General features: G+C 47.5%; 3 protein-coding genes across 13 annotated transcripts; all 3 read right to left on the bottom strand.

Annotated features, from left to right (window-relative positions):
- Window positions 1-44,627: 44,627 nt before the first annotated feature.
- On the bottom strand, window positions 44,628-73,638 carry LOC309793091 (Golgi apparatus membrane protein TVP23 homolog B). 9 transcript variants are annotated; one of them, XR_014291873.1, is made up of 10 exons: window positions 70,780-71,008; window positions 70,215-70,297; window positions 68,880-69,024; window positions 64,826-64,915; window positions 63,290-63,421; window positions 58,735-58,863; window positions 57,166-57,296; window positions 53,901-56,041; window positions 49,070-49,111; window positions 44,632-47,635 (listed from the first exon to the last, which is right to left on the bottom strand). XR_014291873.1 is itself a non-coding variant. In XM_082603325.1 (8 exons), the coding sequence occupies exons 2-8, from the start codon at window positions 70,825-70,827 to the stop codon at window positions 57,270-57,272; spliced, it is 654 nt and encodes a 217-aa protein (XP_082459451.1). In that variant the 5' UTR covers window positions 70,828-70,846; window positions 73,445-73,495; the 3' UTR covers window positions 56,049-57,269. The 9 variants fall into 9 exon arrangements, 5 of the variants coding, with proteins under 5 accessions (XP_082459451.1, XP_082459452.1, XP_082459453.1 ...); XR_014291872.1 differs by having other exon boundaries at window positions 44,628-49,111; XR_014291875.1 differs by lacking the exons at window positions 44,632-47,635; window positions 49,070-49,111 and having other exon boundaries at window positions 52,850-53,991; window positions 55,884-56,041.
- Window positions 73,639-75,483: 1,845 nt separating this feature from the next.
- On the bottom strand, window positions 75,484-105,687 carry FBXW10B (F-box and WD repeat domain containing 10B). Of its 2 annotated transcripts, none has more exons than XM_082603319.1 (14): window positions 104,896-105,687; window positions 102,776-102,952; window positions 101,537-101,740; window positions 101,310-101,437; window positions 100,494-100,616; window positions 97,028-97,137; window positions 95,200-95,400; window positions 88,160-88,281; window positions 84,119-84,267; window positions 82,988-83,130; window positions 81,500-81,658; window positions 79,569-79,834; window positions 78,691-78,840; window positions 75,484-76,323 (listed from the first exon to the last, which is right to left on the bottom strand). In XM_082603319.1, exons 1-14 carry the CDS (start codon window positions 105,395-105,397, stop codon window positions 75,500-75,502), a joined length of 3,258 nt encoding a protein of 1,085 aa, XP_082459445.1. In that variant the 5' UTR covers window positions 105,398-105,687; the 3' UTR covers window positions 75,484-75,499. The 2 variants fall into 2 exon arrangements, with proteins under 2 accessions (XP_082459445.1, XP_082459446.1); XM_082603320.1 differs by having other exon boundaries at window positions 75,484-76,320.
- Window positions 105,688-111,348: 5,661 nt separating this feature from the next.
- Window positions 111,349-130,430, bottom strand: TRIM16 (tripartite motif containing 16). Of its 2 annotated transcripts, XM_082604983.1 has the most exons (6): window positions 129,860-130,430; window positions 123,582-123,677; window positions 120,297-120,530; window positions 117,704-117,869; window positions 117,174-117,269; window positions 111,349-113,330 (listed from the first exon to the last, which is right to left on the bottom strand). In XM_082604983.1, the coding sequence occupies exons 1-6, from the start codon at window positions 130,355-130,357 to the stop codon at window positions 112,747-112,749; spliced, it is 1,674 nt and encodes a 557-aa protein (XP_082461109.1). In that variant the 5' UTR covers window positions 130,358-130,430; the 3' UTR covers window positions 111,349-112,746. The 2 variants fall into 2 exon arrangements, with proteins under 2 accessions (XP_082461109.1, XP_082461110.1); XM_082604984.1 differs by lacking the exon at window positions 120,297-120,530.
- Between the last annotated feature and the right edge of the window lie 2,503 nt (window positions 130,431-132,933).

Here is a 132,933-nt window from a genome sequence, read left to right as displayed (position 1 = left end):
GGCAGCCGGCCTGACCTGCTACACATTCCTGATGTCTGGTTTCAACCACGTGCTCCCCGCCACTTGGCAACCCGTCCTTCCTTTCTCCTTGATTTACCGGCACATTCCCCACAGCACCAAGCCCTGTGAGCTCTGGGTTCGGCTCCCCATTTTCTCTCTCTGCAGCCCACTCCCCACCACGCATTTACCAGCGGCCATGACGCATGACACTGGCCCGATCCAACTGGAAATGCCTTGTCATCAGCACCCTCCTGTCTTCCCGCATGAGGTCCTGGGGAAGAAACAGGAGCCACTAGCTGGTGGGAAAATCTGAACTGGCACACAGGCTGGCTGAGGCTCCAACAGTGAAGGGTCAACTCAGGAGCAGGCAAAGCAATATTAGAAGATCAAGCAGGCAACAGAGCCAGAGGTCAGAGGGGGACCAGGGACCAGGAGCCCAATGCTACAGAGGCATCCAGAGCTTGAACACTGGAGTCAGATGGCGCTGGGCTCCAGTCCTGGTTCTGTCATTTACCAGCTGTGTAACTTTGGGCAAGTTACCAACCTCTCTTGGCCTCATTTTTCTCTAGTGAAGTGAGGATGTGGATGGGCATGGGGATGGGGATGTGGATGGGGATGGAGACAGGGATGGGGATGGGGGTGGGGACTGGGGTGGGGATGGAGATGGGGATGGGGTGGGGTGGGGGAGGGGTACAGAGGTGAAGATGGGGTGAGGATGGAGGTGGGGAGGGGAGGGGGATGGGGGAAGGGTGGGGATGGAGGGGGAGGGGGAGGGGTGGGATGGGGTGGGGAGGGGAGGGGTGGGGATGGAGGTGGGGAGGGGGAGGGGGTGGGGATGGAGGTTGGGAGGGGGAGGGGGAGGGGTGGAGGTGGGGAGGGGAGGGGTGAAGATCCATATGCCAGGCAAGCCTTCAGGTGTGAGAGGCTGATACATCTTTGTCGCATGAGATGCTGAGCCTGTTAAAGGCAGAGAGCAGCTCCTGGCCTGGGCTTGGTGCTTGGCACCTTCTACCTGCCCCTTTTGCTGGTCAGGGCTCATTCCCAACAGCACCAGCACAGCAGCTGGGCGTGTGAGCAATCTGGGTGCTTGGTGACCAGCCCGGGACGGAGAGCAGCTGTGCTGACGTCCACTTTCCACAGTCCGTCCCCTCCGCACGCCCCGCCCATTGGCCCTACTCCCTGCTCTCATCACCAGCATTTTCCAAATGTCCCTCCCTTTCTGCTTTCAAACATCCCCAAGTCTCCCCTCCCCTAGAGAATTCTTCTCTTGACCCCAAGCTTCCCTGACTTCTATTTTCCTCCTTTTCTCTGCCAAAACTCCCCAGGGAGCAGCCTGTACCAGCTGCCACTCCTTCCTCACTCCCCAAGGCCCAGCAGCCTGGCGCCCACTGACAGCCTCCGGGCGGGAAGGACAGAATGCACAGCCTCGGGGCTTCCCTGGTGGCGCAGTGATTGGGAGCCCGCCTGCCGATGCAGGGGACACAGGTTCGTGCCCCAGTCCGGGAAGATCCCACATGCCGTGGAGCGGCTAGGCCCGTGAGCCATGGCCGCTGGGCCTGCGCGTCCGGAGCCTGTGCTCTGCAGAGGGAGGGGCCGCAGCAGTGAGAGGCACGTGTACTGAAAAAAAAAAAAAAAAAAGAATGCACAGCCTCGAAGGGGCTTGAAAGTGGGAGGGTGGGCACACACCCATACAGGGATGCACACACAGGCGCACACACACATGCACACACAGACACACACGCACACAAAGATGCACACAAACATGTACACACAGGCATGCACACAGAAATACAGATGTACACACACAAACACATGCATACACATACACAGAGACACACATACACACACAGAGACATACACATACACACACAAGCGCATAGAGGCACACAGAAATACAGACACAAATACACAGGCACAAAGACACACAAACACAAAGAAACACACACACAAACACGTAAACACACAGGCACATACACAGATACTCACAGTCACACACACACAGACACAAAGACACACACAAACACAAAGACACACACACACTAATCCATTCCAATATGACAGCCGAGGGCCCACACTCTGACCAGAGAGAGGAGGAGGGACCCCTGGGGCCATCTCTTGCTCAGCCTGAAGGCTCCAGACCCCTCATGGAAGCACCAAGAGCGCAAAGAGAGGCCGCTGGAATCGCTGCCCTGCAGGCAGACCCAGGCCATATGGGCCTGACCATCCACAACTGGGGGGGAAGCATCTTTATACCCTGCACAAGTCCCAGCTGTGAGCGCTCAGAAGACACCCCTGAAATAATGTCAGCTGAAAAGGACGGAGCGAAGTGCTGGTGGAGGCCTGGAGGAAGACTGTGACCTTGGAACCCAGAGGGTCAAGCGTACAGGACCAGCTCCCTGACCCCAGGCTAGTCAGTGACCATCTCCCAGACACGGGGCAGAATCCGAACTGAACCCCGGGCTCTGGCTCCCTGCGTTCTTGCCCCTCACCTTCCTGCTTCTCTCTCACCAACTCCATGCAGCTCAGCAAGAGCAGAACCAGAGCTGCCGCCAGCATAGAGACAGTGGCCTCTGGGGGCGTCTGGGTTGTGGGCCCAGGCCCCCCTCTCCCGTGGAAAGGAGTCCTCGCTCCCTTTCCCCTCGCTCGTCTACACTGTGGCCTCACTGATCTCAAGGTTTACAAATTGTTGTGTTTATTTACTGACCCTTTTTCCTCCTGTTCTTAATTATTTTTAAGTAAGCAACTGGAATATTCATCACCAGTTTTTTAAAAACCTACTGTCCGGATGGCTGTAACGACCTTCTCCCCTATGGGTTCCTACAGGTTCTTAACCGTCAGAGTTAAGGAGATGCTTTCCCAGTCCTGGCCGAGCATCTTCTGGGTCCTGAGCTCCGAGGGAACGTGATAGGAGCCCGGCCCCACACCGCCAGCAGGAAACGTGGGTATGTTTTGTGTGTTTGTTTTGGTTTGTTTTGCTGCTCAAGTAGACTTGTCACCTTGACTGCACTGTGGAGTCACCTGACCGTTTTTAAAAACATGCCCGAGTCCTCTGCAAAGTTAATCAGACTCCGGACCTCAGTAGGGTTACAAGAGTCCGGGGGCGGCAGGCAGAGTGCGACCAGACCAATCGGGAACCGGCAAGGAATGCGGAGGCTCCAGGAAGGCTCCTGCTGTGAAGGGCTCGGCCTCGGGCCGGTTGGGTCTGTGCTTTTTTCATGTTCATCCCTGACTCTCCTCTCCGGGACACCTGGTGTTCCAAGGTGTGAGATAGGACCCCCACACACACCCAACTGTTACCTGAGATGCTTCTGTGCTTCCCCATACTTCCTTCAGTTTCCTGGTGGTTCTCCTGCCCAGGCCTTATTTCTCCCCCGCAAACGTCCCGCGGTCCTGGATCCCACTTCCCCTCTCGGTCCTCTATTTGCTGCCACCAGCCATCCTCTCTCTGCTGCCCCCAGGTGGTCCAGGAGCCTGGAATCAGAGTAAATGGGGCATTGTGACATCAGCACTTGCCATGCTCCCTGCCCTGGAGTCTTCTGCCCTTTTCTCTTCTTCCCCAGGGAGCTCAGCCGGCTCCAGGGTTAGCCCAGGTACTGTGTGCACAACCTCACTTGGGTCTCTGCCCCCAGAGGAGCAAATACAAAACCTTACTCTGCGCCAGACCCAGCCAGATGGAGAGCAGTGGTCGCCTGCCTCCGTGTGGTCACCTGGAAGGTCTATTGAGACTCGGCTTGCCGGGTCCCACCCCAGAGTTTCTGATTCAGTAGATCTGGGGTGAGGCCCAAGAATTCACCTCCCCAACAAGCTCCTTTCAGCGGAAATAAGCCTATTTCTCTGGAAATAAGATGCTCTTTGGATGAACAGCAGACAATTGCTGTCACCAGAAGCTGATGGGAATCAGCCCATCTCCTCCACTCCAGTGACATGTCCATGTTTCTGTAAGGAATGTTCAACATGTAAATTCCAACCTCACCTGAGACCCCAACTCTGGAAGAGTTCCCCACGATTCCAGGAGGACCCGGCACAGGGCAGTGTAATTGTGGGTGTCAGCTTGGGACCCATCTGAGAGCCGGGCTGGACTTCTCTGCTGCAGAGTCATCACGCCCCAGGTCGTCCATCCCAAATGCCTCTCCCAGTATCCACTCTTCTCCATCCCCCCACGGCTCTGTCCCTGCCTGCAACCTGCCCAGCCAGGAATCCAGCGTCCTCTGGCCTCTCTGCACCCAAGCAAGCACTTCATCTCCCTCACGATGGTCAGCAATGTCCCGTTGTCTCCAGGGTTCTCTGGCACGTGCTGGGGAAAGCCCAGGACCAGGAGGCAGACGTGTCTCTCTGTGTCACAGCCTCATCACTTAGTGGCAGGAAAACACACACCCAAGTGTTCTGCGGCACAGACCCACGTTTCCTCCTGCCCACGAGCCAAAGCCTGGTTGCTGTCCTTCTCTGAAAGCCTTCCTCTATCCATCCTCTCTCCAGATTCTAGTTCTTCACGTCCCGTCCCTCTCCCTGGGCATCCTTCCCCCTGCTAGGACCCCGAGTCAGTGGGGCCTGCCTGTCACCTCTCCTCGGGCACCATGAAGGGCATTAATAAGAGATGGAGCCTGCAGGGCCTGGCTGTGCGGGCACACTGTGGGGTCTGCACGGGCAAGGAAGGAGATGAGTTCTGAGACGCTCCACCCTCTCTCCCGGCGGGTCTAGGGAGACTGTGGACACCTTCGTGTGCAAAGGCCAGGGGCAGCGGTAGGTTTGCAGTGTTGGGGGTGGCAGGTGACCACGGTTTCACAAGAACCTCCACAGACACAACCCATAAAGCCTTCCACAGCTTGAAGTGGCTCTTTGAGCTCTTCACAGGACTAGCGCTGCAGGTGACAGGGACCAGGGCCCAGCTGGGAGCCAGGTCCCTGGACCGACCAGTTAAAGAGCCTTTGGGGAGTGACATCAGCCCCGCCACCTGCCAGCACACAGGGGAGGCCATGATGCTAACCACACCCGCGTCTATGTCGTTCATGGCGAGGCTCCAAATCTCACAGAGAAAATCCATGGCCCGAGTTATTTTCCTCCTACAGGGCCTGCCGGGCCTTTGATTGTCGGCTTTGGAGAGGTGCATTCTTCCCTCCTCTGTGGGCAGCAAATTCCCCGAGAGTCAGCACGCTGTGCCTCTGGGCTTATCCCCCCACCGCTGTCACCTCAGAGGGACCAGCCGAGGCAGTGTCAGACGCCCCAGGGCTTCCAGGGTCCCTGGTGAACCTGACCGGCCTCAGCAGGTGCTGAGCCCAGCCCTTCCCTTCACTGACGGCATAATGAGTTAGGGCACCCGGGGGTCAGGAGCTGGCTTCGGGTCACCCGTACACACACCCCATGCCGGGGACTGTCCTCAACTTCCCACACACTCACCGATCTGACGTTCAAAATCTCCTCCACGGCCTAACAGGTAGGTTCTACTACTTTAGCTTGACAAGTGAAGACACTGAGGCACAGAGACAGTGAGTGAGTTTTCCGTGGACACACACTCTGTAAGTATGAGAACAGACTCCAGAACATACGCCACCGAGAAGGGGAAGCCCAGGCAACTATCTGCATCAATTCATCGTGAGGTCCCACTCGAAATCCATGGGGGGACTGCCCGGACCCCTAGCTCCCACCTCTCCTGCAGGCCCTCCTCTTTCCCCTCCCCCTTCCCAAATCACTGGCTAAACAGACTCAGAAATGTCTCTTTAGCACTCAGACTTTCTAGGAAAAATGAGAAGAAAATCAGTGCTTTGGGTCAGAAGTTGATCAAACCTCTCTCTGGGTCCTCAAGTTGCCTTCCAGGTGCTAAACACCAGCACACATCACCCCTCCCTACGAGAGTCCCCCATGGCCCTGCACCTCCACTTGAGTAAGTCAAAGATGGACAGACGATCCCAGCAGGTGGTCCACTGCCTGGTCTCTGACCTGTGGCCTGGCCTGGAACAAAGAGAGGACCTGGGCCAACCCAGTTCTCTCGGGAACGCCAAGAGGAGGGAAAGAAAGGCCTGGCACTGACAGCTGGAGCCCAGCTGAAAGGATGTCCTGAGGAGCACAAGGCCATGAGGGGTCACGGCAAACCCAAACAAGGCCTGTGGGCTGCCATCGGTCCACCCACCTCTTAAGTCTCTTTTATTGTACAGGTTTGTACAATAAGAACTTTGGTTCCTTGTGTGTAGAAGGAACTGAGTTTCCCCGGTCTGGATTGTACTGATGACATCCCCATGGTGTCCTTGAACTACGTGTTCCTCTGTCCCCTATGAACTGGCTATAAGGTAGAGAGCCTTGACCGGGTCCAGTTTTGCTTTTCCAGAATCGGTGTTGTAAATATCAGCAGGCATGTCATCTACTCGGTAGTGTCTCCTTTTGTGATGTTAGCAGCTGTGGATGATCCATGACTAGAAAAGTTACTTCATGGGCAGTTTCAACAGGTAATATTCTAATTCTATCATTCCTTCTTCATTTTTCATCCAGAGCTCTTCTATAAGGAGACACTTCTCGCCGACTCCTTGGCTACACTGAGGCGCAGTTCATGGGAACAGCAGGACAAATCCTGGATTGTTTCCCCTTATCAGTTTTCTTTTCTTTTTTGGCCGTGCCACGAGGCTTGTGGGACCTTAGTTCCCTGACCAGGGATCGAACCCATGCCCCCTGCAATGAAAGCACCGAGTCCTAACCACTGGGACTGCCAAGGAAGTCACTATCAGTTTTCAAAATAATAACCTGGGTGCGTTGCACGCCCCAAAAGTGACTAGAGTTATTGGGTTTTGTAATGAATTCATGGGTTTAAATATATTTGAATTGTTTCAATCCATTACAGCTCTTATTCTTAGGGATGTTCAAGTATCCCTCCTCTAGCCAGTCAGAGCCTTTTCACGCTGGTTCCTGAGTCCTTTTGACATGACCCTCGAGGTCTTTGATAGCTTCCTTGCTATTTTTACAACAAGCTGCTCCAGGCTCATCTACAACATGAGATAAGCAATTTCCCTAAGGAGCCCTCTTCCTCTGGTGGGGATTGGTTGTCAGAGGCTGCATGGAGACTCACTCCCACTGCTGTCTGTGGACCTGTCCTCACCCCTCCAGATGTTCTATGCAGGACCTTCCCACAAAGCCCCGCCCAGGGACAGCCTGCAGACCCCATAACATAGTACCCCAAGGTAGATTTCCAGAGATCCAGTGCTGTGCTAAAAACCATGCTTATTTCACTTAAGCTCTTATGGGTCTGGAATTCAGGAAGGACTTGGCTGGTCAGTCCATCTCTGATCCACGTGGCATCAGCCAGGGCAGCGGGACTGGAGGATCCATTTCCGAGACGACTTCTTTATTACACGCTGGCTTCTGATGCTCCTTGGTCTCTCTCTCTCTCCCCCGCCATGGTGCCCCATCCTCCAGGCCTCTCCATGTGGTCTGGGCCCCTCAGCAGCAGGGTGGCCTCGGGGTGGCCACACCTCTCACGTGGAGGAAAGAAGTGGAAACCTCAAGGCCAGTTAAGGGCTGCTACCGGAACCAGCAAGGCATCATTTCTTCCATATTCTATTGGTCAAGGGGGTCACAGCACTTAGCCAGACTCAGCGGGGCGGGGGGGGGGGGGCAAAACAAACCACACCTTCTGATGGAGTGACAAGAACAAGTTGCAGAAGAGCACGTGAGGTAGGGGTATTATTGTGACCGTCTTCAGAAAATAAAGTCTGCCAGAGTAACTACCTCACAACCCTAGGAATCACTCACACGTTCCCTTGACTCATTCATGCATCCATCCAACAAATAATCTCTGAGTGAGGCCAATAACTCTTGCTAAGGACTTTATACAGAATTTCTGAGAAAATGAAAAAGGTTCGGAAACAATTTCAATTTTTTTAATTGACTTTCCCCTTTAAGTCCCAGCTTTTTTCTCTTAAATCTCATAGAAAGAAAACCTTGTCTATCTTGGGCCAGCTCCATTGTCACCTCCTCTAGGAAGCCTTCCTTGATCTCCCTTCAGGCATACTGTTAGCCCTCAAGCACCCTGTTCACAAGCCAGTGTGATGCTTATATCTGATCTGTATCTGAGTTCACATCCACCACAAATAAAGACTACATTTCCCAACCGCTTTTGCAACTAGATGGCCATAAGACTACGTTCTGGTCCGAAAAATGTAAGTGGAAGTGGTATGTGTGACTTTCCATAGAGGTCCCTAAAGAGAGGAACTGTACCTTTATCCTTTCTTTTCCTCCTTCCTGCTGCCTGGAATGCAGTCCTGATGGCTGGAGCTAGAGCAACCATTTTATACCATATGATGACTTTGGGAACAGAAGCCACATACAACAGAACAAGATAAAGAGCTCAAGTTCTTGACACTATGGAGGGCCACTCCCACGCTGGACTTCCTACACTCAGGTTTTTACATGAGACTGAAATGAACTACTATCTGGTTTAAGCCACTATTGGGATTTTCTGCCACTCACAGTTGAACCTGATCCTAGCTGATATGACACATCTCAAGTGGGGGGAAAAGGCAAAAATGCCATGTGATGCCTTCTTCACTGAACTATATGCTCCTTGAATTCAGGGTTTGTGTCCCTGTCGTGCTCACGTCTCCAGAGCCCACATGGGTGTACAGTAGGTGCTTGATAAACATTTTCCAAATTAAAGACAAGCACACAACATTTTAACATATCAGGACACATAGAAATGAATTATATGAGCTTCTAACAGACACAGACAGAACTTGCAGCTACTGGTGGGAAATACTAATTCTACTAACAGCCCAGGCAGGAGAACGAGTACCTCAAATAGTAACATAATGGCCTCCAACAATGCATCTGGGGACATTGTTTATAATGTCAAGAGTCTGGAAACAACCTAAATGCTGATTGAGGGGGCGTGGATTAAAATATGGAACATCCCCATAATGGAAATTCTATGTCTCTATTTAAATGAATGAGGCAAATCTATATATACAATGATCACAGTAACTATTGAAGTAAAAATGGCAAATACTATCACCCTAAGGGAAACCAAAGAAAGTAGGTTAAAAATGAAAAAGGTGGTCAAAAGTGGATAACCGCTGAAGCTGGGTGATGGGTATGTGAGGGGTTGCTGTATTTGCCTCTCTAACTGAAGTGTACATTTGAGAAAATCCTGTAATAAAAGTGAAAACAGAAACAAAACCATGTGGTTCTGAGCCTTGTTTTTGTTTTCACATTTGATTAAAAATATTTTCAAAAGGCTGCCCTTGTGAAAAACTACAGGGAAGAAGGGAGATGAATATACATTTCAGTGCTTAAGTATACACAGAAGATTTGTCTCTGGCATGCCACAAAATTCCAGCTGCAACTGAGGAGGGGAAGATGGGAGACGGGAAACTTACTCTTCATTCTGTCATTTGTTTCACCATTCACCTGCGCAGCCCTGTCATTGTAGACAAACTCACTGTAAAAGGAAGCATGGGAAAGAGTGTCACTAATCACCGGTAGGGTTGTAGGCCTGGAGGCAAGGACATAAGAAATCCCCATCTCCCTGCCGGCCCCCCATTTTGCTCCCTGTCTGGCTAATTCAGAAACAACCTTTAAGTTCCAGGTCAAAGGCTATCTCCCACGGTGGGGACCAGAACCTAGGGGCCTTGATGAACAGGCTGGAAACGGAAATGCCCCCCAAAAATGAGCTTAATTCACTAAGGAGCGATGGGGATGACGGCCTGCCTAAAGATGTTGAATTTGAAAATCGTTAAAACACAACTGCAGGGCTTCCCTGGTGGTGCAGTGGTTAAGAATCCGCCTGCCAATGCAGGGGACGTGGGTTTGAACCCTGGTCCGGGAAGATCCCACATGCCGTGGAGCAACTAAGTCCGTGAACCACAACTACTGAGCCTGTGCTCTACAGCCCGCGAGCCACAACTACTGAGCCCACACACCTAGAGCCCGCGAGCCACAGCAAGAGAAGCCACCACAATGAGAAGCCCACACACCACAACAAAGAGCAGCCCCCGCTCACTGCAACTAGAGAAAGCCCGCATGCAGCAATAAAGACCCAATGCAGCCAAAAATAAATAAATTAATTAATTTTAAAAAAAACCCACAACAGCAGCCCAAAAATATCTGTGTGTCGACGAGGTCTGAGCCTTGACTCCAGGCTGCCATCCTGCAAAATTGCCTCCCCTCCCCTTCTACCTGTCCCTTCCCCACCTAGAACTGACTGTTCCCTCCACTGGGCCCGTGGCCCTTTGATCATATGTCTTTCAGGGAACGTACATTGTACTACAGGCGTTCACGTGCCTATCAGACTGTAGGTCTTTGAAGAATTAATGACAATTATTGTCAGCCTTTACTGAGGGCTTATCAGGGTCCAGGCAATAGGCCAAGAGCTTTACATCTATTTTCTCACTGGGTCCTCAAAGCCAGCCTAGAAAGTAGGCTTTTTCAGATGAGGAAACTTGAGTCTGAGGAAGGTTAAATAACCTGTGGTAGGTCACAGAATGACCATTTGGGTGGCGAGCAGAGCTAGGACTTGAACCCAGGCATTTTGGCCCCAGAATCAACTTGCTTAACCAACACTTTATTTTAGAAGAGAAGGCATCTGTCCCAATCCTACTGGGAGATTGGGCGCCTAGCACCTTAGCTGAAATCCACCTAAATTAATGCAATAACACTTTATGGGGCAACTATGACACGCAAAGTTTGCTCCCTACCCCAATAAAAGTCGTAACAGGGAATCATTTTCATCGTGTCTCACCTGACCCACAGGTTCTTCTCAAGAAAAAGAGCTGCTACGTGGATAAACCTTGAAAACGTTAGGCTAAGTGACAGTAGCCAGTCACAAAAGACACCATATGGTATTAAAACAGAGCAGGACGCTATGGTCCTTGTGCCCCCATGTCCTCAGCCTGCCTTTTGTCTGTGGAAAAGCTTTAGCCAAAGAATAAGTTTAATCAGAGAAGTGAGAAAATGCAGAAACAAAGGAAAACAGTCAAAGGAGACCAAATAATAATAGTTTAGTCATTAAGCAAAGTCAAGGACTTTCCTCCTTAAGGGCTATAGGTAATATTCTGAGCCATGTCCTGGGAGCTGCCTTATAGATACTGAAACCCCCACCAGGTGGAAGAAGTTAACTACATGATGACCAGGCTGTAGCCATGACATAAGCTGCCACAATTCCAAAAACTGGCCTCAAGGAAATGGAAACAAACTGACCCTGGAACTGAAGACTAACTGTACCTGCAACAATCGAGATGATGCTGGTCAGACCACCGATGACCAATTTCAAGGTGACTGTCAGAGCTGACTGCACTGTTTCTGCAGGCAGCCCCCTCCCTCTGTCTATAAAAGCTCTTGCCCCCTGATTGTCGGGGGGGAGTCGGCCTTTGGACAAGTGTCCACCCTCCCCGCCGCCCCCCGGTTGCTGGCCTCCGAAATAAAGCAACCTTTCCTTACCTACCAACACTTGTCTCTCGAGAACTGGCTTCCGAGCATCGAGCAGCTGGACCTGGGTTCGGGAACAGATTTTGGCGCCCGACGTGGAGCTGTGCTCTCGCGGCATCTGGCTTCCCCGGGTCTCCCAGAGTAGAGCCACCGGCTACGGCAAACACGCCGGGGTAAGCCGCGATGAGCCAGCTGCTTGTGGCTAGCCAGCCCCGAGAGGGGGATTTCAGAGGATGTTCCCAGCACTGCCGAAAGCATTTGTTTCGGGGATCCTCCCTGTTTCTACCCTGCTCGGCACTGGCTCGCTTTTGGTTGGTGGAAATGAAACGTGCGTTTGGGACGAGCTGATGAGCGCCAAGGCTGGGAAAGTCCACCCGCGTGCACCCGGGCAACCTTCCCATTTGTGAGCACTAAGGGCTATCTGGGCCTTTTTGTCAATCGTTTCTGATGTGTGTCTGATGTTGAGGACCGTTTGTGAGCACTGACTGCTCAGGGGTGGGGCAGTTGGCCTTTAGACAGGTGTTCGCCCTCCCCCCACTGGCAGCCGGCCTCTGAAATAAAGCAGACTTTCCTTTCCACCGACGTGGCCTCTTAATTGGCTTTCGAGCGGCGAGCAGCCGGACTGGGGTTTGGTGACAGTATGATTCCATTTATATGAAACATCCAGAATAGATAAATCCATAGAGACAGAAAATAGGGCTTCCCTGGTCTGGGAAGATCCCACATGTCTCAGAGCAACTAAGCCCGTGTGCCACAACTACTGAACCTGCACTCTAGGGCCCGCGAGCTACAACTACTGAGCCCACGCGCCACAACGACTGAAGCCCGCACGCCTAGAGCCTGTGCTCCACAACAAGAGAAGCCACCACAATGAGAAGCCCGCGCACCACAACAAAGAGTAGCCCCCGCTCACCGCAACCAGAGAAAGCCTGCGTGCAGCAACGAAGACCCAACACAGCCAAAAATAAATAAATAAATAAATTTAAATCAACTGTACTTCAATAAAAATTTTAAAAAAAAAAGACAGCAAACAGCAGAGAGAGAGCCTTAGACACCTAGCTGTGTATACACAGCACATTCTGACCACTTCTGATGCCCCATGTCATCTGGGTTGACTGTTACTCTGTGCACCACAACTCCCAGCTTGGAATGTGTTATCATGTCAGAGCACAAGACATATTCTACCCAGTCAGCCCTCACCTTTCAACTCAAGAAAGAATGCTGCGATACAGTGATCCAGACCCAGGCAAGCCCACAGGAATTTCTTTTATCTCTGGAACACTTTATGTAATTTATTTCTCAAGACATCCAGACACCTAATTCCATCTTTCATTGGTGACTATCAATAGGAGTTCACTCTGCTCCCAGATGAAACTCTGGAGCTACAGGGGGTGCTGGTGGAGGGTACGGGAGAAGAGGTGGGGAGAGAGCAGAGTCCGCATCAGGAGCTCTGCAGCCCTGAGAGGAAGGGACTCTGGCCAACCTGACCTCAGCTGTGGACCCTGACTGACCCATCAAATGCAGACACCTACCATCCAACAGCCCCCTGAACCAAGCAGGAGGAGGGATTCAAACGCCTCATAACGGGTTGGGGGCACGAAACCAAAATCTTTTTTTTTTAATTTTTTAATAAATTTATTTATTTATTTATTTGGCTGCGTTGGGTCTTCATTGCTACTCGTGGGCTTTCTCTAGTTGCAGCGAGCGGGGGCTACTCTTCGTTGTGGTGCACAGGCTTCTCATTGCGGTGGCTTCTCCTGCTGCGGAGCGCGGGATCTGGGCGCTCAGGCTTCAGTAGTTGTGGCATGTGGGCTTAGTAGTTGTGGCGCACGGGCTAAGTTGCTCCGCGGCATGTGGGATCTTCCTGGACCAGGGCTTGAACCCGTGTCCACTGGCAGGCAGATTCTTAACAACTGCACCACCAGGGAAGTCCCATGAAAGCAAAATCTTGCCCCGTAGAAACCAAACAGAACCTCTGGGGGACTTATTTCCCTCTGAGCCCAGTCAGTGGGGCCAGCGTGAAGCTCCGAATGCTCCACATTCCCAGCTCCATCAGGCATGTTCACACTGTGCCGTCCACCTGGAAAGCCCTCTTCTTCTCAACTGTGCACAACTGTGTTCACCCTTCAAGGCTCACTTCACCTCTGTGAGGCCTCTGACCCCACCAGTCAAAGCCCCTCATTCCCACCTGGAGCTCCCCCAACATGCCACTCATACGTGTCTCACTGTAACAGCATTGCTTCTTCACATGTGTGTTTACCCCAGCAGGTCAATGGCTTCTTGTTTTGTTTTCGTTTGGCCGTTAGGTATTCATTGGTACATGTGGTCTTAGCAATTCTCTCCTAATAGTTTCAGAAGTGTGTAAATAGAAATAAATTACACAAAAACAAAAAAATCTAAAGGCATGAGAACAATATTGTAAATAGTGTCAAAGTGTTTACAATACAATAATATATATGATAGAGCTTAATTTTGTCTTTAGTTTTTTTAAATTAACTTTTATTGGAGTATTGCTGCTTTACAGTGTTGCACAGGGAACTCTATTCAATGCTCTGTGGTGACCTAAATGGGAAGGAAATCCAAAAAAGAGGGGATATACGTATACATATAGCTGATTCACTTTGCTCTCCAGCAGAAAGTATCAATGGCTTCTTAAGGGTAGCAATCGTGTTTTTAGTTACCATTCCATCCGAGGCATAAAGGGCTGGCGATGTGCCTGGCACACCTCCTGCCGTACATTATTGAGCTAATGTTTTTTAGAAATCCCATGATTAATTTAAGATACTACATCTGTACTGCACTGGGCTTTTAGTCTATTGAAAAGTATTATCTTTTTTAAGACTTAATTTTTTTAGAGCAGTTTCCAGTTTAAACAAACCTGAGAGGGTGGTACAGATCTCCCTTTTCCCCATGCCTCCACACGTGCATAGCTCCCCTACTATTAGCATCACTCTCCAGAGTGCTACATTTTCTGCCGAGGATGAATCTACACTGGCACAGAATAACCCCCCAAAGTCCAGAGTTTACCTTAAGGCTCCTTCTTGATGTTGTGCGTTCCATGGGTTTGGATGAGTGTATAAATGACCTGTGTCCATCAGTACAGTCTCATCCAGAGCATTTTCACTGCCCTAAACATCCTTTGTGCTCTGCATACTCATCTCACCCTCCAAGCCCCTGGCAACCATTGATCTTTTTATTGTCGCCATAATTTTGCCTTTTCCAAAATGTCATGTAGTTGGAATCACACAGTATGAAGCTTTCTCAGATTGGCTTCTTTCACTTAGTCATATGCTTTTAAAGTTCCTCCATGTATTTTCATGACTCGATAGCTCATTTCTTTTGAGCACTGAATAGTATTCTATTGTCTGGATGGACCACAGTTTATCCGTTCATCTACTGAAGAACATCTTGGTAGCTTCCAAGTTTTAGCAATTATGAATAAAGGTGCTGTAAACACCTGTGTGCAGGTTTTTGTGTGGACATAAGTTTCAGTTCATCTGGATAAATACCAAGGAGCACAACTGCTGGATCATATAGTAAAAGTATGTTTCATTCTGTAAGAAACTGCCAAAATGTCTTCCAAAGAGTCTGCACCATTTTGTGTTCCCACCAGCAGCGAAGGAGAGTTCCTGTTGCTCCACATCCTCTCCAGCATTTGATGTCATCTGTGTTCTGGATTTTGGCCATTCTAATAGGTGTGTCGTGGTATCTCATTGTTGTTTTCATGTGCAATTCCCTGATGACATACGATGTGGAGCATAAAATTATTATTTTTTCAAATTAAACATCAAAAATATCACAGTGAATTTGGAAACTTGTTTTCTCATTCCTGCTTTTTACAAGTCCAGGAACTCTGAAGCGGCCTGTGGCTCTCTTGACCTCCAAGAGACCCTGTGCCTACATCAAAGTCCATACAGAAGGTATTCAGGAGATAACTGCTGATCAATTGCTACTTTTTGGCAAACTTCCCTTGAGATGGACCAAAGCCAGAGACAGTTTTTCTATAGGAAGACAAACGTGATACTTCTCGATTTGCTTTATGGAACTTGATTTGCTTCACGAAACTGAAAACTTAAGCGTGTAAGGCTCTCAGCTGCAAGAGATGCACTCTGGGCTGAATTGCGTCCCCCCAAAAAGATGTTGAAGTTCTAATCCCTAGGACCTGTATGTGTGACTTTATTTGCAAATAAGGTCTGTATAGAGGTAATCAAGTTAAAATTAGGTCATTAGGGTGGGCCCTAATCCAAAATGCCTGGATTTCTAAGCCATCCAGTTTGAGGTACTCTGTTATGACGGCCCTAGGAAACTTATAAAGATGGACACTAGCTGAAGCAGAAAAAGCAATGTCATCAGAACTTGGTGTTTCTCGGTTTCTCTAAGCTCTGCTTTCCTCAGTCTGGGCTCCACTCCCAGGCAAGCTGTCATGACATGGTGGGCCCCAACAGCAACAGATACACAGCCTTCCGGCTTCAAGTCCTCTGCGGGGAGAGCTTCTCTGCCCAGGAAATCCAACAGAAGACCTGGGATCCAGTCTTAGTGACTTGAATCTTTAGGGTGAGATTAGCCTCCTCCCACACCCCAAGGTCTGAGAGCAGGAGGAGGATTTTTCTTCATGGAAAACCAGGGTTCTCATCCCAAGAGTGGGGGAAACAGATGCTGAATGTTAGGCAGGTAAAACACAGGAAGGTCTCTGGAACACATCTGAACACAAAGGATTCATGCATCCATATTCAGTCAGCAAGTCTTTCTTGAGTGCACGGCATTATTCTAGGTCACTGGTCCTACGTCAGTGGGCAAAATGGACAAAGATCCCGGCCCTCCTGGAGCTTACAGTCTCGTAGGAGAAAGAGTAAGTCGCTGAAGGCCGAGGAAATCACTGTGGCAGATTCGGTGCCGGTCATCCTGTGGGCTCTGAGTGTTTACTGAACGAATAAATGAACAGCAGTGAGAACAAGTGACTCTGCCTAGTGAATCCCCGCTGCGTCTGAAGCCCATAGAGACGGGTTATGGGATTCCCACACGTCACGTGGGATGGGACTTCAGTACAGAGAGAGCCAGGTGGACCTCTGAACCCCAGGGAGGTGATAAGAAATAACTTCACCCAAACTGGAGAGCCCAATGCCCAGTGATGTGACATTCTGTGACAAACACACGGAAACGTGATAAAAGTGGACACACACACAGAAAAGCCTGTTACAATAGTCCTTTTATGGAGTGAAAACCGGATGTCACTGTAACACTGTTTTTCTGTTCTTTCAAGGAACGCTTGCTAGGCTGGCCCAGTGAGAAGAGAACTGTGCCTCTTCTAAGGGCAAAAAAGAAGAGCATGAACTCACCCTATTTGGCAATCAGGATTTTTCAACATTCAAACATGTTTAAATCCAAAACGCTCCCTCCCGAATGAGATCACGGACGGAGTGAGAACTTGCAGCTCAGTCGGTGAGCTTTCAGAAAAGCAGAATTCTAAAATAACGGCCCCAACACGTGCAGCTCCCTCTGAAATTCTGAATCATTCAAACAGGTTCTGCTCTCTGAGCGAAGGACATAGTCTCTTTGTTTGCTTTAAACCAAGGGCAAAGGTGGTGCCACTGGCAAAGGCTTTAGTGGAAATTCACCACCTTCCAAATCATCAGTGGCATTTTACTCATTTATGTATTTGCCCATCAACAGATTTTTCTGAGCACTGTGTTCAAGCATGATCAGCAAAAACAGACTCAGTTCTACTCCGATGGAGCTTAGGGCCTATCCTAACTTACAGTTTGTAAGAGCCTACAGACTCCCATCGATCCATCACAAGTAAACATAGAATTTCAAGTTGCATGAGAACATAAATGTGGAGATTTGACCCAATCAAAGGGGTCAGAGAAGACTTCTCTGAGGAAGTGATAACTCAACTGAAATTTAAAGGATGGAGCAGAAGGTACATGATGACGAGAAAGGAGAAGCAATCATTCCAGGAAGAGGAACAAAACGTACAAAGCAGCAGATCTTGCTGATTAGACTGGATGCAGAATTGAGTGTGAGAAGGTGTCAAGGTCAACTCCTGGATTTCCAGCCCACATAATTGGATGGTTGGTGGAGCCATGCACTGAGCTAGGGCTGGAAGAGGAGCGGGTTGAAGAAGTTAGGGGCCGAGTTTGCCGTTGTTATTGTTGTCGTTGTTTTAATTAATAGACTTTACTGTTTACAGTAGTTTTAGTTTTACAGAAAAATTGAGAAGTACAGAGTTTCCACACAGTCCCTCACCCACTTTCCCATTACCAACACCCTACACTAGAATGATGCATTTGTTACAACTGATGAATCAGTATTGAAACATGATTATTAACTAAGGTCTGTAGTTTACATTCGGGTTCACTCTTTGTGTTGTATAGTTCTGTGGGTTTTGACAAACGTGTGATGTCATGTATCCACCACGGCAATACCACACAGAATAGCTTCGCTGCCCTAAAATTCCCCTGTGCTTCATCTGTTCATCCATCCCTCTCTCCTCCCACCCAAATTCCTGGCAACCAGTGATTTTTTTTACTGTCTCTATAGTTTTGTCTTTGCTAGAATATTGTACAACTGGAATCATACAGAATATAACCTTTTCAGATTATCAATATGCATTTAAACTTCCTACTTGTCTTTTCCTGGCTTGATAGCTTATTTCTTTTTCACACTGAATAATATTCCACTGTGTGGATGTACCAGAGTTTATTTATCCATTCACCTACTGAAGGGTATGTTGGTTGCTTCCAAGCTTTGGCAATTATGAATGGAGCTGCTATGAACATTCTGATGTATGATTTTGTGTGACATAAGTTTTAAACTCATTTGGGTAAATATCAAGAAACCCAATTCCTGATTCATATGGTAAGAGTATGATTAGTTGTGTAAGAAACTGCCAAACTGTCCTCCAAAGTGGCTGCACCATTTTGCATTCCCACCAGCACTGAATGAGAGTTCCTGTTGCTCCATATCCTTGTCAACACTTGGTGTTGTCAGTGTTTGGGATTTTAGCCATCCTAATGGGAGCGTAGTGGTGACTCCTTGTTTTCACTTCCCCTTCCCTGATGGCATACGATGTTGAGCGTCTCTCCATGTGCATATTTGCCACCTGGATATCGTCTTCGGTGAAGTGCCCATTCGGATCTTTTGCCCACTTTTTAACTGGCTTGTTTGTTTTCTTATTGCTGAGTTTTAAGAGGTCTTTGTATATTTTGGATACAAATGCTTTATCAGACATGACTTGTCTGTGGTTTGTCTTTTCTTTCTCTTAACAGAGTCTCTTGCAGAACAGAGGTTGGTGAGTCGACTTTGAACTTGATAACCCTGAAGAGCCTTTGTGGGGTCAAGGTGGAAATGCCAAGTAAGCAGGGCAAAAGCCCTGGGACAGGAGAGAGCGTGGGAAGTTCCAGGAACCCAAAGAAGGGAGTGTGCTGAGCAGGGTGAACAAGCCCTGTGGGTTTGGGAGAGGAGTTTGGTCTTCATCCCATTGAAGGGTTAATTCCCGAAATGCTGATGAGTCACCTCTGAAGCCAAGCCTTTCATGTTATTCTGATAGAGTTAACATCATAGCCAAATTCCCTTCTCAAAGGCCGTGGGAAATCACACCTCAGGGTTTAATGCAGTGCCTTGGGTTGCATATGTGTTTAATCAATATTTGTTGAGTAAATGAATTAAATGTCTGATTATGTTGTATGGTGGCATTTATATAAATATCCACATAAATTATTTCATTCATTCAAAATATATTTCATGAGTGACTAACACATGCCAGGCATTATACTAGTTGCTGTGAACCAAACAGACTAAGATCACTGCACCCCTGGAGCTTACATCCTAGCAGGAGGAAATGGTGAATAAAATACAAACATAGCAAGTAAATTAAATCAGACATGAAAGGGATTACCAAGCTCTGGGAGAAAAGCAAATGTAAAGCAAGATAAAGAAAGTGCCCAGTTTGTGACGTCCAATGGAAGACCATGGCATGCTCCACTGACAGGTGACCTTTAAACAAAGGTTTGAGGGGGAGGGAATAGCTGTGTGTGGACACCACAGGGGGTGGGGTAAGAGCTGAGGTCCCAGGTGGCAGGAGGCAGGCCCCGTAAGGTTGGGTGTGTGAACCCAGGCTTTCTTTGGGTGAAACGAGGAACGGTTGCAGGGTTTTGCCTGGAGGAGTGACGTGATCTGGGCTGCATTTATACAGTGTCCCCCCGTCTGTGGAGGAGGGTGGGAGGCCAACCAGCTCATGACCGCAATGATTGGAGCAGGAGGTTGAGAGCGGCTTCACTCTAGATCAATGCCGAGGACAGGTTTTCCCGACAGACTGGACATGGGATGACGAGAGAGTGGAAACCAGGATGACGTCAAGGGCTTTGACCTGAGCAACTGGAAGGATGGACCTGCCAGCAACTGAAATACGGGAGCAGACCTGGGGCAGGTGACCAGGAGCTCAGTCTGGAGGCGCCGGTGGCAGGTGCCTGGAGGAGGGCTAAGGAGTAGAGGTGTCGGGTGGGCAGCTGCGGGGACCCTGCGCTGGATACAGGAGTTGGAGGGCGCGTAGAAGACACTTAACACCGTGACACCAAATGAGGTCACCCAGCGAGGACAGATGGAGAGGACAGCCCACACGGAGCCCGGGTTCTCCAGCGCACCTCTCCTCACCACCTCCCCGCTACCCCCTGGTCCACAACCCAGCATCACCTGCATCTCACAGCCTCCAGCCGGCCCCCCTGGTTCCACACCTGCCCACCTTCAGCCCACGCTCCACGCCGCGGCTAGGGTGGGCCCGTTAACGCTCAGACCCTGCCGTGTTAGACAACCAGGATGTCTGTCAGCGGATGAACAGATAAAACAAACGTGGTGCATCCAGACAACGGAATAGCATCAGAAACGTGAAGACTGAAGTGTGGATACTCGCTACAATGTGGACGAAACTAGAAAACCTTATGCTTGGTGAAGAAAGCCAGTCACAAAGATCCCATATTACAAGGCCCATCTACATGATACGGCCAGAACAGACAAAGCCATAGAGATAGAAAGTAGACTGAGGGCCTCCCTGGTGGCGCAGTGGTTGAGAGTCCGCCTGCCGATGCAGGGGATACGGGTTCGTGCCCCGGTCTGGGAGGATCCCATATGCCGCGGAGCGGCTGGGCCCGTGAGCCATGGCCGCTGGGCCTGCGCATCCGGAGCCTGTGCTCCGCAACGGGAGAGGCCACAACAGTGAGAGGCCCGCATACCGCAAAAAAAAAAAAAAAGAAAGTAGACTGATGGTGGCCACGGGTTGGAGGGAGGGAGGGAAGGGGAGTGACTGCCAACAGGGAAGGAGACTGAAAACTTACATAGTGGTGACGGTGCATAACTCGGAATGCACTAAAAACCATTGAATGGCACAGTTTATTTTGTTAACTTATTTATTTTTTTTTTTTTTGTGGTACGCGGGCCTCTCACTGTTGTGGTCTCTCCCCTTGCGGAGCACAGGCTCCGGACGCGCAGGCTCAGCGGCCATGGCTCACGGGCCCAGCTGCTCTGCGGCATGTGGGATCTTCCCAGACCGGGGCACAAACCCGTGTCCCCTGCATCAGCAGGCGGACTCTCAACCACTGCACCACCAGGGAAGCCCTGTTAACTTATTTTTTATTGACGTATAGTTGAATTACAATGTGTTCATTACCGCTGTACAGCAAAGTGACTCAGCTATACATATATATACATTCCTTTTTAATATTCTTTTCCATTATGGTTTACCATAGGATACTGACTAGAGTTCCCTGTGCTATACAGTAGGACCCTGTCATGTATCCATTCTATATATAACAGTTTGCATCTGCTAATCCTAAACTCCCACTCCATCCCTCCCCCCCCCTTCCCCTTGGCAACCACAAGTCTGTTCTCTATGTCCATGATTCTGTTTCTGTTTCATAGATAGGTTCATTTGTGTCACATTTTAGATTCCACAGGTAAGTGATATCATATGGTATTTGTCTTTCTCTGTCAGACTTACTTCACTTAGTATGATAATCTCTAGGTCCATTCATGTTGCTGCAAATGGCATTATTTCATTCCTTTTCATGCCTGAGTAGTATTCCATTGTATAAATGTACCACACCTTCTTTATCCAGAATGGTACAATTTAAATTGGTGAATTGCATGGTATGTAAATTACATCTCCGCACAGCTATTGAAAACGCCTGCAGGGCCCCCATCGAGTGCAGACAGGAACCCAGTCACTCAGGCCCCCACCAGCTCACACTGCTTGTCTGCGGTCTGATCTCTACTCCTCTCCCCTCGCCCATCCTCCTGCCCCAGGCTTGCTGTCCCACAAACATGCACGCTTGCTTTTCCTTCCTAGTTCACCACCTCGGGTCCTCATTCCAGTGTCACCTTGTCACCTTGGCATCCCACACATGCCTGTGGTGGCTGCGACTCCCCTTACCATTTTCTCACCTCATCCTCTTCTCACCACCTAGCCCACTGTGGACTCACCCATGGGCTTTACTGCCTGTGTCCCAGCTGGAAGGGATGCTCCCGGGAGGCAGGGAGTTGGCATGGGTTGTGTCCACTGTTGAACCCGCAGGACTTAGAACAGAGCTTGGCACCCAGAGGCAGTGAATAAATAAACATGTCTTCAGGAATAAATGGTTATCTCTGTGGGCTACCTTGTACGTACCTTCAGATTTCTTTTCTGACATAGTTGGTTTTTTTCCTGTAAGCTTTCTAGAATGAATATGCATTACTTATACAGTCAGAGGGAAAATGTCATATAAGGAAAAAAAATCCTGACACTGCTCCCCACTGCCCACAGGATGAAATCCTAAACTCCTTAGCAGATCCTGGTTTTTCTAAAAGACAAGCTCCCCAAAATGGTACAGATGAACCAGCCTGCAAGGCAGAAATAGAGACATAGATGTAGAGAACAAACGTGTGGACACCAAAGGGAGGGGACATGGTGGGATGAATTGGGAGATTAGGATTGACATGTACACACTGATATGTATATAACTAGTAAGTATGTAACTAGTAAGAACCTGCTGTATAGCACAGGGATCTCTACTTCACTTCGCTGTACAGCAGAAACTAACACAACATTGTAAAACAACTATACTCCAATAAAAAATAAATAAAAAACAAAAGACAAGCTCCCCATCCCCTCCCTGCCCAAGGATGGGATGCATCCTACGTGGTTCTGGTTCACCGAGTTAAAAGTAAATGTTTTCTGAAACAGAAAGGGAGGCTCCTTTGCTTACAAACAGTTAAACAGGTTGTGTCTCGTTTTGTTTGTTTTGCTAAGGGCCTTCCATACAGGCAACGCTGCCTGACTTACTCGCCCGGGAGCCCCTTCGGGGCAGGTGGCTGGTGTCCAAGGAGGAGAGTTCCACAGAACAAGCCTTGGAGCACCACCCCAGGCAAGCAGGGCTCCCGGCAATCCAGAAGCACTTCATGGTCTCTCAAGAGATGAGGCTGGAATCCTCAACCCTTTTCCCCGCAGAGACGCTCCTCTTGCTTCAGAACCCAGTCCAACAAGGCCCCACCTGGGAGGACTTCCCCCACCTCCTAATCCAAGCTAATGCCTCACTCCCTTGCATTCCTACAGGACTCTGTTCATACGATTTGAGCTTGTGTTATAATCGTTGCTTGAGCGCTAAGCAATTGTTTGAATGTGTCTCCAAGCACCAGACCGTGAGCCCCCCGAGGGTAGCAGTGGTGCCTCCGCTCTTGGGTACCAGGGGCCCAGCGAGAGGTGTTTGTGATCCTGGACCAACTCCCTGGAGGCAGATGGGTCCCCCAACCCTTGTGGCCGGCGCCGGAAGCAGGCTGGAGAGAATCCCATGTTCGCATTCTTTCCACTCGCCCTTCTCCAGGTCTCTGGCACCTTAGGGGTGAGCGAGCGTCCAGATATCTTTTTCTTAGCTGTTCTCTTTCTGCATGTTTGGAATTTCTCTAAAAGGCTGGGGGATTTTCTCCAGTTTTACTGTGATATAACTGACAATATAACATTCTACTCACTTCAGGTGTGCAACATAATGATTTGATATATGTCCATATTAAGTCTAGTGATCACAATAAGTCTAGTTAACACCCATCACCTTGCACAGTTATAACTCTTTTCTCGTGATGAGAATTAAGATCTACTCTCTAAGCAACTTTAAAATATATGTGTATGCAGTATTGTTAACTATCATCACCACGCTGTACATCACATCCCCAGGACTTACTTATCTTGGAACTGGAAGTGTGTACATTTTGTCCACCTTCACTCATTTCCCTCACCCTCTGTTCCCCGTCTCTGGCAACCACCAAACTGCTTTCTGTATTTATGAGTTCAGTTTTTCTAGATTCCATGTATAAGTGACATCATACAGTATCTGTCTCTCTGCCTGACTTGCTTCACTTAGCATGATGTCCTGAACGTCCAGCCATGTTGGCACAAATAGCAGGATTTCCTTCTATTTTATGGCTGAATAATATTCCATTGTACACATATACCATGATTTCTTTATTCATTCATCCATCTATGGGCACCTAGGTTGTTTCCATAGCTTGGCTATTGTGAATAATGCTACAGTGAACATGGGGGTGCATATATCTTTTCCTGGTACTGTTTTCATTTTCTTCAGATAAATACCCAGGAGAGGAATTGCTGCTTCATGTGGTATAGCTCTCCTTTTAATTTTTTGAGCAGCCTCCAAGCTATTTTCCATGGTGGCTGCACCAATTTCCATTCCCACCCACAGTGGACAAGGGTTCCCTGTTCTCTACATCCTCGCCGTCACATACCTCTTGTGTTTTTGATGACAGCCATCCTAACAGGTGCGAGATGATCTCTCCTTGTGATTTTGCATTGCATTTCCCTGATGGTTAGTGACGTTGAACACTTTTTCAGGTACCTGTTGGCCATCGGTATAAAAGAGCTGTTTTTAAATCAGAGGATCTGGGTTCTGTCATACTGAGCCTGTCATGCCGAGGCTGACATCTTCTACCAACTTATTAGTTGGCAAAGGAGCTGTTTAGAAAATAAAAACTGCCCACTCTGTGGAAGGAGGGTGGATCTGCTAGAAACTGCACTGGCCTATGAGTCAGGAAACTCACATTTGAGTCTGAGCAACATCACGAATACCGTAAGGATCTGGGTCAATCGCTTAGCTCTCCTGAGCCTCTTATTTCCTCAGTTCTAAAATGAAAGGAGCTCAGAGATCCTTAACTCTTAACTTAGCTCCAAGACTAAAGCTCAGCTGAAAAGGAATAGCCCTCAGGGAACACATTTGCTGAGAACTTTCCCTTGAGACAGTCTGATGACCGTACAGAACCCTCTAGTGCAGGAAAGCTCCATGGTCTCCACCACCATAAACAAGAAAAATCAGATGGGATTTTCGCCCCCCTTGCTAGCCCCTTCCTAGATGGTCTTTGAGGAGGTGTGTGGTCATCTTCTATCTGGTAGAACATGGGTGGTCAGGTCAGAGAGAGCTTGGCTGTGCCTGGCACTCACCCTACACCACCGCCCTCTGGGCAAACCATGTCCAGAGAACCCATCACGAGGCCGGTTTACAACACGTGCTCCTCACGCACCATCAGCACCCTCTCTCCATCCAGGCCTCTTGTCCTGATCTAGTCTGGAAGCAAATGGTTGCTAGAGAGATGGCTCTGGCCCTCCTGCAGGCGAGAAGCTCATGGGAGAATGAGTCAGCTCCTCCTGGACTTCCAGCAGCCTCCGAGCAGAGGGAGGAGGACAGGGAAGCAGAAACAATCAGAAATTCTGGAGAGACAGTCACCGAGTCTTGCCGTGGGGCCGATCCTGGGACCCTCCCTGCATAGCAGGGAAGGGCCATTGATCTGGTTGGGGGACACGGTGATACCACGGGGCGGTGTCTCTGGCGAGGAAGGCACAGATGTCCGTGCTGGCTGAGATAAGAGGCTGCTCGGGAAGCCTGAGTCACCGTGGGCCGACCGTCTTTGGAAGCAGGGAGACCTCCAAGCAGTGCAGCCCAGAGTCAAGGTCGGGCTTCCTCCCGGCCTGCAGGCCCTGGGAGGCAGCATTTCCTGTTGGTGTCCTCTGACCTGGGTGGCCACCACCCCTGGGAAGTTTCCGGCCACCCTCACCCAGGCACTGTCAGCTTGCTGCCCCGAGGTCTTTGTCTCTCTGCTCATCTTGCGTTTGTTTCCTCTGGAATGTTCCAGGCCCCCTGTAGCGCCCTGTGCCGTGAATCTGAACATTCCAGAGCGGGAGAGGCTTCACAGCACTCATTCCTCCTGGGGTTTCCTGATGAGGATCCAGAGAGCTGAACTCTGGTCCAGGTCTACAGAGTACTGGCGGTCACAGTCAAGGCCCCCTCTAAGCCTTAATTTCCTCATTTACCTAATTGAGGGTGAGAGACAGGATGGAACAATTTGGGAAAAACAGACTTTTAGAAGTAGGGTAATACTAGCACCCTATGCCTCCTGCAAATGATTTGCTACCTGCTGGCCGACACCTGCCATTCCATCATTGGATGGAAAGGAAGTACTTCAGGCTGTTCTCATTCATGATTTCTGATGGAAGCAGAAATAACGGTAAATTCCACAAAGGCACTGGTTCCCTTTGGGAGTGCAGGAAGCCCTGATGAAGATTGGGGAAGGAAGGAAGCACGGAGAGAAGATTCCACTTCACGCATTTCTTAGGTTGTGACCCAAGTGAAGGGACTTTCAGAAATTAGGGTGTAAGGGATTACGTGTGAGAGTAAAGAAGTCCCTGAAGGTCAACTAACCCACCCTGGATTTTCCAAGGAGGGAGACCATTACGTCAGTCTTATGAAAGTTCCCAAAGCCAGGAAGGGTGCCTGGAACCTCCACTCAGCAACTCCCCACTCTGGGCAAACACACAATCTGTCGGGTCTCAGTTTCCTCAACTGTCAAATGGGGACGACAGCAGGATTATGAGGATCAAGTGAGACGCTACCCATTACGTCTGGCCAGCGGTCGCAGGCGGTAAATGTTAGAAGGGTAATAATAGCAAGAACAGTAATAATAGTAGATAAGTCACCCGGCTCTCCGACAAGTTCTCCCCCAACAGCCACAGCTAACCAGCACTCTTGACCCTTCGGTGAGACTTTTTTTAAATGGAGGCAACACAAAATTGTTCTCAAATGAACCTGACTTCAGTTTTTCACATCCCCATTTCCCCAGACCTCCCTGTGCTAAAGAGGCAAAACCAGCCATCACCATCTTGCCCCCGTGGGGGTCACTCTGGGGTCATTCAAAGGAATGGCGCTGCTGGAGGTCCCCCTACCCCCCACCCTCACCAGTGACCCCAAACTCCCGGAGAGAAACCGGCGTGGAGGTGCGATCACACAGCTACCAGGCTGAGGGAACCGGAGAGGAGCTTGCGTCCTCAGAGACCTCGCACGGTGGGGAGCTGGCCCCCCAACCCAAGCCTGGTCCTGGCGCGAAGGCCGACGGCTGCTGGCGGGGAAGACAGCCCAGTACCTCCCGGGCCCGGGGAGCAGGACACCGGGACCAGAGCCCACCCTGGGTGGCAGCCAGAGCCACTGCTGGGGCCGGCGTCCACTGCTGAGCTGTCCTGCGCCCCAGAGCGCCAGTCTTTGTCAAAAGAAGGGATTTGTGCGGTGCAAACCCCCAGGGCCCGGCTTTGTGGAGCTGTCCGTCTGCGTTTCAGCTCCGGGCTTCACCCTCTGGTGAAACTGATCCCTCAGTCACAGCGCATCCAGAGCAGAAACAGCAGCCTCACCCTTTTCTGCTGAGAGCTTTGCGTGATCCGGGGCAGCCGGGGGGGACTCCCGGAATCGGACACCTGCCCCTGCCCGCAGGGTCCTGCTGTCCTGCTGGGAGAAGGACCCCTGGGTGTCTGGAGTCACAGGAACAAAGTGCTGTCTTTCTCGGCTCTGGCGTCCTCGTCTGAAGGAACACTGCTGACTCAAGCTCCATCTTTCCTAAAAGGGGCTGAACACCACCTGTGGAGGCCTGACAGGAACCTGAAGGCGGCAATGCCGATGGTGCTATTCTGGGCAAACTGTGATGAAAGCGTCCTTCACTGCATGTCACGCTTGTCGGGAGAGCCGGGTGGCATTATCACTGGCCGCCACCCAGGGCGGGCTCTGGCCCCCGTGCCCTGCTCCCCGGGCCCGGGAGGCACTGCGCTCTAGGGTCCGCGAGCCACAACTACTGAAGCCCGCGCACAAAGAGCCCATGCTCCGCAACAAGAGAAGCCACCGCAATGAGAAGCCCAGGCACCGCAACGAAGAGTAGCCCCCGCTCGCCACAACTAGAGAAAGCCTGCACGCAGCAACGGAGACCCAACACAGACAAAAATTAATTAGTTAATTTTTTTAAAATCACTTACAGGTAAATCAATTAATTTTTTGTAGAAAAAAAATGCAAAATCATGTTTCCCAAGGAAAATAAACTTATTTTGTCACTAATGGTAGAGACCAAAACACAGAGACATTATTCTGAGTGAAACTAGAGTAGCAAAAACAGTTCACACTATTTCAAAGATGCTGGGGGGAAAAAGACTAAAAGATATGACAAATGTTGGGCTTAGAATGAAAGAATGCTTTTATTTTATCAATAAATTCCTTTATCACATGATCCTACTGGATCCATCTGATATAAAATCACTGACCATAACGTCAGTGATTATGTGTAAGAACGATTACTGCTGAACGTGACAGCAGATACTTTCATCTGTAATTTGTCTCAACTGGTGTTTCTCAACTGGGGGTCAGTTTTGCATGCCTCCCCCTCCCCAAGGGACATGTGGCAATATCTAGAAATATTTTTGGTTGTTATAGCTGGAGCGGGGGGAGGGGGAGTGCTACTGGTGTCTGTGTGTAGAAACCAGGGATGCTGCTAAAATCCTACAATGCAAAGACTGTCCCCACAACGAAGAACTATCTGCTCAAAGGTCAGCAGTGCCAAAGTTGAGAAGCTCTGGTCCAAACCACTAATGTGCAGACGGGTCAGCTATGTGGGTAGATGGAGAGAGAGAAGGAGAGAGGAGATGATGGGGGGGAGAAAGAGCACAAAGATTCTTGGTTCTGTCTTTTCTTGGAAATCCATGCTCTAGAAGAAGACTGGTTAAGATAATGGTTCTGTTCTGAGCCACGATGCTCAGCTACAGGTGCAGCCTCTCTGCTTGATGAGCCGACCAGCGCCCTCCCAGCCATGACTCAGCGGTGAGGTAAATCATGAAAACTGTGAATGTGGTCAACTTGTGGTCACTGAAAGCTCACCTTTTCAGCTCATCTTGTGAGGAAATGAGCCCAAGTTCAAGGTCCTCCTTTTCCGCCCTGCAGGATGCAGGGACTCAGGGAGGAAGCACATTCTTGAGGTTTTGAAAAGAGTACTTGAGTTAAAACTTCCTGGATGAAAATTATATCAGGAAAGGCCCTTTTCAGGATTCCGGGTAGCTCACGAGGGAGGTGTATCTCACTGCTGTGTTGAGGATGAATTTTCAAGGCAAAAACTGCCTTTGCACAGGAGGGAACGGAGCGAGCTGCCCTCGTGGCCCTCTTGCGGGGTTTCCAAACCCGCCTGGGGCTCTCCCATTGTCCCCACCCCCGCTTTGGAGGTAACTTGGGGGGGCGGGGGGAGGGACCTTCTAAGGGAACTTAAGTCTGTCCTTCTCCTTCACCTGTCTCTCCTCCAGACCAGAGGGAGTGTCTAAGCTGCTCTCAGGCGAGAGTGTTTCCATTCCCCAGGGGAACGTGGCCCCGGGAGAGTAGGACAGAGACCCCTGCAGGGGGGCAGTCCAGATGGCTAAGCTCCTCACAGAGTCCTGCAGACCCCGGGGTCAGGGGAGTGGCCACTGCTTGAAGGGGAGCAGACAGGGAGCTGAGAGCTGGCGCACCTGACGTCCGAGGGCCAGGACACACATGCGGTAGGGACCAAGCGACTTGAAACCCGGTAAGGATAAGGACACATCAGTGGGTATAGTGCTGATACAGCATCCCTGGGACTGAGGCCTCTCCACTGCCCCCGCCTGTGTTAGATGATGGGTGACAGGACTCAAGACACCTTTCTGGAAAAACAAAGGCAGTGTGAGAACCCTAGATCTGAATTTTAGCTGAAAACACAGAGAGTTCCTGACTTGACTCTGAAGCAGCCAAGTTGTGTTTCCTACTCTCAGGTGGAACTGAACCTCAGAATCGAGAATCTAAGGATGCTAATAATGTTAATATCATGATTATAAGAAACAGAGCTCCCCTTCTTGCAAAGCCGAGTACGAAGTTTGAAAACGTGAGCCCCTGGCACTCGTGAACTTACTGGAAATGGAGAAGCTTGAGGCAGACGTGGCTTTCTATCCTATGGAGGGGGCAAGGCTCAAGAGAGGGAATACTAGCCCTTGAGGCTCCAACGTCAGAAGTTAAAACCCCAAACCCGGGGACAGCTGTTCCTGCCTTGGCTTCGATCCCAAGCACCACCCAAGCACGTGCTCAATGCCTGCGCTGAGAGTGCTCTAGGCCCAGAGACATTTGGAGAACACTGAGAAGAAACATCCGTCATTTGCACTGTTTCCTTCGAACAGATTATTTGGGTGTTGGAGTCTTCTGAAACCTAGAATTTCCTTTACAGAAAGCAGGGTGAAGGCCAGGAACTGGGGAGAGGCGCTGGTGACGAGAAGGAGTCCAAGGAATGCGCGGATTCTGCTCAATAGAAGAACACGGGCAATTGCGTCCTGTAACTTCCAAACAGCTGCCAATCCCCCAGGAGCACAGGTTCACCCTGTCCAGTGGCAGGGGGCGAAAGTGTACGATAACAATCACTTCCAAAGCCACGCTTCGAAGTTCGCTCCAAAATCAAGCACACACCCACATAAAACAGACCACTAAGCTCATCAAATGTTAGAGCTGAGAAGTGCTTCCAAAATTATCCAGTCTGGCGACCTCATTCTGCAGATGGGGACTCAGAGACCACGTGCCCTAATCTTGTCACCAAGTTCGGGACTGGGAATAAAGCTGGGAGTAAAACTGGTTCTCCGGTTTCCAGGGCAGGCTGCTTTTATCCACGGCTAACACTTTTTGAAAACAAACAAAACAAATGTTGGGTTTTTTACTATATTTTTTTCAGTACTGACCTCCTCCAGGATGACAGCAGGACACAGCAAGGAAGTAAAACATGACAGTGTGACCCGGATGCTTCGCTCCCCGAGCTGGCTCCAAAGCGATCAGGGTCTGGTTGTGGCTCTGCCAGGGGGCGCGTCTGAGTGTTGCTTCGGCCACGCCTGTGGGACATCAGGCAAACCTCTTCTCGGCTCTGTGCCTCGGTTTCCCTACAGTAAAACCAGCTTAGAGCAGCTCTGTGTCTCTGTGCCTCCAAACCGGCGAGTCCTCTTCCAGAGAGGACGGATGGACCTTCCTCTGGGGACGTGTCAGGTGGGAATTAGCACAGAGAGACTCAGGCCTCCCCGGGGTCACAGAGCTTCCCTGCTGCAGTGGCCCTAACTCTCCCCCGGAAGCCTCTGCCGGTCAGAGCCCCCGTCTTGTTCCGGGACTATGGCCCCGGCTGCAGGAAAGGAGATTTATGTGGTTTCTCTGCCTCTGTTTTGATTTTTTTAAAATTGTCCTGCATATCAACCCAGCAGGCTACAAGTTGTTTTATCTAATTTGTATTGGATGGAATCCAATGGGAGACCGGACCATCCAGGCCATACAATGTATGACAATTATTATGCTTGATTCTTGATTACTTGATCTCTTTGAACTTGCAAAATTGTTTTTCATTCTATGATTTATTCAATCATTCAATAAGAATTTGTTGAAAATTCATCGTGTGTGAAAATACCTTGTAAACTCAAGGATATATGCAATTATTAAATTTTAAGACATGTGGGAGATACGACAGATGTAGAAGACACAATCTCTGCCCTTAAGGAGCTTATAACTTGTTTAGCCTATAATGTGTATTTCCCCTAAACTTCTTAGACCAAGACTTGAGCGTCTCCTAATAACAGAGAGAAGGTGCCAGGTGCAGCTGGAGCCTTTCCTTCGGGGTTTTCCCAGTGTCCCTCCCTAGTCATCACTGTCCCATCCCAATGACTCATGTCAACTTGGGATTCACTATGATCACTAGATGCTTTTCTTTTGTCCTCTATTCCATTTGGAGTTCATTCTGACCACTTGGAGATTATTTAATTCCATAGACACAAAGCCTACCTCCCCAATCTCGAGCTGACTTTGACGACTTATTAACAATAGTTTCTATTTCATTCAATGTGTCATTGGGGAAAGAGGGGGACATCACATTTGTGGGACCGGCTGCAGCAGGCCCCCAATCCGAAGGCTTGTGACCTGCTACTAATGACATTTCCTCGGGAAGCCCCTGGGGAAGGGGGCCAGAGAAGAGCCTCACAAAAAGCCAGCCTGGCCTGGCCTGGAGCTCTGCTCACAGCTCTGAACACTCTTCCACACACTTTGCCAAAACACAGCCTTCAGGAGCAGTGAGAGAACGATGAGTTTGTCCCCAGCGAGGCAGCCAGCTGCAGTGGTTGAAAACAACGTGGTTTAGGTGGGAAGGGTGAAACAACCAGATTCAGGGGGTGCCACCTGCCTGAAAGCAGGTGTAAACAACCCCTCAGCGGGCAGGGCTACAGGCAGAGCTCCCGTCCACCTTAGCCACGAAGGCATCTCTGGCCGCAAGAAGGGGAGGGAGAACTGGACCTCACTCCCTACCTGGAGAGGGTGCCTGGCTGGCCCTCTGTCCCCATGTCCGTCCCCCTCTGACCCCTGTTCCCACCCAGAAAGGTGCCTGGACCTCACTGGACAATGGATCACATAGCCTATTAGGCACTAACCACTTTCTACCATCAAGGCCCAGAAAAAAAATAAAAGGGGAACTCCAATGGGGGGAGGGGTGACTGAGTGACACAGAAAGTTTCTGGAATTGGACCCCTTCAGCCGTACCCATCAGTCACCCTCAGAAGCAAGGGTACGCATGCAGAGGAGGAAGGTGGACGGCCTCCGCCCTTCCCTCTTGGTCCCCGCCTAGGAGGGACCGCCATGCCAGTATGAGGGGGGCTGGCAGGGCCTGCGCTCTGGGGACCCTGTCATGTCACCCTTTGTTTGGAACCCTCTGGCTCACCGCTTCCTTCCTCCAGGCCGTGCGCCCCGTCCCCCGTCCACCGTCCACCGGAGCGGACGTGCCAGGGGTGGGGCTGGCGGCGAGCGAGGGGCGGAGGCACACCCTGCCCTCCACGACGCCGGGCTTCTCTGCATCTGCTCGGCCCTCTTCCCCTCCCCGGTGTTTCAGGCTGTTTCTCTCTCCCCCCACGTCTCTTCCAAGGAGACGAGAGTCAGACCTGCGAGCGTCGCTAATGCGTTCCAGGCGCCTGAAGAAAGCCTGGCGCGGCCTGCCCCGCACCCCACCCCTGGCCCAAGCAGGCAGGTGGCGCCACCCGATGGCCGCGGCCTGAAGCTCAGCGGGAAGGAGGAGGCTTTTAGGGTGGGGCTGGAGGTTTCCGGCGACCAGCTCAATTCTGAAGCTCTGGGTGGAAGAATTCCATTTACCCCATCAAAGGTCCTTGTGGCAAAAGTTCCATAAATGAGAACGCTTCAGTCCTTAGAAATGAACGGCGAAGAGCACTGAAGATTTCTGGGCCCTTCGGACGGCCCTCTTTGTTCCATTTTGCTACCTCCTTACTTCTATCAACCTTTTTTTGTTGTTGTTAATTCCAGTCTGGAGCCCAGCTGGGTTGTTTCTAATGTCCAGTCCTTTGAAGAGTGGAGATTTGTGCTTCCAACCTCGTGTTAAACAAAACAAACCAAGAGAAGACGCTGTGCAAATTAAATTACCTAGTCAGTGTGTGGCCTGGTGAAATCTAGAGGAGGGGAATTTGCAGTAAACGAAGCAAGTGGAAATAAATGATGGTCCTGTCTTGTTAAAAAGCCTCTGGAAGGAATGGAGAGACACCACGGGCCACTGATGTCCACTCGGACCCCAGACACGTGGGCCAGGGGGGCTGTGTCCTGCTCAGGCCCTGCAGTTGCCCACGTGTCCTGCTCCAGCCTAGCCAGGAGCTGCGCTCCCGTTCCTCAGACACCAGTCTCCAGCGTCCAGACTTCCAGCTGCTCTTTATGTTACCGAGTCCAAGCTTGCTCTGCTCGCTACATGACAGACCAATGAATGGGAGACGAGGTGTTGGGCAAGGAAGACGACTTTATCGGAAAGCCGGCAGACCGAGAAATGGCGGGCTAGTGTCTCCGATAAACCATCTTATCGGGGTCTGGATGCCAGTTTCTTTTATAGAATCAGAGAGGGCAGTGAGGAAGTAAAGTAAAAAGGCCATCAGTCTTGCAAAACATCGCCTGGAATGACCGGCCTCGGTGAGGGGATGTGTTAGTTTCTTTTTTCTTGCAGCCATTCACAGGTGGGCAGGGTTCCCTGAGGCAGGTCATTATGTACAATTATAATGACAAAGCAAAGGTTAAAGTCAAAGAAGCAGATCCAACGTGGAGTCCAACTTAGCTCTTCCCTGTTACATTTTCACGGGGCTCACAAGCCCCCGGACCCCTCTGTTGCCAATCCCCATGTCCTACCAACCTCCCAGAATCCTCCTCGCTGGAATCCATCTTGGCTGAGTGATGCACGCGCCACCAGGAAGGACCCTGAGTCAGAATGACTGGCCAGAGACAACCCGGAAACTAACCCCCATCACCATAAAACCCGAGACTGCGAGCCACGTGGCAGAGCAGTTCTCCTGGGTTCCCTGACCCTTGTGCTCTCCACCCGGGCGCCCCTTCCCAATAACGTCTCTTGCTTCATCAGCAGGTGTGTCTCCTCGGATAACCCATTTCCGAGTGTTAGACGAGAGCGCACTCTCGGGCCCTGGAAGGCGTCCCCCTTCCTGCAACACCTCCCCATGCCCCTCCCCATGGCTTCCCTATTGTTTCTCTCTGTGCACCCAAAGCTATAGGTTATAAGACACACCGTGCTTTCAGAGTTGTTGGAATGTGTTTTAAGTGCTACTTAGAATTAATGAAACACAGGGCCTGGTTTATAGCTGCCTTACCCCGTGTCTAGGACAGTGTTTTGCATGCAGTACGTGTTCAGTTAATCTTTCTGTGCTTTGTCGGAGGTGCTGGCATCAAATCCCAGGGCAGGGAGTGGTGGAGCAGAGCACGGCTGGAGGAAGATAAAGGCAGAAACGGACGGAGCAAGACCAGATGAAACCCGGGGAGCCCTGCTCACGGGTCGGACACGTCCACTCCCCGTGGTTCAGGGAAAGAGCTCGGGGCTGAGGGCCCCGTCACCCCAGAGTTCCAGCTCTCTGATGGCCTGGCTGTCACCAAAAAAGCCACTTCATCCCTCTGTCATGCCCCACATTGAACAATGACAAGTGAGTAACAGCTAATCTTTACCAAGTCCTAACCACACACCTGAGATTTTACATGTATTAATGGATTTTCCTTCAAAATGGAGAACCAGAGTCACTGGCCCTTTTCATTTTAAGAAGGATAATGGGAGGGGCAGCCACCCACAGGTCATGTGACCTTGGACAAGCCACCACCCACGCTTCACAGCTAAGGAAACGGGATCACAAGAGTTCATCACAGATACTCTGTCTCCACTAGAGGTATTTTATAAAGACAAAATACAAGACTGAACATCAAAGAGCTTTGAAAACCTCAGAGCCAGACAACTGTGAGAGGTTATTATGGGCAAACAATGACATTACAGATTGGGAAGTGCTCACTGCCATCAAGGACAAGGGTCCTATTTCGCTCCAATGCATTACCATAAGAGAGACAGTCCCTGATCTCAAGGCATAAATTTGCCCCAGTGAAGCCTTCAGAGACTGTCCAATCGTTAAGTCATTACTAGTATCAGAAAACAGAATATAGGGCAAAAAAAGCATCAAGATGATCTTATTGCAATTTCTAAAGACGTTATAATAGATGTGGACATTTATGTATTAAATAAAAGTGTGTTGTGTGTATACTTTTTTAAAGGTGAATTAATGGACACTTCTGGGATTTTGTAACCAACTCAATTTATAAATATTAAATTTTATATGGGCTTCCCTGGTGGCGCAGTGGTTGGGAGTCTGCCTGCCGATGCAGGCGACACTGGTTCGTGCCCCAGTCCGGGAGGATCCCACATGCCGCAGAGCAGCTGGGCCCGTGAGCCATGGCCGCTGAGCCTGCGCGTCCAGAGCCTGTGCTCCGCAACGGGAGAGGCCACAACAGTGAGAGGCGCGTGTACCGCAAAAAAAAAAAAATTAAATTAAATTTTATACTTATATTTTATATGTTTTTCCTTTTCATCTTTCCAAGATTGAATCTTCTAATAAATAGTTCATTAATAAATCATAGCAGGAAAAAAAAAAGCATCCTAGATGTTTCTACAGATTCCAGGAAAGGTCCTGAAGAATTAGAATCATTAAGAAATATAAAGTACCAATAGAGATAATGGTAGTCCTACAAAGATGGAAGATAGAGGGGTTTTTAATTAGTCCCATTTTCCCTTTTCTCTTTGTTCTAATTAGAAAATCATTTCAGTCTCTATCTTCCTCCAGATCAGTATGGCCTTGAGTTTACAGGATGGGCTTCCCTTGCCTCCACCTGACGGCTCAGGAGCCACTGTAATACTGCTCATCTCCCCTCTTCAGTAGTATTTGTGACTCTTTAAAAATAACTTACAACAGCTAATATGTAAAAGTTCGGCAATCTGATACCTTTAAATAAGCTCAACATCAGACTTAATTTATAGAAGGGCAAGGAAGACTCAAGGAGTTGGAAAGTACGGCTTCTTTAGCAGTCATGTAGAGGAGTGATTCTCAGTGAGCATCAGGACCCCTGGACCACTTGTTAAACACAGATCCCTGGCCCCATCCTCAGAGGACTGGGGTGGGATTCCAGAACCTGCATGTCTCATAACCTCCCAGGTTACGGTGGTGCTGCTGGCCTCGGGATCCCACTTTGAGAACTACTGACACAAACAATGGTTACTGGAAAAGCCAGCAAAGACAAACCATGGAAGCCTTCTCTTACGTTTTCCTTGGGATGTGGGTTGCTACGGGCAAAGGGGCTGGGATTAGGAAAAGACTAGGGAAGACACATTGGGCAGGGGGACGGGTCTCGTGTATAAAACCTTTGCCACAGTGTCTCTGAGTTGGGCTGTATATGCGCCCTGGCATTCTCCATCAGTGGGCTAGACATCGTGAGATCTAAGGTTTTTCTTTTGGGACCAGATCCTGTCTGCTTCCCTGGGATTCCAAAGGGGCTTTCCCTGAGGTGACTCAAAGAGGCCAAGGCTCCAGGGGGAATTCTCCAGCACCAGTAACCATGACAGAGCCCACACAGCCCCTGCAATGCTCAGGGGCTCATAAAGAAGGGGAGTACACTGTCCCATCTGGTGGTACCCAGCCCCTGAGTGGGAAGGGGTCTGTGTTGCTAAAATCTGAAACTACTGGGAGCATTCTCTCTCTGCTGTGCATATTGATTATTAGATAAACACTATAGATAGGTAGACAGATAGATAGATAGGAGAGAGAAGGGGGAGAAAGAGAGATAGAGAAATTTTAAATAGCCCATAGATCATTGAGATATTTTGCTTAACGCAACATAGTTCAGATTTGGAAATACTGGGTCACACTCCCTGTTTACCACCTCCTGAAGCATCCACGTGTGTCAAGCAAACCAGTGCTACCACCATGACCAGACCTAACTGCACCAAAGGAAGGTGCCCGGATTAGGGGCTCCACTGAATCAAGAGGGAGCCGGCCCCCCACTCCCCCGCTCGGGTCGCTGAAGGAAGGGAAGCAAACGGGCATCATGAGGCCTCCGCAAGTGCCTGGCCCTCCCTGGGCTCTCATGTCTTCCTCAGCAACGTGAGGATGCTGACTTCCACCAGCCCAGGGGCCCTTGCTGCTCTGACCAACATGAACACAGTAACCTTCTGTTCTTTCACACGCCACCACAGGTCCCCTCTTCTCTATGCTATGCCTGGAACTTGCTCTATCATCAGATTTGAGTTGGGGGGTGTTGGATGCTCAGAAAGGCTGAGAACAGCCCATAGGAAACCAGGGCCGACTCCACACTGTACGGTCAGACTCAAATGGCAAGGACCTTAGACAATGTTACATTGTGGGGTTTAAAAACACTCATTTTTAAGAGCCTGGGCTTACTGAGTCAGCGATCTGGAACATTCTCAAGACACTAAAAATATCCTGAGAGTGGACTGAATTTTAAACTGTGCTTTAAGAAACTTTCTGTGCGAAAACAATTGGGCATTTCTTCTTTAAAACAGTTATGCATTTTCTTTATTTAGATTTTTCACTACTGGAAAGAATAAGAAATATAGAGGGTGTTCGAGCCTCAGAGGGGAACTGAACGTCAGGGCCCAAAAGGCCATCCAGTCCTAAGATTCTATCCAAACAGCCAAGATTCTACCCAGAGGACCAAGATTTATAACCTTAAATCTCTCAATTTACATTTTCAAAGCAAAAAAGGTAAAATGCTTTCTTTCCCTTCTGACTGATAGTTTGAGGGTTCCCGTTCCAGGCATCAACTTGCAGGACAAAGGGTTCTTTTCAGCCAGGAGTTGGCATCTGCTGAATGCTTAGTTCTTGGAATTGCCTGCCTGCTCCTAGCAAGACGTGAGCAAGATATCTGTAAACGGTCTGAAACAGGTAAAATGGACACCTGGGTCTCACCACCACCCAGGCAACCTTTTCCTAATTCGCACTAAAATACATTCGGGGACATAGAGAAGGCAAAAGTTCATGATACTGAAAACTGAACCTGGTAGACCACTGCCTGGATCCCAGCACAAAACAGAAGGAGCTGAAAGGAGAAAGTGCCTCCTGTGATGTTCTCAGATGGGCTCTGAATCCAGGGGCCAACAGTGAGGGAGGCACAGAGACCCAGCGGCCGTCACTCGCCAGAAACCGGGGCATCGAGAAGCTGCCAAGAAGACGTTCCTTCCCATTCGGGGGGCTCGCCCAGGGCCTTCCCTTGGGCCTATGGATTCAGACTCCAAAGATGAACGTGGACCATCGATCTGGCAGCAAACACACCCTTTAAAACTAAAATAATCTCCTCTCAGGCTGGAGCAGGCTCTTCATCCGTCTGGTCTTAGCTCGGGCTGCCAGAACAAAACGCCATAGACTAGGCGGCTCAATCAACAGAAATGTATTTTCTCACAGTTCTAGAGGCTGGAAGTCCAAGATGATGGTGCCAGTATGGTCAGTTTCCAGTGAGGGCCCTCTTCCTGGCTTGCAGGTGGTCACCTACTTGCTGTGTCCTCACAGAGAGCGAGCAAGCGAGCTCTGGTGCCTCTTCTTTATAAGGGCACAAATCCCATCATGGGGGCCCTACCCTCATACCCTCATATAAAACCTAATCATCTTCCCAAAGCCCCATCTCCAAATACTTTCCCACTGGGGGTCAGGGTTTTCACACATGAATCTCAGGAGAGACACAATTCAGTCCACAGCACGTCCACTTACTGGCCACCTGTCATGTGTCAGACGTGCTGGTTGCAAGGGATGCAGACATCAAAACACAGACCCTGGCCTTAGGGAGCTCCCAGTTGGGAGCTTTGCCCACAGCCCCAGGGACCCCTTCACTGTGGGGTGGGGGCATCCTTTCCCTGGCTTCAGGGGGCTTTTTCTTTCCAAGAGCTCACAGATGCAAGTCTTTTTTGGACAGCTGCCCTTGGGCTACTGGAGCGGCTCTTCCAGAACCAGCCAGAAATGGCGGGGAGCCTCCAACCCCCGCTGGGTGTGGCCCATGGCCAGCGTTTGATGGGTAGGAGCCCAGAGAGCCCGGCTCCCTTGCTCTTTGCTCCCAGAGACGCACTCAGAACTTACAAAGGCCCAGCTGACACTCCAGGGTTCCCCTTCAGAAACAGGCTGAAGCTATCCCTCAGGGACTCAGCCCAAAACCACACCCTCTCCACCCTGCTCCTCCCACTGCTGTGCGGGAACCAGGAGCACAAGGCTTGCAGGAGAATCATCATCTCGGTATCCTTCCTGGGGGGCCTGACCCAGAACCAGCACCTGGGTGAACGGGGCACAGCGCCAGGCTCTGTGGAGGACTTGCCACCCAGAGCAGCAGCATTTCTCCACTCGGGAGGCCTCCCTGGGGTACTGGGCCTGAGCAGCGAGACAACGGCTACTACGCTGGATGTGACTTTTATGACAAAATGTTACCAGAGTCACTTGGGTTCAGAGGAGAGAAATCATGGAGTATTTTTTAAAATCATTTTTGCTTGTGGAGAACCAGAATCCAGAAAGGCCAGGTAATAGAAGACAGGCCTCTGAACGGCACACCAAGGGGTTGAGACTGTAATTATCCTAAATCCCATCTTTCATCAGTATCTCCCTTGCTCTGGAGTCTCTCGTCTCCAGGGCAGATTGCAGGTTCCAGACACAGTGAGCTCGGGGCCGCCACAGCAGGGCGCCAGAGCAGAGACAACAGCAGGAACAGAGAAGAAAGCCGGGAGGTGCTTGTTGAGGGAACCCCAGGGGTCTGGAAGCTGGTGTGAGAGGTGAGATGGAAAATGGTTAGTGTCGGAGTGGGCTCAGGACCCCGTAACAAAGCACCACAGGCCGGGCAGCTCAGACAAGGCCCTGACTTCCTCACAGTCTGGAGGACTCTGAGATCAAGGTGCCGGCAGGGCTGGTTTCTCCTGAGGCCTCGCTCCTGGGCGCTTAGATGCCGCCTTCTGCCTGTGTCCTCACCTGGTCGTCCCTCTGCGTGTGTCTGCGTCCTAATCTCCTCTTCTTGTAAGGACACCAGTCTGGGCATAAAGCTTGGACTAGACGAGCCTGCGTGCCTGCCCACCTCAGGCCGCCTGGCGAGGTGGGCACGCAGTATCTCACCCTAGGGGTGCAGGTTCAGAAACGCAGCAGGGTCCGATCACCAAGGGCTGACCAAGCCCCGGTGAGTCAGTTCACACCCAGCAAACTCAGAACAGGCGGCTCTGTAAACTAGAGTGCCTATCTAATAATCTACCTGCAGAGATTTCTGGAAGGTTACTGAGTGCCGGTCATTTCCGTGGGACCCTCCTTTCCTGCCCCATCCCATCACCCCACACTGATTACAAGCTTTCCGTGGCCCCCAAACTGTGTCCTACTCGATTTCACGTCCCCGTTCACTCATTCCCAAATGTATCTTATTAATATTTGTCCACCCAGCACCTAACACAGCATCTCGCACGGAGCTGGTGGCCAACATATACGTGTTGGTGGCCACGCTGGCGACACGGGGAGTGGCAGCTAAGGGCACAGGCTCCGGGTCAGAACCCTGTTTCTACCAAATGCCAGCTGTGTGACCCTGGGTAGAACCAACTGCTCTGAGCCTCAGTTTCCTCATCTTATCAAGTTAGGATGATACTTACAGAACCTCACAGCATATTATGAGCATTGACTGAATTAATCCATGCGTTCATTGTACCTCACAGAGCAGCACACGGCACACAGTGAACAGTATGTTCGTGCTGGCCATTTTTTTTTTTTTTTTTAATATCCACTGTGTGCTTGACACATTACCTAGTTTTTCTCATTAAATCTCCAAACAACTATCAGGTGATGTTGTCACCTCCTCCTTAAAGAGGTGGAAGCCAGGCTGCTCACCTGGTAAGTGGCAGAGAGAGAGAACACGAGCTCAGAGCTGAGTCTCACACCTGTCCTCTTTCTACTGCAGCGCAAATTAGGCTGAAATGATCCTCAGCCAAGAGGAACATCTGCAGGTGCTCACAGTCCGAAGTGGGAGGCCAATATTGCATCAGGCTCCACCCCCAAAATAAGGGGTTCAGAGATGTGATCAAGTCCCCACTCCTACCCTACATGGTTGCAACCCTGGACACTATATCAATATCCCATCCAAGTTCCAAAGCCTTTTCATTCCATCAGCCCCAAGGCGTTCCTAGCATTCAGTGCCCCCAAAATGTCCCCCTGGCTCTCAGCCAGACCACCAGCATGCCGGCTGTGCCCACGTACTGGAAAGCAGATGACAGCTGGTGAAAAACATAGACTGTGACCAGGACAGGATATTACTGTGCTTTTTGAATCCTAAGCATTCCTTCAGCCCCAGGATGGCAGATAGTTAAACACTGTCAGCACTAATTCTAATTAATTAGAAGCAACAGTCTAGAACCATGGCTGAGGCTGAGCTCAGTGGAAAAGAACTCCATGCTTGACTAACAATGTCCGCCGGGGGCACAGGAGGAAGGGCAGCACACAAGGTGCACGTTTGCCAGCCCTTCCTCAGGCCAAGCCCCTACGCTCAGGTATTGAGAAAGCGCCTGGTACCCAGGGGGCTTATTCCCGGGAGGGGAGGGGAGGGGGACATGAAAACATAGATGTGACATGGTCCCTGCCTTCAAGGAGAAACACATGGAGGTGAGAAATCAAATAAAAATATAAATACAAATGATGCATAGGGAAAACTGCTCTGTTTTTTTTATGGGGTGGGGTTTTCAGGGACTTTCAGTTTTCTCAATAGGCTTTAAAAACAGTCAGTTGTCACCTGCCTCTTACAGAAGCCAGGCTATCAAAACCAAACTATAATCAACCTCGAGACTAGGCCCTGCACAGCATTTAGCCCAGCCCCTACCCCCTGCAAAACGACCTTTGGCAACAACCTGGCACGCTGCCCAGTCCCTTCATCAGCCCAGCCGGGCCCGGCAGCCGCTCCAACCCAATCAACCACGACTACTAGAAAGTGTTTCCTTGGGCTTGGCCCAAACCTCTTTTCCTAATTTCCATCCAACCGTCCTGATTCGTCTTCCAGGGCCATACACAGCATGAAGAACACCATTCATCTGAGGTCAGCGCCTTTCCTGCTCCCAGTTAAGCAGTCCCAGGACTTGCCCTGTTTTCCAGGTGACCTGGTTTTCTCAGATCACCTAACTTACCCTGGGCTGGCTTCTTTGGATCTTCTTTGATCTCACAACTCAAGGTGGCTGCCTGCCTCTCTCTGGGCTCCTCCTCCCTGATCCTGGTGTCAAATTGCCTCCAGGCAGAAAGCCCAGGTTACAAGGCTCACTTCATTGTTATCCCTTTTCTCAGGCACCACAATTGTGCACCACCTGTTGTCCAATGCCTGGGAGAAAAAAGTTATTTTATGTATCTTGTTCAGCTTTCCAATTGTTTACAGTGGGAGGTTAAGTCCAGTCCTTGTTACCACATCATGGAAGTCCCCACAACATATATTTGTGATTTTGAGAGTTATTTCTGCATGTTTTTAGAGATCCATCCAATTGAGAGTCCCATCAGAATGTCTGGTCCGGGAGCTCTCCAAAGGGTTTTTTATGTCTGAATCTATACTATGTATTACCAGGTGCTGGCATATATGTTATCACTTAATTCTCACAATTCTGTGAGGTGGGTATTATTACCTCCATTTTTCAGATGAGGAAACCAGGCCTGAAGGGATTAGCAAGGTTAAAAGTGATGGAGCTCCACACCCACAAGGAGAGAACCTGGACACTGACGGGGGTGGGAACAAGTTAGATACAGCCAGAGCTCCTCCCTCTAAGTCCCAGCCTCCCAAACACATACCTAAAATTAAAGTGTAAATGGGAAATGTGTGCTTTCTAGTGCCTGTGACTCTACCTGACCAAGAGATCTTTCTAAAACTCCGGCCTGATCATGTTTTCACTCCCATGTTTCAAAACTGGGCAAAAGGGACAACTCTCTTAAAAATATATAAAGAACAGACAGACCCAAGAAAAGCAGCCTGAACAGACTAATAACAATAAAAGTAATCAAATTAGGAATTTAACACACACACACACACACACAATCACCCTACCTAGAGTTTCAGAGGCAGTTTCTATTAACATTCGAGGAATGGATAATTCACATTTTGCACAAACTGTTCCAAAGGAAAGAAATATTCCCAAACTGATTTTGAGGGTAATGTGACCTTGATGCCTTCCCACAAAGAAAACACAAGGCTCAGGCTGTTCTTCCAATGTATCACCAACTATTAAGGAAACAATAATTCCAGTGTTAAAGAAGTGGATGATATAGGGAACAAGGGAATGCCTGCCAGCTCACTTTACAAGGCAATCATACCCTTGATATCAAAACTCAACAGGACAATTTTTTTTTTTTTTTTTTTTTGCGGTACGCGGGCCCCTCACTGCTGTGGCCTCTCCCGCTGCGGAGCACAGGCTCCGGACGCGCAGGCCCAGCGGCCATGGCTCACGGGCCCAGCCGCTCCACGGCATATGGGATCCTCCCAGACTGGGGCACGAACCCGTGTCCCCTGCATCGGCAGATGGACTCTCAACCACTGCGCCACCAGGGAGGCCCGACAGGACAATTTGAAAAAGAAAAATTTCAGATCAGTCTCACTCATGAACGTGGATGAAAAATATTCTTTTAAAATATAAAATCAACAACAACATGGTTGGACTTGGAGGATATCATGCTAAGTGAAATAAGTCAGGGTCAGGCAAATACTGTATGATATCACTTACATGTGGAATCTAAAAAATAAAACAAACTGGTGAACATAACAAAAAAGAAACAGACTCACAGATATGGGAAACAAACTAGTGGTTACCAGTGGGGAGAGGGAAGTGGGGAGGGGCAAGATAGGGGTAGGGGATTAAGAGGTACAAACTACTATGTATAAAATAAATAATCTACAAGGATATACTGCACAGCACAGGGAATCTAGCCAACATTTTGTAATAACTATAAATGGAGTATAACCTTTTTTACTGAAGTATAGTTGATGTACAATATTATATAAGTCACATGTGTACAGTATAGTGATTCACAACTTTTAAAGGTTAAACTCCATTTATATAAACCTATACAATATTGTACATCAACTATACCTCAGTAAAATATTAAGTTAAAAATAAAATAAGGACTTCCCTGGTGGTGCAGTGGTTAAGAATCCTCCTGCCAATGCAGGGGACATGGGTTTGAGCCTTGGTCCGGGAAGATCCCACATGCTGCAGAGCAACTAAGCCCATGCGCCACAACGACTGAGCCTGCTCTCTAGAGCCCACAAGCCACAACTGCTGAGGCTGCATTCTACAACTACTGAAGCTCGCGCACCTAGAGCCCGTGCTCCGCAACAAGAGAAGCCCCCACTCACCGCAACTAGAGGAAGCCCACATGCAGCAATTAAGACCCAATGCAGCCAAAAATAAACAAATAAATTCATTTTTTAAATAAATTTTAAAAATAAATTAGTGAAATATAAAATCAAACCCAATTAAATATATTTAAAAATGGTAAAGTAAGTACTCAAATAGAGAATTGGAACTGAAAAGAGATTCCAGAAGCAGACCCACATGCGTGCAGAAATTTAATTTATGGCAGAGTTGGTACTGGAGATCAACGTGGTAAGGATGGATATTTCAATAATTGGTTATCCATATTGAAAATAAAAATAAATTAAATCTAGTGTTAGTCAGCCAGGTTGCTGCAATGATGCTGTATAACAAACATGCCCCAAGATCTCAGTGGCTTACAACAAACAACATTTCTTTCCCACGCACATATAGGTCTGTATGCCAGCTGTGACATCTAACAGTTCAGAGTCAAGTCTGCTCCAGCTGTCTCTCATTCTCTGAGCCAGGCTGGAGGAGAAGAGGGGACCTGGGACATGCACTTCTCATGTTGCAGGTAAGGAACCCAAGAGGGTAAGTAAGCCAAACCACATAGCACACTTAAAGTCTCTTGTTGGCTGGGGCACACATTATATCTGCTCACATTCCATTCACCAAAGCGAGTCACATGGTTAAGTTCAAAGACAGTCAGAAAGTGGAGTATATTCTGCCCACAGTGAGCCATGGCAAGGGCATAGAGGAAAGGAAGAACTGTTTAAAAATAATACAATTTACTATGGATCTCTATCTCATACCATACAAAAAAAGTTCATCTTAGAGGCTTAAACACATAAAGGTTAAAGACAAAGTTACAAAACTTTTAGGAGAATATCTTTATATCCTTAGGGTAAGAAAAAGATTCCCAAATATGATACATAAAAAAGAAACCATTAAAAATTGATAATTTCAACATTAAAAGTAAAAACTTCTGTTGATCAGAATTTCAAAATGAGATGAAACATTTGCAACATATATCAATGGTAAAGGATTAGTATCCAGAATATATAAAGCACCCTTCCAAATAAATAAGAAAAATAGAGCTGTGCATATGGCAAACTTGATATTTGACATAAGCAGCATTACAATCAGAGAGAAAAATCTGTTTTGTACAAGGTGCTGAGACAACTGACTGTCTACCTGGGGAAAGATAAAAAGAGATCCCTGCCTCACACTTATACCAAAATACATTCTGGATTATTAAAAAAGCTAAATATGAAAAGCCACATTGTCATTTTAAAAGAAAATATAGAGTACCACTATGCACTGCTTAAGGAACAAGTGTTTTAAATGAATACTGAAAAATCAAGTCATAAAAGGAAAGGCTGACAAATTGGCTACATAGTATTTTAAAGCTGTTATGCCAAAAAACATCCTAAACCAAGTTAAAATTGAAGTTACAGAACACATGTCATGGACAAGGGATAAATATCCAGAATATTTAAAAGATGTCTTGCTAAACAAAGCCTTGCACATCTGAAGAACAATGAGGTATCTCTCATGGCTGTAGCACAGAGTGGTGTGTGTGCGTGCATGCACATGCCCAAGCATCTGCATGCTATGCTCCACGCTCCTGCACAAGTAATTCTTTTGACTTAGAATGCCCTTTCCCTGTTTTCTTCTAGGAGTTGGAAAAGACTTCAAGGAAGTTTCCTTCCTTGATGCTTCTCTGGCTCATTTCACATCCTCTATGAGACAAGCTTTAAAATATTACAATTCGTTATGATTAGTATTGCAGTGGCAGCTTGGGCTATCATAAGAAAATACCATAGATGAGGTGGCTTAAACAACAGAAATTCATTCCTCACAGTTCTGGAGGCTGGAAGTCCAAGATCAAAGTGCCAACGTATTCAGCTTCTGATGACAGCTCTCTTCTGGGCTTGCAGATGGCCACTGTGTCCTCACATGGCCTTTCCTTGGCATGTACACATGGAGAGATCTCTCTCTTCCTGTTCTTGTAAGGCCACCAATCCTATTAGATTAAGACCCACCCTTCTGACCTCATTTTACCTTAGTTACCTCCAAAAAGCTCCACCTCCCAATAGTCACAGTGGTTAGGGCTTTGACATAGAAATGGGGGAGCCAGGGAGGCGACACAACTCAGTCCTGGCAGGTATTCTGCCTCCACGGTTTAAAAAACCCCCGTTTTTTAAAAAGCTTTCTGAAATCTGTACAGGTCTTGAGTAGCATCTGCCACAGCCCACCTCTGTCCTAGGGCTTAGGGTATCAAGATGAATTTGGTTGTCATCAGGTTACTTCTGTAGATACAGCTAACGAAGGGATGCGTCCATGCTTCTAGGAGGGCAGCATGACGAGATCCCAGAGAAGAAAGAGGAGAAGGTGAGCAAGTGTTCCAAGATGTGTTTAAATGCTCTTCAAGTAAGAGGTGATGCCATTCTCTCTGAAGTGGTGGGAGGTATGAAACCGATGCCCAAGAAGGCTCCCTGAAGGACTGCATTTTTAGCCTAATTTTTGGTGGATGCTTCCACCATCTGGGTGGCATCCGCTATCCTGTCTCCATATTTTATCAGAAGAGGCTGCCAGGCCTCAGAAGGATGCATGCAGGGCTGGTCTTTCAGTGACCATAGGCACTCATAGATCCACAGTTATCCACTCTTACCTAACCTCACAGGTTGTGCTGCTTAAAAAACTTTGTGCCTTCATCCCGACAAATAGCATCAATGGCTGGAAACAGGTGCCAGCAGAAACCTAAACACAGAGATAGTGTACACCCAGCATTCTACAAGGACCCCCACCCAGCTCTTAGTGGTGGCAGCAGCCCTGCTCATGGCCCCAGCTGGCAACGACCGTTACTTCATCGTCATTTCTTGCTGCTCAATCCAGGGGGCTCCAAAGGAAGTAACATATGACTCAAGACACTGAAAATCTGTACCTCTCCAGGTCTACAGTTGAAAGTTCACTTCCGCCCAGGCTGCTGGACCGTCAGTACACACTCAAATCAGGTTTGTTGGGTGCCGCTGGGTGCCTGGCACTGGCCAGCAAGAAAGAGAGCCTCGTGCTGTCACAGCGTTTGCAGACCGCTTGGAGAAGAGTGATGGTTAGTTTTAGATGTCAAGTTGGCCAGACTACAGCACCCAGGTCTTTAATCAAACGCTAATCCAGGTGTTGCTGTGACAGTATTTTGTAGATGTGGTCAACATCCGCAATCTGCTGACTTTAAGTAAAAGAGATTACCCTTGATAATGTGGATCGGCCTCATCCAATTAGTTAAAAGGCCTTAAGAGCAAAACTGAGTTTCCAGAAGAAGAAGAAACCTGGCTCAAGACCAAAACATCAGCTACTCACCAAGAGTCCCAGCCTGCTGTTCTACCACACTGACCAGGCCTGGCCAGCTCCCACAGCTGCATAAGCCAATTCCTTGAAATAAATGTGTGTGTGTGTGTGTGTCTGTGTGTCTGTGTACATGCACTAGGTAGGTAGATATAGATATGGAGAGAGAATTTATTTCAAGGAATATATCCATAAGATGTAAATATATAGATCTATAGATATAATTTACATTTATATCTCCTACTGGTCTGTTCCTCTGACTGGTACAAGGAGACTCACACATACACAAGGTATTACTAGCCAGTGTCCTACGCACGCTGATTGGGGGAGCATCACATGCAGTACTTAACAGTGTGAGCCTAAGTCGGACTCTCCAGATCTGAATCTTAGAGCCATCATGCACTAGATGCACCATGACCTTGGGTCAATTCTTATGCTCTGCAAGCCTCAGTTTCCTCACCTGTAAAATGGAGATAGCATCTTCCTCCTGAGGTTAATGCAAGGGGTCAAAGAGGTCACCTGTCTCGCCCAAGAACACGCCGCTAGGAAGTGTGAAGCCAGGACTTCAACTCAGGAGGACTGTCTGCCACCAGTGCTCGTCCCCCTAACCCTCTGCCATCACCTTCTCCTTGGGGATTACACTTCAGCTGTTTCTTCAACAGACACTCTGCTCAAAACAGCCCGCATATGTTGTTACAACTTCAACTCTGCTCTGCAGAGATGCCTCTTAAATTCATAGCTTCTGCCCAATCCTAAGGTAGAATTCCATGCTTCCATTGCATTCTGGTACTTGGATGTGACCACTGGCTTCAAACCCAGCATATCTTAAATTCAAACTCATCATCTTCCCCTGCCACTGACCAGTCCTGGCTTCATCTCTCTCTAGTTTGTGTGACCCTGGGAAAGCTACTGACCCTCCAAGCCTCAGAGTCCCCATCTGTTCAATGGAGGGAGGGGGTGGTGATATGAGGAAAGCAGACACATATCCTGTATGTAGACCTATCTCAGGGTCTGGTACATTGTAAGCACTAAATATATGATTGTACTTAGTCGTTCAGCATCTATTCATTCATCAGCACTGGTTTTAATTTATTCTACAATAGGAAGCATGGATTTAGTCCTAACCCACTACTTGCAGGCTAATTTTCCAGGAAAACTATCATTTCCCACTAAATTGAGTAAATAAGATGCTACAGTATGGCTGTTTCCTTTTCATTTTATGTTGGTGTATTGCCATCTAGTGGACAACGCACAAGTTACAAGCAAAAGAGGAAAAGGGCGCGCAGGGAAAGGCGAAAATCCTAAAAGAAATGTTTACCGTGAAGACTGGTCCATAGCATTGTTGGATTTCAACAACTATCTGAAAAACATAAATAGCAAGATGTGCTCTGAATAGAAAATAAATTGTAAATGAACACTACAGTAAGTTACCAGCTTATAATCTTACAATCTCTAACTTGTTCTAAGCAAAATAAAAAATAATCAGCATTCTTTCCTGCAACTGATGGCTTTTCTCCATTTGAATTCTCCATGCCACATATTGGATGGGAATCTAAATCATAAGGAGGCCACTCAACCAGGGGTTAGACCTCCTGACTGCTCTACCTTTAACTAGCTAAGCAACTCTGTTTTCCTTTCTGAGTATGGTACCATTACGGAGTGCTTACCATATGCTTGGGACTATGCTGAATATTTTATACGGATTATCTCACTTAATCATTAAATTATTAATAGTGAACCACTAGTAATAATGATTAGTGAGTTTTTTATTTCTCTCTTCAATCCTCTGACCTTTTGCTTCATGCATTTTGGACCTCTATTGTCAAGTGCATATATGTTTATAATTGTTATGTCTTCCTGATGGATTGACCCTTTTATCAGTATGTAATGTCCTTGTCGCTTGTAACAATTCTGTCTTAAAGTCTATGTTGAATGTGTCACCTGACCTCATGGTTTGATGAGAAGCAAGCTTTTAATCTTATTGAGCATCCTTTATATGTGATGGATTGTTTTCTCTTGCTGCTTTCAATATTCTGTCACTGGCTTTTGACAATTCAACTATGATGTGTTTAGATGTGGATCTCTTTTGAATTTATCCTTAGAATTTGTTGCACTTCTTGAAAGTGCAGATTAATGTAGGGTTGTTTTTTTTTTTTCCAAGTCTTTCATGAAATTTGGGAAGTCTCCAGCCATTAATTCTTCAAATATTCTTTCTGCCTTTCTCTTGTCTCCTGGGACTCCCATAACATATATGTTGGTATGTTTGATGGTCCCACAGGTCCCTTAGGCTATATTCACTCTTCATTCTTTCTTTCTGCTCCTCAAACTGCATTATTTCAATTGTCCTATTTTCAATTGTTCTCTTTCATCTGTTGAACTTCTCTAGTGAATTTTTCATGTCAGTTACCATTTTCAGTTCCAAAGGTTTCTATTTGCTTCCTTTCTATTTTTAATCTACTGATATTTGCATTTTGTTCATAGCTCATTTTCCTACTTTCTTTTAGTTATTTGCCCAAAGTCTCTCTTAGCTCTCTGAACATATATGACAGCTGATTTAAAGTCTGGGCTTCCTCAGGGAAGGTTTCTGTTGAATTTTTCCTGTGTACGAGCCATTGTCTTGTTTCTTTGCATGTCTTATAATTTTTTGTTGTTGAAAACTGGAGGATTTCAGTAATACAAGGTGGCGACTCTGGAAACCAGATTTGTGGCCCCTTCCCTTTAATGCTTATTGTGGTGGTGGCTGCAGGTTTTTTAGTGACTTTCCAGAACTAATTCTGTAAATCCGTACTCTTTGTCATGTGTAGCCACTGAAATCTCTACTCAGTTAGCTTCATCTTCAGCTAATAATCAGGCAGATATTTCCTTAAGCACCTGAAATAAGTCTTCTGCCTTTTGCTGAGGGGCTCATGTGTATTGGGACACACCTTCAACACTCCAGAAGTTTACAACTCTACCTAAGCCTTTATTTCCTGTCTGTGCAGAGCCTCAAGACCATCTAGAGATGAGAGATTAGGGCCTTTTCGGGTCTTTCCTGGGCATGCAAATCCTGCACATGCATGTGACACATAGTCGGTTGCTTGCAAATATACATATAATTCCTGTATACGTGGCCACTACAAAGCAGACTAATGCAGCTGCAGTGGTTTTAACTTGCAATTCAAATGCCATGAGCAACACTGACATGAAAACTGGTGACAGTTTTCAAACTGGTGAGACACTCTTGGTAAGGTACTGAAAGAGTACAACCTTCCTTTACTTGATAGTTGCGTTTTTGGGTAAGTCAAGTGTTGCAAGTCTGCAACAAAAAAGGACTTACAGTCTACGCTCAGATAATTATTAATCAGTGTCAATGCTCACCAGCTAGAGACCATGCGGAACAGAACTGTGGTTGAACCAAAGTGGATTTATTTGCACAAGGAAGACCACACACCATGGGGTGTCTCAGTACAAGGGTGCTAGGACGGGCTTATCAGAGAATTTGGGCCTGTGATAGGGGATTTCAAGCAGGGTTCCATGAACCATAGTTTTACTCCAGATTGGGTGCTTTCAGAAAGCAATTCTGAGTAGGTATCTTGGTAATTTTCATCTAGGTGGTAGGGAGAACAGAGTGGTCTAAGACCACACTCAGCAGAGCAGCAGCAGTCTCCGCATAAGCCAGGAGAGGGGGTGTTTGCTCATGTTTTGTGGTTTGCACGGTATTTTTGTTTCTATGCTCCAACATGACTACAAAGCATCCTCATTTTTGTCTTGCTGCCTCATGGTCACAGGGCAGCCTTGTCAGATGTTGGTGTCGTAGAGAATTACTCATGTTCAAAGAGAACACCAGAGCCTAGCTGTAAGGGCCAGGTCAGCCTCCAGCTGACAGCTGTCAGGGGTTGCTTTTCCTTTCTCTTTATAGCAGGACTGTCACGTACATAATTTTCATGGGACACATGGAAGCTATAGAGATGTAGGACAATTTGGGGTTGTACAGGACTGTCCTATGCACTACAAGCTCCAGGCATCCCTAGCCTCCGCCCACTAAAATAACCAATTATCGTGCTAACCAATGATTAACACATTTACAAAAACACCCTCCCTTGGGGGTGGCACCACCTCAAGAGAACTCTTGAGGGTGTAGGCTCTAAATATCCTAAATCCAACCCCCAAATCACATTAAAGTAAGAATATATACGTAACAGTACAGCAGCCTACGCCCTCACAGAACTATTTCACCAAATAGTGCTTTAATGGTTTTGCATCAAAAGTTGGCTTTAAAAAGGCCGTCCAGATCCAAGGCTATTTATTTACTGTAGAAACGGTGCCACAGCAGCAGCCAGTGCCCTCTACATAAAGCCCCCATGAGAAGTATGTGGTGGGCGCTGCCAGTTTCCTACCCAATGTCCCTTTCTCCCTTCTCCCCTAACAAAACCTCACTTTTACTCAAGGCAGCCATGTGCCCACCTTCATACCTGCTTTTCCAGACTTCCGTACACCTGGGTGACACCACTTTGGCCAATGAGATGTAAGCAAGCAGAAGCAAAAGTCTACAGTGGTTTCTGAGAAACCTTTTGCTTTTCTGCTAAAAGGGAATAGATAGGACGGGAACCTCCACTCTCCTTCCTTACTTATAAACAGATGAGTCATCTTCAGCTGTGACAGTCATCTTGTGACCCTGAGGCAATGAGCATGGGGACAAAAACCAGCTGAGGAACCGTTTAGTAACTGCATCAACACCAGCAAGTGCCCACTTTTAGACTTCCTTTGTAGAGAAACACACAAACCCTTTTTTTGTTTAAGCCACTATTATTTGTGGAATTTCCTGTTACTTGCAGTTGAACAAATTACTAATAAAGAAAACAGTTAAACATCAGATAACTTAAGGAATAAGAAATGGAGGTTTATGTTAAGCCTTTAATGTTACAATCAAGTAGGGGGAAAAAAAAGTGCTCAAACTATATGAGGGGGAGGGGTTTGAGTTAAATCTTCATTTTTCTTAGCAGGAAGCCAACAGCTACTATAGAAAGTTGATAAGTCAAGAAACACTGTACAAACAATAAGCATTTTATTTAGTATGGAAGTAAATACCCCAAAATACAAAACCTGCAGCAGCTGAAGATGTTTGCTTCTGGGGAGCAGAACTGAGAGTGGGATAAGACTTGCATTTCTTTGTAGCCCTTCGGTTTTCTGACCATGACTGCTTTAATTATTATTTTTTAATTAATCGTAGTGGGGAAAAGTTATATATAAGACTACATTTTTTCTTGGCACTAAATTTAACTTCTTCAGGAAGTGACAGGATTGCTCTTTTCCTTTTAGAATAACAATATTAAGGTTTTAAGGAATGTTTCCTGCTTCTCACAAGAATTTGATATTATTTCAACTTTATTTTTAATTGAAAATGTATGTGACATATGATTTGAGAAGGTGTTCCTCAAAACCAGGCAGACTTTGGTTTCACCTTCCCAGCAGTGGTTTGCAGCAAACAGTGGCTCGGGGGCTCCTTGGAAAATGGTAGTTAGGGCTGAGCAGGTGATTCCAGAACCTCCAAACCTGTTTCCTCTAGAGCAGCTCTGCTTTGCTCATTATAGATATTCAGCTTTGACACAAGACTTAGAAGAAAGAGCTCAACTAATTTGAACATCACTGCACTGCCACGAAAGTTAGCACAGCTGAACCTGACCTGCAAACATACTCAGTTTGACTTCACGTTTGTTTTCTTTTAAAATTTAATTTATAAACATTAAAAGATCAGATTTCATATAAACATCCAGATTTTCCATTCCTCTTAAAAAACTGAAAACCCTAGCAACACAGGAACCACACTCCTGAGTGGCAACAAGTGGCTGGAAATGAGAAGCTCCTGTCCCTTTAGATGGAGGTGGACTCTCCTAGTTGAATTTTCACCTGGTCAACTTCACCTGTCTGTTCTGATTAGAATTGGTGATGCTGCACTAAGGGACCAGATTCCAATTTATTTCCTTGCAAAAGGAAATAGCATGGAACAGTGGAGGAATTACTGAATTAGGACTTAAAAGTTTTCTGAGTATTACTTGTCAGTTGTGCACCTATATTCGTCAGAAGAGGCTATTACGTTGTGTTATGTTATGGAAACAAATTAACCAGGAAATCAAGTGACTTCACACACCAAAAGTTTATTGCTCACTTACGCCATTCGTCCAACAGGAGCAGGTGGGGGATTCTGCTCTACAAGCCACCCAGGGACCCGGCTGGCCGAGGCACCATCTCGAGCACCACTGGCTGCCACAGAAGGGAAGAAAGATTAGAGACTCTCACATCAGTTTCACCTTCCTCACCCAAAAGCGATGCAGGTCACCTTCACTCACATCACACGGGCCATAACTGATCTCATAGCTTCAATTAATTAGGGAGCTGGTGGGAAGTACAGGAGAACAAAGGGAATACTGGGGGAGCATCACTGTCTCTACTACATGCAATCGTCAGTAAATTATTTTACTTTTCTCCGTCTTAGCTATTCATCTGTAACATGAGGTTATTCATGATCTCTCCTCCTTCTAGAGGTTATGGGGGGATATCAAATAAGGTAATAGACATAAAGGAACTCTGAATGAGCTCTGAAGAGTTTTACAAATTTAAAGGACCACAGTAGGGACACCATGGTGGACTTACTGTGCCATCACCTCCACACAACCACACACACCCTTGCCTGTGTTTCAGAGCTGTGGGCCAAACAACAGGCACACTGGGGGCTACAGAATGCAATGTTACTTTCATTTTAATTGCACCACTCAGTCAGTTCACCTGTGCTCAAGGCTGACCAGGGAAGATAAAAAAGAAAGCAACACCTGCTACCCTCGGTCTCTTCAAGTAGTTTTCCAGTCTTGAGAGGACTATGTGTGGCAGATTTTACTTTCCAAAGATGGCTGCTTTGTCCCCTCCCCGTGAACTCAGGGGGACCTTAGTGGCTGCTTCAACCAGAGTATGGCAGAAGTGACACTATGTGAACCCCGAGACTAGTCATAAAAACGTCACACACTTCTCTGGCTCCCTGGGGAAGCCTGTCTTAGACCCCAGCTACCAGGCTGTGAAGAAGCCCAGATGAGCCTCCACAGAGAGACGACCCAGAGGTCACAAATGTGGGTGTTCCAACCAGCAACCTGGCTGAGGTTCAGCTGACAGCCACCATCAATCTCCAGACCCGTGAAGATGCCCCCAGATGTTTCCTGCCTCCTGGCCAATGTGCAAAACCCAGCCTTCAAATCTCTCAGCCGAGCCCCAGACTGTGCAGCAGAGGAAAGCTGTCCCCACTAAGCTCCACCCAAATTCCTGACCCACAGCTTGTGTAAGCATAAGAAAATGACTGTTTTACACTGCTAAGTTTTGGGGTGAATTTTTACACAGCAACAGCATCTGGAACAGCTGGACTTGGTAGCATCTATAATATTAGCTTAATTACCTCACAGAGAAAAGAGCAAATATGTATTTGATGAACTATTACATCTCAAATACTATACTAATGGAAACAATTATGGGGGCTGCTGAAAATATACTGTATTGATAAGAATTCACTTAGGCTGTAGCAACAGAAAAACCAAAGCAATAACACTTAAACAAGACAGAAGTTTGTTTCTCGTTTAAAAATTCAGACAGGCAGTTCAGGGTTGCTGGCCCCATCAGAGGGAACTCAATCTCTACCTTATTTCTCTGCTGTTCTCAAAATAAGGCTTCCACCCCATCGTCCAAGACAGCTGTTCAAGCGCCATCTATTCTGTCAACATTTCAGCTAAGAGGGGTGAAAAGGGGAGGGGACGCGCATGCCGGCCTTCTAAGAATACTTCCTGGAAGCGTAGCCAAGGTGCAGCAAGAAAATCTGGGAAAAACTGTCTTTGTTGCCATGTCCTGGCTAATAAGTGGGAAATGAATAGAAGGGAAAAATGAATATTGGGGGATAAACAGTAGGTCCTGCCACGTGCATATTCCAAAATTCAATTCATATTTGGTTTAGGATTGCAGCCTCAAATAACAATAGTTACCTCAAGAGCAACCCCCCCACCATGAGACTCTCAGCTCTACAGACTGACACCAGATCTTTCAGGTTAAATAAAAACATTTACACAGCATCCACTTTCCTCACCAGACAAGTATAAATAAAATGGGAAACAAGCACTTACCAAATTAATGACTTAGTAAATTAATGATTCGTACGAAAGGAAAGGACATTTAGAGACAAATATTTCCTCTAAAATCAGTAATATGTCCTGATGGGTCTTCCTGTAATCAGTGTCTCCTTGGGCAAGTCAGTCAATAACCTGAAGTCCTGTTTCGTCACCTATAAACCGGCATCACACATAACAGGCTTGTCGTGAGGATCAAATGAGATTACAAGTGTCAAAGTGCTTTGTAAGCAGTAGAGTTTTATACAAATATAAAGTTATGCACCTTCAAAGCTATCACGCCAATAAGATACATTCAATTAAACAAAACACCTTCAAAAAATTTTTAACAATGTATAAATACAATCACAAAATAACCTATCTGCCGATTAAAACAAAATTTACAGTACCTACAACAGAATTTACAGATGCCTACAACAGTTTGCGGATTGTTACATATATTGTTTTAAGAAATACCATTAATACAAATACATGATTTACGATATCCCCATTATAGCAAGAAAAAAATAGATTCGTAAAATAAAACGTCTTTTAGGCATTTACAATGCCAAGTATTGAAATGATTATTCTCACTATGACATAAGAATAATACTCTTTCAGTGGTAAAAGATAGATTTCATTAGGCCAAGGACCACTGAAGAGCTTCTGGAAGGTTCCAAAGTAAAATCTGGCTATCTTTCCCCAAAAATAAATAGAACAGCAGCAATGCCTACGTATCCCATGAACATAAACTATGAAAATTCCTTTTATATTAACTGGGCCTTAAGTACGTGACTCATTACAAATAAAAATAACAAAATTTTAGAAACTAGTTAACACCAATAGCCCAAATTTGGTTTTTACCTGCCTGTAAATGCCTAGGATAAGAAGTTTCATCATGAAGTTTCATCATATATATTAAGTGTAAAATTAACAATTATTTCTAACTCTCTATATAAGCCAAAGTGCTCACTCTTACCATGGAAGCAAAACCTAAAATAATCTACAGAAATAGTATGTAAACACAGAGAGTTTTGAGATAGACTAGGAACATACTCCTTGTTCTGTGGATCAAAATGCAAAGGTCTCCATTCCATATGGGCATGAACACAAACACTTTGTTAATTTAAGACACATGGATCTTACACGACTTTGTGCATACACATATGTACACCATGAACCAAATGTTAACAATGTTTCTAGCTACACCTTCAAGCCCCATATGCTAGAAAGTAAAAACTTAATATGAAAACTACTTCTCTTTTTTTTTTAAAGTAAACTTTAAAATGGAAAAACAAACCCAACACTCCTCTTTGCAATAGGTACTGAGTTCTAAAGGTTCACAGTCAAGACCCCCCTTCAGTTGTTCCCGATGGAAAGAACACGCAGGCTCCCTCACTCTCTTCAGGAGGTCTGATCGTCTCCAGTGGTCTGCAAAAGAGAAACAACTCCTTAACACTAAAAGCTATTTTACTTGCAAGAGAAACAACTCCTTAACACTAAAAGCTATTTTACTTAACATACCAGATTTAAAGCACTAGGAAAACATTTTGTAATTGCCAGCACAGCCAGCTACTACATTACCTGGCATCCCATGGCCCAATTACGTTAAAAATTACTGTCATGCTAGAGAAGTAAAGCAACGGGTCCACCCAGATGTCCAGCAAGTCACTCTCATTTTAGCAGAGCATCACCAAGTGCCATGAAAGTCTACTGACCCTGTCCATGTATGTCAAGCTCAAGGTTCAATTTCACCTGAATGCTGGTAACCGTAAGGGAAAAAAAACCTATTAAGCACACACTTGACAATTACCATGAGGTGGACCTTACCCAGCAAAGGTATACTGGGACTCTGCAAAAACCCTCAGGAGGAGAGTCATGTCCCTACAAGAATCCTCATTTTCCCTACTTCTTAACTTTTATATAAGAGAAACTGTACAGGAAACGGCACTGGATTGCAAGAGAGCTGAGTTAAGCCCTAGCTTTGCACCCTTTTGTTTCTGTATGTTCCTGAGAAGTCACTTAGCCTCTCAGGGCTTTAGTCACAAATGTAATCCTTTAACCAGCAACCTGGTTCCACCTGGTTCCAACCTGGTACCACCTGGGAACCTGCAAACACGTGACCTATGAGACCCGGCCCCAGGGCAACTAAATAAGAAACTTTGGGGGTAGGATCCCACAATCTGTGCTCTAGCCCTCCAGGAGATTCTGATGCATGTCTAAGGTTGAGAACCCGTAAGTGTCCTGTATAACGTTACCTGCCCAACCTACTGCATGAACACAAACACGAGACATCACTCATACAAAGACCTAATCAATTTCCCAAAGGTTTTACCAATTCCTATTTACCTATGAATACCACTTACCCCATGGAAAACTCCGATTTAAATGTTCATATCGGGGAACTATAGTAAAACCTATACATTCTTCAAAAACAAACCGAGTACTTTAAAACAATCTTTAACAATACGGTCTTATTATGCTTCTAACTTGTTCTTACTATAAAGCCTAAAACCATACAATATATTGATACATTCTTCAAAACTGTTCATTTAGAGCCACCGGAAGTAATGGAAAGCAACTGAACTTCAGCTAATTAAAAACAAAAGTTATTATCAATGAACATTTATCCCTCTGGTTTTAAAATAATTTCAGGATACTGACAATACATTTCTGGAATGCCCTATAAGCCTCCAAAGAGAAATTAAAATAACTTTATCATCATGATGTCATACTTAAATAAGTATGCCCCTTTAAAGACTTTTTTTTAAAGTACTTCATAGAAATTAAACTCTACAAGAGTTAGAAATCATCACTGCATTAGTCACTGGCCGCATCCAAATTACCCTGACATCCAGAAAACACTTACTTGTCTTAAAAACTGCTTTCCAAGGTACGATGTAGCCATGCTGGTTAAATTCTTCCTGCTGCCCACTTTGCACCTGATGTAGCCATACAGGTTGGCCCCTTGCAGCACCACACCCATGATAACCACCGCCTGGGAGAGAGGAATAACCAACAGTTACGGGCCTGACATTGACTGACCGTCTCTCTGCCATAAACAATACGCGGAGACTGTCTCGGCAAAGAGCAGGAAGAGGAAGCTCTGTGAAGAGGGGTTGTGGCTGTGAGACTCCCGTGCACCCTCCCTCCCAGGGCAGACCCGTCCAATACGCACCCTGCACCACCCAACAAGCACCCATCAACACACATGCTCTGTGCCAGCCCCGGGGGTGCAGTGGGGGGACCATTCTCTAATATTTTCCATGGTTCTGTGAGTAAAGATATAAAAAAAGTAAATGAGACTCAGAAGGGGCTCAAATGTCAACTATTTCCTTAAGAATTCCAAAAGAATGGTCAAGAGATAGATCAAGTTCAACACACTGAAAGCACAAAGAGCTGAGTCTCTGCTCTATGCTAATGTGTGGGCAACACCTGGCGTCTAAGAAAGCAAACCGGTGCCTCAAGGTAGCAACCAACAGGGGTTTGCCTTCTGTGACAAGGAGATGGGGGGAAGGGCGCAGAGGGGGACACAGCACTAGGAAGAAATGCACTTCAGCAGAGTTGTTTTTTCCTTGTGGCCACAGTCCTATAGGTGACCCCACTAAGACTGCTAAGGACTGAGAATAAGAAACACAAGCCTACTATTTAAATATTATTAAAGAAAAGTTAATTAGAACAACATGAGGGGATCCCACGGTTAAATATTCTACAAAGCTTTTGTGTAAAGGGTCAGATAATAAATATTTTAGGCTCTGCAGGCCATATGGTCTCTGTTGCAAATACTCAACTCTCCCATTCTAGCCCCAGAGCAGCCACAGGCAATATGTAAACAAACAGGCAAGGCTGTGTTCCAACAAAAATTTACAAAAACAGGCATAAGGCCAGATTTGGCCTGCAGGCCACAGTTTGCCAAGCCCTGTTCTAGAATAAGCAAATGGTCTGCGTAGGCAGGAGGACCAACGGTCATCAAGCCCATCACCACAGAGAACAGTGGGTGGGGAAGCTTGAGGGACGGGATGCCCCCTTCCTGCCCTGTGGTCTTAAAACAGGAGCCCAAACCACCTTTCACCCCCCCTCCCCGCTCTGCTTTAGGGAAGGGGAAACACTGCCACAGAAAGACTGGGCTGCCTCCCCAGAGAGAGGTGAAGGCTCCAGGGGCTCACAAACGATCTAAAGCAGGAGGGCAGAACCACGACAGAGCAACAAGAACTCCACTGCGTAAGGGAAGGAACCCGGGCAAGGCAGCCGGCGGCAGGGCTGTGGTCCCCTCCTCACACCTGCGCCTTCAGTCAACCAAACCGCAGCTCACAGCAGAGCCCAGATGTCTCAGACAACAAGGAAGGCAGGCAAGGAGAACTCACCCACACGAAACCAACATAAAGAGAAGGTCTGGACAGAGCTGCCACTGCGAACAGGAGCAAAATGGGGAGGGGAACAGGGAAAGGCAGCTACGCAGAACCACAGCAAAAAACAAAAAGAAGAAAGGAGCACAGTATGCAAAAGGCAGATGAAGAATCGATTCTAAAAAGAAACAGAGTCCACCAAAATAACAGCATTCCTGAAGCATATGTCACCCTACAGAAGAACCTAAAGATAAGAATTCAAAGAGAATGAAGGTAAGACAAGACACCAGAAGGAGTTGAAGACAGAGCTGGCAGAGCTCAGGAAACGCAGAGAAGCCCTTGCTAAAGCAGCCCACTCAGCTCTCCCTGGCACCCTCCACTCTGTTACCTTGGATCACCTTTCTAACAACCCTTATTTACTATCTGTCTACACTCTGCTCCGCTAGAAAGTGGTGCTATTGGAGCGGTCATCTTGTTTATCAGGCCCTTAATCATATCCCCAGTGCCCAGGACAGCTCTGGTGTATGGCAGACTCTTTTAAAAAGATGTGCTGAGTGAATAACCAGAAAGGAAAAAGATGAGAGAGACGAAAGCATTTAAGATAGTAGATGAGAACAGATAAAAATGATCCAACACAGAGGTAACTGGTACCTCAGAATTAGAGACACCAAAAAAACAGAACATAAATAAATGTAAAGAGAACAGAAGATAATTTTCCTGATTCAAAGCAAAACCTGGGCCTGTATATTAGAGGGGCACACAGTTTCCAGAAAAAGCAATACAGAAAGATAAACACAAAGACAATCTGGTTATGTATGCTATTTTAAAACTTCAAGAATGATTAACAAAAATTATTTGTCCAGGGAGAAAAATAATTCACTCCCTTACATGGAGGTTAAGTAAGCCAGGCCTCAGATTTCTCTACAATATTCAATATTAGAAAATGAGTAAGTAATGTCTTCTAAATGGTGAGAGAAAAAAGTTGTGACCCAAGAATATTAACTTAGCCAATTCTTTATTCAAGAATAAAGAATCTTTTCTCAAGAATGAAGAAATAAAGAATTTATTCAAGCATAAAGAGTTTATTCAGAAAGAAAAGAAAAAAGAAAAGTTTATTCAAGAATAAAGTCAACAGGCTCATATTCTTAAACATGACAGAGCCAAAGGAAAATAATACCCACAAGTTTTTTGAAAAACATCACCCAACAATGAAATTCAGCCAACCAAGAGGTAAAGGAGAAGTTGCAATAAAAGGACTGAATCAATTTATTTAGAAGTAGATCAAAGACTGAACAACCAGTAACAAATATCGTTTCAAAAGGTAATTGTTATAAACCTCGACAACAAAAATAATACTGGAACAAAGAAAGCTCAGGCATAGAAAGGGAAGAAACATAAGAGGGAATATAAGAGTGTTTATTTCATTCCCTTTCTAAACAGTCTCTAAGTCAATAAACAGGAGTAAGTATATTACTTAAAATAACTAAAGTAAGACTACAACCAACAAAAATCCAGAAGTGGAAGGAGGGAGGAAAGGTGGGAGAAGGCATGAATTTTAACTTTACATCTTTCACAGCAGGAAATTAAGACATTAAATACATTTCTTAATTCATGAAAGAAGGTATGATACATGAAATGCATGAAAGAGGGTTATGTGATACAGATAACTACTAGAAAAACTAAAAACAGAAAATAAACCTTCCAAATCTCAAAAGGGAAAGTATTTAGGTATGTGTATGCACAAAGGAAAAGAGAACCTATACAGCGAACTAGACAAGGAAATATTAAAAACAGGGGAAAAAAACACAATTAAGGCCAAAATACATCTGATACCAATAAGTATTAAGTGAGATAAAATCAATTATTAAAAGAATAAGACAGTTTGGGCTAAGTGACAGATTATATTTTCCAAAGATGGTGGCAACTGTACCTCCACATGCTCTTTCTTCTAGAATCTTCTTACTCCCCCATCAAGCTGTAGAGCCTAATTTCCATTCTCCTGAATGTGGACGGGTGCCAAAAGTGATGCTGTGACTTCTGAGGCTAGGTGGTTGTCATGGGCTGAACTTTGTTCCCCCAAAATGTATATGTTTACATATATATATATATATAATCCCAGGACCCCACAATGTGACTGTATTTGGAAACAGGGTCTTTAAAGAATTAAGGAAAAATAAGGTCACTAGGGTGGGCCCTAATCCAATATGATAGGTGCGCTTATAAGCAGAGGAGATTAGGACACAGACATGTACAGAGGGAAGACCACGTGAAGACACCGGGAGAAGACAGTCAACAAGCCAAAGAGACAGACCTCCAGAATTGGGAGAAAATAAATTTCTGTTGTTTAAGCCACCCAGTGTGTGATACTTTGTTATGGCTGCCCTAGCAAACTAATACAGTTGTACAAGGTAATACACCTTGTGAGCTAAAACACTCTCAACTGGAGCTGTGACCCTCCAAGTAAGCTGTGACCCTCCAAGTCTAACTGCCATGAGGCCACCAGACTGTAATGAAGCCCCAACCAGCAATGTGGAAAGACCGTGTTAAGAGGCCATGGGACCCCATAAAGAGGAGAAGCCTCACCAGCCCCCAGCCACTGTCTGACCACAAGTACAAAAGATCCCAAGCCAGAACTTTCCAGACAAGCCCTTCCCAAACTTCTGAACCAGTGAAACTGCAAGAGATCATAAGATGACTGTTGCAATAGGTAACCAGAACAGGTTACCAACCAGTATTTTCAGAAAAGACCACTCTGTTAGTTCCAAACCAAGTTAAGCACGTTTGGAGTACACTGACCATCCCCAACCGAAAAGATTATGTGATAAATGTGGTAATCACTGAACAAGATGGGCTAAATCAAATTCTGCTAAGCACTTGGAGAACTGGTGAGATGGAGTCTTTCACAGGACTCTGCTCTCTGTACTTAGAGAAAAGCAGAGTTGAGAAACCAAACTTGGGAAATACATGATGAAGCTGCCTATTCAAGATGGGTCCCTGAGGTTAACACAGGTGGTTGCTTATTATGATTGTCCATCAGCCACCTTAGTGGGTTACTGATAGCTCCACACTGATACTCACCAACCACTTCACTCTGAAGGAGAAGAGGGCACTAAAGGCAAATATTACCCACAGCACCGGACAGGCAATGAGTCCTAACCAGAAGATTCTTGATTCAGCCTCTGAAACTGTTTTACTGTCTTGAGGAGAGGCCTACAAAAGAACATGAATTTAATAACCAATGTTCTGTGATATTTATCAGCAAAAAGTTTAACATTTTTAATGAAAAACCCCTTACCCTCAAATTCAAATAAATTAATACAGACAACCCAAGTCCCAAGTCAGAACTCCTACCCCTCGCCCCACAATCTCCCTCAAACAAAACAGTAGATCTACCACTACTGTAATTTTGGAACTGGTCTTAACACACTTTGTTTTAAATCGAGAATGTTTCATTTTCAGGGCAGAGTGGACAGTCTGTCATCACCCAAGACAGTAAGAGTGGCCTCTGATAGGTTTCTAGTCAATCCTTCTTGCACTTATACTGATTATTCATAAGCAAGCTTTGAAAGATGCCTTCTTAGGTGAGGATTCAGGAAATCAAGGCTATGATCATCCTGGAGACTAAAAGGTCAAGTCAGGGTCCACAGGAAGAAATGCAGTCAAGGGATTCCGGATAATGACCAGAATGTCTCAGCAACACCCAGGAATTTAAAAGGGTGCTGAGTGGTTTCCAAGGTAGATTTTATAATATAAAGGACTATGGGCTCACTGAGCACAATGCTGTTTTCTGAGGAGTCCTAGTCAGGGCCTAACAAGCAGAGGCAAGCAATTTAATTGGTGCTGTCTCCAGGAATTTTGTCCTCTGGCTCCCAAACTGATTTCCACTACAGATAAGCAGGCTAACCCAAAACAGAGCAAGGTCCCCTAGGGCTTCTGAAGGCACAGCCTGAAGAACAGACTGCTCTCTGCTTAACTCAGATTTTCTATCCAGCTGCAAACCTCCTCTTTCTCCTGCGCACGAATGGAGGACCCCGGGGGCAAGGACAGAGGGAGCCACTGGAGGGAGCTACACTAGGCAAGGCACACAGGGCTGAGGGTCACAAACAGAGACCCTTCAGCAGCAATCCCCTGGGAGGCAGCTAAGCACACGGCATAAACCCTGAGCCCAAGCCCTCTCAGGGTTCTTTCCTGGACACGCCCTGTTTCCAGTCGGAACTAGAGAAACGCAAGGCAAGTTTAGAAGGCCATCTGGTTCTGTGCTATACCATGCCAAGCGATCTGGGGCGGTCCCTTATGTGTAGATGCATCTGAAGTGTTTAGGTAATTGACCCTTAAATACTCAAATGTATCTACACTTTTTTTTTTTTTTTTGGCGGTACGCGGGCCTCTCACTGTTGTGGCCTCTCCCGCTGCAGAGCACAGGCTCCGGACGCGCAGGCTCAGCGGCCATGGCTCACGGGCCCAGCCACTCCGTGGCATGTGGGATATTCTCGGACCGGGGCACGAACCCGCATCCCCTGCATCGGCCGGCGGACTCTCAACCACTGCGCCACCAGGGAAGCCCTACACATAATTTTCTGAATGACGCTCAAAAAAAAAACAAAGGCAGTTTACCTTCCTGGACTCAAACACCCAATGGCTTTTTCCATCTTCATCAATATGATTCCACCAGCGCAGGCCAACCATTAGTCTACCTGTGACATTCTGGTAAAGATTAATATATGCACACACATTTTAAAAACATTATTTACAGGTCTACCATAACATCGTATCTTAGTGTAACAGTTCACAAACAAGAAATCATCAACTTTCCCACCATAATATCCAGTTAATGACCACTACGTACCAGGCCTGGACAAAAGAGTAAATAAAATGGCAATGGCAGGCCCCACAGGGGCAGAGGTGACAGGGTCAGCACACCCATAAACATTACCCTTCTTTTCCCTCACGAACTCTTGTCCTTCCTCCAGTTCCCTAATGTGTTTCTAAACCCCTTGCTCTTTAGCTACTGGGACCTACTTTTTCCTATATATCCTGATCACAGTAATATACTTTATAACTATGCACCTCTAAAAAAGGTTATGGACTGAATACTGTGTCCCCCCAAATTCATGGATTGAAACTCTGCCCCCACCCCATCACCAAGTGATGGTATCAAGAGGGGGCCTCTGGGAGGTGATTAGGATTAGATGAGGCCATGGGGGCGGAGCCTTTGTGAATGGGATTAGTGTCCTCGTAAGAGTCAAGAGACAGCTTTCACCCTCTCTCTGCTCTCAGTCATGTGAGGATACGAGACGTCAGCAGTCTGGAACCGGAGAAGGGCCCTCACCAGAGGCTGACCATGCTGGCACCCTGACCTTGGATTTCCAGCCTCCAGGACTTGGAAAAATAAATTCCTATTGTTTGTAAGCCACCCAGTCTCTGGTATTCCGTACAGCAGCCCAAACGAAGGCTACGGTTATAGGCACTGACCTTCATTCAGTACTTGAAATGCACCAAGCTCTTTCCCTCTTACTAATGTAACAAACTGCTTTGATAGCTTTCCTAACATAACGAAAGGAAAACAGAAGAGAGGAAGAGGAGCCTTAGAGACCAAACTTCATTTTGTAGAAACGTTACCAATCAAAGGCTAAGTAAAAGAGAAGAGCTGGCAAAGAAGACCGAGAACAGCCAGAGGTGTATTTTAGTGGCACTTTCAAATAACAGCTCTTAGAATAGTCTCAAACTCCTCCATTTTCCCATTTTCCAATTCTTTACTTCCTGTTTTTGTCATTATTAGTTTATTTTCCGAATTTCTCTCAAGCTTATTATTTTTGTTTTTGAAACTTCTAGACCTCTAATAAAAGACTTTTGTCTATTGTTTTTCTTCTGAATTCAGCTTTAGACACGTTTCAAAAGTTTGAATGCAAATGATCATTATCATTAAGGTATAAATAATCTATATTTACAGTTTTTATTTCCTTTTTAAGCCAAGATATTTAGCAGAATGGCTCTTTTTAAAAATCCCAATTTTGACAACCATTTTTTTTTTTATTAGTCTCCAGTTCTGTTGTACTGGACTAGAAAATGTAGCTGCTTTGGGCAATTAATTTCTTTGGATCTTCTTCATAGTGATATTTAGTCAACTTCTGTACATGTTCCACAGAAACTGAACAAGAAGGTATTATGCCTCTACATACAGAGTTCCAAATACTGCTATGAAAGTGACCTTGTTATTTCATTCAGATCCTTCAAACCTTACGTATTTTTTGTTGCTCTGATCTGCAAAGACAATGGTTTGTTAGACTTCTATCACAACAGTGTTCCTCCATCTTCTCTAGTGTTTCTAGTAGTTTTTCACTATAGTTTGATGTGATGTCATTCTGTGAATGATCCTCACTGTGACTCATCAACTGACCTTTCTTGTTCCACTGAACGCTGTCTTACTCTCATTTCTGCTTTGTCTGATGATAATATAGCGTCAAGTTTCTTTTTGTTTGAATTGGTCTTATATTATCTTTGCCTTCTTTTACTTTTTCTAATGTTACAATTATAATTAGATCTTTTGAGTTGGACTTTGATTTTTGATCAAATCTAAGAATTTTTATCTTTAAAAAGAGGGTTTAATCAAACTACATCTACAGCTGTAACTAATGTGCTACTGCTCCCATCCCCTTGCACTCTGCCCTATGATATTTCAGGTTCCTGGACGCTTGCTTTGTTCTCCTTCTCTTGATGTATGTTTTAGTTGCTCCTGTCTTCTCCAATGTTGTGGAAGACACACAATGTTTTAAATTTTACTAATAGTTAGCATAAAAATTTGAAAACAACTATTTATTCTTTTTTTACTATATTTCTCAAAATAAAGAATAAGACAAAAGCCCCATATGGGTTATAACATTTAAGTTCTTTTCATTTTTTAAATAACTTTATCTTATTTATCTCTTATTTTTTGAATATAAATTATCTCTTCTTTTGACAACTGCCTGGAGATTTACAACTACGACACACTGCTGTTCTAACTACATTGAGAACCCTGCACACCCCCTTCCCCAAGTCCATTTAATAATGGACTGGTATTCTGTACATTCTTGACTTCTTAATTACATATCTCAATTGTCTGCATATCTGTACGTAATTCTGCCACAGATGAAAGGGTATTTTTTAAGCCCTTGTTTTAAAAAAAAAAATGTTATCAGAAAATATACTTTCTGGCCACATTTCTTTTTTTTTTTTTAATTTGTTCATGTTGCGGCTTGCATCCCGGTATCTCAGTTCCCTGACCAGGGACTGAACCCAGGCTATGGAGTGAAAGCCCGGAATCCTAACCACTAGGCCACCAGGGAACTCCCTCTGGCCACATTTTTTAAAACTCTAAACCCACAAGTATCTAATTATATAATTTTTGGAAATTACCAGGAAGAACTGACTGAAGGTGGTGTTCTATTTGGCTAAGCAGAAATTACATGAACAACAAAAAGAAATGTTCCTCAAAACAAAACTGTGACCTGGATACAGTAAACACTTTAGAGCATAAAGCAACAGAAGAAATTCAAAGAAATACAAGGCAAAGAAGACTGTACAAAAGAAAAGGCTACAGGATACAGACCTTTGTAATCTTTACTCTCAGCATTTTGTGGCCTATGGAAACTGGCCACCACCAAGCCAACCACTTCTGATATCTGTAACAATCAAAAGATCTAAAAATGGCTGGGTTGGTGGGCATGAGCAGACCTGTAACATCTTACTGGTTTTTGAATCAATATACATATCTCAAATTCCAAAAGTAGCTTTTGCCTTTTTTTTTTTGCCTTCAATTTTTCCCCCTACCATTTTATTATGAAAATTTCCAAACACACAGAAAAGTCAAGTTTTACAGTGAATACCCATATACCTATCACCTAGTGTCTACATTTAATATTTTACCATGGTTACTTGATCACATGCCCCTCTATCTATATACCTATCTCTCTATCCATCCATCCCTCTACCTACCACTGCCTCTGAGTTTGAACCATGTCTTACACTCTTTTCTAACCCCTACAACAGGATCTCTCAGCCTCAGCACTATCCACATTTTGGGCCGGATGATTCCTTGATGTGGGGGGCTGTCCTGTGTGTGCACCTTAAGATATTTAGCAGCATCCCTGGCCTCTACCCATGTGATACCAATAGCACACTTCCCCCACCCCCAGTTGTGACAACCAAAGATGTCTTCAGATACTGACAAACGAACATCCCCCTGGGGGGCAAAACTGGACCTGGCTGAGAAACACTGCCCTCAAGCTCAAATAGGAGCCTTTGCAATGGTCGGTACTTGAGTATTTGTGGACAAACTACCCTGGGGCCTTATCTAGAAATCATACACGGCACAGCCGGAGGTGACCCTGAAGCAAAACCAGTGGTGAGGATTAGAAGCAATACACGTAGACTGTAGCTGCTGGTCACATTTTTGTTTGTTTGTTTAACTTTAAAGCTGATGTAGGTTAACATAAAGCACAGACGAGTCAGTAAACCTACACGTGATCTGCCACAACTGGCACTTTGACACAGGCGAGGCCCAAGGTAACAAAAAGATAAATTAACACCAATCGGAAATACTAAGTGTCATTTTTTTTTTTTTACTGTTTACACGTCATTCAATCTCATCATATAAACACAATTTTAAAATAAAAACAATCAAACCTACCTTGACTGCCCAAAAGTCACATGACAACAATAAGATAATTGTCACCATACAGGCAATAAAGCTGCTGCTGAACAATTCACAGAGAAGATAGACTATAATTGCACTGACTCGAAAGAATAAATGGAAAAATGATGCCACTGGGTGTCTGAAAACCAAAACATAATAAAAGAAATGCAATTACATTTACAACAGGTACTGTAGATGTAGATGAAAATGTTTCAGCCATAGCAGAACCATGCAGAGTCTTGCCAAAATAAAAGATGACTTGAGGAAGAAGCAAACCGCCTACCTCTCTTTTTTCATAAGTCCCATTATTTGACTAGGCCCTGCTGTCACAGAAAATACACTATGCAAACGTGACTTTAACACCTCATTGATTAGAAACTTTCACAAAATAAATAACAAGAAACTTTACCAAGCTTAGAGGAATTAGGAAACTACACTCTTAGGACTGACTCCTATTTTCACATGTCTAAAAATCATGCCCTAAGAATTTCTAGGCCCTCAGAAATCACTTCAGGCATTAAGACAAAGTAACCATCAGGCATAGTTGCTGTTTTATCAACAGCTTCGTTGTGATATAATCCACACGCCACACAATTCCCCTATTTAAAGGGTATAATTCAGTGATTTTTGGTATATTCACAGAATTGTGCAATTATCACACAATCAATTTTAGAACTTTTTCATGACCCCAAACATAAAGCCTATACCCACGGGCAGTCACCCCCCCATTTACCCCAATCCCACCCCTCTCCAGTCCTAGGCAACCACTAATGTACTTCTTGTCCCTATAGATTTGCCTATTCTGGACATTTCACATAAACAAAATCATATAATACATGGTCTTTTGTAACGGGCATCTCTCTCTTAGAGATGTTTTCAAGGTTCAGGTAGAATTTGATTTCATCAAGTGAATTTCTTTAGCGGTAACTGAGTTTGGGATAGAAATATATTTGGCTTGATATTCTCACATTAGTTGATACAAAAGATACAATTCTGAAATTTGCATAATAAATCAAAATGTAATGTATCTACAGAAACTATCTAAAGAAATGGTGCATTCTTGGTACAAAAGTCAGAATTAAAAATACCAGTGTTCAAAAAATTGGATTTGCAGATTGAGAAAACTCAGTATTGCATAAAATGCCGTATGTCAATTATTCCCAGGGAAAACGTGAGATGTCACCTCATCTCAGACTAAAGAGCAAAGCAGCAATACACAATATTCACCAGCACATCACAACCACTCTGCCCCGAACCCCGTCGCTGGCACCAGGCAATGGACAGAACAGCACCAGACACTAACCCGAGTCTTGTAACTTATCGTTGTACCTGATTTTGGATTTTTTTGGTCTACTAGTTGTCTCCTCTTCTGCATCAAACAGTGAAACATCTTCAATGTCATCATTACTGTCCTGATAGGAAAAGCAAATATTCATGAAGCAGAATGAAACTCCGTATCGCATGCCTACTACATGCAAGGCAGCACGCTAGTCAATACGGAAGATGACGGTAGGACGCGGTCACGGCCACCTGGAACTCACAGCCTAGGGAAGGGGCAAGGGCAGTTCCCTCCCCAAACCCTGATCACCTGGCCAGACCCCACGTGGCAACCCAAGCACCTGCCGTCTCCATCCCACCCAAGAAGCTGCCAAGCGCAAACTCAATGCAGCCACCCTCAGGGGGCTCTCCCAGGTCAGAGAAGGCTGAGGCTGCCGAGATAAACTCACTGTCTCTGGCTCCTCCACAAAACCATCTGACTGCAGCTTTGTTTTCCCGACCCCTTCTCACAACTCTGTCCCCTTTTCTCCAAGGCTAAACCAGCTACTTGTAGTCAGAATCCCTTCTCTCCCCGCCTCCTTGGGGGCGTGTTCCATCACTCTTCCCCTTTATTTACAGTTTCCTGTATCTTCAGGTCTTTCTGGTGGATCTTTCTCATCAGCATACAAGCTTCTTCAGGTGTCCTTTACAGCGTGAAGAGATGTTTTAATGTCCTGATGCTGAATCTCCCTTCTGTCCTCTACTTCCCTTCCCTCCTCAACCTCAGGTCTCTAAGTGGTTCGCACCTCAGCTCACTACAACTCACCTGCAGCCTCAGTCACGCTTCACACCTTCGTGTGAAGGTGCCAGCCCCTCCCCACTCACCTGCCATCTCTGGCCTCACACCCGCTCCACTCCAGCCCCTCATTACCCGGAGTATCCCCCTAAATGGAGAGCATACCATGTCACCCCCCTGCCCAAACTGTTCAGTGGCGCCCCTCCCTGTACAGGATAAGACTTATACCCCTCAGGCACAGCAAACCAGAGCTCGTGGCAGCTCAGGACCTGATCCCGAGCCCACCTCCCGACAACGCCCCCTCCCACTGAGCACTGCAGCAACGCTGTCACTACCTGCTCTGGGAAAACACTTCGGGCCCTCCCACCTTTCTGCCCTTCATGTTTTCTCTACCCAGAAGCTCTTCCCTTCCCCATCCCCTATGAAGCGGACCATCAGGCAAATGCCAAATCATCTTTCAACTTTCAGCTCAAATACTGCAACAGCTGAGAAACTTGCCCTGAAATCCCCAGGCATCCCCCTTCCCACGTTCCCACAGCACCTGGGCAAATCTCCGCTTGAACGATTATCTCGGGATATTCTTACTGCGAGTCTACTCCTACCTCCTCCTAGACTCCAAGCTACTGGAGGGCAAGTTCCATCCCTGCATTGTAATAAATCCTAGTGTCTAGCCGAGCACCAGGCCAGGTGCCACAGTATTTGTTGAAGGCATGAGCTAATAAACAAAGGAGCAATCACCTACGACACGTGGCAGACTGTGATCAGTGCCAGAAGTAACGTGAGCGCAAACAGGAGCAGAGGGAGGGACAGGCTGTGGGGAGGCTTCCAGGAGAGTTCACCCGCTGGGCCTCCCTCTGGCCCCTTGACTAGGTATCTGTTCACAGGCACAGAAGTGGGAACACACAGAGTATGTATGGAGAAAGCCCTCAGAGTAAACGAAGGTGGAAGAGTGGAGGAACAGCTGAAGCTAGAAAATGTAAAATGGATTCACATCTATGAGACCAGTGGTCTCCACCTTGGTGACAGGCTAGAATTCTCTGGGGGTACTTTATTTAGGCAAGAGGGGATGGAAACCAGTGCACAAGTAGAGGGCTCGACTTAAGAAGGCAGCACCGGGGGCCTCCCTGGTGGCGCAGTGGTTGAGAGTCCGCCTGCCGATGCAGGGGATGCGGGTTCGTGCCCCGGTCTGGGAGGATCCCATGTGCCGCGGAGCGGCTGGGCCCGTGAGCCATGGCCGCTGGGCCTGCGCATCCGGAGCCTGTGCTCCGCAACGGGAGAGGCCACAGCAGTGAGAGGCCCGCATACAGCAAAAAAAAAAAAAAAAAAAAAAAAAGAAGAAGGCAGCACCGGGACTTCCCTGGCGGTCCAGTGGTTACGACTTCGCCTTCCAGTGCAGGGGGTGTGGGTTCGACCCCTGGTCAGGGAGCTAAGATCCCACATGCCTCGTGACCAAAAACCCAAAACATTAAAAAAAACGCAGCACAGACAGCACAGTTACGTAAAACAAAGGCAGAGTAAACAAGAGATTACGAGGAAAGCTGGAGATGGCAGGTGATGCGGACACCGAAGGCTTCCACCTTCTCAGTGAAATGAGCAGCAAGGCTAGGGGCTGAGAGCAGATCAGGAAGAAACGCTGAAGGTCTGAGGGAGAAGCCCTGGAGAGCAGCCTAGGTGGGAGGGAGAGGGGGCTACGGAGGGGGCAGGGTGACTGCCTGGCGGCCCTAAGGGCTCGCTTGAGGTGCCTGGCCACACGCTTAAGTGGGAACAGTCAGTGCCGTTGTGTGTTTTTCTCCAGCCTCCTTCAGCCGGGGCGCAGGTGCAGACCATCACCGGATATTCCCCACTCAGGTCACCTCCCCGGAGAAGCCCTTTCCGACCCTAAATCCCGAGAGCGACCTATTCGCAGACACCTGCTATCACATCACCCTGGTTCTGTGATCGCCCTGTGAAAACTACCTTCAGTCTTCTAACTTACCTTGCCTCCCCACCTCCGGCACCCTCCAATTCACCCTCCGATTCAGGGCAGGAAATCGTCTGTGCGGTTCGCAGCCCTTCCCCGGGGCCCAGCACAGTGCCTGGGCCACAGTAACCCCTCAAGAGGAAAAAACGCCTACAAAATCTAACTAAAAGTGTAACTTTTTTAAAAATAGGAAGAAACTACGAAATGATTCTTACTAATCTCTGGTCCTACACGTGAGGGCTGTAATTAGCTCGGAGGAGCAGATGCGGTCACGAGAGTGGACCAGCCACCTCCAACGCTGCTGTGACAGCACAAACTTGAACGCGAGGCCGGGGGGGAGTCCCCTAATCCCACGTGCAGGGCGCGGCCCCCCTCCCCTCGCCTGGCCACACACGGCGTCTCCGCGGCCGCCCGCCCGGGCGCGACCCCGCGCCTCTCACACCCGCGCCGGCCCCCAGCGCAACCCGGACCCCGGCCCCGACCCCGCCCGCCGCCCACCCGCTCCTCCTCGGGCTCCGGCAGCGGCCCCGGACGCTCTGCACGCACCCCTCACACCTTGCAGGCCTGGCCCAGCCGCCGCGGCCCTCTCTCCGAACCCACAGCCCCTCACCTGCTGCAACATGGCGGCCCACGCCAGCCCCACTTCCGGGAGCCACGTCAGCGCCGCAGCCGCGGGCCGGGGACCAGAACAGACGATGAGAGTTCACTCCGGGCCTGGAGGAGTCGGAGTAACAGCGGAAACCCGACCCCACTTCCGCTTCCGGGCCCTCAGGGGAGGAGCAGGTAGGGTTGGGGGCGAGCGTGAGGGCGGGGCGATTCGGAGTGGGAGGATCGGGGCGGGGCTAGAGCGGGGGCGGGGCTAGAGCGGGCGCGGGGGCGGGCGCGGGGGCGGGCGCGGGGGCGGGCGCGGGGGCGGGCGCGGGAGCCAGGACTCGGGCTGGGGCACGGGCCAGTCCAAGCAGGAGAGGAAAGTAAAAGATGCTGCTTTAGGGACTTAATGGTTTGTCACCTAGAGATGTTGCTGCTGCCTACAGAGTGTCATTCCGCTAGTGTGGATGTCCTGAGGGCAGGGGTGGGGGTCAGGGGCATGATTATTCCATAGTTTTCATTTCGTTTGAGTGTTTTACGATGACGTGTAATTCCGTACAGGATTACTTTTGTACCTTAAATAGTGGAAGCAGTTGAAGAAATAAATGTCCTCCTGCGAAGGGGTAAATGTTAAGAAGAACGAGGCAGGAGGACCCTAAACGTGGCGGATCTTATTAAGGGAGAAAGATAGACCTGGGAAACAGTAAGGAGAGAGGCTGAGAGCGAGTGCCCCGGAGTCTGAGCCCCCTGGGTTTGAGCCCGTCTACTCCACTTAACCAATTTTCTAGCTAACCTCTATGTGTCCTTCCCTTCCTCAGTAAGGTGATGATAATGGTATCCCTACAGTGTCCATACCTACTCAATAGATGTTATTCTTATTACGGTTTTAAGTTTAGCCACGAATATTGTGATCTTGCCCCTTGAAGGAGCTGAAATTCAGGGACTTTATGTCATCTTTGAAACTGTGATTATAACAATATCCTATCTGCCCAGCCTGCTGTCAAACTGCTGTTGGAAGGCTCATGGAATAATGTGTAGAAGCACGTTTCCTTAATTGAAGGGATTCTTTCCATTCAAATCACAATTTTTACATGGCTATTTGCCAGTGCTACTTTAAACCTCATTTCCTAATAATGGAGAAAAAATTCTCCAGGGAGAGAAAGCTAGGCAAATGATGGTATTCCTGCACCTGGAGGTGAAAGCGGAGGCTGGGAACAGGTGGCCTGTGCATCTAGCCTACCCATGCCAGGGTTTTGGTGGCCCACTCAGTGTGTGTGTGGGTTGTGGAGTTTTGTGGGGTTGGTGTTTTGTTGTTTTGTTCTGCATTCTGCTTCAATGGTTTCCATCCTACGCCATGCTGAGCTACTGAGTAGGAGCTACCCCCTTCATATGGGGCTTGAGTTCTTTGATGGGCCACAGCCCCTATGCTGGGCTGCCCACATCTAAATCACCTGCCTGGCCCCTGACACCAACCTCAGCAGGCTTAAGTAGCAACCTCAACACACATGCTATTAATGTAGAAAGGATGAATGTGCCTAATTCTCTTCCATAGGAGTTAGCCCTGAGGAGGAAAAATGCAACTTGAGGGCTTCTTCTTTTAGATTCTTAATTGAACTCACTGAGCTTCATCAGGCTTCCATACGAAAATACCAGGGAACTCCAGTGCATTATTCTGATATAATCCCATCAGTTCATTTGCTAGAAGAAACGATAGCCCTAAATTGGTAGCCATGAGTAGTATTAAACTTCCAACATCTCCCATCAATGAAACAGGGCTTCCATGCCTCTCACTGAATGGTTTTCAGTGGGACTACAGATGCCAATCACCCGCAGCCTCTCTCTGTTTTCTTACTTTGATAAGTATCAGTTCTTTGGCTTATAGGAAAATAATTAAAGAGTTCCCATGTTAATTGCCAGGGAACAGTTGAAAACAAACAAACAAAAAGAGGCCGAACACCAACATCCACTTGGTTTTTTGTTTATTATAAGACGCTGTAATTTCCCAAGGCTGGTTCAGATAAATACGTTTTGCCCAAGTTCAGGGGCTGCTGTTTTTCCTTGCTTTATGAAATTATGAATGGGCAGGCCTTTGATCTTCCTGACCCAGGCAGCTCTGCTGGCTTTTTCTGGATCAACCCCTCCAGCTGGCTTTATGGCCTGAAACTCCTTCATCTTGGCCTCCTCGTACTCTTTCTCCTCCTTCACAGTCAGCAGCATGAACTCCGTGTTCACTCTGAAGGGGTCGAGGGCCGTGTAGAAGCGGGACCAATCTTTCTTGGCAGCCTGGGCCGTCGTGCCCATCGGCGGAGCCAGCACGTGGTTTGGTTTGATGACCTGTGTGCTGGTTAGGGGGCTGAAGCTGCGCACTGCCCCATCAGTTGAACTGGTTGGCGGGTCTTCACCCTTTATGCTGCCAGAGAACCTGGGGCAGATAAGCACCGGCTGGGGGATGGTAGACTGGACTCTGGGGCTGTGCACGGAGTTCTTCAGGTTAGGCCGAAGCTTCTGGATTTCAAGGGGAATACTGGTTTGTTTCACATCTATGGGAGGGTTGCTCAATCTCAACCGATTGACTGCATGTTGGACCGATCGTCCCTTCAAACTCAGGACCTTCCTTGGGTATGAAATGGAAGGTCCCCAGGAATCGATGACCTGGGTTTGGGGCCTCCGGGGATAGGCAAACTCCCCAGAATTATGGGCTTTCTGCAGGGCATTCACAGTAAGGAGGAATTGGTCAGGTGACATAGGGATGCACCAGGACTTCTTCTTTGAGCAACTGATCAAGTCTCCCAAAGTTCCCAGTTGTCCTTGTTTTGGTATTTTCTCCACATCATCTGCTTTTTAAAAAAAAGAAAAGAAAAACAAACCAGTGTTCCATGAAAACCATTAAGTACTTACATATGAAAGTTAAATCCATTCCAACTGCTATTCAGACTATGGTCTTTGTTACCCAATGGACATGCTGCCATCATGTGAGCAAAAATCCTCTATGAGACGAGAAATTACAAAATATTTAACACAAGTTTTTAACAAATATGCTAGTACTTGTGTACAAGTGTGTATTAACCTCTAGATATTCATATTTTGGAAGGAATATATGTAATGCCTATGCTCCACACATTCGTGAAACTTCCCTGTGGGAATGACCTTCACACCCCATTCATAGGCCTTACAAATTTTCAGTAACATACCTATATTTTTAAATAAAACCTGTATTGCAAAGCTTGATTTCCACTTTATTAATCAAATTTGACTCCAAATGATCCTTGGATGTTTCTCAAAATCAAAACTGCCTTCAAAAAACACGTCACCAGGGCCTCCCTGGTGGTGCAGTGGTTGAGAGTCCGCCTGCCGATGCAGGGGATACGGGTTCGTGCCCCGGTCTGGGAGGATCCCATATGCCGCGGAGCGGCTGGGCCCGTGAGCCACGGCCGCTGGGCCTGCGCATCCGGAGCCTGTGCTCCGCAACGGGAGAGGCCACAACAGTGAGAGGCCCGCATACCGCAAAAAGAATAGAAAAAAAAAAAAAAAAAAAAAAAAACACGTCACCCCTGCAAAATTGAAACTATCAAGTGGCCAAAAGGCAGTTCCTGAACAGGAGTTCCCAAAATGTTTTGAACATTTTGTAGGTCCAAAAGTCACTGACAAGGACAAGAGATTCATTCTGGCATGCTACTTTAGGGTCAAGGCCTCCAAGATGCCTAAGGCCCTTGAGTTAGCAACGATGTCTTCATAGGTGAGCAAATTTACTATGTCTCTCATTTGGGCTTTTGAATCCCTGCAGTACCTCACAGACACACGGAAAACATTATCCTCCTTTTACAAAAGGAATAACTGAACCATGAAAAGGAGAAGGCATTTGTCTAGTCTGACCTAGCAAGTAAAATCTGCACCTCAAACTGCACCAATAAAACTAGCAAAGAATATGCAACAGGGTATTGATTTTACAATTTTATAACAGTGTATAATTTTCCTTGACCAAGTAGGTCTTATCTAAATGAAATTAAGATGTCAAAGTCTTCCCCGTGCTTCCTCCAATTCCAGAATACACCACTGTGTGTGTGTGTGTGTGTATGTCTGTGGGTGTGTGTCTGTGTGTGTGAGAAGGAAAAAACACAGTTTTTCTCCTTCTATTAAAAGGAATTGTGATGGGCTCATTGTTCAGTAACTTGTTTTTTTTTCATATAATAATATATTATGGATCTCTTTCCAAGTCAAAAATGGAGCTCCTCATCCATTTTTAGCTATTGTATAATACGCCTTTGTCCTAGTATGGCTTTGTCATCACCTACTTAGTTACTGCCCACTGAGGGACATTTAGTTTGTGAGTGATCAACCTTAAAGAAATGCAAATATCATTTTTACTTATCATATGAGCAAAATGATGGTGGACACCCAGTGTTGGCTTGGGAGCAGTGGGAGCTCTCACGCATTGCTGGTGGGAGTGAAAAGTGACACAGCAGTTTTTAAAGACAACTATGGCAATCTCCTTCTAGCTTTTAAAATGCAATCATCCTTGTGGCTCAGCGATGCCACGCCTAGGACTTTACCCCGCAGGCATACCTATACAGGTACACAGACACGGGTATATGCAAGGATGCCCACTGTTATTACAGACCTCACAAAACTCAATTGTTTTACCCTCACCTTGAAGGTAGTCTCTGCAGGGAGTCTGATTCAAAGAAACACTATTATATTAGCCAAAAATATTTGAAAGGCATTTCAAATCTTTACCAGAGTCTCTCAAAAACAACAAAGGGGCACCCGATTCATGGTAACTCTTCTCCAAAGCCCCTCCTCGCCTATCTCCCTGACCCCCTTATCTCACATGTAGAGCACCCCCCAATCCCCGTGAACCCCCCTAAAATGCCTCTGTAATCAGCCCCACTGCCTCTTCTCCCTTCCGCTGTGCCCATTACTCAGACTGATGACACAACAGTCCAGGAAGTGAGGAGGCTGACTGTGAGCCCCAAACCAGAAGCTCAGCTCTGAGAAAGGCGCTCGCTCTGTGTGGCCTCAAGTCAGAAAGGGGACGATTAGGGAAAACCCACCACTCTTAGGAGAAGCTGGGCATTTTATCCATTCAGAATCCAAGCAAACTGATTGATCAACCTGCTGAAAAATTAGACTGAACAAAGAAAGAGAGAGAGAGAGAGAGAGAGAGAGATTGAATCTTGCCACATGAATTCAGAATAAAGGATCACCGTTCTTGTTATCTCCGGCAAGGGGTTTTGCTTCCAAACTCTCTTGCTCGGTGCCTGTGCCATATGCTTCCCTAGAACTCGGTCTCTTCCTGCCAACTCTTCGGGGTGACTTTGGCTTTCCTTGACTTAGAGGTGCCTCCGTTAACACTCCTAAATTAAGATTGAGGAGGAAACTGTAGTAATTATATGATTCAATTAGGTATGAATACTGGGGGCGTAGCTGATAATTCAACTGATTTTCACCCAAATTATCACTTTACTGTTTGTTGCTTCCTGTTGTCCCATGAAACTAGGCAATCACCTGGAGCCGAAGGTCCATCTAGATCACCTCCTGACGCCCCCCTCCTACCCCCATTTCCTACTGATTATCAAGCTTTAAGCATTATCTGAAATTCTCGGTCCTCTGTCCTAACTGACCGTCTGTGGTGTAATACGATTGGAGGTGATCTATTGATCTAGTATTTTCCAGGTACGTGTGTTATCAGTCAGAGGTCTACAGAGAATACATTCCGCAGAGGACATTTTTCTGCAGTCCAATAGATCTTGTCTGTGTCCTAAGGAAATAATCATGTACTATATGCTTGGGTCAGGGGCAACGGGGAGGATGCTGGTTGTGTTTTTGTTTTAACGGCAAGTATGAAGGGCTAGTGTCATCTACTGCAGAAAGATTCTAATAAGTTTGAAAACGTAGGCCTTGAAAATCAGGAGATTCCCTTGAGCTGGCTAACAAATTGTCACATCAAAGAGAGTGACGTAAAAGTTGGGATTTATATCATCAAGAAACCATTGACCAAAATATTCCACAGAGAAACTGGTCCTGGAAGCCCCTCACCTGCTCCACTGGGTACCACTGGGGCGGCCTGGGATTCAGTTCTTACCTGTAGGTAACCTGGATGCCCTCAGGAGAACTGCGGACCTGTGAGATTTGCTGAACAGGGACTCCTGGGCCGTCTGTTTGCTAGATATGGATTCCTGAGGGCTGTAAATCTGAGTGCTCGACTTGGAGAGGACTTCCATGAGGCCATTTTCTCCCCTGTCATCCTCTTTGTCCTTCTTCTTTTCTTTGGCCCGTTCCAGGGAATACTGCCACTTGATATTCTCAAACTGGAACATGAGGACGTCGCCCTCCGTGTTGATCACCATCCTGGAACCAAAGCAACAGGGTTGCCCACAAAAGAAGTGTGGAGGCTGCCACTGCCCGGCTTCCAAATATGCATTTGTACTACTGTCCCATCTGATCCTGAGGCCAAGGGATCAGTGCCTGGGAAATGACCGCACAGACAGGGTGGTGTAGGTTGTTTCAGGGTCCACGGTGGAGAAAGGTGGCAGGCCGTGCAGCAGGGGTCGTCAGCTCTGTAGCTGTTTTCTTTAGAAATTAGATGTGAGCAAGGCACACATGTCCTGATTACTTCGCTTCTGGGATTACAATATTTTTTAATGAATTTCCGATCCTGGAGTGAGTGCCAAGAACCTGGGGTGCCTGAGTCAGAAGGCTTAGCTACTCTGCACACAGTTGTCTTCAAGTTCACTCCTTTTTTCTTAAGCACAGCATCCAAATGCCATGGCTCTACTGCCGTGATGGGATGAGGAAAACTCTAATGGGGGAGGCCTTCAAGCCCTCGCTGACCCTCCAGCCCCACCCGCTTCACGCCATCGCTCTGGGTGTCTGTGCACCCTCTGCGTTCAGACAGAACATTTGTACTTTGTAAAGCAGGAGGATTTCTGTCTTCCCTAATCCCCACTCTCATGCCACTAGAGAAAAAAAGAGTTCTAAACCTGGGGTCCCCAACATCGCCTCCTACCCACCCGCTGCTCCTAGGGTTCACAGCATTCACAGGGCATTGCTTTCCCTCCCCGACCTCTGCTCCTAGGTCTCCCATAACCATAAACAAGAAATGGAAATGCTATGTGTGGGCTCCTTTCTGCGCCAAAAGGCTGCAATTTTAAGACTGTCACTGTCAGCGTAAACTCTCCATAAAAGTGACTCATTACGGTTGGAAGCACTGGAATGGAACTTGGGGAATCATTCCAACTAGGAATCTCTTTCAGACCTATTTTTGCTCAAGCTGACATCTCTCTTCGGATGTCATGATTAAGAAAAGGTCAAAGGTGACCTTTTTTTTTATAGCCTTCTGACTTCATAACTGAAAACCATTAATTTATTGAGTCTTAGTATACTAGCACCCCCCTGCTTTAAGCAAGGAGGACTAATCATTAGGAGGAAGGCAATGTGGTTCAAAGTGATTAAGTGAAGTCTTGAGTGAGGCTGTGGTAGAATTTAAAAGTTAAGTCTGGTTGGGTATTTTCACATAATATCACTCTGAACCTAGCCTCTAACAACACAGTATTATATACAATTAGTGTCGTCATGGTTCTGCTTTCTGTAAACTCATCTGCTCAGTTCTGCCCCACTGGACACTGGGCCGCCTGCCAGTGCCACTCCCACCCTCCTGCAAGTCTCTCTGCATCAGAAGCGAGACACAGAGAGCTGGGGAGCTCTCAGGCTGGACGTGGGATCAGGGGCTGCAGGCTGGCAGAACCTCGGTCCCCACGGCAGAGCTGTATCGAGCCCATCGCGTGATTGGATCAGACACCCAGAACGAATGAAGAGTAGTGTGGTCCCTGACTGCTAAGTTCTGTGTGAAGTCCCGTGAGTCCCCCATGAGCCTATTACTGCAGCCAAGACTGGAGGGGAGCACAGCCCACTCTCTCCTGCTGCCAGCAAATCCAGGGCCAGTGTCCCATAGGAGGAAAAAACATCATCCAAACAGAAATGCTCAGGGCTCTGACCTCCACACCTACCACCCACCTGTTGCCTTGAATAAAGAAGGACAGCACAGGATAACCTCTGCCATTGGCTTTCATCACCTTCAGACAGTTCCCATTTAGGAAATTGTAAATGCGGATCTTGCCATCTGCACAGGCACTGATGACCCGGAGGAAGAGAAGGGCCACGTGGAGAACCTCCCTGGAAGGGAACAGAGCAATGGGCAGTACCCACCTTCTGGCAAACTGTGTGGGTGTGTCTGTAGTTGGGGCATTTCAGGTACTGTTGGGAGGCAGGGGTCGTGACTGTCCTTGAAATGATGTTTGCCATCATTTTATGATTCTGGATGTAAACCATTAACCCTCAAGACACAGATGGAATCTCCCCCACCCACCATTCTGTGTTATTTTTCCTGCAATTTGGTCACAGTGCCACAAGGTGGCAAAACAAAAAAGCTTAAGTCACAGATTCTTTTTTTTTTTTTTTGGTCTGATACAGAGATGACCATGCTTCTCTCTTACAATTTGATTCCTAGCTAATACTTCTCATGCTGAGAAGTATTTAACATTTTGAATCTTTCTAAGAGTAGCATTGTTATATAAAGAAAGAAAGAAAAAACAAGGGAAAATGATCATCTTTATAAGAAGCACCCCAGACCCGAGAGAGAGAACATACACATAAACGCCTATATCCCCCTCCACTGCCCACAAAGCCAGTCTGCCTGTTCAAGAGGTTCCTGTGAGGGTACAAGGAAATATAGGGCCATATTTCACTAAATAACTATCCCATGATAGATCCTCCTGGAAGGCCCATTTACTCTTTCAGTCAATTGGGACAGCACTTAGTTTCCTGGTATTTCTTATAATGCACTCAGGGGAAGAAGCATTATTCATGCAGTACAGGAGTGGCATAGAGCAGCCTGTAAAACCCATGACTGTGGCAGAATCATTACCTGACCACAATATCCTTTCAAATAAGCTTAGATGTGACCTCAGAGTACTTCTTAATTGGCTCCAAGCAGCCACCACCACTAAACTGGGATTGGAAGTGTACAGTGAAATCCATTTGCTGTCCTGGAATAGGATCTAGCCTGCAGGCTTTAAGAGAGCTCCTTCTTTAAGCCCTTGGTTATTTTTAAACCTCTGGCACTTGGATAATTTTAAGCTTTTGTGAACACGCAATTCCAAGATTTTAAGCTTACTGGAGCTGGCATTGTTTTGGGGACAGTTTTGCCAATATTCCTAAGTTTGGTAGGTAACAGATACAAATTTATCCCATGTGCCGTAAGTGTAAAGTTTCAATAACCTCTCAAAATCCACATTTAGTATTATTTCTTAAGAGAAATAAGGGAGGACAGGAGAGGGGGTGGTCATAGTGGACGACACACAGAAGAAGAGGGACCAGAGAGGGACGAAGAGCAGAGTCAACAGAAGGTCAGCAGAGGGGACCGATCTGCCGAAGAGCAAAGTCTGGGCTCTGGCAGGAAACAGAGGTGGGCAGGAGCTGGGTCACAGCTTCCTTGGCACCTACTTTGGATGCTTGAAGGCCATGAGGCACCGCTCGTACTTTCCCACCATGCTCCAGGCCATCACCAGGCCGTCAGCGCTTCCCGACAGGAGATGCCACTGGTCGAAGCACAGACACTTCACAGCTCCCTCATGGCCGTTGAGCGTCTGCAAGAAAAGATGCCTCTGCTTTCAGCCCGTCTTCAACTCAGACTGTGACTCCTCAAAGGCCAGAGCTGGAGGCTTCTTGAGGGGAATCCCAAAGCCACACTCCACCAATCCGTGGCCACCACCACTTAGCATTTATCTGAGCTGACCGCGCCTTTGCTCTAATGAGGCCGGCAGACTCCATGCCCCCCGCTCTCCGGAGCTCTCTCCCGAGTTAAGGAGGAAGGTGAGCAGGGAGAGGCCTTGCTCCCGGCGGGTCTGCGGCGGGGCTGGCCCCACCTTCCTAGAGTGCCAGAGAGGGCCACGATTTACCTTCCTCTGCTGCCAGAAGGGCAAGGCTCAGGTGTTCCGTCCCCAGCTCCTTGCCAGGACCCAGAGGCAGCTGGGCTTCCCTGTGCCTGCAACTGCTGGGCAGACCACGGTGACAACATCACTGGTGGCAAGAGCCTGCCAGCCAGGCCAGTGCTTCTCACTGTGATCCTGTGTCCCGGCACAAATGACATCTCCCCACCACCCACTAGGGCCAGGGGGCTTCCAATTCAGCGAGAATGCTTTTTGTGTGTGAACAATCACTTTCTAGACAGCCAATGTTCTCTTCTCATGAGAGGAAGGAGGAAAACAGTTGTGGCTTTGTTCATTCCTATACCCCACACCAGAATCAGGCTGGAATGTTCCAGAAGAGGAGAAGGCACTTTACTCATGCTGCTGTTAAAAGACCCCGAACCCATGTATCATGCGGAGTCAGAATGCAGCCTCCACCACCACCACCCACCCGTGACAACGTGGCTCACACGGGCCTTGACCTTCTACTGGCTCAGAATGGCCCCTTCTTGGGGGGCCTTCCCCTCCCCCTTTTCAGGACCACCCTCTTTAGGTGACTGTCACTCAATTGCTCTAGGGCAGTCTGGGGAGCTACCTGGAGGGGGACTGCCAGTGTCCACCAGCCCCTCACCCCCAGTGCCCCAACCCCCCAGTCCCCAACCCTCACCTTTACCAGCTGGGCTGTGATGATGTGCCACACTTTGACCAGCCCTTTCTCACAGCTGCTCACGATGTATGTGTCATTGATCCTGGTGGCCAGGATGGGGTCTTTGTGTTTAAAGGTCTTCAGGCACTTTCCTGTCTCGATATCCCACTCTGAAAGGGAGGGGGAGAGAGGGGTAGGTGCACGGAGAGGGTGGCAGTGGGGCTCCACACCCCATCGCAGAAGCTACGACCAGCCGAGCCCATCGTGTCAGACCCCGGAAGCCTTCACCTGGCCCGGCAGCTCCAGAGGCTCACCCACAGTCCACGTACCTGCAACCCAGCGCTCCCCGAACACAGCCCTCAGGAGAGCCAGCAGTGCGTGGACCTTGGCTCTGACCCTGGAACTTAGCCTCGGGATCCAAGAGTCAGACAGCTCATCTCTAATAAGTCTCCTCAACTCTAATAAGCCTGAAAAATACTTCCTATGGAGTGGATTTCAGGAAAATCACGGCAGATGTTCATGTCCTCATTCCTCCCGGATGCTGTCCTCCTGACCCACACCTTCTATCCCCCAAAGGAAAGAAAGCTGTCTCTCCTCATTTACATTTTAAAATATTTCTGAATCTGACTTTTGGATTGATTTTACTTTTGCGAGACTGTCACGGCTCAGGGCAGGTCTAATGCTGCTGCTACACAGACAGCGTCAGAGCCACTGTACCCCAAACTGTAAGTGTTGGGTGGGTATGTGTCCCTGGGTGGGTGAGAGAACCGAGCTTAAGGGAAGAAGCTGAAAGCAGGCACCACGAATTCAGGGGTGAGGGCATTAAAGCCCCTGAAGAACCTTCCTCCTTGGGTAACAGAACACGTAACCCAGGACCGGAGAGTAACCATAGCTGGCATCCACGCTGCGCCAGCTGTGAGCCAGGCGCCACTCAAACTGCCTGACAGGCATTAACTCATCTTCACAAGGCAGAGCTATTACTATTCCTCACTGTACAGATGGGGAAACTGAGGCCCAGAGAGGTTCTGTAACCTGCTCGAGATCACACAGGTGGTGAGCAGATTGAGCTGCGATTCAAACCCAGGGAGTCTGGGTCCACAGGCCACGCTACTAACCATTAACCAGAACTATGTGAGTACACTTTTCTACACTTGTTTTTAAATATATATTGGCCCTTTTATCCAATTAGGAGTGGGAAAATTGAAAGATGAATTAAAGGAGTTATTGGTAAGGTGTCCTGACTTAAAGAATTTTTAAAGTGTTGGGGGTACCCTTCAGGTCTCTAATTGTCTCCTTTTTGTTCTATTTTGGTAACCCAGGAAGGTGGGAAGAGCCCAAGCAGGCTGGCTGGTAGCTGGGGCCAGGATTAGGGTGGAGTGAGAGATCTTCGGATGCTTTTTTCATTGTGTATTTTGCACGTTAATTTTGACTTTTAAAATACTGCATTAAAATAAGCAACTTGAGGGCTTCCCTGGTGGCGCAGTGGTTGAGAGTCCACCTGCCGATGCGGGGGACATGGGTTCGTGCCCCGGTCCGGGAGGATCCCACATGCCACGGAGCGGCTGGGCCCGTGAGCCATGGCCGCTGAGCCTGCGCGTCCGGAGCCTGTGCTCCACAACGGGAGAGGCCACAACAGTGAGAGGCCCGCGTACCGCAAAAAAAAAAAAAAAAAAAAAAAAGCAACTTGATTACTGAGGGTTTTTTTCTGTCCGCTTAAATTTTGCACCAGAGGTGAGGGCCTAACTCCCCTTGCCCTATAGCCCTGCTGGTGGCCCACAGGACTCTCTCAGCTGAGTGGGAGGTCATGTCCACCCTTCCATCTTCAGAGCCTCATCCTTCCTCCTTTCTGCTCCACCCCTCAAAGCAATCACGGCAATGAGACGCTCAGTCAGCTGGGGAGGGCAAAGAGGTAGGGAGTAAGGCTTCCCAGTCAGCTCTGAGCATCCGTGTGTGTCCCGCCAGCCCACTGTCCCTTTCCCGGCATTTTCCTCCGCCCACTCCTAACATGCTGTGGGTTCCCGAGGCCCTGGCTTCTCTTCTCTTTCACTCTTTCCTCCTGCTCTGCAAAGGAAACCTCACCCACACCCGGGGCTTCCACCTTTCACTGTACTTGGTAACCACCAAGATGACCCATCTGGGGCTGCATCCACCTCCTGCTGCCCTCCCCCAGATGTCCGCGGTAATCCCACGCTCAATGTGTTAGCTTCCTATTTGCTGCTGTAACAGATTACCACCAGCTTTGTGTCTGAAAACAACAAACGGATTATCTTACAGACATTCTGCACGACTTCACAAGGCTAAAATCAAGGTGTCAGCAGGGCTGTGTTCGTTTATGGAGGCTCTGGGGGGTGGGCGGGGAGGAATCCATTTCCTTGCCTTTTCCACCTTCTAGGGTCACCCACATTCCTTGGCTCAGGACCCCCTTCCTCCTTCTTCAAAGCCAGCAACACGGTATCTCTCTGACCACTCTTCATAGTCATGACTCCCTTTGATCACAGGTAAGAAAATGTGTTTTTATGGATCCACGTGATTACCCATGGGCCCACACCAACAGCCCGGGAGCATCTCACCATTTTAAGGTCCTTAACTTCAGTGCATCTGCAAAGTCCCTTTTGCCATGCGAGGCACAAGAAGACACAGCCACTGGTGTCCGGGATTAGAACGTGACCATCTCTGGTTGGCCGTTCCCCTGCCTGCCACACTCAACGTGTCCAAAATGGAAGCCTTCACCCCCTCCTCCTTCCCTCCCCCACCCGACTCTTCCTCTGAAGCCCCGTTTCCATCAGCTGTACTTCCAGACACCCAGAGGCCTGCGTTATAAAGTCTGGCCTCACCCTTTGCCTTTCTCTCTCACTTTTCATCTCCAGCTAGTGTTGAAGTCTCGCCAGTTCTCCTTCTAGAAGTCTCCCTTCTCTTTGTACCATCTCGTGTAAACTCGCATCCATCTGATGTCTTCACACTTGCCTATTCTCGGATATTCTGAAGACATCACAGGTTCTCTAGACTGAGTAAGTACCTTAACTTGCCCCCTGTCCCCCGGAGTCACCACCTCTCCAAATCCTTCTTCCACGATATCACCAGAGCAATCTTTCTCGAATACACATTTCATCATATCAATCCTCAGCTTAAAATTCATCTACCGCCCCCCACGTCTTATAGAATAAAGTTCAATTTCCAACCACGACGCAGAAGGCCCTTGACAATCTGGCCCCAGACAAACGTATCCGCCTGATCTCCAACACCACACACTGAAGCCCAGCTGTACAGAGCAAAGGGAAATTCCCCAAATTCTTGTTTTCAATATTCTGTGATTTGCCCGAGGTGTTCCTTCAGCTTGGAATGCTCTACACTCTCCCTCTGTGTGTAGAACTACTCCTCCTCAAGATCACACTCAAAGAGCACCCTGCCTGCAGTGCTTTCCCTTTTACTCTTATTTCTACGGCCCCTTAGTACTCCACAAGCTCACTGGAGCACACGTTTTAGAGCCAGATAGCCCTGGGTTCAAATCCCCACCCGACTACTTAGCAGCTTTGATTTGGGGCAAGTTGTTTTTCTGAGTTGTGGATTCCTTATCTGCATCCATCCCATAGGATTCTTTTTTTTCTCTCTCCCTCTTTTTTTTCTCTTCTTTTTACAATTGATTGTAATTTAAAATTACAGTCACCCCATAGGATTCTTGTGAGAGTTAAATAAGATAATGTATGCAAAGCACCTATCACAGTGCCTGTCTCAAGGTTAGTACTCAATGAATGGCAACTGTTATCATTCACATATTTACTATAATCCCCATTATATATTTCTACATGTGTCTCCATTAGAAGACCATGAGACTCTTGGGGAAATAAAAAGCCACATCGGAAGGGCCATATCACAAGCGCTTTTTTCCTTACCGCCTAGCACAGCACCTGGCATTCAATCAATAGTTGTTGAGTGAATGGGTCAATGGATACATGGACGGTTGAAAGGATAAATGACCGCCCATAGAAATGAGCAAAACAAGTCCTTTGGCAACCCATGGATTTGGGGAAACTTCTTAGAGAGTTGGAGGTGTTTCCTTCTCACCTTTTACCTGGCAATCTTTTGCTCCAGATGCGAGCTTGTTCTTACACACATCCATGCAAGTGATAGTCCCCTGGTGGCCACTGAAGATGCGTACGCAAGCCCCACTGTTCAGATCCCAGTATCTGCAGGAATCAGGCCAAAAAAAATTAATAATAATAAGTTTTTGAGATTTTCTGAGGGCCCAAGGGATCAGACGGTATAGAGTTCAATAGGGAGTTGGAAGGCAGCAGAGTTTTATGAGTCCAAGGCCTGGATCTGAATCCCAGGTGCAGCACCTATTAGCTGTAACTTTGGGAAGGTTACCTAATTTCTGAGTAAGCTTCATTTCCCCATTGATAAAATGGAGATAATAATAGCAGTTAGGGGCTTCCCTGATGGCGCAGTGGTTGAGAGTCCGCCTGCCGATGCAGGGGACATGGGTTCGTGCCCCGGTCCGGGAAGATCCCACATGCCGTGGAGCGGCTGGGCCCGTGAGCCATGGCTGCTGAGCCTGGGCGTCTGGAGCCTGTGCTTTGCAACGGGAGAGGCCACAACAGTGAGAGGCCCGCGTACCACCAAAAAAATATATATAATAATGATAATAGCAGTTAGCTCACAGGGTTTCTGTGAAGAATTAAATACACTAATGTAGTGACTGTCAACCAGGGGTGATTTCTACCCCCAGGGGTGATTTCCATCCCGTGACAATGTCTGCAGGCATTTTTGGTTGTCACAAGTTGGTAGGGAGGTGCTATTGGTATCTAGCATGCAAGGTCCAAGGATGCTGCTAAACATCCTACAATTCACAGGATGACCCCCGACAGGGAGAATTTTCCAGCCCCAAACGTCAATGGTTCTGAGGTTGAGAAACTCTGCAATAATGCATGTAACACTAGAACAATGAGCAGTGTGTAGAAAATAATTGATAACTGTTAGCTGGTATTAGGTGGAAGGGCCCCTAGAATGGTCACCAGGCTCAGAATCCATGGCACTGATTCAGTGGTAGATCTGACCTTCAAACAAGAACACAACAATTGACCTGAGCCACAAGAATATTTTATGTGCATTTCTAAAGCATATCTAAGAGATAATATGGGAATGTGTATGAGTCACACTGTTTTTTTGTTTGTATGTTTTTGTCTGTTTTTTGGCCACGCAGCTTGTGGGATCTTAGTTCCCTGACCAGGGACTGAACCCGCACCCTCAGCAGTGAAAGCACAGAGTCCTAATCCCTGAACCGCCAGGTAATTCCCAGAGTCACACTGTTTTTTAATACGCAAACCTGCCTGAGGTCTCTCAACTATCATTAATACTGACTTCCACTTCAGCCAAAGGCCTTTGTGACAGGACAAAGTATCGATATAATGTCAAGATGGTGGGCTCTGGAGCCAGGCTGCCTGAGGTCCAATCCCAGGTCCATCACTTACTAGCTGTGTGATCTTGAATAAGTTACTGAATCATTCTGTACCTCAGTTTCGTCATCTGTAAATTGGGGATAATAATGGTACTTACCTCATAGTTATTATGAGACTTGGCACATAATAAATGATTAGTAAATGGGTTTTTTGGTTCTGTTTCTCTTTAGATTTGTTAGGCTTTTCCTTCTAATATTCCTAAAGGTTCTATGGCTTTACCTGCTCGTCAGAGCCTGCTCCGCACCCATAGTGCATTCAACAATGTCCCACTGGTCTGAAAAAAAAGCATGTTTTTTTAAAATTTATTTTTGGCTGCGTTGGGTCTTCATTGCTGCACGTAGGCTTTCTCTAGTTGCGGCGAGCGGGGGCTACTCTTCGTTGTGGTGCGCAGGCTTCTCATTGCAGTGGCTTCTCTTGTTGCAGAGCACAGGCTCTAGGCGTGCGGGCTTCAGTAGTTGTGGCACATGGGCTCAGTAGCTGTGGCTCGCAGGCTGTAGAACGCAGGCTCAGTAGTGGCACACAGGCTTAATTGCTCCACGGAATTTGCCATCTTCCTGGACCAGGGCTCGAACCTATGTCCCCTGCATTGGCAGGCGGATTCTTAACCACTGTGCCACCAGGGAAGTCCCAAAAAGCATGTTTTGAACTTCTGTCTCTAGCAACATGGCCAACCACACGTCCAGGTTGTTTTCGTAATTTATGCAGAAAAGGTATTGATATTTGAGAAACACTTTTAGAAAAATAGGAATGGAAGGGACTTCCTTGACTTAGCAAACTTATATAAGAAAGTCATAACGGCAGGCATTATGCTTAATGGAGAAAAATCAGATGTACTCCCTTCAAAAAGGGGAAAAAGATAAAGATGGCTTTCACAGCTACTGCTTAACTATAAGGCCAAGGCAAAGTTAGAATGAAAGAAAAAGAAAAAAGCGTAAGTATCAGAAAAGAAGATAATATATTGCCATTATTTCCAGTTGATAAGATCATCTACATGGCAAAACCAAACCAACATACATACTTTGAGGTTAGCAAGAGAGGTTAGCAAGGTTGCTGGATACAAGATCCACCTATAAAAATCAATACCATTTCTCAGTACCAGCAATAACCAACTTTAAAATATAAATGGAAATAAGATACCACTCAAAATAGCAATAAAATTATAAAGTTTACAAGTATTAACTAAGACTACACAAGACTTTTATAAAGAAAAAGTATTAAGTTCTAAGAAAGAACAAAGAAATGAATGTGTTGCCCAAATTGTTTATAAATTCAATGCAACTCCAATTGTAAGTCTAGTTAGATTTTTCAAGTCGGTAAACTTACCCTAAAACCTCAAAAAATATATACCATAGCTAAGTTATATAAAAAAAGGAAAATGAAGTGTAAAACTTGCCCCACCATCACATATTAAAACTTTCCAACTGCATAGCTAAATACAAAACAAATCAAAAAATTTTAAAACAGGGTAGTCCCAGGACTCCCTGGCGGTCCAAAGGTTAAGACTTCACCTTCCAGTTCAGGGGGTACATGTTTGATCCCTGGTTAGGGAGCTAAGATCCCACATGTCTCGCAGCCAAAAAACCAAAACATAAAAAACAGAAGCAATATTGTAACAAATTCAATAAAGACTTTAAAAATGGTCCACATCAAAAACAACAACAACAACTTTAAAAAAATCTTTAAAACAAAACAAAACAGGGTAGTCCCAATCAGAATCCTAGCAAGTTATTTTGTGGATATTGAAAACTCATTCTAAAGTTTATAGGAAGAGGCATGAGACCCAGAATCGCCAAAACAATATTGAAGGAGGGGAATAATGTTGGAGAACTGACACTACCCAACTTCAAGACTCACTACAAAGCTATAGTACTTAAGACAGTGTAGTATTGGTGAAAGAATAGACAAATAGATCAATGGAACAGAACAGAGAACCCAGAAACAGACCCATGTAAGTACAGTCAACTGATTGCAAAGGTAATACAATGGAGCAAAGAGAGTCTATCCAACAAATGGTTCTGGAACAACTGGACGTCCACATGAAAAAAAAAAAAAGAATTTAGCCACAGACCTTACATCCTTCACAAAATTTAACTCAAAATGGATCATGGACTTAAACATAAAACACAAAACTATAATATTCTTAGATGATAACATGGGAGAAAACCACAACCTTGGGTATGGCAATGACTTTTAGATACAACACCAAAGGCATGACCCATGAAAGAAAGAACTGATAGACTGGACTCCATTAAAATTTAAAATAGCTACTCTGCAAAAGATAATGTCAAGAAAATCAGAAGACAAGGCACAGACTGGAAAAAAATATTTGCAAAAGACACATGTGATAAAGGACTGTTATCCAAAATACATAAAGAACTCTCAGAACTCAACAAAAAGAAAACAAACAACCAAAACAAAAACTGGGCAGAAGAGCTAAATAGACATTTATCCAAAGAAGACATACAAATGGCCAACAGGCACATGAAAAGATGCTCAACATCACTAGTTATTAGAGAAATACAAGTCAAAACCACAATCAGGTATCACCTCACACCAGTCAGAATGGCCATCATCAAAAAGACTACAAGTAATAAATGCTGGAGAGGGTGTGGAGGACAGGGAACCTGCCTACACTGAACTTTTCCACAGTGCAGCCACTGTGGAAAACAGTATGGAAGTTCCTTTAAAAAAGCTAAAAATAGAGCTACCATATGATCCAACAATCCCGCTCCTGGGCATATATCTGGAAAAAATGAAAACTCTAATTCGAAAAGATACATGCACCCCAATGTTCATAGCAACACTACGATTGCCAAGTCATGGAAACAACCTAAGTGCCCACCAACAGACAACTGGCTTAAGATGATGTGGTATATATATATACAATGGACTATTACTCAGCCTTGAGAAAGAACAAAATATTGCCATTTGCAGCAACATAGATGGACCTAGAGAATATACTTAGTGAAGTAAGTCAGATGGAGAAAGACAAATACTATATGATATCACTTACATGTGGAATCTAAAAAATAATAAAAATGAATCTATATACAAAACAGAAACAGACACACAGACATAGAAAACAAACTTATGGTTACCAAAGGGAAAAGGGAGGGTGGGAGGGATAAATTAGGAGTATGGGGCTAACAGATTCAAAGTACTAAACATAAAATACATATACAACAAGGAGTTACTGTATAGCACAGGGAACTATATTCAATATCTTGTAATAACCTATAATGGAAAATAATCTGAAATATATATATGTACGTATTTCAGCTTTACCGTACACCTGAAACTAACACAATATTGTAAATCAAATATACTTCAATTTTTTTTAATGGGCCAAATATCTTAACAGACATCTCACCAAAGAAGACATCCCCAAAAGATACTCCACATCTCAGGTCATCAGGGAAATGCAAAAAAATAACAAGACACCACTACACACCTATCTGAATGGCCAAAATCCAGCACACTGACAACACCAAATGCTGGTGAGGATGTGAAGGAACAGGAGCTCTCATTGATTGTTGGTGGAAATGCAAAATGATGCAGCCACGTTGGAAGACAGTTGGCGATTTCTTACAAAATTAAACATACTTTACCGTGTGATCCAGCAATTGTTCTCCTTGATATTTACCCTGAAAACTTATGTCCACACAAAAAATTTGTAAATGGATATTTATAGCAGCTTTACTCATAACAGCCAAAACTTAGAAGCAACCAAGATGTCCTTCAGTAGATGAATGAATAAACTGTGGTCCATCCGCAAAGTGGAATATTATTCAGCATAAGGAAGAAATGAGCTATCAAGCTATGAAAGGACCCAGAGGAGCCTTAAATGCATATGACTAAGTGAAAGAAGCCAATCTGAAAAAGCTATGTATTGTATAATTCCAACTATATGACATTTTGGAAAAGGGAAAATTATGGAGCCAGTAAAAAGATCTATGGTTGTCAGGGGTTAGGGGGAAGCATGAATAGGCAGAGCATAGAGGATTTTTAGGGCAATGAAAATACTCTGTATGATACTATAATGATGAATACATGTCACTACATATTTGTCCAAATTCATAGAATGTACACCACCAAGCATGAACCCTAAGGTTTACTATGGACTTTAGGTGATAATGATGTGTCAATGCAGGTTCATCAAATGTAACAAATGTACCACTCTGATGAGGTATCTTGAGAATGGGGCAAAGGGTATATGGGAAACCTTTGTACCTTCCTCTCAATTTTGCTGTGAATCTAAAACTGCTCTATAAAAACTATCTTTTTTAAAAAGGCGGTTTTGATGCAAGAACAGAAAAACAAGCCAACAATACTGTGTTGTATGTTTGAAAGGTTCTGAGAGAGTAGATCTTGAAAGTTCTCATCACAAGAAAAAAAACTGTCACTATGTGTAGTGATGGATATAACTAAATTCACTGTGGTAATCATTTTGCAATATATGCATATATCAAATCATTATATCGTACACCTAAAACTAACACTTTATGTCAATTATACCTCAATAAAAAATAAAAAAACTCATGTACATGGGTACCAGGAGACACATCCAGGAATGTCTATGGCAGTTCTCTTTGAAAGAATAAAGAACTATAAACAATGCAAATATCCGCCAACAGAAGAGTACATAAATGAGCTATGATGTATTCATCTAATAAAATACTGTATCTCAGTGAAAAATTAATTACTGCTACCTACATCTTACAAATGAATCTCAAAATCACAGTTCAGTGCAAGAATCAAGTACAGATGAACTTTTAAGATACAATTCCATTTATGTTAAGTTCAAGAATGGACAAAAGTAATTAATATATCGGCATATATATAAATAGGTAGCAAAACTATAAAGAAATACAAGGGAATAATTAGTATAAAATTTAGGATAACATTACCTCTGGTTGGGAGGAAGAAAGAAGGAATAAGAGAAAGGCACAAAGGGGATTTAGGGAATGGTAACACCCTATTTCCTGGCCTGAGTAATGAGCACATGGGTGTTTATTATATTGTTTTAAAATATACAGGGCTTCCCTGGTGGCACAGTGGCTGAGAGTCCACCTGCCAATGCAGGGGACGTGGGTTCGTGCCCCGGTCCAGGAAGATCCCACATGCCGCAGAGTGGCTGGGCCCGTGAGCCATGGCCACTGAGCCTGCGCATCCGGAGCCTGTGCTCCACAACAGGAGAGGCCACAACAGTGAGAGGCCCACGTACCACAAAAAAAAAAAAAAAAAAAAAAAAAAAAAATATATATATATATATATATATATATATATATATTTAACATTATTTTGTTTCCATACCCACAAAAAACTACTTTCCCCTGAAGAAATCTATAAAAAGAAATATAAATTATGCCTTCACCTAAGAATGCTAAAGAAAATACTTTTTGAGTCACAGCCTTCAGCTAGAAAATAGATCTGATAATTGCTATACATCTATCTCATCCAAAGTTTAAACAATATAAAAATTTTTGGTTTTTATCTTGCCAAAAAAAAAGTGTATTATTCTAAAAGTCAGTGTAATTTAGGATAACTTTTGCATAAATACAAAAAGGTAAAAGTATGCATGCTCTTTCCACAAGCTGCATTTAGGCCTGGGCATGTTGGGGACCACAGCTTTCTTGGACCACTTACCTGATACTCAGGTCATAACTCCCGCTCAGGAGAAAGTTTTCCTCCTCACACAAGAAGAGCGTACGGACACTCCCAGTGTGGCCTTGGAACTTGATGGGTATCTGCTTTATTTGTATGATGTCCAGAAGCTGGATCTTCCGATTGGATGACACAGCTAACAAATCTCCCCCAGAATAGTGGATGACTCTGCTTCGGTCCCACCTGAGTTTCCAGAAAAGGGATGATCCATGGAAAGAAGAGTTACTGTCCTTCCTAGAACTCACTTAGCACAGTGCCTTTCACCTGCAGCAATACTATAATGGAAAATCCAGGGCCTTCCAACAAGGGATATAGCAGAAGGCAAGGCCTAATGTTAACAGTCCCTGATGAATCCCCACCTCACACCATAACAAAAATCCATTTCAAATAGATTTAAAACCTAAACACAAAAGGCAAAACTATTTTAATAATTTCTGCTAATGTATGATAAATCATCAAGACACAGAACAGAGTATGCAGCATTTCCCACCTTATTTGACCATGGAAACCTTTTTTCATGGAAAACCTCAGAGGAACACACTTGGGAAGTCCTATACCCACTGCATGTCCCACTGTTGGTTTTTTGCTGTTTTTCTTTTTTCCCTTAACCAATAACCAGTGAGCATATATTAGGGGCAAAGTCCTGTGAAAATAGGTGCTAATGGGAAATACAAAGATAGATGAATAAGATACGAATGGACCTTGCCCTCAATGAGCTTACAGTCCAACAAAACAGGGTGAGTTGAATTAATTTTCCAATCATAAGATTATTAGCAAATAGATAAAATATGAGCAGGATGACCAAATGATTTATTGTCCAAACTGAGATTTTTTTATTGTGAAAGGGGACACTATTGTTAATTATTTGAGGACCACAGAGTAAAGTGGAATTGTTTCAGTAAACAGGGATATAAAGTCACTCTAAATATGAGGAGCAATTCCTGACGTTTTTGTCCTCATTCCATTTGTCCTATCTAGAGTTCAACCAGTCAACTTCTCTTCTAAAGAGCATGTATCACCATACTATCCATAAAATCTCAGCTCTGCCTTTTCCCATCTGCTCTTGTCTTCCCCCTACTGGCTGGTCAAGAAGCAATTTGTTAGTAAGGTTCACAACCAAAAATAGAACAATGATGGCCTTCACAAAACTTTATGAATAAAGAGTGAAGTCCTAGGTCTAAAGTATGGCAGAAAGTTGCCTATTAAAGGGTCTTCTTATGGCATATTCAAATGATGCCACACTAGGTAGTTATCATAAATACCATTTTCATATTTAACATGGAAAGACCTTCACAGTACCTTGCCAGAGTGGGTTACAGAACTATGTATAGCATAGCCCCATTTCTATTTAATATATGTATTTATAGAGGCAAAGAAAAAATTCTAGGGTAGACATCAATATTAATGGTAGTTATCTCTATGTGACAAGATTGTAGGAGAGCTTTCCTTTCCTCTATACATTTCCTGGCATATCATGGATTTTTTTTCCAGTAAGGATATATTACTTCTAAAATAAGAATTAAACAGTAAAGATATTTTTTAAAAAGATTTCATGCCTGTGAATTATGCAAAAGCTTGTTGGTCAGTGTACAGAAAATTTATAAGGGGAGAGCGACCTCCACCCAATGCCAAGAATGGTGCAAAAATCAAGCACCTATTCTCCAAATGGGATCTCATGTGGGTTTGAGGCTGGGGCTTGAGGTGAGGAAGGACTGCCTTTCCAAGTGAGCAAAGGTCATGGGAGTCCTCAGATGCCCGTGTGGGTAGTTCAAGGATCCCTGGAGACCTGGACTCTGACCACAGTACCTACATGTCAGAGAGAATGCGGATGTTATAAGTGCCACAGAAGACATTCCTCTCCTCCATCTGCACCTGCTGAGTTTCCTGGTTCTGGTATGCGGTCCACAGGTCGTAGTCATTCTAACAAGGGAACACTTACAGTCAAAGGACGGCAGCAACCTGACCCCAGACACACATCCCTGAGACTCTCCCCTGGTGAGGGTACAGGGGCCCAAGAGCGCCTCCTCTTCAGGCTGTGGCCACTGCTATGTGGTGATGGGGAGGGACCCGTGAGCAAAAGGAACCCCTGAGTGAGAAAATACTGAGTTGAAGGTCCTGATCCTTCTTCTACCTCTGATTCTGTGAACTTCCGATGCTGCTGATAGCACAACTTTTCCAAAAATGAGCTCACGACCAGGATGCACACAAAATAAAGTCACTGGTGCCCATTTCACAGAAGCCGGGGTTTCGAGTTCCTGTTGTGTGTGCACGAGACAGTACAGAGCGTACTCGTGGGAACTCAAGTCACATGTGAAATTCCTGTTGCACGCTCTACACACTTGTGTGTCAAAGATTTCATACATCTGCAACCTTCATTTCTCCTTACAGCTGCATTACAAAGTACATCACTTGCCCCACAAAGTATTCTCACCATTTTACAGATGATGCATCTGAGCCTCAGAGAGGGGAAATCAATTTTATCAAGTCTCAACAGGGGTGTTCCCCATCCCTTTCCAACATTCCTTCCTCCTTCCCTCCTCCCTCCTTCCCTTCCTTCCTTCCCTCCTTCCGTCCTCCCTCCCTCCTTCCCTCCTCCCTTCCCTTCCCTCCTTCATTCCCTCCTTCCCTCCCTCCCTCCTTCCTTCTCTCCTTCCTTCCCTCCCTCCTTCCCTCTTTCCTTCTTCCCTCCTTCCCTCCTTCCCTCCTTCCCTCCTTCCTTCCTCCCTCCCCACTCCCTCCCTTCATCACACACTTTCTGAGTAGCTATGGCCCTCCAGGGATGCTAAATTCTGGTATAGATGATTCAACTGGAATTCCAGTTCCAGTCTTCTTCCCAGCCTCATTTTCTTCAACCTCAAAAAGCAGGAAATAGCAATCACACTAACAGGAAACCAATAAGACAAGGTGAGTTTATGATGACAGCAAAGAGGACCACAGTACGACGTTTGTGTCTAGGAACCCGTCTTCCTTCCCAACCTCAGCCTTCTCTTCCATGCCCGTCCACTCTTCCTCAGCCCATCCTCCTTCTCAATCTTTCACCAGGTCCTGTCGTCCACAAAGAAGTGTCTCCCCAGAAGAATCCATCAGCCTGCTTCCCCTCGCGTGTTCAGGCAGCTCTGATATCCTGCCTTGAATTAAACGAGGCTTCCCTGGCTCCTCACAGCCCAGGCTGGGATTCCTTGGCTCTCGCTCACCCACTGAGCTTTGAGAGCCTGGAGGCTACTCGGTGGAGTCGATGGGGTGAAAAAGATCTGGGTTCGAATCCCAGCTCTGCCATGACCAGCCAGGAGACCTTGGGTAAGTATTCTAAGAGCACAGCCTCATTTCCACACCCACACACTGGGAGCAACACTGTCCACCCGACGCATCGTGAGGCTCAAGTAGATCAAGAAGATCACAGAAATCAAGCCCAGGCAGTACCCGCTGTAGCCACACACACCCCTGAAGCACTCACCACTCTCCTCCGCCTCTTCCCAGCAGCCCCCTCACTGCTCAGTCCCACTGCTTCCCTACCGGTCTCCATATCTTTACCTGTTTCTCTTTCTTTTCTTAAATTAATTATACATTTCTAAGCATCAAACACTGTCTGGGTAGTCCTTGTTTGTCTGGCAATTACTAGCTACATCACCTAAGGAAGAAGGGTGTTGGCTGTGTTACACTTAACAGAGCGACAGGCTTGGAAAGAGCGGGTCAGCCTTGAACTTATGTCTCTTTCCCTCCAGTGGAGGCCTGACACTCTGTTTCTTCATCTATAAAATGAGCGGAGGGGCCAACTCAAAGATTTCAACAATTGCAGGCCCACAAATGTGTTTTCTTGGGCCCATGTAGTTTTGGGTTTTTTTTTAATGCTTTTAATTGGCTGCCAGTATTAAAGAAAAGAAGGGGCTGTGCCATGATAATTCAGATTTCTCACTTCCCTTGAAAGCTCAGGTGGCCTGGGAAGCCGGGGTGCACAGTCTCCCATGGCAATGCTCAGCTGGACCTGAGTAGTGACTGGACCCCCCAGAGTCACCATGGTCCCATCATCCTGCTGCCCTCCCCGCCCCCCTCCCTCCTTTGTGTGACCAGAACGGCCTCTACAGACATAAGAACTGGACCCTTCTCTTTCTCAACTTCTAATTGAAACTGAACAGTCTTCCTATGGAAAGCTACAGTCTGACCACCCTTGTTAAGTATCCTTTTGGGGCCCATTGAATAGATTTCAAAATAGAAGGCCCTTGAGCAGAGAGGAGGGGGCAGGAGTCCACTGGTCTGGTGAACGACCACCACGGCTGAATGGGCAGAACCCGGAGCTCAGAGTCTTCCATCTGAGACACGATACTTTTTTTGTTAGTGCCCGAGGTTTTGTAGAGAGGTCTGAGACTAAGTAACGCTCTCCTCCGTCCTAGAACCAGAATGAACCTGGAAGTGAGAGGTCGGAAAGCTTAATTCATTCAGGACCCTGGACATTTGGGGACGGCCCTAGCCCTGCCCTCACGTCCTCAATTCCGAGCGACAGACCCCCCTGCAGCCTCTCAATGCAGGGACAGAGGTGGTGAGGAAAACCCCAGTGATCCTGACATTGCTCCTGGCTCTGAGCTCCCCGCTAGATGACAGATGCCATGGACACAGGACCTGACGTGGGAGCTGCAGTCAGGAAGAACCCTGAGAAGACATCCAAATCAGCCCCCTCATTTAACAGAAGAGGTAGTTAAGGCTTAAGGAGAGAAAGTCACTCGCTTAAGGACACACAGCACCCAACTGTGGTCTCCCTTAGGGAATGTTGCCTCCCATACCCTATCCATATGCTCTATCCTACATCCTCCCATATCCGACATCCATATGCTCTATCCTACACCCTCCCATATCCTACATTCATATGCCCCATCCTACATCTCCCATATCCTACATTCATATGCCCCATCCTACATCTCCCATATCCGACATCCATATGCTCTATCCTACACCCTCCCATATCCTACATTCATATGCCCCATCCTACATCTCCCATATCCTACATCCATATGCTCTATGCTACATCCTCCCATATCCAACATCCATATGCTCTATCCTACACCCTCCCATACCTTACATCCATATGCTCTAACCTACACCCTCCCATACCCTACATTCATATGCCCCATGCTACATCTCCCATATCCTACATCCATATGCTCTATCCTACATCCTCCCATATCCGACATCCATATGTGAGGGCCGAGTCTGGACTTCGGCCTTCAATGGCCAGTTGGAAAGGACGCCCACAGTCGCTTGGCCCAAGTGCCATCAGAACCCACCTTTGTTCTCAGTTTCCATTTCTGATTTTTCACACATAGGTGCTTCCCGTCATCTGCCATCTTAGGAACTGGGACAGTAATCTTGTTGGCGTAATTAGGGTCTATTCCCCTGGTGTAGGACCCCTGGGGGAAAAGAACCGAAAATGGCTACTCTTACTTCTTGTACTCCAAGAGGAGGGGAAAAACCAGTGCTTGGCAAGATCTGAAAGATGGGTAAGTTCTGGGCAAGGAAGGCCTGGGCCTGGCCAGCTAGGCCAGTGGTGCATGTAGACTGGCTGAAGGAGAGTAACGCCCACCAAACATCCGGAGAGGGACCAGCGAGGATGGTGGGCGGTTCCCAGATTCCAGCATGTCCCCGGGCTGAAGGCCTCCTCTCCCTCTGCTGGGAAAAATCCAAGCTACCAGGAACCCATGATTTAGGGTCAGGCTTCTGGCAAGAAACAGAAGTATAAATGCCAGAGGTGGTTACTATCCAGGGAAAACTGCATTTTAACCTAAAAAAATACTTTGTGGCTCTGTAAACATCTGTGTACATGAAGCTTTCCTATATTGCACAAGCTGCAATATGGCTCCCTGGGGAAAGTTCCCTGCTCTGTGAGGCTCTGGAAAGGCTCTGCCTCTGTCTTCCCAAGAGGTTTCTATACGTGTCATCCCTGCTAGATGCACCAACAAGGGGAGAGTAAATGGGGATATCGGGAGTCCGGACAAAAAGGCAGTTGAGGAAGCAGCAGGAGGCCAGCTCAGGGTCTACCACAGACAGAAAGGCTGGTGCAGACATGAGGCTGGTCTACAGCTGTCCCCTCCCAAAGAAAGTACCTGCAGTAAGGTGATCTGGTGCTGGATGAAAGCGTGCATGGACAGGTCGGTCTTGACCTGCTGCACCAGCACTGCCCAGTGCTGGCTCACGAACACACACCTCTTCAGGCTGTTCTTATCCAGCATACCTGGAAAACAAGAGGTGGACCTGGGGACCTCCCAACTGCGCTGCGATGGTGGCGGGTGGAGGGGGGGTCTTGAGAAATCCCCCAACAGGCCCCGCGTACTGAGGATATACTTGGAAAGGTGGACCGGCAGGTGACGGATGAAGTCACGGTATCTGCTGACCCCAGAAGACAGCTCTCTGACGGCCTCCAGGCCCACCAGCACATCGGCAGCGGGGGCCAAGCCTGCTTTGGACACGCTTGCTGTTTCAGAAGACAGCCTGTTCATCTCGGAAGTATACTGGAGTGAACTCTTCCACTGTCCTTCTAGAGGAGAGCCAGAGAAGGGGGCACGGTTGGGGCGTCTTTGGGGTGACTCCGGGCCGAGAGCAAGTCCTTGCCAGAAGCTGTCCCCCAAAACAGAGCTCATCAGGGTCTACCCTGAGGCCACCGGGGTTTGGTCATTTCTTCTGCCAAAATGAAAATAGAGCTTCCCCAACCAAACGCACAAGCAGTTTTCATCGTTCCCAGCTCAAGTCAATGTCTGTGGCATCAAAACTGCCCTGCTGGTGAAATGGCATGGTGTCTGGAGTTTCCTCTAAATGAGCCCAACAAGAAAAAGTCTCAATTTCACAAGAGGGGGATGGAGGAAATAAGACTGGTAAGATGGTGGTAATTATTGAGGCTGGATGATGGTTTATGTGGGTAATGATTACACTATTCTACCTACTTTTGAAACTTGAAAATGTCTGTATAAAAAGCGTGTCTGAATCTATGTTTTGTGTTTCCGTAATTATTCCGTGTATATGTCTTGCTTCAAAAACCAAGTGAGGACAGCCTTAAGGTCAGGGCCCAATTCCCCACTGCTTTTGTTTCCACCTCAAGACTGAATCCAATGCTGAAAAAATAGCTCCTGGTGGGTTGGATTCTGGAGGTGCCCCTCCCCATACCCCCCCACACCACAGGTCAGGGGCTAGACTGAGAGATTCTGGCCTGGGGCAGAAGGGGACTTAAGGTCACACTGACTGATTTTATTTTATCTTTTGGCCACGCCCCACAGCATGTGGGATCTTAGCTCCCCGACCAGGGATTGAACCCTCACCCCCTGCAGGGGAAGCGCAGACTCTTAACCACTGGACTGCCAGGGAAGTCCCACACTGACTGATTTTAATCCTTGTTTCTCCCCTTACCAGATGTGGGATTAAATGAGGGAATAAATATCACAGAGCCCAACCCACTTTGTAGGTGACAAGTGAATGTTAGTTGCCCAACTCTGTCCTCCCCAGATACGGCCTCCCTACCAGCCCCTCCATCTCCACGGGACTCCCTCCCCATCGGCTTTCTTCCTACCAGCAGACTTACCAGTAGTGGCTGCTCCCCACCACACATTTTCGTGCAAGCTTGCTTTTCCTGTAGTTTTGGACAATGGGAAGGATGTGTGCCCGGGTCTGGCTGCCCAGCAGACTTGTGAGGTCTCGCACGGGGGCATGTGGCCTTTCTCAGGGACGAAAAACACATCCTTGGAGTCTGGGTCGTTCCCTGAAAAACAAAAGGCCAAGATGAGCGGCTCTTTAGGCAGGTGCGTGGAGAGGAAGTGGTAGAGAGAGATGGTTTTATTTCTACTGGCTTCTTTTTAATCGACACAAAATGGACCAGGCCAGTTATGTCTGTTTATATTTGGGGCCTCTGAGTTACTACGTAAAAATCACAGAAAGCCTCTGTTAGCCTTTGCCAGCTCAACTGCACTGCAAACTTCATCAGAGCTCTATATACACGAGGACAGAGAGAGAATGAGAGGGATAGAGGGAGGGAAAGAGGAAGAGAGAGAGCGAGGAGCTGGAAGAGGGACTGCTTTTCTGAAGCTTTTGCGTCATTTTCTTCAATGATATGAATAAACGCCCTTGAGTCAAATTAGAAAATTCAATTTTTTTTCTTTCTTTTTGGCCGCACCGCACAGCATGCAGAACTTCCCCCAGCAGGGATCGAACCAATGCCCCCTGCAGTAGAAGCACAGAGTCTTAACCACTGGATGACCAGGGAAGTCCTAGAAAATTTAATTTTTAAGAGAGAAGCTCCCCTAGGAAAAGGGGAAGGTTGCCACAACCTGTAACTGGACTTACACAACTTTTAATACAAGGAGCTGATTCCTGCGGTGGGTGAGGACCTGTGTGTACAGATGAGGCTACTCGAGACCTGCCACCCCTGTCCAGGGGCCAGCATTGCCCACGGGAGATGATCAGGACGGGGGGCCTGGTTTTCAACCCCCCGACTGGGTGACCACGGCCGAATCACTGAGATTCCCTGAACTTCAGCTTCCTTACCTATACAATGAAGGAGCTGGACTGATCAATCTCTAATCTAATTTATGAGATCCTCTGATTTTCTCCACCACTTCTTCATTCCAGATGACTATTCTTTTACTTCCTGGACACACCAAAAAAATCAAGAGCATATAACGGGATCTAACTGCCCCCAGGGTCACGTAGCTTTAAACTTTCCTGGGATTCTATGAGTCTGCCAACAGGACCACAAACCAGGTCTCGTGGACAACAGGAATTCCCTGCCCTCAAGAGCTCAACCTCTGAACCCCTCCATCTGACGCCCTCTCCCAGCCTTGTCCCAGTCTGCTAATCCTCTGCTTCTCGTACTGGACCCCCTGCAACCCCCAGTCCCTTGCCTCCTTTCTGGTTGCTTTTGCTGCCCCAGTCCAGCTGGCCAAACATTTCCAAGACCTTGTCACCGACACCCTAGACCACCGGCTCTCAATGTGAGGTCACCAGACCAGCATCAGCATCTGCTGGGAACTTGTTAGAAATACAGACTCGTGGCCCACATCACACCTGCTGGGTCAGGACCTTCTGGGGAGGACCCCGGCCACCTGGGTTTTAATAAGCCCTCCCAGTGATTCTGATACAAGCAACGATTGAGAACGCCTACCCCAGCCTTATTTGGCCCTTCCACTACCTCCAGCCTTGGATAAACTCCAAGTCGAGGTTGGATTTTATGTGCAAGCAAGGGATACAGTGGGATGAATGAAGGAAAGCCCTAGGTTTTGGCCTCTTGGCCTAGTTTCCGTGCAGTGCAAACTGAAGGGCAACACAACTCAGTAGCATCCCCCTTACCTCCTTCTCAAACCCGCTTCAATCCCTAAACCGCTAAAGCAGGAACCGCCCCAGCATTAAGTAGCAGAGGCGCAGACCAGCCACTTCTGGGCCTAAGGGATGCAGAAATCCCTTTGAAACGCCTGACAGTTGAAAGTTCCTTCTGCATTTGTCCTTTTATAATTTTCTAGAAGGAAGTCACATTCAGCAGCTTCTCCTTTGGTCAACAGGATCGGGTGTAGGACAAAGCACTCTGTTCTGCAATCTGGAAGATCCCCATCTACCTAAGCTTGTCCATACCTCCCACTCCTTGACGGGCTCCTGAAGTCTGGCCTCCTGGTCTCTGGGGACCCTTAGGTCTCTACCTGTGGCCTCGCTCACCTGAGGCATCGTTCCGCCCTCTCAGAAACAGGACTCTGATGACATCAACAGCAGTGAGAAGTAACTCGGGGTCGCACATCTGCAGCAGCAAGAGTGTGTAATTCGCCTTCGTCCGGTAGCTGCTGTTCCCAAACCAGTACAAAATCTCCCTCATCTTCTGTTCCACCGTCTTGTCCAGCATTCGGTTCAAGGAGGACTTGACGATTTTCCCCTCCTTGCTGAGGTTGACCCGGGACCTGTGGTAGATAAAATCCTTCCCCTGCGTGGTCTGAAGGATATTTTGAAAATAGTGTAACAAATACAAGCTATCCAGCTGCTGCAGGATGCTGACCAGAAACCTCCTCTGGGACATCTTGCTCACCCTTCGGAACCACTCTTTGGTGGAGAAGATCTTCCAAGCCAGGACACACGTCTCACACTTCTGGCACATGGGGACAGAATTGTTCCCCTTCTCACATCGAAAATAAGGGGCATTCTTGAGCCTCGATTCCATGTTTTCCATGGTCCCGAGATGACCAGCTCATTTTATCCTTGCCGGTTGTCAACTGCACCAAACCCCAGAGGAACAGGAGAGGCTGATAAGTATCCCAATGGAGCCTTTTCAAATGTGAACATCTCCCAAAGAAAAAGGAAACTGCTGCAGTGGACAGAAAGCTGCTCTCCCCAGAAACTGCCGTTGACTCTGGGTTTCCGTACTGACCTCCTAGGAAACATGCCTTTACCGTAAATCTCCTAAGCCTGGCGCTGCTCAGGGGGAGGCAGTTGCTGTATATTCTGAAAGAGCTGGTCATGTCGTTTCTAGAACAACAGGAAGAGAGGTAGTCAAATTTAAATAATGTACGGACCCCTTTCAAAGGGGGAAAAAAATATTGTGGAGCCTGGTGTTGAGCTTCCATTGTTGCTGTTCGTGAGTGACTTTTAAATATTTGTGAATATGAAATCAGATGGAAACGTCTGTGTATGGCTGTTTGGTTAGACTGATCTTGAATATGTTTACAGTCATCTTCTTAACTCATCATCAAAGTGAAAACACAAATGTTTAATATATATTTGTTACTTAACTGCTTCAGAAGGTTAACCAGAAACCTCTGCAGGGAAAACTCCCTAGTGGAAAAAAATGTCTGTGGGCCTGAGAATATATTTGGGGACTTGCAGCCTCAATCACACACCAACCCAGGTATCGGGAGGAAGCACAGCTGAGCGGAGTGTGGGGTCTGGGGTCAGACTCCTGGGTTTGGACCCCAGCCCAGCTGCTCACTAGCTCTGTGAACACGGGCACATTACTTAACCCTTTATGCTTCAGTCTCCTCACCTGTAAAATGGAAACAACAGTAGTTCCTACTTCAGAGGCAGTGTGAGGATGAAATGGGGTATTATATGCAAAGCACTTAGAAGACTGCCTGGTGCATATTCAGCCCTCAATAAATGCTAACTACCGTCCTATTGTCATCAGTATTATGGTCATTGGGATCATTATTCTGGGCAGCCAGATAATCAATGTCCACTATGATGTTTATACATGCGTATGTACAGACATTGAGATGCATGGGAAGAAACAGTATGTGTGGAGCTTTTAAAAGAAAAATGACATGACAATGACTTACCTGTTTCATGAGATCATTACCATTTAGCACTGGCTTGTGATCCACTCAGAAGTGGTGCCTTGGGCCATTACAGCCAAACATGTGAGCACACACGGCCCTCGGGGCCCCCAAAAGATGGTCAGTGATGACCCAGAAGGAGGCCAGGGGCTCACTGAGATTTCCAAAACTTTTTAGTAACAAAAGTCTGTTTGCAAATTATGTCTTCTGTAAAAACGCAACATGCAACATAGACATAGTGATAGTCTATTAGTACAAATTTATAAGTTCAAAAGTTGACTTGTTAGCAGCGCAGTTGTTGAGAGCAAGGGGGCTATTCTGAAGACAAAACCTTGACACCTGAGGCCAAAGATGACAGACATTGTCTTACACCAGCTTCAGACTCCACACAATTTAAATTAGCAGCAGCTCCAGAGAACCCAGTCCACAGAAAACAGCTTGAAAATCACTCCTAAATGCTGACATACTCAGAATGAAGTGTCTACAAATAATTTTCAAAAGGTCTGAGAAAAATATGCACACACACACACACATTACACACATATTCAGTGTGTGTATGCATACACACAGAGAGAAAGAGAGCCCAAATGCAACAAACTGCTCATAATCAGTGAATGTGGGTGAAGAGCACATGAGTGTTCATCATTCTATTCTTTCAGCTTTTCACAGGTTTGAAATTTTTCAAAATAACTCATAAAGCTATACTGCTAAATTAGGAAAAATGACTGTAATAGACTACTACCTAACCATAGCCCCTCAGCTCACCACCGCAGCCAAAATGGCCTTGCAAACGTAGGACAACCCAGAAAAGAGTTTTGAGGACACACTGAGACAACTCTACTTCAGGTGGGACCAGGTTCACACACTGATTCTGGTACCAAGGAGCTGGATGATCATGAGCTCCCTGCCTGGCTTCTCTGAGCCTCGGTTTCTCCATCTTACTGATGATGAGGAAGGAGGAGATGAAGGCAGGTGATGAAAATTACGCTACCTCCTAGTATCAGATCAAATGTGTGAAGCCAGTTGCCTCTGCTCTTGGTGTTGTTATTACCACCCCGGATTAAACCAAAAGGTTGGCAATACCGTGAGCACGTCTAGCGCCCACATCTGGTGACCGGGCACCGATACAGAAAGGCAGCGTAAGTCATCGCTGGGTTGTTTGGCCGTGAAGGTCTTGTAAAGAGTTGGGATGGGGACAGGAACTAGGCCGGGAAGGAGATCAGTGCTAACAGCTCAAGCTCCTCTGTCTGACAGATGCCTGGAGAAAAGGCCAGAGTGGATTAGCATCTCACCCACCAGGAAGGCCAGACAGAGGAGGGAGGCCCAAAGCACCTGAGTACATAAGGGGGCACATTACCCCCAGAAGTGCTACAAGCTGAAAATACAATAGCTTGTTCCTAAAGGTCCAAATAAATTAGGATTTTCATCTGTGAAGCTGACATGCTTCAAGGGAGCAGTTTTACAATCCAACTCAGCCTTGGAGTCAGAGATTGGCTGGAATCCTGCTGCTTTCTTACTAGGGCTGTGGCCTTGGAAAAGCCCCTCGGCCCCTCTGGGACCCCATCTCTCCTCCTCTGTAGAGGATGTGTGATCACCAGTGCCCTGCAGGGTGTCGTAGGGTGAGGCTTACATTCGTTAGTGTGACTAAGCCTGGTGGTTACTTCTGCTGCCGCCGCATCCCACACACAGATGTGAGCACGCACACACGTGCACACACAGAATGTCAGACGGCTCAGGAGGGCAACTGGAGCCATTTGAGATCGGGTGTTAGAGTTTAGAATGTGACCTTGGCGGATGGCGGAATGCAACGGCCTGATGGGTAAGCCAGTGGTGGGGAAGTGGCGCCGGTGGTACCCAAAGAGGTAGGCGGGCAAACAGGTCTCGGTGGAGTAAGACCCAGGAGGGGAAAACACTTCTCAGAGGAAAGCTTTGGGGCTGAGACGTACATCTGGAGATTTCTCAGATACCCAGGCTACGAGCAGCCTGCAGCCTCCATGCAGTCCCCGAGCTTCCTTCTGCCCTTTGCATTGTTTTGTTCATGATTCTGATTAAAGCCTATACCACCCCAAATCTTCACCTCCTTTACCCGCCCCCTGCATGGTGTAGCGAGCCCCAGAAGGCATGGCTGCTGTACCCCCATCGGCTCCGCTGTCCTGCCCAACGACGTGCACCTGAGGTTCTGCTGGTTCCCACCCAGCACCTGACCTGGGTCAGATGGCGGGAAATCAGGGAAGGGCTCAGGCTGCAGAGCAGGAAGGTCTCGGCTATGGAGCAGCAAACATACCTCCACCCCGCGACTCACTTGCCGCCCTCGGCTGCCCGCCTCTGTAGATGGAGATCATGAGTCCACCTCGCTCACAGGCGGGTGATGTGTTTGCAAAGGCACTTGATCACATGGGAAAAGCTGTACTAGGATCGTTCTCGAGAGGAAAGGTGGGAAAACCATCGTGTTTGAGCCACTGCCTGCCCATCAGGTGGTGTCACACTTGTTGGCAAAGTTAACTGAGACAAGTCTTCGTTCCTGAGAAATCGTGGAGTTTCCAGTTGCCATTTGCCCTTTGGTTTAAAGAGAAGCAGGTAGGGAACGAGGGCATTGGCTAGAAATGTCTCCCTCTCCGGGAAGGGGAGAAACACGAGAGCACAGAAAAGTTTGACCTGGGTGACATGGCCGGGTCCTCAAGGAGATCGGGTGACTTCCTGCTTGTTCGGGAACTCGCGGGCACTTGCTATTGGTATGAAGGGGGGAACAGATTCAAGTGAGTAGATGGGGCAGACAGAGGCTCTCAAACCCAAGCCTGCATCAGAACCCCCAGAGGCCTTGTTAAAACACTGCCCCAGAGCTTCTGATTCAGCGGGTCTGGCTGACGCCCGAGAATTTGCTTTTCTAGTAAGTTCCCAGTTGGTGCCGATGCTGCTGGTCAGGAAGCCACACTCTGAGAGCCACTGATGTTCATGTCTCAGAACCTGTGAACGTAACCTCGTTTTAGAAATAAACACAAACGCTTTTTTCAAAATGTCCTACTGAGCATCCTTGACCAAGTTTTGCCTCTCTGAGCTGCCAACCTTTTCATTTTAATTCCATAAAACAGGGAAAATATTACCTATCTCACAGGACTGCAAAGATTAAATGAGGTGAGAAATGGGGAATGCCCTCAAAATGCCAAAGCCCTCCTTACTCATCATTAACTTTAAAAACCTAAGCTTTTTATTTTTTTTAATTTTTTTTCCCCCCAGTACGCGGGCCTCTCACTGTTGTGGCCTCTCCCATTGTGGAGCACAGGCTCCGGACGTGCAGGCTCAGCGGCCATGGCTCACGGGCCCAGCCGCTCCGCGGCATGTGGGATCCTCCCGGACCGGAGCACGAACCCATGTCCCCTGCATCGGCAGGCGGACTCTCAACCACTGCGCCACCAGGGAAGCCCTTAATTTTTATTTTTTGCTGGCGTCGCAAGGCAGGCGAGATCCTAGCTCCCTGACCAGGGAGCAAACCAGAGCCCCCCGACCCCGCAGTGGAAGCGTGGAGTCTGAACCACTGGACCGCCAGGGAAGTCCCCAAACCTAAGCTTTTTAGAGGAAACCCGAGGGCCTCAGCAAAACTTCAGTGAAGGAACGCGGTAGCCAGCGGTGGGTGTGAAGAGGAAAGAGGATCCAGAACCTCTGGAATGTCTGATCAGCTGCATCTGCTATTATATGTTCCTGTCTATGCTTAGGGAGTTGCCAAAGACAGTGGAGGCTTCTGTGGGACATACAGAAGAGTGGCATACACTGACACAGCTTGGGGAAAATGACAGAGGGCGTAAAATTGGCCTTTGTTATCTTTTTTGATTTTTAATTTTGTTTGTTTTAGGCGATTTTCAGTTTTTGGACCCAGGGGAAGAAAAAAGATATGCCCATTGCTTAAGGCAATGCTAATGCTCAATTTTGCTTGGATCTTCTATATCGAAAAGAAAGGTCTTAAAACCAAAAATGAGTGGACAAAAAGAGGAACTGAAGTTCAAAACAGGTAAGGAGACACCCAAAGCGTTCCTTTTATGAATCTGAGTGTGGCCTAAACAAATTACATCTCACGACACTGACACAATTTACCAACGTGACTGAAATCCAGGCAGTAAATTTTGAGAAATTAGGGAGAATGGTGGAGGATGAAGACAGGCAACATTGTCTTGATTTTTTAAAAGAAAAAAAAGGTAGATTCTGGAAACAGCAGATGAGGTGTGAACTTACACCAGAATTCTAAAATGGTTTGTCAAATATTATGTGAGCATTTGGGGAAGAAAGTAAGAAGCATCAACAACCCAGCCAAGCTGATCTCACTTTCCCCCTAGAGAGCATCATTAGAGAGGAAAGGCTGACATAGTATATCCTGATCTCTGCCGCTGAAAAGTCCTTCATGGTGTGCAGTGGATAAAGGGGCATAAGGTGGGCTACATTAGCAAACAATTCTACTGATGCACAACTTATTGAATAACTAAACCCAAAAGATATTGGCTGAGAACTGCAAGATTCTAATCAATATAGGTATCAACCTAATCAATATGTATAACAACAAGAGTAAGATTTAAGAAGAAAGGGTTACCAATTCTGTAGGTGACACCAGGCTAGGAAGGAGAGCTATTACACTGGGCATAGAGTCATGAATAAAACTATCTCTGCAAGCAGCAATGATGTGATGAAATTTAAAATTCAAATTTAAAAATTTCTAAGGATGCACAGTATAGCCCAGGGAACTCTACTCAGTACTCTGTAATGGCCTATATGGGAAAAGAATCTAAAAAAGAGTGGATATATGTGTATGTATAACTGATTCACTTTGCCGTACAGCGGAAACTAATACAACATTGTAAATCAACTATACTCCAATAAAAAATTTTTTTAATATTTTAAAGGTCAATAAAATTCAAAGCTTTTAAATTCAATTAAAAAATTCAAATCCTATACTATATAAATCCTAGAATTCAAATGTAGGGCAGGGTCTCTGGAAACGAGTCGAGTGACGCTCAAGTAAAGTACTCTCAACACACGACCGTCAGACTGGCCAAAGAGGAAGGGACTTGACTTGACACAGGTCACGGAAAAGACCCAGAAGTTGTATTTCCAGGGAATCCCGAAAGGGGTCTCAGGTTATGTCCTTAGAAACCCATTTGAATACAATTTGTCATTTGCCTAAGGGTTTGATGAATGTGTATCATGAATCTTAGGGAGCGCATCTGTAGAAAGGAGGGGGATGTGATCAGAGGAGTAGAAGGTCCGGAAACCACAAAGGAAAGTGGGAGGTAGAGTGAGAAGCCAAGGATAGAGTGAGAAGCCAAGAATAATTCCCGGGTGGGGGGACGGTGTGAGAGCTGCCCCCAAACACATGGGAGAACTGCCCTTGAATGAGGAATCAGACGTGTCCACATCGTCCAGGTGGCTCCAGAAGAGAGGAAGGAGCCCTGTCGCCTGAGGTTACAGGGACTAGGACTCGGACCCCACTAAGACATTCCTGCAATCCTCACTGTCCCCAAACCAGGTGAGCTTCCAGGTGAGGTAGTGAGCTCTCCATCACAGCACAGCTGCAAGGCCCAGTCAGACGTGCGGGTGCAAAGCGACGGAGGCTGTAAGACACTCTACTCCTACGAACGCAGTTCATGATGTGGTTTATTCCCGTGCACACAACACCCACCGTCTAAGGAGGAAGGCAGCGTGGGGTCGTGGTTAGAAGTTCAACATCAGCCCTCCTAGGGGCCACTCACTCACCACGTGACCACGATGAGCCCGAGCAAGTTCACTGACCCCCACCGGACCACAGCTTCCCCACCTGCAAAGTGGGGACGGTGTGAGCAGCTACCCCACGGGGCTGCCATGAGAGCCATGAGGGCTGACGCACGGGAGGAGCTCAGGACAGTGCCGGGGACGCGGGGGAAGCGAGATAAAGTTAGTGATTTATTCTGATTCCTCTGCAGTCTTTCTGATGGTTCTGAGGATTCCTGGTGACCACCTCTGGGCACAGTGCGCTTGTTCACCCAAGCAGACAGGACATCACGAGAAGATGGCAAGGGGGACTTAGGGCCTGAGGATTGTTGCAAACGTGGGGAACAGCGCTGCATGGAGCCCAAGGCGGCGGCCAGAGAGCCTTCCCCTCATCCTGTGACCCACGTGATTTCTAAAGCCAGCAACCGCTGGCAGGGATTCTGCCCCCCAGTCAGCCTTAAAACGCAAGCTGCCGCCCCGTCTGTGTGTTAGCACAGGTCTGGGCTCTGGACCCCGGCATCTAGGGAGCAGGCTCCACCAGGGTCGGTGCTGGCTTCTCGGGTTCCTCTCCCAGGTCCGCAATCCGGATGGTGTTGTCCTTCTTGGAAAGCCAGAAGGCTGGATAGACGGGCTCCGAAAACTTACAGTCGAACCGGTGCACCAGCGTCATGGCCTCCGGCTCAACGCCGTAGAAGGAGAGGACGCCTCCGGGGAAGTCCACGTAGACCCCCAGCCTCTGACAAGGGCGGGCCTCGAGTGGGGTCTCCGTGTCACTGTGCCAGGCCCTGAACCCCTTGCCATCCCACTGGAGGCTCCAGGAGAAGTTGTTTCCGGAAATGCAACCATTGCGTTCCTCGCCCTTGCGGTCGATGCCCTGGCACGTCAGGCCCACGTAGATGCCCGCCCCGGAGAGCTCCACCTCGAAGTAGTACCTGTGCAGGTAGAGGCTCTGCTGGGCCAGCACCTGCCGCCAGTGTGTGAACCTGCTGGGGAGGCCTGGGTACGGGTGCGCCCAGGGCGTGGTGTTGGTGACCTTGCGGTTGTCCTCCTGCAGCCGGAGGTACCTGTGTGCCGTGTCGGGGTCGAAGGCAATGTCACAGGCATCTGAGGGGACACAGAAAGTCAGGGACCGACAGGTGATTCAGACCCAACCCTTCAAACCTAGCGAGCCTCCAAGAGACGAAAAGACATCTGTCTCCCAGACCCCTGTTCCTTCCCAGAAAAGAGGTGGGGGAAAACCAGAAAACAGAACGCAAGTGTGATACTGTGATTTATAATAAATATATATTTGGTCTCTGGTTCCCGGTTGCCGGCACAAAGCTCCCTGTAATCTCCTGAGATAAGAGCACTAGGACCATCTGTTGTTCTAATATTTGGTCTTTGGCCCCTGCTCCTGACACAGAGCTCCTGAAACCCTTGTAATTTCCCAGGTTACACATGTATCTTTTGTTCTGATGAGGCAACTCTGGGTGGGCTCCTGGAGGGGGCTGGCTGGTCACCAGAAAGACCATGTCATGACTAGAAGCTTGGAACTTGCAGCCCTAACTCCTAATCTCAGGACAAGTGAGAGGGGCTGGAAATGGAGTTAGTGGGCCATCATGCCTATGAGATGAAGCCTCCATAAAATCTCAATAGTGCAGGGTTCTGAGCGCTTCCAGGCTGGCAAACATCCACACCAGAAGGCGATGCACCCCATCTCCAGGAGGACAGAAGCTCCTGCGATCGGGACCCTCCCCGGCCTTGCCCCGTGCATCTCTCTCTCCATCTGGCTGCTCATCTGTGTCCTTTACCACATCCTTTAATAAACTGGTGAACCTAATTGTCTGCCTGACTTCTGTGAGCTGTTCTAGCAAATGCTCGAGTCCAAGGTCGGGGGGTGCGGTCCTGGGAACCTCTGATTTGTAGCCAAGTCTGACAGAAGTTGTCCGTCACCTGGGGACCCAACACCTGGCAACTGGCATCTGAAGTGGGAGCCATCCTGTGGGATCTGACGCCATCTCCAGGCAGTGCCAGAACTGAGTTAAACTGTGGGACACCAGGCCAGTGTCACGGAGAACTGCTTGCAGGGGGCACCTCGCCCATGCAGGTCTTAAGTGGTCCCAGACCCCTTTTGACAAGCCAACCCACATCCTTCCTTCCTGAAGCTCAAATTGCTTGGAATTTACTGTATTATTTGCTGAACTGAATCAAGAAGTAAAACCTGCGGATGGGCTCATGCTTTCATTCATTCGACAAATACGTCCTGAAATCCAGGCACTTTTCTACCCAGCGTTGGCAAGGGTTTGGGGCAGACAGGCACTCATACACCCACATTTGATTCACTCATTTGTTAAAATATCTGGCCAATATTCAGCAGGGGAACTCTCAAGCAGTCCCCCGCCCCACACATTCTCTTCCTGGTCCCAGAGAACAACACCTCCACGCACCCAGGTGCCCAAGTCACACTCCATTTCTTTTCCCTCATCCTCCCACGTCTTGTCCCACCACACATGCAGGCAGCCCTGAGTCCTGTGGGTCCCACCCTCTCAGTGCCCTACCTCACCCCCATCTAAGCCACCCCCAAATCTCCCCCAGAGCGTGCAGTAGCCCCACGCTGGTCGTGGTGCTCTCTCCCGCCTCCCCCGCCCAGACCTTCTCCCCGACAGGAGCTCGCTTCAGGGAGCCAGCTAAGGTGAATCGTGTCGCCCCAGCTTACAGCTTCTGTGGTGCCCCTGCCCTTAGGAAAAAGCAGTGACCCGCCTCCCTGGCCTCCCGGCCCTGCGTGACTGGCGCTTGCCTGCGTCAGCAACGTCATCTCCTGCCCTCTACCCCTTGACCTCCACACTCCAGCACCCTGACCTCAGACCCACCCAATGCTGAACCCACTCGGGCGGCTTCGGCACAGACCGTTCCCTCCGCGGTGGGGTCCTCACCCTGACCTGAGTCAGGGAGGTCCCGACTGATCCGTTCGGATTGTGGTTGTGAGTCTGTCCTCAAAGACGTCTCCATGCCTGCCTGTCAATGTCTCTCGGAGCACCCTGGCTTTATAACTTCCTGGTACTCATCACAATGTGTAATTATTTATCAGTGTGTTTGTTTCATGAATGTTCTCCTTTTATTCTATCAGCTCCACATTTTATGTGGGACTCTATCCTGGGGCTAGGTCTAGCTCTGAGAAGATGCTCGGTATACACGTGCCAAATGAATGAGTGCGTTAGTATTCCTCTCATCTAGGGGGACCCGGGGCTCCTTACAGGGTAGGTGATTCTATGCCTTGGGACAAGAAAACCAGAATGGGTCTGGAACATTCTGTTAGTGCCAGAAAGCAGCAATACTTTTCAGAATGTCAAGGGCATAAGGTCAATGCTTAAAGGACAAAGGGGCCAGCTTACAAGTGGCTCCCACTGGTCAGTCAAGCTGGCAGTTTGACAGAACTTGGACAGGTGAAATGATCTGAGTCCATAAAAGGCTAAAAGTTCACAGCAATGCTCTAGGAGCAAAAGTTAATGTCATGCATGAAAAAAGATGACTGTCATGCAACAGAAAACAGATTGTAATAGGATGTGGTTCACTTTTATTTTAATGTTAAGCACAAAAGGTGTTTGGCTTCTTGTATTAACTATATCTGTTAGTAAAACATACATGTGGGGCTTCCCTGGTGGCGCAGTGGTTAAGAATCCGCCTGCCAATGAAGGGGACATGGGTTCGAGCCCTGGTCCAGGAAGATCCCACATGCCGCGGAGCAACTAAGCCCGTGCACCACAACTACTGAGCCTGAGCTCTAGAGCCCGTGAGCCACGACTACTGAAGCCCATGTGCCACAACTACTGAGCCCACGTGCCACAACTACTGAAGCCACGCACCTAGAGCCCGTGCTCTGCAACAAGAAAAGCCACCGCAATGAGAAGCCCGTGCACCACAACAAAGAGTAGCCCCCGATCGCCGCAACTAGAGAAAGCCCGCATGCAGCAACGAAGACCCAACGCAGCCAAAAATAGATAATTAATAAATAAATAATTTTATTTTTTTAAAAAAACATAGATGTGCTGGTGTCAGGAAGCAGGAAAGAATAAATCAAGGAAACTGTGTGGAAACCGAGAGGTCCTGGGGAAAATAAGGAGCTGTGGAAAGAACAGGAGACAGTCATCGAAGCCGAGGCTCCACGTCACGACCAGAGCAAAAGGAGTTCAGGAGTTGGTCAGCCAGCGCTCACCCCCAGAAAGCAAGCAGAAGCAGGGTTCAACGGCACATTGCAAAGAGATGAAGCAGCTGCATGTCCTAAAAGTGAGCCTTGACTACCCAGATGCAGCCCTTCCTCTCCTGGGAGATGAAACCTCCCTGCCTTGTTAACCATAAGGAAGTATTGATTGGAAATAACATGTTTTCAAAAATGCTGACAGCCCAGGACACTCCCACATCATGACGGGACGATGGGTTTTGCAGTTCTGGCCAAGTCAGACTTAACAGGGACCCATCTGGGAACTAGCCAGGATCTTTGAAAGGGCCAAGGTCATGAAGGACACAGAAGGACAAAAGGACTGGACCCAGACTGGAGACAAAGAAACATCTGTGACCTTGGACCGGACTTCCAGCCAGAAAAAGGACACCGGGAGGAATACCTCGTGAAACCTGAATAAATTCCATAGATTAGTTAATAGGCTTGCAGCAATTTCATTTTCCAGTTTGGATCAGTGCACCGTTGTAACGTAAAGTGTTAACGTTTGGAACAACTGAATGAAAGGTATACAAGAATTCTTGGTCCTCTTTTTGCAATGTTTTCATAAGTCTGAAACTGTTTCAAAACGAAAAGTTCAAATTTTTTTTAAATTAAACTTTTTAAAATGTACCATTTGGGCACAGACCCTGATGTTGCAAGAACCTGAAACCTACGTGAGAAACGGCATCCCTGTTTCCAAAGCCTCACACGTACATCCACACCCAGGGAAAGGGAAGCTGTTCACGACTTACACTGAAGGAAGTGCTGCCTGGTGCTGGGCTCTGGTTCTGAGGTCCAGTGTTTGTGCTCAGTGACGGCACACACCTGAGTTCCGATGTCGTACTCCTCTAGAAAATCAGAGAATTGTGAATGCACACCTGTCCAGGTGGGCAGGAGAACCTAAGAAGCAGGAACCCCCAGCCCCTCTTCCCTGGGCTTCCTCGGGGAAGAAGGGCCCGGACACTAGTCATGTGTCAGAGACCCCTGCTCAATGGACCACACTAAAGTAAAACACGCCGAGGAAAGACCCCAGCCTGACTTGGATTTCACTTGAAAGTACAGGCATCAGCAACCTCAGAAGCTAGTCTCGGAGATGCTGGCCAAGGGTGTGATGTGACTGACTCACATTCTCTGGTGTCAGTGATCAAGGTAAGTGTCCATCAGTAGCACGGCGGGCCAGAGGATGGCTCTGAAAATGAGAAGCTCCCCGTTCCTGCTCTCCCTCCCAACTCCCACCTCCCGCGTCAGCCCCTCCGAGACACTACAAGCCACAGCTTCTCACCTTCCTTGGAGAACTCCTGGAGCTTCTCCTTGTAGTTCTGCAGCAAGTGGATCAGGTGTGCGGTGGAGTCCGTGATGACCTTGCGGATGCCCGAGAGCTTGTCCTTGAGTCCAATGTAGACACTGGGGAAAGCATCGTCCTTCATGTTCTTGAACTTGCAGTACTCCTGCAGGAAAGGACACATGGCAGAACTTGCCCTGGTTTTGGTGCTTCTTAAACAGGGCTGCCCTCCTCAATACGGCACCTTCCTCATCTGTAAAATAGGCTGATGGTGACGTGCACTTCACCAAGAAAGTGTGTGTAATGGGTCCAGCTCAGCGTCTGATAATGTAGAAAGCATTCGTGTTTTTTAACTGGGAAAGTGGACTTTTAAAAATCAAGAGATACGAGGCACGCGCGAGCAGATGCGATACATAGCCCAGACAGGGAATCGAAGAACAAATGTGCTACACCAACAGCGCGGATGGCGGTAACATTCCTGCAACCTTCATTCTATCGGTGCTTTTTTTTTTAACTAATTTAAACACAGGCCATGACAGGGATGGAGGAACGGGTGTACCACTTGGAAGATTCACAGACAAGTCCTCAGGCGGGAATGCCTGCTGCTGCATTTTCCTAGTCGGTTCAATCCAATACACAGCGTTCTCTAATTCTTGTTCTGTGCTTTAGAGTTTGAAAAGTGTTTTCACATAGATAATCACATTAAGCCTCTCATGCTTCAGAACTCTGCAGTGACCAGGAAAGGTTGCTTTCAGGTGTAACACATTATCAAAATTCAAATGCAACGGAAGCACTGAATTACAAACTGGGTACAGCAGAAAACTCAGTGATGAAAACAGTTGTACCAGAATGGTTAGATTAATGGAAGAGAAGAAAGAGGCCAAGCCAGAGAGTAGATAGGAAGAAAAATGAGCATTTTATGTAGATTTAGTGCCATATATGATAAAAGTAACATTTTAGATCACTGGGGGGACTTCCCTGGCGGTCCAGTGGTTAAGACTCTGTGCTTCCAAGGCAGGGGGCGAGGGTTGGATCCCTGGCTGGGGCACTAAGATCCCTCATACCACACGGCACAGCGAAAAAATAAAAAATAAAATAAAATAAAATGGTCTATTTCTTTAAAAAAAAGAATCACTGGGGAACAATACATGTCATTTCGATTGGCTAAAAATTTGTGGAAAAAGAAGTTATGTTTAACTAAAATAAGTTGTCCTATACTAAAATATATTTTATACATATTAAAGTTTTTATGTTAAAGTTACAAAAGGAGAAAAAATAGATTTTATTTCTTTTTTAAAATTATTTATATGCTCTTTAGGAAACTCATGACATGGGAAGCCAAATTTTTCTTCACAGTTTCTTTGTTTTTTTGTTGTTGTTGTTTTTGCGGTACGCGGGCCTCTCACCGTTGTGGCCTCTCCCGTTGCGGAGCACAGGCTCCGGACGTGCAGGCTCAGCGGCCATGGCTCACGGGCCCAGCCGCTCCGCGGCATGTGGGATCCTCCCGGACCGGGGCACAAACCCGTGTCCCCTGCATCGGCAGGCGGACTCTCAACCACTGCGCCACCAGGGAAGCCCAGTTTCTTTGTTTTGATATTGTAAAGTAAAGGAACTGAAAGACATTCTTTGGTATGTCTGTCTCTGTCTGTTACTCTTTCAATCTCACTCATTACAAGGCTAATGATGATTACCTTGGGTGATGGGAATATGGATGATCGTGTTCCTTTATATTTTTCCATATTTTCCAAGTTTTTTTTTCATAATAAACATTTACGTTTGCCGTTAACTAGAAGGGAATCTCTTCCCAAAATGCAATAAAAGAATTACTTGTATGTAGGAATATTAGCACTGAAGGAGCCTTGGAAATCACTGCCTCCGACCTGCTTATTTATAAATGAGGAATCTGAGACCCAAAAAGGTTAAATGACTTGCTAAAAACTACACAGCGCTCTAGTGACAGATCCAGGAAGATGGAATATCTGATGGCAGGTGGCTTAACATACAATGAATGGCACATTGTAATGAAAGGTCTCATCTTCTCTGCTGGGCTGTCTGTCCTCAGTCACCCCAGCACGGGCAGCCCTCTCCGAAAGGCAGCAGGACCCCGGTCTCACCCCGGCCCAGCAAGTATCCCTCCACTGTCGGAGTGGTTCATAAAGCACACTGAGGCCTGAGCTCATCAGCCCTCAGCTGAAGTCCTCCCTGGGCTGCTGTGACTGCACGATGAAGAACAAGCTTCTACAACCAGATGCCCACCTGGCCCCGCCAGCCTCGCCTCCCATCACTCTGTGCCCAGCGTCCCATACCCCATCCTTGTGAAAGCACCTTAGTTCCCCACATCAGCTGTGCTGTCTCAAACCTCTCTGCCTTTGCACATGCCATTGCCTCTGCTGGCACATAATGCATCTTCCACGACCCGGTTCCAGCCTCTCCGCTCTGGAGAGCCCTCCCTCTTGTACTCCTGTACTCAGCTGCTCTCTGTCCTCACAGCTCCCTGCGCACCCGTTTATCAGCAGGCAGTTCCCTTCCCCCGTGTGCCACAGGCCGAGCAGAGTGAAGGTCTCCCTGGCATGGGTGGCACGGCAGCCCATACCTCCAGGAAAAGCACGGGGTTGCCGATGGCGGCAATTCTGTCCAGTTCCTGCCTGGTCTTCTCCATCTCTGCGCTCCTGTACTCCAGGTGGGTCTTGATGCCATTGGCCTGGCCCAGGGCAGCTTGTTCCTTCTCCTCCAAGAAAAGCACCACGTCAGCCTGGGCCTTCCTCATGGCAGCAAGGAGATCCCCAAACTGCTCCTTGGCCACCGCCTTTACCTCCGACACCGACACCTGGTGGGGTGGGGGGGGAGTGAAGAACCTGTTAGTGAGGCATCCAACCTTCTCAAAGCTCAACACGCAGAAATGCAAACCCGAGAAACTCGCAAAATCAGGGAGCAATTTCCTATTGTAAAAGGAAGCCTTTATTCTCATTTGAATCCTGGGTTCCCAGAAACAAGAAGGACTCTCCAGAGTATAAGTACTTATTTGCCAATCATTCCCTTAGTCTCTCATCCATCAGATGAGAGAGTGAATTATCTGATTTCTGAGTCCAGCTCTGACAGTCGGGCTGCTCTTCAAGTTTGTGACATCCATCTTCCAACCAGGACAATGTACGTATTCAGTATACCTGATAGTCATGTTTTTTGAGGTAAAATAATAATTTGGCTTCTTTATACAAATTAGTAGCATGAATTTGCTTTCTTAGCATTTCATTTATGGCCAGTTAAACTGCCCACCGGGTCCATCTGAGCCAAAAGCACGTCTAACTCTATGGTGTCTGTGCCAGGCACAAAACGTTTAGGGCGTGTGCAGGTGTCCACAGCACCTAAGCATCGCAGGACCGGCCTACCTGTGCAGAATGGAATGTCACGTTCAAAAATATATAAAGCAAATTCCACGTGGGGTGGGGGGGGAGTGAAGAACCTGTTAGTGAGGCATCCAACCTTCTCAAAGCTCAACACGCAGAAATGCAAACCCGAGAAACTCGCAAAATCAGGGAGCAATTTCCTATTGTAAAAGGAAGCCTTTATTCTCACTTGAGGATTTGCACGATGGCACTCGTGCATGTGGGATTCTATCCTTCCACATCCTTTACAAATGCCTTCAGTCAATGTCATATTTACAACTTCAGTCCACGTTTTCAACGGTTTCCACTTCTCTTTGGTAGTTCTTAGGTCCTGGTGCTGATGGCTCCCTCTGACAATGCCCGACTCCAGATCGTTGCCCCAACACAAATTACCTGGTTAAACTTCATGTAAAGTTCTTGGAAACACTTTCCTTTGCTCACCCTCCCTTCACCCCACTCCACAGCCCGGAGCCCATGCCCTGCCTGCCTCAATCTCTCCCATTGTCCCTCCATGACCATCCCATCTGAGAGCCCTCTGAGCAGCCCCTCCAGGTACTGTTTTCTGTTCTCCTGGGGTCCTGCCGCCTGCCTGGTCACTTTTTAATTACATAACATAGTAATACAATAACGGCCACACTTAGTAAGTGCTTATCATGGGCCGGGCACTGTTCTGAGCACTGTATACATATTCTCTCATGGCAACCCTAGAAGGTAAATACAGATGGCCCTCCATATCTGCGGATTCCACATTCACGAATTCAAGCAACCACAGAACGAAAATATTTGGGAAAAAATTCCAGAAAGTTCCAAAAAGCAAAACTAGACTCTGCCAAGCTGGCCACTATTTACATAGCATTTACATTGTGTCCGGTATTGCAAGTAATCTAGAGAAGATTTAAAGTATACGGGAGGATGTGTGTAGGTTTACATGCAAATACTAGGCCATTTTATACAAGGGACTTGAGCATCTGTGGATTTTGGTATCCGTGGTGAGGGGATTGGGGGCTGTCCTAAAACCAATCCCCTGAGGACACCAAGGGACGACTGTACTACAACAGTCCCCATTTCTTAGATATAGAAACTAAAGCACCACCATTTCAACAGACTGAGTTAATTCTTAGGTCAAGGGAGCAACACTCCCAGGCTCTCCTGTCCCATCAACCTAGGGGCCCTGGACGGTTCTTGTTGTCTCTGTGTCCTCATGTACCTCCTACATGGTGGTCACTGTGGTAACTACCTCACCTGGTTACCATGCAGTTAAGAGAAGAACTGAGTAGGGATCAAAGTGTCTGGAAAATAAAGAGCTGGAAAAAGGCAAGATGCTCCATGCAGTTCTCCAGATTACACTGAGCATGGAAATCAACAATCTCTGAAGGTTTCCAAGACTTTAAAGGGATAATTATTGTTCTTCTTTTCATAAGATTATATGGATAAGAAATAGGTATTCATTCTTCCACAGCTAGTTAGTTATAAACACCAAGGAGGAAGAAATTAAGTTGAGATGGTTACATGTATTAGATATGGATGGATGGATGGATGGATAGATGGGTGAGTGGATGGGTAGGTGATGGATGGATGGATGGATGGATGGGTGGGTGGATGGATGGATAGGTGGGTGGATGGATGGGTGGATGGATGGATGGACGGATGGACGGATGGATGGATGGATGGGTGGGTGGATGGATGGATGGATAGTGGATATGTAGGTGGATGGATGGACGGATGGATGGATGGATGGATGGATAGTGGATACGTAGGTGGATGGATGGATGAATGGATAGAATCATTCTTGATATGCAAAGATGCTGCTGCTGACTGACTGCCATAGGGTAGTTGTTTTGCATTCTCCTCTGAGTTGAGGTTATTGGCTTGCCACTAATGAGAAACCTTTGTGGAACTGTTTGGGTCTACTTAGAGTTTATTATAGAAAGTGGTCATAAACCAGAGAGACTAAAACTAAGTAGCCTGGCACGCCACTGGCCTTATCAAGTATCATCCACTTATCCAGCAGCTCTCACCTCTCTTTTCTGGCTGCCAGGATTTAGGACTGGTGAGAATTGCATGCAGAACACCCTCCTATGATGGAAGAATCCAAGACTATACATAATTTCTGGAGCTCTGGCTAACCACCCCCCTTGACTCCCACATACACTCTTTTCTCCTGGTCAAAAAAGCATATGCACATGTACAAATAAGGACACTGTCATTACAGGACTAGCTTGCTTCTACTCTATAACATTAAAAAGTAAATCACTTGCCAGTTCTGAATCTTGAACTAATTTCATAGCAAATCCCCATAACAAGTTGAAGCCACCCTGCAGTGTGGCCGACCTTATCTGTACCCACAGTTCTCACCCAACGATAAAACCCATGGGGCCCGTGGACATGGGCGCCGGGCCTACACCCTGCATCCCACAACCCTGGGTGGGCCTGGCTGAGCATGCAGCAGCTGCCAGGTGTGCCAAAGCCCAGCAGGTGACCCCGGCCAGCCTTACCAGAACGGACTTATGGTTGGCTTGGAGCCTGGTGATGGCATCTTCATTCAACTTGAGTTTCCGCTCCAGGTCTAACTGGGTGATCCGAAGCTCAGCCTAAGAAGAGGAAAGGTCAGCGTCAAGGAGGAAGGAGCCCAGGGCACTCGGAAGGTCCCCAGGATCAAGGGCACCGTCTGCACTTCTTCCATGGATAGGGGAGTCTGTCTCAGACACCGCTCTCAGAAGCCAGGCTGGAGCACCCACCCTCAGTGGAGGCACAGAGGGTCAGCTATGTGCCGGCACTTCCTGGGGTGAACTGGCTAAAATGCAGGGAGAGCTTATGCTGCGCTGGGCATCGCTTCAAGCATTTCTCTGTGTCACCTATCATCCTGACCATGCCCATAGCAGGTAAACACATTATCTCCATTGTACAGGTGAGAAAATGGAGCCACCTATCCAAGGTCACACAGTTGTCAGTGGAGTTGAGTCCAGCCCATCCAGCCCCAGAACAGCCTGACAAGGAGCACAGGGCGCCTGAAGTCGGGGGTGGGCATCCTAGGTTTCTACTTAGCAGATGAGACTTCGGGAAAATCTACTTAATGCCTCCACACTTGCATTTCTTCACCTGTGAGGTGGGAGCAGCTAAAGTGCCCAATTCACAGGGTTCCCACAAGGATGGGAGGCGTGTCATCAGGAACTCTGTACAGTAGCGGGCACGTGGCAGGTGCTCCATCCGTGTCGGTGGTGTCATTATCCTCATCATCGTTACCAGCACTACCTCGGCTGCTTTCCGTCACGGACTCTTATTCTCTGCCGGATGCAGGCAAAGCGAACCCTCCCCGCCGAGGCAAGTGCCTGCCTGAGAACCCCGGGTTTGCCCACGTCGACGCCCCTGCCCAGCCCCACTCTCGCCTCCTGAAACTCCCCAAGCACTGTCTGCCGAGAACGTGCCGAGGCATGAAACCAGAGCCTTTGCAAACTTCAGAGGCCCCGTCACTTTCTGCGTCCACAAGGGCACGAGGCAGCAGCAACAGAAAGAAGAGCTTTCGGGCTTCCCTGGTGGCGCAGTGGTTGAGAATCCGCCTGCCAATGCAGGGGACACGGGTTCGATCCCTGGTCCGGGAAGATCCCACATGCTGCGGAGCAACTAAGCGCGTGTGCCACAACTACTGAGCCTGTGCTCTAGAGCCCGTGAGCCACAACTACTGAAGCCCGTGTGCCTAGAGCCCGTGCTCCACAATGAGAGAAGCCACTGCAATGAGAAGCCCACGCACCGCAACAAAGAGTAGCCCCCACTCACCGCAACTAGAGAAAGCCCGCACGCAGCAACGAAGACCCAACACAGCCAAAAATAAATAAATAAATAAAATAAATTAAAAAAAAAAAAAAAGAAAGAAGAGCTTTCACTGATTTTCACAGCAGCGTGTGTCTGCACTCCAGCTGTGTCGTCATTCACCCTAACAGAACTCGGGGTGCAGGGGCACTGTGATGCGTCTCCCCTTCCTCCCACTGAAGCCCGCGGGAATCCCAGGCCCCAGTGGTGGCAGCCCAGGCAGGCAGGGGACTCGCCTCCGTCTGCAGAAGCCCGGGAACAGTTGCTCAGGCCCTGCGGCCCTGACTCAGAGCCAAGTGAGCCCGGGTGACCTCCCGCCCCTGAGAACTGAGACCTGATGCCCGGGAGTGGGGGAAGCAGGGAAGATGCGGGGTCCAGCCTATTTGGGGGCAACGTGGAATCTTGGTCTGTCTAGAAGGCTTATTACCCAGTGACCTGCTCCAGGATGGGAGGGGACATGAGCTGCTTGTTGAAAGGTGGTGGGAGACACAACAGAACACACAGTAGCAATGAGTGCAGAGTGTGTTAAAGCGGTCGGCCCCAGCACCATCCGGGGACACAGGAGACCCCCAGAGTGTCCAGGGAGGGGGCTTCTCCCCACTGTCTGTGGACTGCCATAAAAGGAGAAAGGGACTCCCAAGTGCCTAATGGGGACCTCTGAGTGAGTCACCCCACAAGCAGGCACTCCTGCTTACCACAAGAGGCGGGGCCACTTGGGAGACCAGCATCTCCAGTTTTTCCTGTTCCAAGGAAATGACGGGGTGCCTCAGACCCTGGCTCCGGGGTGTCCCAAGACGTGAGCCATATGCACACCGCAGGCCCAGGCAGGCCCCACACAAAAGCAGGACAGCAGTGCCAATGAGAGTAGACGGCCCCATGTCCAAGGGCACAGAGAGTCCTCCCCGCTTCAGCGGGCACCATATCTGGGGTACAAGACCTGCCTCTCTCAGGCTCTACGACCCTCATCAGTTGGTTTAGCGTCTCCTCTGGTGCCTCAAGAATATGTTAACAAAATCGTTCTTGCTTCTATCTCCAGGGCAAAGGTGGTACGCAGCTCAGTGACCAGGGTCAGGTTAGAGATGCAAACTGGAACAGCAGGGGGAGGGAGAAGAGAGAAGGAACTTCCAGATGGTGCCAGTTGCTTTGTGTTTCCCGCTGGAGAGTCTGTGTCTGGGAACACTAGGGCCCCCGCTGAGCCCTGACTTCACTCCTTGGCCAGCTGATCAGAGCTCACTACATGCCAGTCCAGTTATATAAGACACTGTCCCTGCTCTTGAAAGATGTACAGCCTGGTGGAATGTTCAGGATAAAACAAGTTGCATAATACTGAGTCCAAGGCACTCCTCGGAACTTCTAGAAGAAATTCTCCTGAACAGCCTCAAACCACCCGCCTTTTGGCAGCAGATGGGCCATGAACAATGCTGGTTAACGGCACCCCCAACAAGCGGGAACACTTGTGGCTCTCAGAACTCGGCTCCAGCTCTACCTGGAGACTGTGTCCAAGATCCCCACCATATCCTGAGCTTTCTGGAACCAATGCTGAGATTGGATGCCACTAATGGACTTGAAGGTCTAAGACGGGGCCCAGCCGAGCCTTCCTTCCCCCAAGATACCTGCCCTGACCTCACTGCCAGGGGTCTTCCTCCTTGGAACACGCAGCAGGGCCTCTGTGCTGCCCCAGCCCTTTGGCGTCCAGGGAGACGTGGACCTGCCCTGGCTTCCTGACTATAGCCCACGCTCCCTGAGACAGTGTAGCACACTTAGCCCATAGAAAGTGCTCGATAATGTTCGATAACCGTGAAAAGGAACAGAAAAGAACAAACAGGAAAGCAGTTACAGAAAGAGTGCCAACTTCACAACTCACACACACGCATGCCACAGCTTCATTTCCCAGCAGCGAGCCTGAGTTCAGAGAAGGTGAGTGGAGTTAAGATTAGCTGCTCTAACTGATTCACTTTGTTATAAAGCAGAAACTAACACACCACTGTAAAGCAATTATACTCCAATAAATATGTAAAAAAAAAAAAAAAAAGCTAAGGGAAGGGCTCCCCTGGTAGTCCTGTGGTTAAGACTCTGCACTTCCACTGCAGGGGGCACAGTGGTCCGGGAAGTTCTGCATGCTGCAGGGTGCGGCCAAAAAGAAAAAAAAAAGCTAAGGGAGAGGGATGGTCTGGGAATTTGGGGTTGGTAGATGCAAACTATTACATGTAGAATGGATAAACAACAAGGTCCTACTGTAGAGCACAGGGAACTATATCCAATCTCCTGGGGCAAGCCATAATGGAAAAGAATATTTAGAAAAGAATGTATATATGTGTAAAACTGAGTCACTTTGCTGTACAGCAGAAATTAACACAACATTGTAAATCAACTACACTTCAATTTAAAAAAACAAAACAAAACAACTAAGAGGCTTTGGGACGCTGGCCTGGGCAAGGGGAAGAGCTGAGTCCCCATTGGGAAGAGCTGGCCTCTGGAAGCCCAGCGGCACAGAACAAATAATCAGAGAACACCCAGAATTCCCAGATCCAGAGTTTTTGCCCACTGGCATAGCTAGAGACCATGGGAGCCTCAGAAGGGGCTCTGTCGGTGAACTGAGAAATCAATCGCTCTGTGGACCCGATGCAGCTCCCGGCCTCTCTGTGTCCCTGTGGCTGACCCTGCTGTTCACGGTTTCCCTTGCACAACATGCCTGAGTGACTAGCGCTTAACTCGATCCAAAGTGACCTTCAGCAAGCAGCTCCAGCGGGCTTGGGCTGGCTGGAGGAAAGATGGAGCTTCTGGAGCCTTACTTATGTCCAATAAGACTTTCAAAATAATCCTGGTGGTGGCTGCAGCCTCATCCAGGTACTGTGTCTTCGGAGCTGGTCTCCTGGGCTCCTTGCAAGAAATCTTTTGGCTCCTGAGCCGTGGCAGGGCCACCCAAAAAGCGCTTACAGAGCACACACTCACTCTCAGAGTTGAAAGCAAGGATGCAGGGTGGAAAGGCAAGAACTCTGATAGACACACCGGGGAGCGGAGGCTGGGAACTGGGCCCGCACCAAGGATCTGGGGTACGGGGCTGCTGCATCACACCTGTAACCGGCCTGCTTTCAGCACCAAGAACTGCCCCAGTTGTCTGTATTTTACCTGACACAGCTCCCTCCTGGGATGTCTGAATTTGGGGTTCTACACATGAGCAACACAACTCTCCCTGCTCAGAATGACAATTACCCTATGTCTCGGTAACGCACCAGCTTACACTACGTTGAAATTCATATTGTATCTATGCTGCTACAGGCACAGAATTTCCGAAAGGAAACAGAAGAAAGAGTAGATTGTGGTGTCTGCCTCTGAGGAGGGAGAAGGGCAGATCCAGGCTGGGAGGGAGGGCTTTTCTGGGAAAATCTATCTCAGTGTTTGGTGGAGATTGTTTCTGAACGGAGACATGCATCACTTTTCCAGTTAAACAAAACAGAATTCAGATATTATACCCTGAACAAGGGAAAAGCAGTACATTCTGCTTTAATCTCTCTATGACATGTGTGGCAGGGTTTTGGTACAAAAAAAAATAAAGTAAGGTTATAATATTGTGACCTTGGGGTCCTTCCCTGTGTTCCTCCGGTGGGGTGGCTTTCCAGAAGCTTCCATTCCCACTCCATGGCTTAGTCATCTGTATGAGTCTGGACAAATTTGGTGAAGACGAAAAGAGTCACCACCTCAGTGAGTTATTCCAGGACCGGATGGGAAAATCCACGGAAAGCACATAGCACACGGCAAGGCTCCATGAAGACCATGTAGTCAATTACATGGAGCTTTATCCTCTGACCTGTCTGCTGACCCAGAGCCTCCTCTGTGAACGTGGCTGTGAATGTGGGGAGTGGGTGGCAGTGACCTGCTCTCCTGACTGGACATTTCCTGGCACTGGAGATGCTGGGAACTGTTGGCAAGTAGATTGTAGAGCTGATAATGGTGACTCACTGGCATCTGGAATACAGAGCTTTCTGGAACAATTCCCACTAACGCTGGATAAAATCCACACTTAAGGGAGGGTGTGGAGGAGCAGGTCCTCCTCCAGGAAGCTCCTTGTCTGCTGCCCAGGAACCCCGGGGCCAAGACGCTGCCATGGGCCTGGCGGCCATGCTCAGTGCAGACAGGGAGCTGCCCAGAGTCTGGACACAAGAAATGTGGGACAAAAGAACTGCACTTCCCCACTGAGAAGAAACATGCTCGTGGAAAGTCCGACTATGAGAAACGAAGCATATGAATCCATTCCCAGGAACTTCTCCAGGCTCTCAGCTTTCTCAGGGCAAAGAAAAGCCAGCTGTTCTAGAAATGGTTGCCCTACCTGATGGGAATAAAATTACAGGCTATGAGTACAGTATTTCTCAGTCTCTCCTGATACCTCTATCTGATGAGGAGATTTATTTTCCCTAAGGTAAGCAGTCCTTGACATTGTACCCGGAGGGAAGTTTCCAGTTCTCTGTTATTCGGCACTATTCAAGCTCTTGGATTTCATACCCAGTATCTCCAGAGGGGCCCTTTTGCTACTGATCTCTTGTTTGGGGTAAAGGGAAAAAGAGAACTTTGGGCAAAGTTTTGGTTCTTTTCTCTTGAATTTCTGCCAAGCTTTACATTGCATTCATTGCCACTCAGATCCAGCCAGAGGGAAACACCTTCTGTACCCAACACCCACCCACAGATCAGTCACCAAAAGCTGAGTGAGAAATAGCAGGAAACTAGCCACAGGAGCGACAGATGCAGACAGAGAGACTACAGGGACAGCAGGACCGAGAATGGCGACAGAGTAACCGGCTCCAGTTTCCAAAGCCAAGTGAGAGAGACAGGGATGCTGGCTGCACAGCCAGGGGCCAGAGCTAAGAGCACAGGAGTGAAGCCAGCAGCCCCAGGAGCCGAGGCAGAGGCCAGGCCTCTCCCTGGCCCACGGCCTCCCCACCTCCCTCTCCACACGGACCCCGGCACTTGCCTCCTTGTCCCTGTGGGCAGCATCGAGGGAGACAGAGGCATGGCCCCTGTGCTCGGCCCAGCCGCACTCCTGGCAGATGCACTGCCCATCGGGGCAGCAGAAGGCAACCAGCGGGCTGTGGTGGGCCGCGCACACGAGCAGGTCCCGGTCCTTCATGGGCTCTGTCAGCTGGTGGCCGTGCAGCCTGCTATTCTCCTGGTGCGGCCGCAGGTGCTCCGGGCAGTAGTTCACCATGCAGGTCAGGCAGGACTTCGTGGCCCTCACCCTGCTGGCCCCGAGGCAGAAGTCGCACAGGACCTCCTCCTCCGCCTCCGCCCCAGGACCCCCCTGCCAGGCAGAGCCATGGCTCTGTCCCCGGCTCTCCCCCGGGGAGCTCCCCGGGGAGGTTGCGTCTTCTGCTGCTGGGCTGGCCGACCCAGAGTCTGGGCTGAGAGTGGCCGGAGGGTGAGAGGGGACCCCGGGCAGCGGCCCTGGAGCCATCAGATCAAACTCAGCCATGTGGAAGTTCTGCGTCAGAGCTGGGCTTCCTCTGCTCTTGGGCCCAGGATCCTGCGGCCTCAGTCAGATGGAAGAACCACGCCCAGCTGACTGCAGCTGCGGCAGGATTTTAACTGTTTCCTCCCCCCAGAGGAAGCTCGGTCGGTCGTCATCACTCTGCTCAGCTTAGAGGACGGCCAGCTGCAGTGGCCACAAGGCAGCCCGGGTCCCCAGGCTCAGGGAGGCCCAGGCTGTCTCCCCACAGGCTCCGACCCGTCCTCCAGCCCAGACCCAAAACTGTTATTCTTCTGTGAATCATTCGCCTCCCCATAATCTCAGCCAAGCTGGGGGATCGGTCTGGAAAGGACTGGAGATTCCTGAGCTCTGCAGTGAAAGCCGACTTTGCTTTACGTGGTTTGACGGGTTCGATTTTTTGTTTTCACTTTTTCTCTATTTATTTTTTTTGGCTGCACCGCGTGGCATGGGGGACCTTAGTTCCCTGACCAGGGATCCAACCTGCACCCCCTGCATTGGAAGCGTGGAATCTTAACCACTGCACCACCAGGGAAGTCCCGTTTTCAATTTTTAAAGGGACCCAGAATGTAAGGACTTTAGCAATAGGGCAGCCCTCATCCCTTCCCACCTCGTAGAACTGGACATGACACAGCTGGGAAGAGGATCCGTGTCTCTGACCCTGACCTTTTCCATATGACCTTCTTGCACATTCCAGGAGATGGACTTCTCTCAGAGCGGGATTCAGTGGCGATCAGGAGGCTCAGGAAGCACGTGTCTCCTTCCACATAAAGCTCTAAGCAGACAGCCCTCCCGGGCTGCACAACCTGCCCAGTGGCTCCTAGAGAGGGGTGGGCGCTTTATCTGCTTACTAAGGTTTTCCTAGACGTGGTGTATGGGTTTGCTCCCAGTGCCATAACAAAGTACCACAGACTGGTTGGTTTAAACAACAGAAATTTATCTTCTCCCAGTTCTGGAGGCTGGAAGTCCAAGATCAAGGTGTCGGCAGGGTTGGTCTCTCTTGAGGGCTCTCTCCTTGGCGTGTAGACAGCCGTCCTCTCCTTGTATCTTTACATGCTCTCCCCTCTGTACACATCTGTGTCCTAATCTCCTCTTTTTATAAGGACAGCAGTCAGATTTGGATTAGGGCCCAACATCATGACCTCATCCTACCTTAATGACCTCTTGAAAAAGCCCAGTCTCGAAATACAGTCACATTCTGAGGTACTGGGGGTTATGAAACAGAACGGGGCCCCGTGGGGCTCCCAGACATGGAGGGCTTTTTCTTTTGTCCCGCATTTCTTGTAGGCAAGACTCCAGCCTCCATGACCTTCCCTGAGATCCAAAGAGCAGATTCCCTTTGAACAGTTGCTCATCAAGGGAGAAGCAGTCAAAAAAACACCTGAGGCAAGATCCAAGGGACCAGAGAAGCTCATCAAGATTAGGAGACCCGGGCTTCCCTGGTGGCGCAGTGGTTGAGAGTCCGCCTGCTGATGCAGGGGACACAGGTTCGTGCCCCAGTCCGGGAAGATCCCACATTCCGCGGAGCGGCTGGGCTCGTGAGCCATGGCCGCTGAGCCTGCGCGTCCGGAGCCTGTGCTCTGCAACGGGAGAGGTCACAACAGTGAGAGGCCTGCGTACCACAAAAAAAAAAAAAAAGCCTGGATGAATGTAAAACGTGAATGACGACAAAGGTGGGAAAAACTCAGCCTGAAGAAATCCAGACAGAGGTAGAGGACCTGCTCTGACTTCTGACCACTCACCCCTAATCTGTTCAGATCCTGGCTTTCTCCCCAGCATGACCTATCAGCCCCAGCACCTCAAAGCTGGACAGACTACATCCTAAGAAAATGTGCATCAGGGAAGCTTCCTGAGGCAGGCAGGTGACGGTCTCAGGATCAAAGTAACATGTACCTTAGATCTGCTGCCCCGACCACGAACCCGAACACAGTGCTTCCACTGAACCCTTAAAGCATGTGTTCCCCTCCCGCTCTGGACTGGTGCAGTGTGGCTTCTGGATCGGTGTCAGGTTTGAAACTTGATCCTGCCTGGGACCTATCCTGACACCCATATGAACCTATTGGTTTTGTTTCCCTCAACTGAGCATAGGGGTTTCTGAAGTTTCATCTTTGAAGTATGGTGTGGCTTCACCTTGGGGGCCTGGGGAAGAGTGTGTTCATTCTGTCCCCATAAACCAGAAGCCCAAGTGGACCCACGGGCCTGGGAACATCGGGTCAGGCCGAGGCATACAACACACGCCCTCCAGGGTTGCATGAGAGCAGTGGAAATTACAAGTCTGTGCCGTGGAAGCTTTAGTTCCTGCACCACCACTCATTCCAAAAAGCAGATGCAAATGTTCAATAGAAAGTATATAAAAAGGTCATAGGCAGTTGGGTAGGACTGAAGGTCATCCAGCCAACCAGCCTTGTTTGCTTCTGGCAAGTTATTCTGTTTGCTTTTCTCTCTAAGTCATTCAAACCGGTTACTCATTATTTAAAGGCATGAGGAAGGATCACAATATATTAAGTTTCTTAAAGGTTATAAAATGGATCATACACTTTGAGACTAATTATGTCAAAAAGAAC

The sequence above is a fragment of the Mesoplodon mirus genome (assembly GCF_964341445.2).
Source record: "Mesoplodon mirus genome assembly, chromosome: 18".
Taxonomy (NCBI): Eukaryota; Metazoa; Chordata; class Mammalia; order Artiodactyla; family Ziphiidae; genus Mesoplodon; species Mesoplodon mirus.
This window is presented reverse-complemented; position numbering and strand designations above follow the sequence as displayed.

Excerpts from the sequence above, each read along its gene's own strand:
- TRIM16 (XM_082604983.1), bottom strand. The coding sequence starts at position 130,357 with ATGGCTGAGTTTGATCTGATGGCTCCAGGGCCGCTGCCCGGGGTCCCC. Across the intron at positions 123,678-129,859 it reads CTGCCCACAGGGACAAGGAG|GCTGAGCTTCGGATCACCCA; the intron begins GCAAGTGCCGGG and ends TCCTCTTCTTAG. Across the intron at positions 113,331-117,173 it reads CAGGCAGCACTTCCTTCAGT|ATGCCTGTGACATTGCCTTC; the intron begins GTAAGTCGTGAA and ends GTGTCCCCTCAG.
- FBXW10B (XM_082603319.1), bottom strand. The coding sequence starts at position 105,397 with ATGGAAAACATGGAATCGAGGCTCAAGAATGCCCCTTATTTTCGATGT. Across the intron at positions 101,741-102,775 it reads GTGGGGAGCAGCCACTACTG|AAGGACAGTGGAAGAGTTCA; the intron begins GTAAGTCTGCTG and ends GCTCTCCTCTAG. Across the intron at positions 97,138-100,493 it reads AATGGAAACTGAGAACAAAG|AATGACTACGACCTGTGGAC; the intron begins GTGGGTTCTGAT and ends TTCCCTTGTTAG.
- LOC309793091 (XM_082603325.1), bottom strand. The coding sequence starts at position 70,827 with ATGCTGATGAGAAAGATCCACCAGAAAGACCTGAAGATACAGGAAACT. Across the intron at positions 58,864-63,289 it reads CCTTCAGAGTGAAGTGGTTG|GCGGTGGTTATCATGGGTGT; the intron begins GTGAGTATCAGT and ends CCTCTCTCCCAG. Across the intron at positions 57,297-58,734 it reads GAAAGCAGTTTTTAAGACAA|ACCACTGGAGACGATCAGAC; the intron begins GTAAGTGTTTTC and ends TCTCTTTTGCAG.